Raw genomic sequence first — 103,486 nt, 5'->3', positions numbered from 1 at the left:
TTTTTCATCTATGTAAATAGTGTAGGTATCTCCTTGATTACTCTGGAGTTGTCAGCTCAGAAACGACAGTTGTTTAAATAAGTAGGTGTAACTGGAGTGCAGGACCTCTAAAAGCCTAGCAAAATAGGTTCTTACAAACGTGAATGTTGATGTCAAGCCTCTTTAAAGCCAGTATGGAGGCACTGATGATGAGAATGCTTGTCATCATCTATTCCTCTATTGACATTTGGTGATTAGAGTGCAAGTTGTGTAAAATTGAAAGAGACAGGACTGATGCTATCCTGTAGGACTATTTTTATTTTTCCCTTAATTGCTCCTGAGGAATGCAGGCCCTCCCTTCTGAGCAGATAAATTGAAAAATGAATGTCTGAGAAACAGTGCAATATCTTGCATCACGTTTGGCTGTCTGGCTTAAAATAAGCAGGTGCCATCCAAAATTTGTCAAGGGTCCTGGCCAAGTACTCAATCAAAGCTCTCAAACTGTTTTTCCATTCTTCAGCTTTTATAAAAAACAAATTGGTTTAAGAAGCTGTGTGTTGTTAAACGTATGACTGAAAAATAATGTCTGTAAGTGATCAAAATACTTGTTTTTAAAGTTGGAAACTCATAGTCTATTTTTAATAGTTATTTTGAAAAACTTTCACATTAGCAAAGTGTTCGTCTATTAGAAAACACACATTAATGTAAGTAGAATGTTACAACCTCATTAATATTAAACTTTTCAGCACTGAAGTCACAGAGTAGTAATTATTATAAAAATATTTAATTGCAGAATTATCCTACTGATGAATATTAACATACCTTTGTGAACATTTCAGGTAAATGTGAACTGTGTCAGTGTTCAGCATAAGAAAAACATGACAGACTGACTGCCTGAATGCTCACAGGTGGTACCATGGGTTAAAACAATCCTGACCAAACCAACCAACCAAACCACAAAAACCCCAGGAGACTGCAAATCTTTGTACTGAACTGTGAAGATTATCCACCTCTATGTCATATATATTTCCAGTGAAAGGCAGTTGATGTGCGTTTCATGGCAGAAGAACAAAAGGAAGAATCAGAGCTCCTCCTATCTGTAACTAATTTCAGTACTGTGAGAAACTTCTAAATGTACTGCAATGGCCAAATTCATGACCCCGCTTCACCTTTTGAAGATTCGGTAGGACTGTGTTTGCTGTCTTCTGTGAGTTTTTCCTTTGTCAGCTTTTTACACTTAAGTGCAAACTGCAGCAGAAACGCTGGACTCTCATCCAGAGGCTGGCATTGTATGTTCCTAGGTATTAGACTCATGTGTGTCCAATATGATAATACTTCTTAAATCATGCTGTTGCCAGCTCACTTAGCACAACATCAACACTGTCTGCTGTTAATTCTCTGGTTATAGAGTAAATGTGAATACTTCAGGACTCAAACTACGAATCAATTTAGTCTTGACAGCTTCTCTTTCTAAGAAGTGTTTACCTCTGAACCAGCTCTGTTCCTTTCCATGTTTCCTCACAGTTTTTCTATTTCTTTTCCTTATTTTCTTTAATCATGAAGGCTGTAGAATATTTATTAACCTGTGAGTGATAATACTAACAATAGAGAAAAATACTAGTAGGAGATGTTTGTTAACATGGCAGGAGAGAAACGGGTGCTTTTAATCACCAAAAGTGGGAATACAGAAAAAGTAACCAAAATTATTTGATATTATTATTGGGTTTTATTATTGGTATTTGTTAATACTAAAAACTAACAACTGTAAGAATCTCCCCTGAAAAGGTGTTCCCCACCTGGCTGCCAGTTTTTGGTCTTTTGAAATTACTGGATTTGCTGCTTTCACGCAGAGATCCTTCTCATTTCTTGAGAGCACTCTCAAAATCCCCAGTTTTGCTTAAGGTAATTTCCTAGTGCTTCAATAAGGAGGTCTTTATTCAAGGAAATCAATAATCCTCTATTTTAATCATCTTCACTCATCATAAAACCATCTACCGTTAGACTGTCGTCATGCTGATACGCTGGGATACACAAGTGGTTGCGACAGTGCAAGTAGAACCTGCACTTAGCTGGAGACATTTCAGAAAGCCTGCAGGCTCCTGATACATCATTCTCCAGCTACCCTAAAACCCATTGGACCAGCAGAACACAAATGGAGATCAGATTATTGGATCTTGGCCCTCAGCAATGTCAGCTTCCTATGCTGGCTATATTGCCAACGTCATTCATCTGTTGAACGAGACCCGTGTTATTTTTACTCAGAACAAAAATAATGTTGTCATGTCCAAAGGCTACATTTTCCCTTTTGAAAACACTCTTTTTCATCCTCTGCATTTTAAAAAAATCCTTTGTCTGCTTTCTTTTGTGGTCTGAGGCTCCTGTATCTCAGCCAAACACTGATACATTCATTGCAGGCTTCAGCTGCTTTGCAGAACCTGAATAGACATTGAGACTACACGGGCGACTTCAATTAAGCAGTTCTATAGAGCTGGTATTTTTTGTTGAAAAACAGTGTCTTTTCACAGGGCCAAGCAAAGTGGCAATTCCAGGGATGCAAGTCAGAACAGAATACTTAAAAAATAATAAGTGGCAAGGTGACTAATTGTAAGGATTCAGCAGAGAGTTCAAAGACCCATTTACCCAGTTGTTTCCTTCTTTTACTCTACCATTGTGAAAGTCCAAGTATATACAGTACAGAAAATATGATAAAGTAGGATTTGAGTGAGAAATTTCCAGATTTTAACAACCAAATTGCAGACTTTTTGAGATGTAAGGTTTGTTTTCTTGGAGAAGTGTAGCTATGAAAATATACAAAAGTCTTTTTATTCCTACGCACAGTATGCAGCAGAGATTCTCACTAAAGTACAAGAATGCAATTATTTTACCCTGCTTGTAAGACACAAATACACTGTAGTTTATGAAGGGCTTTAAAGCAGCATATGCCACATGCTGATGTGTTCCTCTTAACTACCTGAGACTAGAGCAAGTGCTCTGCTGCTTTTTTGTTTGTCTTTTTTATAAAACTTTTGCAGCTTGCTCCTATGTGCAGTTTTTCTTCCCCTTCTACTTCTGTTTTATAATTTCTATCAGTTTATTCACTGAAAAGGAACAGAGGACCTTCGTTCCTTGGCTCTCTGGAGAGAATTTCCCACATGGCTTTAATTCCTGCTGCACTTCAAATTGCTGGGTCCAATCCATCCCTCCCTCCTCTTTGTTTCCTTCTTCCCCTGGGCCCAGCAAACCAGCAGAAGTCTTTTTGTGTGTGTGTTCCAATCTGAGCCAAATTATCACAAATTACACTGTCTGGCCTATGCTATTATTAGACCAGCCAGCAACTGTGGCTCTTTTGATTCTTCCACCAGCTGGTTTTGTTGCTTGTCTCAAGACCCAAAAGCACAGCACTCTCCTCCCTCTAGAAACTGCTTACCCAGATAAAGGGCTGTGTCAGGATCTGTTCCAAGACTGCTAAGATAGATCTGCCGTTGCTGCTCAGGAGCACTCTGACAGAGTCCCATCCATCTAGCTCCTGCAGACTTGTGAAAGCCTACCTCCTTCCTAGGTTCCTCCATTATTTACGCACCTTTATCAGGTATCAAGCCTGATAAAGAAATGTATTGTTGTATTGACAGGAAACCCTAAAGCTGTTTATCACTTGAAAATACCAACATAAACTACAAGTGAGTCACAGCTCAGTCAGTGTATAGATGAGTGCATCTGGCAAGTACTCACTAGAAGAGAATTACTTGTAAGAAATGGAGCTCTAGACATTCACCCTCTGTCCCTTAGAGTTACATATTGGCAGATTTTGCAGCTGAGAGAAGTGAAGAGTATGTGAATATACTGTCTTGCACATTCCTGTGTATTACCCTACATACACTTGTTCTGCAGGCATTTAAACCCTAAAAAACACCTCTGAGCTTGAATGCCTGTGGCATTTGTATACAGGCAACATAAATACACCTACAGAAAACATACCCTGAAGAATTCAAGCTGCTGGTAAGCAAACTCCTTTTGGAGGCAATGCTCATTATTGCACGTTTTTTTGCAATAAATGTGATTCAAGTATCTCATGCAGTGCTGCCTTGCACTTGAGTTTCATTTAAACGCTGGGAATTTTTACTTGTTTCCAGTAGTACTGAAAAACTCTTTCCAGTACTGTTTACTGTAGTATATCAGTTATTGCTATCTGAATCTTGTATCCACAGACAGATTGTATCTTAGTTTAATCTCTTCCTCTTTCCTTTCTCAGTTTGATCTTTTCCTTTCTGTAAATCTGTCTTCAATCAGTTCCATGCATGTCTTGAACGGCTCCTCTAGCTCTAAAACTCTGTCCCTGTCCCAGCTGCATTTCCTGCTGGCAGAGCTCAGTATATGGCCAGAGATTTCATCACTTGATATATTCATTTCTAAGTATGACTTTCCCTGTGAACACTAAGGAACTCTTGATGATTGTCAACATTAAATACTTATGATCCTTCTATACTGTATTATTTGATATTTTGGGGAATGTTTTCTTACCCATAGCTGGAACTACTCTGTTTGACATGTTTTTCTTAGGCCTAGGATCTCTCCAAAAGTATTTTTCAGTTTTATATGCTTGGACACCTTGCTGTAATTATTTCAGCAACCAAAGAAGGTTTAATTCAATTTTCTGGGCTATTTGTGTTACGTTCTATGGTATATCTTTGGTTTTTCCTTCTTTGGTAATTTTACATGATAGCAAGCTTCCTTTCCTTCCCCCCACCCAGCAGTAGTGAAACACATAGTATAAAAAAGGGAGATAGATATTCTGAAGTGGAAAATGGATGGTCCTTGTTGCTCTTTGTGGTTAGTGGAGTTTAGGAACTGAACACAGGTGCTGTATTTTAGCTCTACAGGGAAGAACCAGAACACAACACATACTGTTTGTTTTACAAGGAGGTTCTCTTTTGTCTCTCACACATGCACATACCAGTGACTTCCCTCTCTTCTGCTATTCTTCTCATACTTTCCGCATTGGAACTACCTTTGTGTGTTTCTCAATACAGGTGAGGCTTTGTGACACAGCCATGGAGCTTATCCGTGGCAGCACTGCTTCACTGAGGAACTTCGTATCCAGCTTAGATCATGTACAGAGAATGCTGATCTTGCATTGAAGTTTGTGAGGTGAAATCCTTTGGCTACCATGCAATCCACCCATCTGAAGCATGAAGCTTCTGAAAACGCATACCTGCTGTACATCCAGTTTCTTGCCTGGCCTTATGTCCTTTTATACTATAAAGTCTTACGTACTTCAAAGTGGAACTATTATACCACTTGAACACTAAACCTTCCAGTGAAAAAAACATCTGTTAAGGATCAATGATTGTAAAGTAAAGCACATTGACAAGCACGTTTCACAACATGTGAAACATTAAGAAATGCATAGACAATCATTTGTATGATATATTTTCAGTTTTGTGATCACATACTTTTATTTTCAACCTGCACAATCTGCTTTATTCACTATACAGACCAGAGGGTGCTTAGTGAGTCAACACAGATATTGCTCAACATTAGGATTACTCAATGTTCTGTTACATCTTTCTGGTCTAATTTGTGGCCACATACTGATTTACTGCACCTTATTCACCTGCTTCAAAGCTGCATCTGAATTTAACTTCCTTATATGCTTTTTTTAGCGGTGCCTAACATAGAGTCATCTGTAAAAGCATTTAGGACTTGGTTTTACAGTGACTGTATGATTTAAAGAAGCAATATAACTTCAATTTTAGATATGAGCAATTGAGGCCCAGAAAATAAATATACGAAGGTTAAAACTAAAACTACACCTGCCTTCTAACTGTCCACCTTGAAACATGGCCAGATTTTTCCTATCGCTTCTGCGCTGGAAGTGTGTACCTCAACCGTTTCAAGTGTGTCCGTAAGATTACTTCTCCTTAAGTGGTTTAAACCACCCTAACCAACCCCACGCCAAGAAATACATCCTCCTGGCCGCGAATCGTTGCCGGCCGCCGTTTGAACGCCTGCCTTCTTCAGCCTACGGGCCACCCAGTGCCCGGCTCCGGAGGGCCGGGCTGCGGCCACCCCTTCCCCTCGCCCCTAGGGGAGGCACATCTCCTATCCCCTCGCCTCAACCCCTTCTTCCACCTTAGCACAAGGTGCTCGGGTTCAAACGCCCCCCGGCTAGCATCGGCCATGACAAACCCCCCCGGAGCCCAGCCTGGCCTCAGGGGGTGCCTCGAAGTGCCCGCCGCGGAGGAGCGCTGCCCGGCGGCGGCCGCCAGGTACCTCCCCCCGCCGCCGCCTCCTCCGCCCCCTTTTGTGGCGGTGCCGGGCGGCCGCCGGGTTTCCTGCTGACGCCGGAGAGCCGCGGATGGGCAGGAAAGGCCGCCACCGCCGCCTCTGCTCCAGCCCGCTGGCTCCCGCCTCGGCCCCGCTCGCCTCGCTGGCAGGAGCGCGGAGCTGGCCGCGCTGAAAGCCCGCCGGCAGAAGCGGGCGAGGAGGGCGCAGGTGCGGGGCAGGCCCGGGCGGCGGTACTGAGGGGAGCGGACATGGCAGCCCCCGCTTCTTGAATGCTGTCAGCCGCCCCCCTGCCGCCGATGGCTGAAGCCTGGAGGCTGGAGGAGGACGAGGAGGAGCTGCGGGAGCTCGGCAGGAGGCACCGGCGGGTCGCCCTGAGCTCGGCGGCAGGTGAGGGGCGGGGGGCGCGGCGGGCCGTGGCGTCTCTTGCTTTGGGCCAGCCGTGGCCCGGTCGCCGGCTCTGAGACCCTGCGAGGGGCTGGGTGGCGTTGGCGGTGCCGCCCCGGTGTGTGCCCACCCGGGCCGCTTCACCCACAGTCTCCTCAGCTCAGGTGCAGCCGAGCTATGGGCCGGCGTGGTCCGCACCCAGCGGGCTCTCATCCCCAGAGCCCGTGCCTTCTGTGAGCTCATGCTGACACGAACATGCACTGAGCACCAGAGATAAATCCAGATGCTTAAGATGCCACATAAGGATAGACAATTCCGATTTTTCTTGGGAGTACCAAGGTGGAAGAACGTCTGGATGTCAAAAGTTGTCCTCATGTAACCATCTCCATGTGGATACAGACAGCAGGCCTTGCAAACAGGAGACAAAAATCGATGTATGTGAAAAAGCATGGAGATGGGAGCTTGGGAGCAGGCAATGTCTTTATAGAGAGACTAGAAGGTCACAACAAGCATTTATTTGAAAGGCCATAATCGAGGGGACCCTGTCAGTAGTTGTTAGTATATAATTCGGATACCATTGTTAACTGAGGGGCAACACATGTATCACCTTCCTGTAGTCACTCAGGTGTGAATGTAAGTATTTCTTTTTCTGTCAGCATAAAATTTGCTCCAGAATGAATCGTTTTCGTAAGGGCCGTTTCCAGTGAAAATATCAGCCACACCGTGTATTTAAAGTTGAATTTCAAATATTCCGATTTAGTATAATTCTGATACAACCTTAACGATATAGCAGCTGATACAGTTCATGTGGTTTTGCATCCACAAGCAACAATAAATGGGGTGTTCCTTTGCAGATGACAAAAACACAGCAATTTGAGGGACTGGGGAGGGCAACTCGGGACAGGCAGGTCCTGTGGCTTCCTGTGACCCTGCACATGGCACTGGATAGCTGGGCAGGTGCAGGATTAGCAGGAGCCTGTTGAGACCATTGTGGCTTGGCATGTGTGCAGGGTTTTGCCTTCTCTAGGTGAAAGGGTGCAAAAACCCAAGTGTTGGTTCCTGAATGGTTTCCTCAATAGCTGAATGCTCACACTTGCTAGTGACGATGTCTGGGTTTTAAAGGTATTTCTTCTGGAGATTTTTATTAGCGGAAAGCATACAATCAGTTCTGCTGCTTTTGTATGTATATATACATATATATATATATAAAATCTTTGCTGCCTTCTTGTAAAACAAAGCTTGTTCTCACAGTTTGTCTTTAACACAATGCTACTATCAGTAATAAAGGACCTGTGTCTTTTTTTTTTTAACTTTTATTATTACCTTGTCCTGACAATCCCTCTTTGAAATGGGCCAGGCACTGTTTACATTAGTAGTGTAAAGTATGTGTGAATGAATGGCATTCTGCTTTAGCTGTCTCGCCTTCTTTCCATCTGTTTGCAAGACTCTACAGTCGAAAACAGAATCTTCGTGCCACATGAAGATTCCCAGCGGAGCTTTCTTAAGGCAACCGTGAAGAGTATCACCCAAAGTGGATGAGTTTGCTGTTCTTCCCATATTTGACAATTCTCTTACGCCTTTATTTATAAGCCTATTGAACATAAGTGGGGTTGGGTTTTTTTGTTTTTTTTTTTTGTTTTTGCATGTAATATGCAGTTACACTGCCAAAATGGTAATGTAAATAGGTGTTAAATAAGCCTGCTGGATATTTTTGCAGGGTCTAAGAAATGTTGTAGTTGCATCTTTGCAGACAGTCAATTTAAGCATTTCAGTCTGTTAAACTAATTGTGAATGTAAGCAACTTAAATTTCTGGTATGTGCAGCTTATACATGAAAGTGCATAAGGGCAGTTGTTCACCTTTGTCCTGCACATATAAGGCGTGTATACAAAGTGGTAGTTGAAAGGTGAAAGTTCACAAATGCTTCTGTCTTACTAAACGCTCAGACGTGTAATTAGTGATGTTTTATTGGAGGACCAGAACACAGGAAACTGTGGGACAAAGAAGTAGTATTTTCCCTTGAAGCTAGTCACAGTTATGCTATGCCACATACTGTAGGATGAAGCCAGCTAAACTAATCTAACAGCTTGCTGCTGCTGGAGGTGCGATCTCTTCTGTGGTTCTTCACTTCTGCTCTCTTCTGTGTGTCAGCTCCGCTGCTTGCCCTACCTGCTGGTGAGTGTTGTTGCCAGAGTTGTGGTTTGGTGGCAGCCTGGGCTGATCTTCCCAGTAGCTGCTGAGGGCTCGCTTGGAGCCCTTGTGCTCACTGGAACCTGCACCAACCTGTTCTGGTGCGTTGGCTGAGCTGCGAACCATTTTTTTGTCCTCTTCAGTGGATGGGAGTCTGCTGATTCAGCTGTCTGGAATGATTTTATAGAGGTTCTGATGAATGTTGAAGCTGGCATAAGAGAAAGAGTAGGAACATGCAGCCGGAGGGAGGTAAGAGACTATGCCAGCGAGGAGTTAGTTTGGCTTAGGTTGCTGCGAAACTGCATCCTGCAAGCTGTTAGAGATTTGCTCATGTGGGAGTTTTTATTTGGTTGTTTGGGAGGTTGATTGGTTGGTCATTTTTTGTTTGTTTCTGGATTGGGGGCATTTTTGCTGGTTTAGTGAGTTGAAGAGGCCTGTTTAAGCACTAGACAAATGATAGAGCTGATATTAAAGCAGGAAATGAAAACTTGGAGACATGAGCAGATGAGATTTGCAGGACCATCCTTGTCTATGAAGCAGTTGTAGATAGCTCAGGTAACTTGTCTGACTGTCCGCTTTTACCCACTGCCTGTCATGACGATGGAAATGTTTTTCTGAATTTAAGAAAGCATTTTAATTAACATGTTCTGGAAAACCTGTGGGAAGATGTTAAGTAGAGAAATCTGGGACTGTTCTAATGAAATGACTTTCCGTTTAAGAAAATGATGACTGATTATTTTTTTTATACATGTATAGTTTTCTAAGTGATAAGGAGGAGAACTAGGATACATTCTTTAAAAATTCAGAAGAATAAAAGTAGCTGCATGAGTTCATTAAACTGAATTATCTGGTCACTTGCTGTGGGAAAGGAAGCCAGTCTTGCTGGAAACCTTTAGGGTTTTTTACTGCCATATAAATAAGTAAAATAATTGATTTCCACCCCTGTTGTCGCATATTTCTGTCACATACGTTATTGCTCTGGGAAGTAATGGAAAATGCTGGAATTTTTATGTTTAGTGGTTTTATTTAGTTTGATTTTAATAAAGTGGAAGCAAAAAAACCCAAACAACCAACAATAGTAAAAAAATGAAACTAAAATCCCATTTCCTTATAGACTTATGGGCTCTCTCCAGCCTAACTTTGGACCTTAATCTGGTGTGCTTTTGCATTCTGACTAGCTTTTTATTCTGTGACTACTGACTAACATAAACAAACTTGCAGGAAAGTTTATAGTGCATGTAGTTAATCTTAGTTATGAACTGTGTTGGTTAATTATGTGTCCTTGCTGCTGCATTAGGGCTGAGGGAATATCTCAGTATTCTGATGTTGTCTAAAGTGCACAAGGCATTCTTAACATAATCAGTATCTGTATTATTTCACTTTGAATTCTGGTCAGTGTTCCTTGAGAAAGAATAGCCCATTATGGATGTGGCAGATGTTTCTTTACTTAGAAATAAAATAGAATTGCCCAATATAGAAGTCAATAATGAAATTTATTTGGGTTCATAATGAAGAGCTATTGGGATTTGTACTTTATTGTGTGATTAAAAGTACAGATGGTCAATAATACAAGGCAAGGCTTTGACTTAATTTAATATTGCTCTATTTTACTTATCACAAATGCTTGTCTGTGGTTTGTTCCCACACAGTGGCTGTAAATTTTGCGTGTTTTGCTGTGCTGACTGAAATATCTCTGGTTTGTTTTGGTTTGGGTTTTTTTTGTCTACACCCCCCTTCCACTCATTTCTCTGTAGCATTCCAGATGTTTTCTGGAACCTTTTAAAATCTATAAGATAATTTTAGATTATGGGTGAAATAATCTATTTGTGGTTGGTTGATGACTGAGTCCTTTGTTGGTGTTTGTTGTTTTTTTTTCCAAAACGAGATCTAGTTCAGAGTTGGATCAATTCTTTACGCTCCCACAACTCCCACATCAAACTGGTGCTGACTTGTTTTGGAAGCTGAGAACAATGAGCTGTGTCCAATATAACAAATTAAGGTTGACTATTTCACTGCTCAACATGCTGAGAGGTTATAGGGGTACATTTGTGTAGTGTGTCTGAAATTCAGTGAACATGAATTTGCAGGTATCATGGACTTTTTACAGATAAATGAATGCTCAGCAGTTGTTTCCATGTTAATACAAAATATGTGTTTGGCCTTAAGAAGTAAAGAATAAGATGGTCTGAAATTCTTCATGGATCATAACATGAACGTCTTGACCTTAGTGCTTCCCAAGGGGTGCTGGTGACTCTGGAGCAGAGAGAAAGCATGATTAGGGGAAGGGTGACTCTAAGAGTTAGTTGCTGTGTTCTTAAAATTCTAACTAAATCTTATATTTAAGATGCATAAAGATCAGCACCGTACAGAATGGAATTCAGCTTTGTTCAGTTTGATACTTCTTCCTCTGCATGCCTGTGTTCTTCAGTGCTGATCAGGAAATTGCTCTGCTTGTCCAGAGTGAGGGTAACCATTACTGCCTCTTATTTAGCGAAAAATGAGTGGGGGCAGTATGTGAGCAGGTATTTGTTTTACATATTTGATCAGTTTTCCCGGATGGTCAGGAAGCAGTAGAATTGATTGTCAGCTGGGTATTTCTCTTCCATCTTTCTCTGGGGATTTAGTCTATTTTTGTTTTTTGGTCCCAGTGCAGGCTGAAGGGCTTCAGTTTTAATAATTGCCTGGGACACCACCAAGGTAAAACACTTGACATTTGAGGAGCACAAATAGTTCTGCTGTAATAATCTCTAATTGGAGCTGATATGTTGTATCATTCAAGTATTAAAAAGATTACCCGATTAGGCCTTTTCCGTTTAAGATGATGCACACATTTCCACTAAAGTTCATAGGCTTTGAATGTAGTTTGATTGAGGTCACTGTAAGATACTAGCTAAAGCTTTTATGGAAGTTAAATATTGTAGCCTATACAGGGAAATTCACCAACATATCTTGAAATTTAAGTGTACTGTCAGTGGCAAGAAAAACCCTGTTTGCAGTTCCTTGGCCAAGAGTGTAGACTGAACCACGAAGAATGTTATGTCTTCTGAAGAAACAATTCTTCTAGATATGAAGGCTGCTCTAAGAAAAATAACAGTAACTTCTGATAGTCTACACGGTGATTCCCTAGCCAAGGAAACTGTAGAAGGACAAATAATAAGTATTATAAATAAGTATTAATGGTAGTAGTAAATGATGAAATGGACCTTCTTCATTTAGGTTATAGCCAAAGCAAGGCACAAGAATGTATCGTTGCATAAGGAGCAGTGAGTCTGTAACCAGAGAATAGCCCACTGAGTTATGGTTGCCTAAAGACCATGCTGTTAACTGTGTTGCAAGCAATCATTTCCTGTCAAGGTAACAAATGATAAATTGGGGTTGTTGCATAAAGAATGGGGATGGGCAGCAAAGGGCAGAATGAATCATAACCTCATTGCAGGAAGCTTTTATCATAGTGGTGGTTGTTTACAGATGGAAAAAACTTTAATATTTGTAAATAAATTTGCCAGTGTTTACTTTTGAGAGGTGAACCTTGATATAAAATCTGGGAACCACAGAGAAGCAGTGTTGACTCTCCATTAAAAATCGATATAACTCTCCATGTGTTGCTTCAACAAGTATCTTGTACAATACCTGGAGTATGAAAAGAAAGTTTGATAGCTCTTAAAGCCATTTGACATAAACTTCTGCTTATGTTTATTATCTATGGTTAAATACAGTGCTTTACATTTAGCATGGCTTAGTTTCTCTGCTTTGATGATTTTGTGTCTGTGGCCATGGAAGTGAGCTCTGTGGTCACCTATTCCAGCCTCATGCTTGAAGCAGGACTGTTGCCAAGGCTAGAGCCATTCAGCCAAGGCCTTGTCTAGCTGTGTCTTGAAAAGTCTACCGAAAGAGAGGGTTTTGCAGCAGCTTCTTTGCCTCCTCTTTGCCAGACTATAGAAGTCCAGCCTCTTCAACCTTCTCAATGCGCAGTCCTGCCTTACTTACTCGGGTTCTCAAACTGTACCAAAATAGAGTGGAAGCCCTGGCTTTGTTGCTGGCCAAGATTTTTTTTACCGTTCTCTTGAAAATCAGCATGCACCAAAGTTACTGAAGTGTTCCAACAGCCAACTTGGGAAGACAATGTATCGTCTGTTTATCTGTGGTTTACGCTTGGCAAGCATCCTTCCCTTCAGTGAAGGACAAAAATAAGTTTTGCAGGAAAGCACAGATTAAGTGGTTGATAGCACATAGGAAGAAAACTTCTTTTCCCTTTGAACTGTATGAATTTTGAAAGACAGGTTTTTATTGATATCAGTATTTTTAAATTGACCATCTGATGTAGTGCTGTGTTACATTAACTGCTTCAGGTGGTGTTGTAAATGAGCAAAGATGTGTATGGTTTTCATGTGTTATTCTAAAAACATCAGTTGGACATTCTGACTTAACAATTTAGGATCTTCATGCAAGACTTAATGGAATTCTAAATAAGGTGGTTCAAAGATGAACTTAATTGGTCTATGAAGTCTTGCATATGTTACAAAACAAATCTGTACCTGCTTTCTATGGCTATATGTAGCTGTGTTCGAGTCTGGCTCAAAGGGCTGGCTCAAAGCAAGGCTGAAAATTTGCATACCATAGTAGGAGATAAATGGAGCAGATCTTATTGTTTGTGTCTTCCCTACTGCCTTTTTTTCCCTTAAGCTTGTAGAGGTTGTATTTATTTTGTGTCTGGGTCACCACTTCAGTTAGATTGTTCAGGCTTTTGGAGAAAATGCAATTGGATCAGAACATAGTGTGATCAGAACATCTAGTGACTGACATTGTTGCTTCTGTAAATAATAGGGTGTACCACCTCCCCTTTCAGAGCCATGGTAGTAGCTCTCATGTGCCCCAGTGTGCAAACTGGAAAAAGGCATGGAGCAAAAATCTTATAACTTTTCATATTCTGAGGAATGTCCTACTGGACCAGACAAAAGATTCAACTGCTCAGGTAACCTGTTTCTTATGATTGCCTACAAATGTCTTCAGGAAAGTATGCAACGAACATTGCCTATTTGATTTTTACTTCCAGAAGAGATTCCTTCCCTGCAGTCAATGCCTTAGCAACTTCTTGAGGATGCATGAGAGGTCCTACTGTATTTTTGCCAATGGATTTATCTTTCAGAAGTTCAGTTCCTCGTTTGAATCCACTTACACTTTTGATCTTCAAATCTTACATGGTAGTAAGGAATACAATTATTCATTACATAAAATCAGTTACTACCTCTTACATGCTGGTGGGTATTTTTACTGGGTATTCGTTAGTTCTTGGATTGCAATGATAAATTTCTCATTGATATTTTGCTTTTTGAACATGGTTTTGAGGATGATAAGTCACACTGTTAAAAACTTGGGTAAATTTTCAAGCACTGTTTCCTACAGAGGGGTTTCTGATCCCTTCACCCTCTAGATAGAATACTGTATGCATAAAAGAAGCCATTTGTTTGTGGTTTTTTTTTCTTCAGGTATAACATTTTGCTTCTATTTAGAAGAGATCAGCTAAAATTAATATCAGTTGTTTTCTTCAGGTGATACATTTGTATTCATCATGCAACTTGCATTAAAACCTGAGCACTCAATATCATAGATCTGCACATGAAAATTGGTTCAGGTTGTGCACATCTCTGCTAAATCATTCACAGTAATATATGACTGTACAGTGTGCTGTGATGTTATTCATTATTAAAATATTGTTGGCTCATCCTATTGGGACATAAATGCCTGGAAAAAAAGCTCAGCATTCCGATAACTTTTTCATAATAAAGTGCTCCATCAGTGTGCTGTATTCGTTTTATAACTGTCTGCACTGTAAAAAAGGGTGCAGAAACTAATAGAAATGTGGGACTTGGGATCAAAGTTAAAGTTATGGAACAAATATTTCTCCTTCTACCTAGTACTTCGAAAACAGCATTTTCAGGTGCCGCATTTTATCTGAAGGCAAATGCTGTAAGATTTGTCATTTGTCATATGCTTGCCAACCTTTGCAAGTATGACAAAATACCCAGGGTTCTCCTGACTGTAACAATGAAGTTCTCACCTGAGAATGGAGTTCCTGAGGGTAGGACACTTGCTGCAGTCTACCACATATGTCGTTTAAGCAGGTCAAGACAGTGCTTAGAAGAATGTGACAAATGTTGCAGAATGATGAGATGGGATAATGCTGCAGACCTCATATATCCAGTGCTCATGAGCATAACTTCATGATGACAAAAATGCAGTTTTCCATGCTGGTGTGGAAAGCTTGCTGTAGATCACGAGTATCAGCTCTGGAAAGTGCATGGTAGCTGCTGCCATGACATTAGGCACGTTTAATTTCTCTAATTGCTGTCCACTAGCTTGATGTTGGTGGATGCATTATCAAGAACTATTTAATTGAGGTGTGTCATTATGGCATTTTACTCTTGGCATCAGAGCAATGTAGAAGTACTTATTAGTGTATTTACAGGGCTGGATGCCTCTGACAGGACGTGTAGGCCTTTTAGGTGTGTGCACATGAGTGGGAAGAGGAGAGGTCTGGGAGCATGTGGAAGGAGAGACATCTCTCCAAGGTACTACAGAATTGGAACAGTCTTTACCAGCATTACCAGAGTGCTTGTGAACCCTGGGTTTGTCTGTGGTAAACACAGGATCCTTTGTTTTGAGGGCTTCTGGATGCTTATGGCTTTGCCATCATTTTACTTGGTCATTTTAAGTTGCCTTATGGTTTTTGAAGTCTCTCATTGAACAGTAGGAAAACTGCTTCATATTACCATGAATGGCAGCTGAATGGATGGATTTTATGTTCAGAAGACTGATGACATGTTGTCTGATGTCAAGGCTAGAGGCAGCTAAAAGAATTACTTTTATAATAGCTGCTTTTTCTATTGTGTATGTTTTGAGAGGCTGGAAGAAGGAGGAAGTACAGTTGCTAAATATTTGGAAAAACAGATGTGAAAGCTCTGTGAAATACTGTAATTTCTCAGGAGCCCAGGAATAGGTGCAGTCAGCTTTTGCCTAAAGTAAAAGGGTCACATGGGAAGAATGAAAGGTGTAGGTGTCTAATATAAGGGGTTGTTTATAAGGCATTTCTTGGAATTGCGACTTACTGATTTCATTTTGTACACAGACAGGCCACAGTATTTTTACTATGATTTGTAGGTTTTTTTAGTTGTTGGAAATCAACCATATTTTCAATTTTTAAATAAAATATAATATGCCAAGCTGTGTGTTCTGAACCATACCTATTTTTGCTGAGCATCCTTGAAAATCTTACCAAGTGGTATAAAATCCCTGTGCCCTGTAGAGGTTGTCTGCCTCCTTTCATCACAGCAGGTGGTGTTTCTATTCCGTGACTTGCCATTTCCTTGTTGACCCCCTCTTTTTTCTGCCTATCTTCCCTCTTTGTAAACCATTGTTATCTTTTTCAGTTTTAGGGCTTGGGAGGAAATTTGTATGTTCCCCACTGGTTAGGCATGCAGACCTGTGTTAAGAAAGTAATGTCACTGGTGTCCAGTGACTGCATTTTTCTGTCCTTGGCACAGTCACATACGACCTGTGGCTGCTGCAGTAATCCTCTGATCTTTGGCATTCTTATGGATTAGCCAGGAGCTTTTGGTGCACTCCCAATTTGAATTTGCCTTCTGTTTCAAATTCCTATCTCAAGTTGTAGTAAAACCCTAATTTAGTATTGGTCATGTGAGTCTGCGCACCTTCATTTTCCCGTGGACACAGAAGTCATGGCTGAGTGATCAGATTTACTACACAGGTGGGCCTTCTGAAGGAGGTGGTGGAATCATAGCGCAAGTGATCCAGCTGTAGATAGTGACTTCTAATCTGGATGGCCATCAAGGACCAAAGGGCACACATATGCAGATTTACATGCACACATGTTGTACCAGTAACAAAGGAGTCATAGGTTCCTTAAATGGGATTTGGTAGATGTTTAACACTTACCTTGGAATAGATGTGGATAAACTCATCACACCCCTCAGCAAAATGTCTTCAGAATGCCAGGTGACTCACATCTTAAAAAATGAATTTTGGATGCTGATCTCTATGTTATGAAATGATATGGATTAAAATATTACATGTTTCAAGAATAAACAAGTGCTGGGCTTCCTGTTCTGTGGAATACTATGAGTTGCACAACTTCTAAGCATGTGCTCAAAGCTAATGGATGAAGGTTATCTCAGGTAGCAACAATTTATGAGTATATACCAACATTATTCAACAAATCAATTTCAAATTAATCCCTTTTATGATGTTTCTAGATCTTGTAACATTTATTTTATGATAAAGTGCAAGAGATCTTTTGGGGAATAATCCATTTTGTGATACTCAAGAAAAATCCAATGCATTTGAGAAGCAATTCGCCTTCCCAGTACTTTTATTTCTGTGTGGCTTTTGGGCACAATTACCCATGTCACTGGAGGAAAATATTTTGTTAATAGGCTATTTTCAAATGCACTTCTCTAGAAAATCAGTACTTGCAACAAAGTCATTGAGGTTTAAGAATGTTCTCTTGGTGTTTTATGTGAACTGGGTAAATGACTTGGAGATTCTTTCATAATAAATAGTGACAAGGGACTGCAAAATATTCCAAGAACAAGCTATTGAGTATTTCAGTGATATCTTAAGAGAAAAAAAATACTGTTTTTTTGCTTGGTTCATTCTCTTGTTTTTATAGAGGTTGTGCTTTTATGGCTGAGTGTGTTGCAGTCTTTTAATAAGTAAATTTCTTTCTCTCTCGTCATTTCATCCCCTCTAGTCTCCAAGTTCCTCTCTAAGTTCAGACCTCTGCACTTGCACTCACCAGAATGTCTGATTCCTAAATAGAAAGCAGCGTCATCTCTGCTGCTGTCAGTGGCCTCACAGGGGGAGATAATCAAGAAAGGATTTTTCTTGTTTGTTTTAAAGCTGAATTAGTTTCCTATGATAATGAAGTGGGAATAGCTTCTGCTGAATTGATATGCAGCACATTACTGTGAATCTGTGTCTCGCCCACAGTGCACTTCCATTATGCACTTCCAAGTACGTAATACATAAGATCATACTGGAGTCATTTGTTGTTGAAGTTTGCTATCTCAACAATAAAAACATACTGTTTTGGATAAGCAAATTCAGGAAATTTTTAATTGCCCAATGGGAAAGGATTGTTGGGTTGGCGGGGAGGATGGGAAGGGTGGGATTTGCAGAGTGTTTTATATCCAAGAATAATAGAGTGTAGTAGATGGAGATTCTTTTTTCTGAAAGTAGTAAGTTAGGGTGTGATTTCTCAGAAAGTGTAAACAATGATCTGAAACGTATACAACAAAAGCTGTTTCTAGCACACATGGTTTTGTACTTTGTAGGTTAAAGGAAATTGCTTAAATGGTGGAAGTGATATCCCCTGCAGTCATCGCCTCAAATTATCCTGCCTGTGGCCAGGAATGCATAGGTTTAGGAAACTGTTATTCAACAGAAAAATACACAAAACAAACAAGACAAATGCCCTATAGAAAACTTACAGAAAATGGTTCTTCTTATTTTTATCATGATTGTCTTAGTCAGTCAACAACAGTATTTCCCTGTGTATGTCTTAGGTCCCCAGGTATGAAGTGTGCCTTTGATTAGTGTGGTAAAGGGCGTGTTGTGGCAAGAAATTGTACCTACGCACAGGTGTTCAAAGATGGAAGCTCTTTTAGTGCTGGTCCACAGGCAGGGCAAAGCCCTGAGCAGCAAAATATTTGAATACATTTGGATTTGGCATATGGTGTATGAATGCTTATAAGATGGTCTTTTAATACAGTGTTTATTCACACATGTCTAACTGTATTGCATTTATTATATGTCATGTATCAACACCCTATGGCAGGCAGACGTACCATAAAACTGATCTCTGTTGTCTAGTTGAGGAATATGCGGAGTTTCTACAGGCATGCTAAATCTCTGTTTTGGGTTAATTTCCTTTTACTGGCTGTTAGCAACATCAGAGAAATGTTTTTCAGAAACGTAGACCTAACATTTCTGAAAAGCCTAGGAAGAAAGGGATTCTGTGATTATAAACCCTTTGTCTCAGAAGGTTTGAGTCAATTGGTATTTTTCTCATCAAAGTATAAAAATAAAAAGTATTAGGGCTCGTCTTGAGTTGCTCCTTCTGTGATCATGATTGTTTGCAGGTGTTTGTGTCTGCTTGTACCTGAAGTACATAATCTAAGAATTATATTGCACTATCGCTGGGATGTCTTGTATGAAGATGTGGGGATTTGTACTTAGAGCAGTTGCTCATTTCTTGCAAAAAGAGCTTTAGAAAGAACTGTATCCTAAATTTCCCTCTTAAAAAAGTCTGGTAGAAGGTACAAGTGTGGTAACATGCGTATCCGCCTATACTTGATTGCGTATGTATTTTGTTTATCATTCATGGCCTGAGAACAAGACCAGTTCCCAGTGCCGAGTCTGGTCTAGGTTCTTATAATATGAACCTTTTTGGGAAGTGGTGAGAGGTTACACAGTCTGTTTCCTTTCTGTCTTGTTTCTGCAATCAGCCCCACTCTTAGGCTGGCACATATGTTCACACTGATGCATGCACACTTTTGCTGTTGCAATGCAGGAGTAACATAGGAGCAAGAATGAGGAGATGGAAATTCAGGCTCACAAAACCAAATCAGCAGCAGATGTACCACTGGCAAATGTGTCATCTGTTGTCCAGTTTTGTTTGGTTTTTTTTTTTCCACTTATATATTGTAAAAGTGCACAGAAGGCTTTAAAGGTGACAGTAGTTAATCTCTTCAGCAAGTTAAAGAATATGGTCTTTGGAATAATTACAAGTTTTTGGTCACTAGGCTTCAAGATCAAATACTCAACCACAGAGGTTGAACGCGTTCTTAGGTATGTGTTGGGGTCCTCCCATGTATCAGTTGTGCTTAAGAGTGGGGAAAAAAGCATTACTCCAAGTATAAAAAACTGCAGGGGTGCTTTGTGGTTACAAGTCTGGGCTACTGTTTAGTATTAAAAGTGACAGACAAGTGTCATTTCATTTAGGGGGATAATAATGTTTTGGTTTTTTCCCTGCAATGTACTGCTCCGGAGTTCAGCAGCATACTGTAGAATTTAAAGCAAGTATAAAAACTGTCTGTCTTTACAGTTACAAATTTGAGTGTGTCCTGGTTTTGTGGCCTTTTGGAGTAAAGGGAAAGCTATACATAAACTAAATGAAGAAAGTGTCTTCCAAGCTGCTTATTAATCTCTCCTTGAACCTTCTGCCTTTTAAACAACAGATAAGGGACTCTGCTGTTATGATGCTAAAACACATAAATAAATGCTCAGTTTTATGGGTTTTGCTGTATATCAGTTCCTAACAGAATTGAGTGAAATTTATAGTAGATTCTATGCAGTGGAATTAATTTGCATTGTTCTGACTCCTTACCTGAAAGAAGTGCTATAAAAAAAGAGTTGCTTTGAGCCACAGTGTGCCTTAATAGGATGGAAAACAAAAAGATTGCAGTATCGATGGCAGTTATTGCTTATCTCAGTGTGAATAAAGCAACTACTGTTAGAAAGCCTGCACAAATGCAAATCTTTTCCCCAGAAAATGCACAGTTTAGTTTGAATGAATTTGAAATGGAGAAATTTTAAAGGAAAAATGTGAGGCTCTTGACCTGATGCAATTGGCTAACAGACGCTGTTGTGCCATTTAGCTGGGTAAAAGTCAAGATACATGGTACCAAAATACTCATATGGTAGGATCCATTGCATTTCTACATGTGCCTTGTAAAGCTGCTGCCTCAGTCTTAGCATCTACATTTGGTGAGGCCTGGAGGCTTACAAAAGTATGCTCGTTGGGGATTAATGCATTCAGATTAGGACAAGGTGTGTAACCTTTTTCAACAGTTGCCTATTATGAGAATATGACTTCTCTATATATTTTGTACTTCAGTGTTGCTAGCCACTTTCCCATCGCTTGGTTTATTTAGAGGATTGCTATTGTTACAGAAATGTTGTTACAAGCATCTTGTTACTTCTCATTATGAAGCCACTGCTGTGCTGTCAGGGGTGAAATCCAACAGAGATGGAGATAGCTGCATGTTTTCCTGAAGAGTATTATGATATCCTGCTCCCTCTGGTGGCTGTTCAATTCAAGACCCATAATTAAGATGAAAAAATTTCATCAAGTATTTCCCAGAAATGGAAATGGTATGTGCCCCTCTTTGCTGCCTTCAGCCAATTCATCTTTTAAAAGCTGTGGGATGGGGGTAAGGGGAGGGAGGAAGTTCTACTTTGGGAGGTAACTGCATTGGAAGCTCCCCCGTAGTTTGAAGCAGCAGAACGGGTGTTAACTTTCCACTAATTTCTCAATAGCATTAAATGTTTATACTTAAATTTTTTTCTAGTGAGAGCACACTTTTCAGTTGAAGTCATTCTTAGCAACAAGATACTTTGAAGAAGCTTGCAAAATAAACAGAGGAAAACAATGTCTCTGGTGTGAGCCTGTTTCTTCTGGGCTTTCATATTCAAGAGGTGTGTGACATTACTTGAATTGGTGCTCATGTGTGATGCCAAGCCAGCATCTAGAATTGCAGAATTTAAGCACTAAATTGAAACATTCAGCTCTTTGAGTCTCTTGTTACATTTGATACTAAATCAGTTTTAAAAGATTAAGTTCACAATAGCCTTAAACAGGAGCAGTTTTATTTCTGCTTTAAAATGTTAACTGCGTGCTTATAGAATTTTATTTGCCTTTGTTCTTTTTCGTAAGACCAGTGTACATGTGGGTGATATGCTTTCACTATGTTTAGTGGTAAATAAAATATGTGAAAACAAAGGTAATGTTTCCCATTTCAACATTTCAATTAAACAAAAAGGAAAAGGGAGTTGTATTGACTTCCGGGACGAAGCAGCTTGCGGCAGTGTGGCCAAGCAGTGATGGATCTATTGACTGGATGTGGCCTGAGGGGGAGAGCTCCCAGATGCTATATTTACATGTGCTCTGACTTCTTTTCTTCCTTCTCACTGGTTTATTCACACAGTGTTTAAGAAGTGGGAAGATATTTGTCTGAATACTGTTAGGCTGTGACTGCATATATAATAGGGAACACTGGTAACAAGCCACACATAGCAAACAGATTTCAGTAGGAAGTCCTGCCGAGTTTTTTAAAGTGCGTACAGGTAAGGAAGCTACATGAACAAACTATGAGGATGGAAGGAGCCCTTCTGGGTGTGTTTGAACAACTGTTGCTGTAACTCTGGTTTGAGCTGTACCATCCTGTTTCCAGCTATCAGCATAGTGCATGGTGTGATGGAGATCACTGTGAGTCAGAAACACAATAAATTATACATTGTGTGGCTATGACAGCTCGGTAGGAGCACTTATGAATAGAAAAAGCATTAGATACTACTTTGAGCAGTGTTGATATGCAGTAATTTTTTACTGCTTCAATGAAAACATAATCAAATGAGCACATAAAATGTGGAGAGGAAAATGTTTCTTCTGTACATGAAATAAAACTACAGAAACAAATGTGTGTTAAGAGAAGAAATTTTATTTCAAATGCAAGAGCTTTAAGCTTAAAAATACAATCTGAGTATTTTTTTTTTTTTTTTGGAAGACTCTTATTCTTCTGTAATGACAAGTTTTTTAGTGAAGTGTTTACTAACACAAGAAAAATAGCCTTCTGTTTAAAATACACACAGATGGAATCAGAAGCAAAGTTACCATGGTCAAGGGAGGTTATATATAGCTGTAAGTGTATCCTTCTAATTGCATGGTGGATCTTTCCATAATAAATTATTAAAATCCCCTCTGATTTTAGCATATATGTGTTTTAGGGGAACACAAATCTCAATTGCTTCTTTCAGGTAGTTCAAACATTCATGTGATAAGAGATATTCTGGACTGACAATATAAGTCATAATATGTGAACTCTAGTAACACAACAGAGTGATTATTTTGTAATGCTTGCATGATAATCTTAACTCTTATGAGAAGTGTTTTATACTTTGCATATCAGAGCTTTCAAAAATAAAACTTTTTGAAATGTATCTAGAGATGGCTTTAGCAACTGATAAACTGCTCAGCAAAATAAGTTTGAGTTGATGTGATTGTATTGTTTAGATTTTTATTTGCAGGTCAGTCTCATCAGTGCAAATAAGGTAATTGAAGTGGAGGATAAACAAAACCCTTTCCAAAAGCACAGAAAGGTTCACTATCTAGAATACCCAGAAACGGAAGAGTTAATGATGGGGCTGCACTGGATTCAGTGTATTTGCAGATGTTGCTGCAACCAACTGCTGATTTTATTCCCATCCTGTCAGGGAACTCTGCCAGCCGTGATTCATGGAATGATTTTTTTGCGCTGAGTAATCTGTGGTTTTTCCTTTTTTCCTCTTCCCTCTCCTTATTTTTACCCTAAACTAAAGTCCTATTCATTTCAGCTAAAGGGAGGGGAAGCTTCCAAAGCATTAATACAAAACATTACATACACTGTGTTTTGACTAGAGGAATTTTAACAAACGTTAAACTTGCAGTAATTTTACTTAGTCTCAGACAGAGTAGTCCAGTGCAGAAAAACAGTTTTACGACAGAATTAGCTTTTGGTTTTGCTAGTCATATGGTGTCACAGTTCTTTTAAGACTTCTGTACTAGTATTGCTAAAGAACATCCAACTTTTGTGCTGATATTATGCCTCCTTTCTCACAGATCGCTCTGAAAGAAATAAACCAGACTGCCGCTCTTCAGGGTAAGAACCATATTTCTGTATTTATTCTTCCCTTCTTTTCCTTTTTTTCCCTTATTTTTTTCCTTGTTTGGGATGAACTAGGAAATCGGCCAGAAAAATAAAATGCCATTCTTCTGCTTCTCTGTTTTGGTAACAGTAATGAAATACCAAAATAATTGTGTTAAGGGTAATGTTTTTATATTCCTTACAGGCAAAATTTTCCAAGGAATTAACGGGGCTTATTAAACTGTAATTCTGCGCACTTCAAATCCAAAGGCTTGTTTATGTATCACATAGAGGGTTGTTTGGTAAAACTGTGGTTTAAGACAAGAAGCTCTCATGACTTTTGCTTCTTTGGATTATTTGCTTCTGTAACAAGAAAAATAATTCTTGGTTCAGTCAAGAATAGCAACACTTTATTATTTATTCCATTAAACTTATAACCATCATACCTAAGGTTTCAGTACAGAGAGAAGCAAACAAATGGGTTGTAAACAAAACAGACATGCGCACAAACATTTTGGATTTAGAATTTCCATCAGCAATTCCCATGAACTTCTCAGATACTGATTTGCAAGGCCACATCTTCCCTTTAGCTTCTGTAGTTCTCCTTCTACTCCTCTTGTTTTTAAAAACAATCTTGTTCTCTTTTGCCTTATTTCTAAGCTCTCCCTTTCAACTCTCCACCAGGGAATAGGATCTCGACCATATCCTGTGGTGGATAATGGGATTTTAATGAAGTAAAGTGATAGAGCAGACCAGCTAACACTGGCTCTTCTACTCCTTTTTGAAAAGCCTTTCCAAAGAATGCCCCTGGTGTCCAGCCTTCTGACATAACATGGCCTTTTCATTTGATTTTTACAGTCTGATTTTTTTTCTTTGTTATATTTTTATGGTACAGTGGGGTAGCTTTTATAGCTAGAACAGAGGGAACTGTAGCCTTTTCTTATAGCACAGTTGATGAGTTGTATCTACTGTGTGATGTGATGGAAGAGAGAATGCTTTTCCCTTCCCTCCCATATCTGCAACAGCATTGTAGCTCTTTCCAACAGTGTATTTAAGTTGCAGGGGAGTATTACCTTTGTCTTTGATTACCTACGTTACTTATGTCTGCTTAAAACATCACTGTATGTCCTGGTTTTCTTCTGTGATTAAAAATACTTAGCCTTTTTCTTCAAAATGATGCAGTTACATGCAGGTCTGTATGTCTGAAGTTTTACTAGATCATGTGGTACTACAATAATGTCAAATCCAAGTCATTATCAAAAGGAAATCTGATTTTATAAAGATGTTTAGTTTAAGCTTGAAGCAGCTTCAGTCTGTTTCCCCTTCTTCTGGCTGATCCTCCCCACCAGTACCATTTTGGTCTGGAGTATTTTAGAAGTTCTAATTTGGAGCCAAAAGCAAAGTGAAACTTCTGATTTTTTTTTTTTTCCCATGGAACAGGGATTTCACATGTGGACCAGCCCTCACAATAGAACATTGCCCTCAGTTGTCTGGGTTACAGATTCCGAATTCTCATTTGGAAAACATGGGGAAATTGACAGTGTGATGTAGGTGGCTCATAATGTTCAGAAAAAAAGCAGCTCTCAACAGTCTTTTATTCCAACTAGTAGTGCAGGTGCTTTCTAACCATGTATTATGTATCTTCTGCTCCCTTTTCAATCTCACTGGCCATCATGTCATGATCGTTCTGCTTTCCAGGATGAGCTATGAGGTAGACAAGTCATTGTCTAAAGGGTAGTGTGGTTTTTTGCGCACCTCACTGCTGCTTCTAGGCTAGAGCAGGAGCAGCCTGCCTTACTTAGCTGATGTACTGTGCTAATTGATACTGCTACACTCTGTGGTTCATTTCTCATTATAGTTGGAAGCATAACCATGTGGCGACAAATTGCTGGGTCAGATTCTTACCCCCAGTCTGGCTGTATCATGTCTGGGAAAAGAGCTGCAGCCGCATGAAGACCCTTGCTGTAAGACCTGAGGGAAAACTAAATAGTGAAGTGTGCAAGACTTTAATTAAAGTGCAAAGCACACTTCTTGTGTAACATGGGCAGCATTTCAGAGCTGTTTGAGTTCCATTTGGGACAGTTTTATGGCTTATGCCATTTTATAATGAGCTACTGCACACACAACACTTTTCTCTCTGGGGACAGTTCATGACAAAGGAAAAAGAAAAGTGGCTCAAGGGCATCTTGTCTACTTTCTTCTTAAGCTGCATGTGTTGGGATGCATCTCTTAAAAGAACAACGTGCCATCCCTCTCATCATCTGAAATGGAACAAAAATGATCCTTGTAGTTGGACTTAGTGTCTAGTAACAAGAATTTCTCCATAAAATAATGGAGATGGACATGAGAATAGTAGGTGACCAGATAAAGACCTATCCAGTGAGCCGCAAGAAAGGTAGATATCCTGAGATGAAATAGTGGGTGTAGGTGTTTCCAAGAGAGAGCCAGAGAAGTAGAAGTTTATTTCATAAAAAGCCCTGGTGAGTTCTTGCCCAGCAGTCTTGATTAAATTAATCACAAATGTGGAACACTGGGATAAGAAGAGGAAAAAAAAACCCCAAATCCAACCATCACCAACACCTCCTCAGGTTCTGTAAGATTAAGTTTTAGTCTGGAACACGATCAGCTTAAAAAACGCGTGACAATATTTCTTGTGATTGCAGAGGTCTAAACTTGTCCTTTCCAACACCATGTTCTTACGTGTTTCTATGTCTGTGTATTTCTAGATCAGCTTGTGCTTGAGTCTCCACAGTATGAAGGATAAAGTGCTCATATACAATGAAATAGGAAGAGTGTTAAAGCATAGCTTGGACATAATTCATTTGCAGTGAGAAGCATATAAAAATCTGTTCTAGATAGAACAGTATAAAAATGACATTTAATATAGTTCTTTTTATTATAAGATGATACCATTTAGATAATGCAGGGTGAAGCATGTTTAGAGCGGTATCAGGAACTGTGACAAATATTCTGGTTATGTTACTAGCCTAAGAGATGTTTAGTGTGGAAGAAATGCTGCAAGAAGGTAGAGTATTCTGAGCGGTGATACTGGGATCTAGCACGACACTGGGAAGACATTTGGGGAGTGGGTGAATCAAAATGCATGAGTAATGTTTTAAAAGGAGGGAAACGGATACTAGATAATGCTCACAAAATTTGCATTAATGCACATTTGTCTCTTTTGGCAATTAGCAACCATCTGGCATGCAGGAGTGTTTAGATAGAGAGGAGTAGCAGAACAGGGCCTGTGGATATCTTTTTCATGCACTGATTTTTTTGTTAAATATTAGCACATTAGTAAAACAGATGGTCTCTGAATCTAAATAATGCTTATTGCTATGTTAAATTTTTATCAAAAAATGTTTAATTTCATGACCTAATACTAACCATCCTTTAATGGCTGTATTTCAGACAGTGTTAAAGATATGTCCGTACTGGCAACTGTGATCTGTAATTATCATTATTTCTTGATTTTACTGTCAGGTCACGCACTGCTGGCTCTGATAGCTTCAGGTCATGCACTGCTGTAACACAGGTCAGTTAGGTTAAAAGAAGCAGCCCCTTTAGTCTTATGCTTCTAGAGGTTTTCAAACTAAAAATTATATGCTGGGAATAGAACAGAAGATTTCAGGCATCCACATATTTGCAGTTCATCTCTGAACATGACTAAAACTCATAGAAGGAACTAGATTAATTTCATTGTGCTGTTGGGTTTTTTTTCCCTTTGGGGTAAGGATTATGAACCAAAAAATTCCTGAAACACAGTCTTGTAATGTGATATCACTCACTGTAGCTGCCCTGACCTTGGAGATGAGAGGATGAAGGTAGCTAAACACTGCAACAATTTATTAAGAGACTTAATAGCTTAACAGTCACTTGAAGAGATTTTGATTTCTAAAATCCAGGAGTCTACTGTGAAAGCTTGCCCTCAAAGTGGGGAGGGGGAAGAAAATAATTAGTTCATTTCTAGAAAGAGTTTCTAGGTTTTACTGGCGTATAGTCTGCCTGCTGATTGTAATGTGCTCAAGTTCTTTAACAGCTGGTTGCCTTCATTTGATTGAACTAAATTGGTCTTTTTTATTTTAAATACATCAAGTCAACAATGCAAATAGATGCAACCCTTCTTTTGTTCCTTTATAAAGGAGCACTTGAAGTGGCTGATCAAAGGGTCTACGGATCCCTTTAGTGAGGACCTGGTAAATGAAGTTATCATTTTTATGAACGGCATTTTGTATCTTACTTTGGGTTTAGTTTTTCTTATGCAGCAGAATGCCGTTAGTGAAAGCTTCTCTGCATTTCTATTTCTTCTGCTACGTAATGTTGATCTTGTGAAGTTATAGTTAATAGATATTGCAGTAATGGTCTAATTATATCTTAAGAATATAAAAAAAGTGAGAGGTGGTCTTGTACCCCTACCGAGGACCTGTACTTCTCTGTTGTGCCTTAGTCAAATCATCAGTGTGGAGAGAGTTTGGATGCTACTGCTGCTTCTGCACTGAGAAATCACAGGATGGTGGAAACATTGGTGGTAAAGGACTTTTTCAGGTCATGTAGTCAAACATCTTACTCATAGGGGGAAGATCAGGCCAATGGATGTCTTTTTCTAGCCAAGTCTTGAAAACCACCCAGGAGAGGGAGATTGAGCTCGCTTATTTGCAGCCCACTTACAGGCTGCTTGTCTGTCTTGCCCTAACTTGATTTCCAAATGATGATGCTGTGGGAGACAGTGTCAAAAGAATGAGTCTAAATCTAACTCTTCAGTTCAAACACTGAACTGCTTAATACCCAGAAGGACCAGATTCATTCCCACAAACATCGTGAAATATAGTTTTTTGTTGCTGTCGTTCAAAAGTCTGATATCCACTGGCAACTTCTGTATTACCTTGTCAATGCAGCTGTTCCACAAGCAAATGTCAAGCTTTTGCCCATTCACCCAATGTTATAGGCTGTAATGCAGATCTGAAGTTTCAGACTTCTAGCCTTGCTGATACCCATCTGGAAGGGAAGGGCTGTGTGCAGAAGAAAGAATGAACGTCGGGGAATGATGCTCATTTCACCATTACATGCTTATTCTTTATATTCAGCTTTTATGATTTTTTTAAGGCTTGGGAGTAGCAGCTTACTCTTAGTGTAAGCATTTGTACACCCCCAATAGGTCAGAAGTTTATGTAATAAAAAGTGTCGAGTCTCCTTCCTAAACCCTTGGGGTGCAGTTTCATGATTGCCCTGAGCTGAGTTCATCCTGTGCCACTCCAGAAGGAAGGATCTCATTCCCTCCTTTGGGCTGTAAGCAGTGCTCCTGCGGTTAGCTGGATCAGAAGGTGGGCTCCATGGGAAAAAAAAAATAGCTGTGCCTCCACCTTACAGATGAAGCAGGTTCAGCAGAGGGGGCAGAGTAATTTCTTGCAAGTTGCACATAAATCAATAACAGAGCTGGCAGCAGGGACTCAGTGTCGTGACTTTGTTGTTGGTATCTAAAAAGTAGGATCGTGTGGCTCCATTTTTTTCATTCTGAGAGCTAAATTTTGGACTCAATCACTTGGAGCGTGGTGCAATCCCACTGGTTAACTACGGATTTAAAATGGTGAAATTTGAGATTGGAATCTGCTTATGTGTCTGTCTTTCATTTATCATGTGTTTCTGGTCAGTAGCACGTGCTGTGCACATCAGAGATGTTCCTCCTGGGAGTAGAATAAGCTGGAGCAGTTTTGTGCAGTGTATTCCTTTGCCACAATAAATCTTTATGTTTACTGTATTCATTGCAGTGTTAATTTTCCCTGCTCAATTTATGCTTATGTGTAAATGAGGGGAAAAAAAATCAAAAAATCACAGGTAGAGCAGAGGAATAAATGCAGATGGGTTCAGCTTAGTTGCTGGCAATTGGGGATCGTATGGGTATCTAGAGCCTGTGGGTATTTGTTCCAATGCTGCCAGATCATGACTGTGTTGGGAATTTTGGGCTGTTCATCTCGCAGATAGTAAAGAATTACTGTGAACGGTGCATCTTAGCCAGCCTTCCAGGTTCCTTATTCTTAATGAGAGAAGAGGGCTTGGTTTTGATAAAAGAGCATTCTGTTCCTCATTTCTGCAAAGGGAATTTTGAAGGACTGTTTGATTTGGTGTGCTGAACAACTCCTTCCATTGTCTGGGCTGCCCTCCAGTGCTTATGCTAATTCATAATGGAAAATAATGCTGAGAATTAAATGGTTGGTGAAAGAATAAAAGAAAAAGGTTCACCCTCCTTCTTCACTCAAAGGATTTCGGTGCTTTTTTGGGCATCTTGTGTACATGAGCAAGTTTCACTTTCCAGTTGCCATTCAGAAAGTACTGAGGACAATCCAGATACAAGGCCACTCTCCTTGTGCATTAGAATTGTTCAGGACATAAAAAGCCATGGTAGACTTTAGTTCTAGAAAAAGTGGTTTCAGGAAGCACACAATTATACACATCACAGGTTTTTTTAATCATGGAGCTTTCCTTTTAAAGGCAATTTTGACCAGATTTCAAATTTTTCCTATAAAATGGCAATAATTCTCTAAAGAAAACATATGGCTTTGTCTTTTAACCCAGCTTTGAGGTGAATGGAAGAGGTGGGAAGAATCGGAATTCTCTGTTAATAAGTAACATGTGATGGACCAAATTAATCAGTCATGATTATAATTCTGCTTCTTTATGATTAGTCTTTTTTTCTCACAAAGACATTTCAATGACAAACAGCACATGAAATTAATCTGATGGATGGGAAAGTGCTGGAAGAGGATTCTTTCCAAAAGTATTTGTAATAGGATCAAAGGAAACAGAGGAGGAGGAGGAGCTGCTGAGGGAAGCCTTTGGGATAGGTGTCAGGGCTGAGGAAGGAGACTCAGCAGGTTGTATGTACACATCAGGCTCAGAAGTAGCAGTAGTTTGGTTCTCTCAGGGAAAAAAAAATAAAAAATATGTTGATATTTTAAGAGTAGTGGAGCTGATACTTGAGCTGTGGTTTATTTCCCGTAGGATTTAAATAGGTTTCTGTCTAGTTTACAACAGTATCTACATTTTCCTTCACCTTTGGAATTTGAGTGGGAGAGCTCAGTTTGCCCTTGTATTGTGTTCGTTTCCATGGCCTCTTACTCAGCTGTGCACAAGAGAGAAGAGGTTGTTACTGCTTCTTTTTTTCTTCTCTTTTTCTTACTACTCACCTACTTTGTCATTTCATTGTAAGTTACTCTTGGGTGTCTGCAGATCATTCTAGTACAGGTAATCGGTTACCTTATGTAGCATCTGATTTTTGGCAGTTTGAGCATTGAAATGATTGATCAAGTACTCTTTCAAAGCATGTTACAGTTGCATCCACACTACATCATGGGGAAAAAATTTTCCTAGTGAGGCCTGTCACATTGTTAGTTGCTTTCTTCCTACTGTATTTCTATCTGATGCTTGCTGTGCAGTTTGCACAGCTGTACTTTAGGCTCTGATCCTGTCATTTGTGAGACATTGCATTTCTGATTTTGCTACAGGATTTCTCTTTTCAAAAGCAGGCTTTTGCTCACTGCAGGTACCTGGTTGTGACTATCTATGAGAAACCATAGCCTCACCTGAGCTAGTACTAGCCCTCAGCACAGACAAGGAGAGCTGCTTTTGCATCTGTTTCCAGCTGCTTAAGCTTCAGGAAGGAGATCTGTGGTACAAAAAGTCATGTTGCCTGATCCCTTGGAGGCAACAACCAAGGCAGGTCACCAACAGGTCCCTTGCTACAGATGACTGAAATTAGACCACACAACCCTAAATGTGGAAAGTATTCATGTAAGTATGGTCTTTGTAAGTCTACATAGCCACATCTGAATCTTGGGAGTGTTGTTATGAGAGGTTTGTTGTCTGTTCAGGGTATAGTGGACATTCCTGTCTCCTGAGGCTTGAGGCAAAGGTTGACTTCTAATTAAAGAGAAGATCCAAATCTAATCATAGTGTTGCAACCACAAACAATTATTACTTTGTTAAATCTCTCATTTGAACTACAGCATAATATCAAGTTCAAGTGAAAGAAGTACATCAGTGATCTCATATTAAGCAATATTTTTTTTTTCTTGGAATAAATGTTTAGTCGAAAGCAATAGCTTTGGGTTTACTATTATAATTCTTCTAATCCATGTTATCTGGGCTTCTGCTTCTTCATCCCTTCACACACCAGCATCTGGTATTAATATAGTGTAAGTTCATATAATTCTAATATCATTTTATGATTGGATGAATTCAGGAAGTTCCTTCCCTCTCCCAAGAACCCAATTTCTTTTGGGCACCTGCTTTTAAGACCATTGTGTTTCTATTGCCCCTTCTAAAATATTAGGTCTGTGCTGACGGGTGAAGGTTGGACAGCTAGGAAGAAAGAGGACAGTATCATGGTCCAAGTATAGTCATGACAGCTGCAGGAAAGGCTTTCTCACCACACCTTACTGCTGTATAGGACAGAAGATTATTTGCATTACTGCCAAATCTATCTTCTTCCTTCTGAGGCTGTTGACAAGGAAATATGTTCTGTTAAATGAACATTTTACAGTGTAGGCAGACTACCAGTGCTTTTTGTTAATAACAGCATTTTTTTTTTGACCTAGGACAGACCTGAAATGACAACACAGTTCTCTGTATTTCCTTTAATTATTATTCCTATACTATCTTTTGTATTATTTTTTTTTTTAATTATGTCTGTTAGTATTTGAATTGACAAAAAGTGTTTCTTAGTGAAGTAACTGCTTTGCTGAAGGCGCTAAACAGGTATTTTGCACTAAACAGAGATGTACGTGAATGGAGATATTAAGATTATTAACAAGATTATTAGCAAGATTATTAACATTCCTGGAGGGCATAAAACAGAAATTTCCAAGATTATTTTCATGTTTAAAAAAAATATTCAGAATTTTCTAATGTCTTTAAAATTAACCCAGAATTTGTCTTTTTGTGTTGAGATTTATCTTAGAATCATAGAATCATTTAGGTTGGAAAAGACCTTTAAGATCATCAGGTCCAACCATTAACATAACACTGCCAAGGCCACCACTAAACCGTATCGCCAAGTGCCATATCTACACATCTTTTAAATACCTCCAAGGATGGTGACTTATCCACTTCCCTGGGCAGGCTGTTCCAGTGCTTGACAACCCTTTCACTGAAGAAATTTTTCCTACATCTTTTTTTACAGGGAGATGACCACTTCCCTAGTCCTGATGGACACACTATTTCTGCTACAAGCCAGGATGCTCTCTTTCCATAAGCCTTGCTAATTCCTGTGCAAAGATCCTTTTCCAGCTTTGAGATAGGTGTACTGCATCTGTGGCCAGCAAGGCTGGTGTCATGTAAACTGACCCATGATCAAAACCTCCAAAATTGTGCCGGTGACACCAGTCTCTTAGCTGCGTATTGATCTGCTGGCTTTTTCTGTTTCTTCCGTCATCATTTCCTACAACTGGAAGGATAGAAAACTGCTTGTGCTCCTGAACCCTTAACCAGTCATCCCAAGGCCCTGAAGTCTCAATTGCTCTTGGGTTTCTTGTTGCAACTTCATTGCTTGCCTACCTGAAAAGTCAATAATGGACAATCATCTGAGGGCCATAGCAGGGTAGGAAGCTTCCTCTTCTCATATTTAACCAAGGCTCCTGGGAGGCACCAGACTTCCCTAACAAGTGGATCTGGTCTGCATATTCCATCTGTTTCCTTCAGAAAAGGGTCTCGTGTGACTGCAACCCATTTTTTTTTCTTTTATGGAAGCAGTTTTGATGCAGGGTACAGGCTGACTTCACCTTGGTGACACTTCTATGCTAGGTAAACTGTTGTCCTCATCATTATTTCCTTGCACTTGTGGAACCTCATAGCTTTTGTGGAAGGCACTTGAGCAGATGGGGCAGTCACAGAGGGGATGCGCCGGCTGGTTCAGGCAGGAGCTTGTTGCCGTTGCCCCCTACCCCTTAAGTCACTGTGTTCAGCCAGGTGGACAAAAGATAGGGAATCTTCCCTGTCATAGAATCATAGAATAGTTAGGGCTGGAAAGGGCTAACCCTAAAGGATCATCAAGTTCCAACCCCCTTGCCATGGGCAGGGACACCTCACACTAAACCATGTCACCCAAAGTTCTGTCCAGCCTGGCCTTGAACACCGCCAGGGATGGAGCATTCGCAACTTCCTTGGGCAACCCATTCCAGTGTCTCACCACCCTCACAGTAAAGAACTTCCTCCTTATATCCAATCTAAACTTCCCCTGTTTGAGTTTTAACCTGTTACCCCTTGTCCTATCACTACGGTCCCTAATGAAGATCATTCTGTCTGCCTGTTGGGCCTGTCTCAGGGAAGGTGGGGTGCAGGTCAAATAGTCTGTGCCTCCCTTGCACTCCCTCATACTCCCCACCCTCCTCCCAGAGCTCTTATCACTAAGCAGAGGAATTCTTCCACATGGGCACACCTTCCGCAGGCATGCTCACTGCTGCTGTCCGATACTGGCACAAGAGCAGGGCACACCCACTGCCTGGCACTGGTGCGACAATGTGCTCCCACCAGAGCTCTGGCTGAGTAGCCACATCAGTCGTGGTGGGTGCGGAGCTCAGGGAGGCCATGGCTTTCTGCTGGGTGGGTACCATTCCTTCCTGGGGGAGCTGGCAGGCCATCAGAACCCTTCTGTGTGAACTGCTGCACAAACCAGCTGATGGGCCATGCTCTGCTCACTAGAGCTCCATAAGGCTTTCTTTTTCGTATGTGTGAGTGGCTTGGCTGTTGCTTCTGGTCCAGCCTAGGTCCCGTCTGCTACTGTGGTGCAAACTGTGGGTTCCTGGTGGCTCTTCGCTCCCCTAAGGTTCCTGAATTTGGGAACCCCTCTTTGCATTATGCTAGAGTGCTCCGTTGCCAATCATGCCAGCACCAGAGCCACTCATCTTGGCCACTGATCCTATTAGAACTGAAGTATCTGGTTAAAATGGCAAAGCCTTCAGACTGGTGACCTTTCATCCTAAAAGACAAGTACAGGTGTAAAGGTGGTCTTTATGGAGCATACCTATTCCAGTATTCTTATTCTGTCTTTGCTTATTTGTGAAACAGAAGCCTAAGGAAGAAGATAAGGAAAAAGAAAAGCAATTGTGCATTGGAAAGTATCCATGCATTTTGTCAGCATCCAGATTTGTATGGCTCAGAGCCTCTGAGAGGGGATGCTTGCTATTTAATAGCACTCAATGGGGTTTCTGTATTTATGTTTTTTTTATTCATATACAATTTTAGTACCCATAAAATTTTGTGGCAAGCACTGCCACAGCTTAACCTCATGTTTCATGTTTTGAAGGCTCTTTTGACTCCTTCAAACTTGGTATCTGCTAGTTTTATATAATGCTTTCTGCATCCTGTAGTGTAAGAGTCTGAGCTGCCATTTCCTATAGCTTTGCTACTTCTTGTGAAACGCAAAATGCCGTTGTTCTGGGTTTAAATGGATCGTGTTAATCAATTAGGCAGTCTTAAAGAAAAGGTCATTATTACTTTTGGAGGCCCAGAGGCATGCTAGCAAGGGAAAAGGGAGATAAGGTTATTGGCTCATATGAGAAAAAGGACAGGAAGAATTCATTGCCTTTGGAGTTAAGAGCATCAGTGAGAGTGGAGGTTACAGAAATTACCTGTTGTGTTATCTGAATCCAGAGCCTTTAAGCTGTACTGGAGATTAAAAAAAAAAAAAAGTCATTTTCTAAGCCTGTAAAGATTTGAGATCAAATGTCAGAGGTCAGAGATAAGTGGTTTTTATGAGAGAAAGGTAGCCACACTGGTCCCTGTTTTTTCTGTTCTTTCGGTCACATGAGTAAGCTGAACCTGATACTTAGTGTCTCTTTAATTTCCTCTAATTTATCTGATAGCATAGGTGCACTGACCGAAGTGCATGGAGGAGTATATGAAAGAGCTGTGTGTCTGGGGGATTCTTACAGGCTAGGGAGGGGCACTAATTTTCGTGGCTATGAAATATTTTGGCAAGTTATCTTTCATGACTGTTGCTCCGTCAGGGTCTGGTTCAATCTGTTCTATGAGTTGTTTGTTTCTGAAGCTGAATTTAGTTGAGTGGTGAAGGTGATGATAATGATTATTTCTTCCGAGCTATAACCATCCATTAGAGGCTGCCGTATTTATTGATTTGCTATATAATTTGTGGTCCATGACGTTGTAAGGCAGCTAAGGTGTATGAATGAGGGTGGAGGAAGTTTCCCTTGTCTTGTAGTATGTTTGAGTAGTGACTTACTCAAAGATGAGATCTGTTTCATTGGAAAAATGTCCCCAGAAGTTAAAGGCCTTCTCTCAGTTATTAAGGTAGATATTTTGAATGCTTTTATGGCAAATTCAGTGCTGTGCCCGCCTATCAGGGTTTTGCAGTGTGTTTGAAATAGGTGTGGGCTTTGTAGGTATAGGTTTAAATATCTGTTTCACTCTGATGGTTGGTGCTTCTGTTTCACACTTGGAAAAGGTTTGAGTATGTAAAAACTTGGCTGGTTTTGCCCACCTTGGGCTAACAAAGATATTACCTTTACCTCTATACACTGTACCTTACCTACATCCTTGTAGAGTCAGGATTACAAGACTTGAAAAGTAAACTTTGATACCTATCTTTGGTTGACCTTAATCTCAGAGTTGCTGGATCTTTGTGAATGAATAAAAAAGGAGTGCAGTGTAAGGTCATATTTAAACACTATAGACCAATAGATATATTGTTTGTTGTTACTTAGTGACAGTTTCTGGCAAATCGTTTTCTGTATTTTGTAACCAAAAGCTCATCAGGATCTGTGGTATAGAAGAAAAGGAAGCATTTCAGTGTTTTTGGAGAAATGGCAAGGGAATAGTGTGTAAGGCAAACATGCCATTTCTCTGACTGATCTGCATGCAGGGCACTTGCTGGAAAGACAAGTCTGGTGAAGGGTGTGGTTATAAGCTTTTATTTTACAATGTCTGTGCACTGTGCATTCTGTAAGGGCTGCTCTTACAAGTTCATGGACCTCATGTACTGGAGGGTGTAACTGGGTGAGTCAGCAGTCCATTGGAACAAGATGCGATCACACATGAAGATAGTTTTACTTTTGTGAAGCTTTAATATATGAGGGTTGAAAATGAGTGTTTCTGCTCTTCTTTAATTAATTGTTTTATTTATTAATATAAATGGCTAGTTTGAAGCCAGTAAGCCTTTTTACGATGACCTTGTAATATTCTTGCACTCAATTTTTTGACTGTTGGATCGCGTTTACAGTGTAGGTTTTTGTTTCCTGTTTCTTGTTTTTAAGTGCTAAGACTTCACTGTACTTTATGCATATGTATCAATACGTCTGTCTTATAAACTGTATCTTCACAACAGATGTCTTTGCTCTCAATCTATATTGTTTTAATCTACAATTAAAACAATGAGGAAATTCCTTTTGTTTTCTCACTCGGATAAAGCTTGAACTCCAGCACATTTCACACTCTGATGGCCTATGAAGAAGTTGAATTAGGCTAAAGGAGCATGGAAATCATACGGGGTGGGACTTGTCAAATAGTTCAGCATTGTCCATTGTTATACTTTGAAATTCTCGAAGGTGCTCAGCTGATTTTTTTTGACGCTGAGGTCACACTAGTATCTAACACTTCTCGTAATCCCATTCTGTGGCTTCGGTTGAACTTTACATTTTGGATGCTTCTCAAATGACTCTCTTTTGTATTTCAGAGCTGACTAGGCAGGATCCAGACACTATCTTAACTGCTGAGTGGAGAAGCTATTAGGTACTGTCCTTTGGAAGTGACACTCAGTTATCCATCTGCCAGACGTCTTAATATGCCTCAAGATTCCCCAGGAACTCCTTTCTTATACACTAGTTTCTGAAGTCTTTGAAGTCTCTATGCTTACAAGCACTTGAGCCTTCTCCTCTGGATTCCTCACCTCCAGCTCATGCATCCTGTGGGTTGTGCTGAGTTCTCACCCTTGCAGTCAGTGCCCTTCAATTCATTTGTTCCTCTCTGGAGCCACACTCTGTTGTGTTTCTATACCTAAGCTTCTCAGCCTCTTTTCAAAAAGCCAGGCAAAATACACCAATCTTTTCATTATTTTGGGTGATTTAACACCCCTGTCCCTTCCCTATTCTTTTCTCTGCTGACCTGTAGGTAACAGATTTAGTAGGGCTTTTAAATACTCACTGTTGTGAAGTGAGTGTTACCTGTTTTGTTAGTAATCAATATTAATGCTTTTATTCATATGAGTACATGCATATGCCACTTTCCCCCTTTACAAAACCTCAACACTATACCTGTCTGTTCTGTGAAGTACATAAACGATTTGGAGAAAATCTAATATCCATACTTAATAATAGTTAAAGCCTTGTAAAAGTATTTTGAATCCTGTGTATCCAGATCTACAGATTTTCTTTATGGCTTTGGCTTGTTCATCCTTCGTGATTAAACCAGGTTTTATTCATCTGTTGTGTCAGTTACAAAGGTGCAGGAGCTCATTCAGCCACCAGATTGTATTTGATGTACAGGGATGTATGAAGCAAGCAGAATGTCCTGTCAGTGGCTAGAGAGGGCTTTGATTTACTGGCTGAAATGCTACTGCAAATATTTGATCCAAAGAACCATTCTTTAACTGTAGGACACTGTCATCTTTCCCCATTTGCAAATGAAAGAAACTACATAGACTTTAATGGTAATGAATTTCTATCAGAAGAATCTGCAGTTTACCTCTGTTTTATCTGAAAGAGCTGTTTCTTCCCTTCATTTTTTTAACACACACTTTTGTGCCTGAGTATGTTGCTGGCTGGGGCCAAATATCCTGTCACTATCACTATGACAATTTAGTTATACTTGCATTTACATTTACAGTACTGCATTGCTATTACGTTGCTATTAAAATTATAGATGCTTTCTACTGCTAGAAATATTTACTACCAAGGTTAAATTGTCATTAAAGCATAAATACTAGTTACTAATTTTAATCAAAACATGCTAGCAGGGTTATCACAACAGATGAACCTTCTTAGCTGTTACAGAAATGCCAGAGTCTTCAATAAGCAGAGCCCTTATTGGGGGCTCAAATCAGTCAATATACAATGAAGACTGAGAATACCTTGAATCATGCTCTAAGGATTTGCCTTTCTGGAATGGGCGTGTGCGTACAGTCATCTTCAGGGGCAAGGGGCAGTTCTGCTCAGGTTGTTGTCTGTAAGAAAATACTAGGGGAAGTCTAGCTGGCATGCCTGTACCCCTGGATCAGGAAGAAGGTAATTCAGGGTGACTCAGATTCACAAAAAACTTGAGATGTGTTCCAGCTTTAATGTCTAAGCTGGACATTATTAAGTGTGGGAGCTGTTGCAGCCTCATGACTTCTAGTTTGCTGTGAGAATCGGAGTGTGAAATGTTACCATCTGCTGCAATGATCTGCTTTGACTTCCTGCCTGTGTTCTGCCTTGAAATTGAAGGTTCAGTTGCTAAAATATGATTTCCAAGTATGACAGTGACAAGCACATGAATATGTAATAAGTGGTTGAAGAAACAGCTAGAGAGCAATTCCTGAAAGGATTTCCCTTTGCTGGTTAACGTGAGCTGTTTTAATTAGCTGAGCAGCTGGATTTTTGCTGCTTCTTAACTACATCCTCTCTTGTCCAGACAGCGGGAAGTCGCAGTTGCAGCATTCATTATGTGATGCAGAAGCAGACATCCTCAGCATAGTGATGAGGATTGAATTGTCACTGGACTTAATTACTAGTTCAGGATTACTTGCTTTTGGGGCTAGATGCAAGAAGTAAAGTTGTACCAGGCTGAGTCTGGTTTCCTGGTGGACCAGATCTGCAGTACTGAGCATGAGATTTCTTACCTGACTGTATCTCTGCTAGCCTCCTGTACATGCAGAGCCATGACAATACCCATGCTTTAGTAGAGAATGTGAGAGTATGTCTTCATTTTACAGAGAGGCCACTGTGGTGCCAGGCTGCTGCCAGCTGCTTTTTTCTGGTGCTTGTCTGATCTCCCAGAGAGCCAATCTGGATGACCGTGGCGAACAGGGGAAGAAAAAAGAGTGGATTAGCTGATAGTAAAAAGTGAGAAGAACAGCTGACCAGAGGCATAGTCAGTACTTGGTAATTTGCTGTCAGGTTAGCTGCTGAGTCATGGGCTTGAGGTTTGTTTTTGTGAGTAGAGGCTGAGCTGCTTACCCCAAGGATTGCCCAGCCTCCCTGTTTGCTCCCACCACTTCTCCAGTTTAACCCTGGTGCTCGTGTGGCCCTGCAGCCAGCTGGAGTAGTCAGCCTCTGGCTGAAAACTAATTGCAATGCTTGGGATGGGATGGATTGTTGTTAGCAAAATCACATGGCTGATACAGCAGGCTTGTGACCATGTCAGCACTAACACGAGAGAGCTGGTGGAAGTGGTGAGTGTGGGGACAGCTGCGCAGTCTCTGCTTCTCTTACAGTAATGGGCAAACTGCACCTAGAGTCTGTGTGTCGTGTCACCTAATTTACGTGTATCAGCTGAAGGACTGGGAGTCCTCTGCAGTAGAAGCATTGAAGAGTTTGCTCACTGTGAATACGTTTTCAGTGCACATTCACTTAATCCATAGGATTACTACAGTTCTGTCTACTGTATCCACATCATGAACATGAGATAGCTGTGACTCTTCTTTCCTAACTTTGTGAGCTTTTCAGTTGAACTAACACGTCTGTTTTCGGCCCAGTATCAGGGCAGTGGTAAATCCGATCTTTTGCACCACCCTTAATGTAACTATAAGGTTACTAATATTTTTCTGTGACTCAGCCTGCAGTGAAATCATTTAGGTGACATTTTAAACATTTTGTGTTTGGAATAATGTCTTCTAAGAAGGTTTTTAAATGTTACACTGTAGTACACTGGCTGTTATAAAGATGGAATGATTTCTAAAGCAACTGAGGGGAGTATTTGATGCCTTTTCTTAAACTAGTGTTTTGCCTCACAGTCATTTCAACATCAGCAATTTAAAAATTCTTGGCTCGCCTTCCAAGAAGTCACAAGACATTAAAAATAGCAACATTTTAACTTTCTTAGTGTGCTGTGTATAAGACAAGGTCTATATCCATGACAATTAAAATTATGTTTAAAAGCTTTTACACAGGTATGTGAACTTAAGGAACAGTACTTTAGAAAAAGCTTTGTATAACATGACATGAAAGATAAATTTTGAGATTTGGCAGCAGGTAGTTCAGTATGTTCATTTTTAGGAACAACTATTCATTATTTTTCACTTTTTTCCCCACTAGGCTTTTGTGTATGACTAGAGTGATATATAAAATCAGTTTTCCTGTAGAATAGTCATTGTTATGTCAATGATAAAGAAACCAAAGGTCCTGGTTCTGATAAAGGGAGCAGGCATTCTGGAGGATTGCTCAATTCCTGCTGAGAATCACATTCAAGCCAGTAGGAGACTAGTGAAAGCGGATGAAAGAGAGATGCTGAGGCAGGATTGTAGCTTGGGGTGTCTTTTGTATCCCAAGCAGTACCACAACTTAGAGGGTGGAAGGCTGTAGATAATCTAGGGAGACACTGCACTCTTTAAATGGCTGTGCTCAGGGGCTGGAGGGAGCAATCACAAGGCAGTGCTGCCTACGCTCTCTGAAGGCAGGTAAAGTCCAGGCCTCCTCTGCCTGTTTGCACTCAGCAGCAGAGCTGGCTGGTCCATGAGATGCCCTCGGCTGGGCTGGAGCCACTGCTGCTCCCGAAACAGCTAAAAGATGTGTGGGTGAAAAGGTAACCCAGAATTTCCTGACCTCTTTCCTTGGGTAGTGTGTGATTTGAACACTGCCTTGCTCCAGGCACACATAAATCCCTGCCTGCTCACAGGGAGATGCCTCTGTGATTTGAGCTTTATTCCACCCAAACAGCGCCTCCCTTCCTCTGCTGTGTAGGGACTGTGCAGGAGAGTGATACTCACACACTGCTGTGTTAGGTCAGGAGTCACCTTGCAGGCACAGGCCTTTGAGAAATACTGTAGCTACACTGGAGTTGTGTTTGATGAGTGACACTGCTCAGTGCAAGTAAAGTGTCAGAGCAGAGCCCCTAATGAGGAAGAGACCATGGTTTATACACAATTAAGTGCACTTACTCCACTAAACAGTTTACAGCTCTTTACCCAATCTAGTTGGTGGCAAATTTATTTCCCCAGTATACAGACCTGAAAGATGTTTTTGAAGTGTTCTCTTCAAGTGTTTATATTTAGAAAATCTGTCCTTGAAACCCAGAGTACAGCCTGCCAGGAAGAGTGAGCAGGTGTCTAACAACTTCAAACAAACCACTCCAGGTTCTTTATCTTTCAGAAATGGTGACCCACGGGACCTTTTTCGTATTACTGCAGACTCAAAGTACCCAGCTGCTTTCAGCTTAATAGGTACAGCAGCTTACAGATCTCCTCTGAACCTGTTGAGTGGGCTTGCTTGGGTGCACAGAGGGCACAACTGGGGTGGGTTAGTTCCCCTGTTTTGAGGGGCTGGCAAGTGAAGCTCAACAAAGCTGCTGCCTTAGTGGGAAATGAAATGAAGTTTGTGCTTTAAATTAAAAGTGCGCGAGGTCTAGGATAAATGTGCAGATGTCTGAGGAATTGCTCTGGTTGTCCACTCCTGCATGCTAAATCCTTTCTGGGGATGGATGAGTAGTTTGCATCTTTACTTACTCCATATTTGATATGGCTGAGGTGGTGTTGGAGCTAATTTTTATCAGAGCCTTTAAAGCTCTGAAACTTCCTGCTCTCTGTACTGTTTTCTTCCAGCAGTATGAGTTTGGACTTCGCTTATGTATATTGCAGGGAGGCACAGGAGCTGTGGTGTCGTCCCCCCATCCCACAGGGACTATTGTCACACTGTCACCTCAGGTGTTCTGATATAACTGTCTGGGACTTGCACTGGGACCAGGATCAGAGGTCTCACATGAATTAAACTTCTTTCCTCTTTGTTCTTCCTTAACATGTGTGTTTGTAGGGATTTTGTGTGTGCTCTGGTTCATTGCTGTGCCTTACGGACAGGAGGAGGAGGTGGGAAAGAGGCAGGGACTCCATACAGCAAACTAATTGTTGCAGCTCCTACCTCATCAAACAGGGAATTAAATTTGATTTGGTTAATTATTTGGATGGCTTGAGAAAAAATGTGTCATTAACTGTGGAACAGAGGAGGATACTGCTAACCACCTAATTTCTCTCTTTGCAAGACAGAACAAGAGGCAAGAAATTGTTGCCTGTGGAACAGGGAGGGGTTAGCTCAGCATAAGGTATGGGCAAAATAACCATGTGGCCCCAAACCAGCATCTTACTAAATTAGTGGGGTTTAGTGTATGGAATTTGCAGCTCCTTTACAGGACTTTTTTTATGACTTTTTTTTTTTTTTTGGGGGGGGGGATCCGTTCCCATTTTCGTGTTTTTAAAGGACTTAAATAAGTGTAAGCTAAATGTGAACCAAGAAAACTTATCTCCTAGTAGCTTGTTTTGCCTGTGCGCTCATGAATTTTCTAATGGAACCATGTTATCCTGGGTTCTAGATTACACGGATAGTTGCATACTTGAACTGCCTTGCTCTTGATATATCCATACTACAATTTCTCTAGGATGGTTTTGTAAAAGATTTTGCTGCTTCCTTGCATTTTTGGTTTTAAAGTAGTTTTCTATACCCTTTTGGTCCTCACGTTGTGTGGACAACTTGAACTTTTGCCTGTGTGATGACACCTATGGTTTCTAGCAAAAAATACCGGCTCATATCTGAAGGTGCTCATGAGATTCTAAGGCAGATTGCAATGGGTCAAAGCACTCTTGCAAGCAGAAGAAATAACTTATTCCCTTTGGTTCTTACTAATACTTGAACATGCATTCTTTATGGATTTCCTAATTTCCTGCTATAAAACTTCAGTAAATCTTTAATTCTGAGTACAGAAAGTTTTTTGCCACTCCAGAAGATTTCAGATCCACATTAACAGACTTCAGTCTCCTTCCTGTCTAATACTAAATATGATTAAAATAAAACCCTAAAGATCATAGTGATTTATGGCAATAAAAGCAGGAGAATAAAGCTTCAAAAATGAACATACAGAAGAAAGAGACTTGAGTTGCAAAGAATTACAAAAGGAGCCTGGGGAACATCTGAGAGGAACTTAAAACTAAAAGTGTTTCTTAAAGATAGGGCTGTAGTATGATGGGACACTTCGAGGGAAAATTAGAATCCTTTTCTGCTGAGAATGCACAGTGAAATATGACTGATAGAAATGTTATCTAGTGCAGCTTTGCTAGCTGTGTGGATAGGGGCCAAGCCACATTTGAACTCTTTCTGAAACCAGACAAATAGGCATTGTTTATCCTAGACTAGCCAAACTATTTCATGAAACAGTTCAGTCAGAGCAACATTTGTTTCTAGTCTTAATTAGCTTTCAGAATGATTGTAGAGGGAGGATATTTTTCATCCATGTCCTTTTTGATAGTCTCTTTCTTCTCTCCTCAAATACCTCTATTCTTCCTCCCACTGGGGTAATTGCAGCCATCAGCAGTTGCAGTGGGAAGTGCATGTGGAGCTGAACTGAGCCCTGACAGAATTGGTGTACAGCATGCCTGCTGTAGGCAGAGTGAAAGCAGTGTTAAAATGCTAATGCCCTCCCTGTACTAACATTCCTGCTGTTACACCGCGGCTGAAGGTTTCCAGAAAAGATATGATTACCTTTCTGTTGTAATTAAGAGAATATATTAATTTGAACCAGATATAGTCTATTTATTTTCAGCTTTTAAAGATTATTCAGCACTTTCAGAGGCTTCTCATCCACAAGTGTTCTTTACACATTGTGTTTTAAAGAAAAAACAGCAAAAAAGTCCTTTTCTGAAGTACTTGTGTGTTGGCTTCTTTTTAATCTCCTCTGTAGGAGGCAGGTTATTAATTCCATGTTCTTCAAGCTAGCAACAGTTCCTGAAAATGGTAACTCCAAGTTAGTTTTGATTTTTACTTTATAAAGATAGTAAGGACCACTGTATCTGTTAAAGAAGACATTCAGAGGGGAGGCACTGGAAACCTTAGTCTTACCAACAAAACAGATGAGTTGGCAGAAGGAAACATTTTTCAGCTCTTGTGTATCAACAGCTTTTGGTCATGTTGTCCTCCTGTCTAACCCCACCCACCAACTTATTCCTAAAAAATGCAATCTCAACTGAAAGGGGAGCTAAGTTGTTAAGTAATTGTTAGAAATACTTAGCAAAGGAGTTGTAGGCGTTTACTCATCTGTGTAAGGTTTATTTATTTACAAGAATGTTAAGTCCTTAAATGCTTATAATCTGAGAGTATGCACAGCCTTATGGGCTCTTCTCCAGGCTTTTCTGACGAGATAGAATGTGAACTTCAGCACAGAATTGAAATTTAAATATGGGTTTAATAATTGGCTTTCAATCTTTGCAGAGTCTTGCAGCTAAGCTGTAACCTGCTTTTCATTAGAAGAGGTTGGGTATGGTTGTATTCTGTAGGAGTTTTGGGCAAGTTTCTGTTAGATAACAACCCAGGGGAAAATGCACTTGGCAAACTCTTTACAATAGATGGGGAATTTCTGCTTGTTGCTTTCTTGTTTTCTCTTTGCGATATTAACCATGTTGTATTTTTTTTTGTTGTTGTTCATTAAGCCAAGGACCCTTGTCATCCATAAGAGCAGCAATCAAGAGATGTAAGTCTACTTTTCCTATTTATTTTTTTTAGAACTGTAGTATTGTGAGATTCCTACATCTTTGTTTTTCGTAACTGGTTAACTTCATATGTGAAAACAAAGTAGCTAGCAGGCTTTTGGGGGTTATAATTTCTTCCTTGCTCCTTTGCTTCACATTAGACCATCTTTCTGTTTTGCTGACGAGCTGTTCCTTCTTGCCAGTTACTACTATGTTCTTATTTATCACTAGTGTATTTGTGCGCAGATGTGATCCATCTCTGAAGAACTCGGATTACACATGCCCAATTTTTAGTTTACTCTACAAAACAGAAGATCGTTCTATTTTAGCAGAAATCCACAGCAACTGGGGACAGGATTAGATTCATGCATTGTGCTCTTGTTGGAAAATAAAAAATTGTTTATAATTCCTGAATGAAAGTCCAAACTATTCTTTCCTGACTTCATCATTTAACTCCTCTTTCCCTTTCCCTGCTCATGATATTTCTAGGCAGACGATTCATTAGCTTAATCTTCTGAAGTCTTTTATGCTATTTCTCTCTTCTTCTTTTCATTTTTATTTCCTTTCTATAAATGATTTCAATTTCTTATTAATGGAACAACCCTCAGGATTCTGCTATAGGGAAAAGCAAATAAGTGGATGTACTATTGACTTGTTTCTCCTGGACCTATTAGTCAAGGGATCATTAGTATGGATTAGGTTGGAGGTAGTCAAAGGGGATCATGAAAGCTTTATTCAAAGCAAGTCTACATGATGCTGTAGTTAAAATGCAGCATTTTATCTTTACTGTTGCTGCCATAGATAGGAAACTGGAAAACAGTGAGCACCAGACCGCAGAGGGCCTTTTGTGGTGGAGTGAGAAATTGATTAAGAGTACCTAAGCGCCAGTACCTCATCTAACTGGGAAACCTTCTGAAAGATCATTATGAAATTGATATCTCTGTTTTGAAAACATAGTTGCAAGTGATACTTCGTTTTAAGGCACAATCAAGTAAAAAAAAAAAATCTTGTCAAGAAGCCCTGGCTCCTATAACATTCTACTTAATAATACTAATATGTAAGCAGCTATGATGAAATATAATCTGAATAATTCACATGGTACTTACAAGATAGGAAAAAAATCCCCATGCACATACCAGTGCATTGCATGTGAAATCACAGTTCTTTGTAACCCAGTAACCATACCCGTGGATGGACCTAAATTAAAAATGGACCCTGAATAATAGCTGACTCCCCTTGTCATAAATCTGGAAAAAGTATGGTATTCTCTGGAAAAAGTGTATTTCCCCTAACAGAGTTACAAATCTATTTTAATTTCTTACTCGCAGTTTACGTGGTCTGTTTATCTCTGATTTTCAATAAACATGATAGGCATGTGCAGGGTTTCAGCTTTCCAACCAGTTGATGACTTTAGATGGCTTTGTATCGGTAAGTCTCTCCCTGTCTTGCGGCCAAAAAGGAAGAATGTCTAGTCTCTGAGTACAGTTCTGGATAGGAAGGCAATACCATTTTGTTTCAGTTGTTTGATAGCTCAGAATTCAGAAAAGTGAGCCCAGTTGCTCAACTTTTCATAAGTTACCTCTGGATTTTTTATGATGGTTTTAGGCCAGGACACACCACTAAATCCAGCTCCCACTGAAATCTGTGAAACTATTTCCATTGACGCCAGTGTAGCAACATGCACAGGAGTGCCAAGGAAAGTAAATAGAGGCAAGCCAAGAGCTGCAATAGTGAGTCAAAGGGGAACAATGTTTTCGCTCACTTCTCTACTCTTCCAGAATATGATGGTGTTAAGGAGCAGGACCACAGATGCAAGTCTGCAGCCCTAAAATGCGGAAGGAACCTGCAAGCTTGTTCCATTCTCATTCTGTCCTAAGCAAATATGTGGCTGAATGAAGGATGTGTAACAGCTTGTATGCACTCTGAAATTGTGGCTTCCCATTTGGCAGGTTTGCAGCCATTTTTGGCTGTGGGTTTTGTTTGTTTTTAATTTTTGTTCTGTTTTGCTTGGGGGCTTCCTAGGTTCTTTTGGCTCCTACTTTTTCCCAACCAGATCATTTCCATGACCTCATTCGCTCCCCATCTGCACAAACATTTGTGCTGGCATAATGCTGGGAATGGTGCAGAGGCAGGAACATACAGCCCAAGGAAAGGTGTAGGAAGGAGTGAAGTGCCTTCATAAATCATTATTGTCAAATTTGAGTGAAACTACAGGCAATGCCTGCCTCTGTGATGCTCAGCAGTTCAGTCAGCCATGAAAAGGGTATTTGACCTCACTAGGGGTGGGAAAGAGAATCCCTCTCACCCCCCCAGGTTATTTTTGATCAGTTCCCTCACTGAAGTTGCACAAAGAAGAACTGGAGGTGGGAAACAGAGGCAGGAAACAGAGACTGCTGCTGGGGGTGTCACATTCCTTCCACTGTGCTGCTAGTGATCTTGAGCCCAAGGTGAGCAGGTTCAGGGAAATAAAAAGGACAAAAACTGCACAGAAAGTGCTTTTTTTTATTTAACACTCTGAACTCACTTACAGTGGGGTCATAGGAGTGCTACTGTTCATTCAAGAGGGGACAAAAGTCCATGTTTGGAAAGGGAATTGAGCATCACCATCTCTTTTAGCTACATTCAAGCATTAAATCAGCCCAGCTCTAATGTCAGACAACCTAATGTTTCCCTGAGGTGTCTGGAAACAGAAACAGAAGGAGCAAGACCTCCCCCTTGTGCCAAGAAGTAGTTCAGGAGAAAAGCTTCAACTCTTTAGAAAATTTCCAATGAGTTTGAACCTCTGCTTCTATAGAAATAGTCAAATCAGATCTTAGGTGAAATCATACTTTTCCTTTTTCTTCTTTTTTTTTCTGGTTTTGGCTTGAGGATTATCTGATCCATTTAGTGTTCCCTGAAGAAGGGCCTCCACAGCCATGTAACATCTTTCGTATTGCAAAGACCGCAAGCCTCTTGAAAGCAACCATTCTGTCAGCTCTTCTGCTGTATTACCTTGTAGGTAAGGGAGGGAGCATTTGCTCACTTTTGAGGCTCTCCTTGAGGCAGTATAATGAATAATCTTTATTCATTGGCTGCTGTATGGTGAGAAGAATAACTTCTCAGTCTAATAGTCTATATATTTAATAGAATTGATGGTTGAAATGTCTAGCCCCATGTTAGAAAAGCATTGAAAGAAGCTGTGGTTTTAAATATTAGCACACATTCTTGTTGCTGAAAATAATATAATTACTTTTACAACTATTAATAATAGTTAATATGAATTAAGTGAAATAGTTAATTGGCAGGATTGTGTTTATTCACAGCTGCGGGAAGGAACAATAGATAAAAATAATCATAAAAATGTGGAGCTTGATTTCCCACAAGGCTTGATCTATTCGAGGCTGTGGTTCCAATCTTGAATACAAAATGAAACTTGCTTTTAAAACACTTTGCAATGACAAAACTGTTCAGTATTTCATACAGATTTCCTAATGGAAACATATGAATACTGTTATGCAGTGTCTGTACTGTAGAAGCACTCAGTGCTAACAGCAGGGTGGTATCTCTGAACAGATCCCTGAATGAACTTTATAGTTGCTTCTATATTGCCTTAAAAGCCTACCTGAATGAGTGTAAATTCTTGGCCTGCTCTCTTCCAACGATTCAGAAGTGCATGTCAGACTTCTGTTGCCACCTGCTTGTCTGTAGCGTCATAATTCATGGGTTTGTGGCATAATGGTGGTTGTACTTATATAGGCATCTTGATCTCATAGCTTAAAATGCCCCCTGCACCATAATCTGTATGTGTTTCAAATACAAATGACATATTAAGTGCACTTGAAAAGTAGGATCCATAGAAGAAGCAGTGGAAGAAAAACATTTGAAGCGTAAGTATACAGCACAAACTGAGTACCCTTTACCACTGCACATTCAAAAATAATTGGATAAAGCCCATTAAATAGGGCGTGTAAGAAATATGTGAAAAAAATTTATCTATAAGTCACTAATTTGTTCTCTATATGCAGTAATACCGTTAGTCCTTTACTTGCTTAGATTCCACTATACTAGGTTAAATACATTTAGATGCCTTATTTATGCTAATGGAAATAAAGTGATAGTGTTACGAGTTGATCTGACATTTTTTCCTTTCCCCTGAGATACAGTTTTAAGATGAAAAAGTGTTGATTTTATGCACTGCATTTTTCCTCTCCCACCCCTTCTTTAACTGTTTTGCTTACCTTTTACTTAAATACCACTAAGCATATGCTTCTGCAAATGTCAGCTGTTCTCACCCTGAGCACTTCTTAGTGTGAAAGTTGAGGAGGTAACAACAGTTGTCAGTATGTAAACCAGCACTGAAATACATTTCCATTGACTCCCCTGGTGGAAGAGAGGTTTTAGAAATCTTAAAGTTGGCATAATTTGAATTCTGGGGAGAATATTAATAGCAAACTTTTTCAAGGCAATCCACAAAGGGAAGGCAGAACAGACTTACAGGATCAAAAGACCACAGGGCCAGAAAAATGGCTGCAGGTTTTTTCTTTTGTTTTTAAATCAGGTGTGTTATATTTTAAAATTCATGTCTTCTCTCATACACTTTTCAATTTAAATTCATTTCTTTGAAATGGTAAAGGAATAAAAGCTGTGCAAGTCTTGGGGCAAGCGTTATTTAAAAAGTTTGTATTTTCTTTTCCCTAGCATTTGTTGGAACTCCACATGAATGCATGAGAGCAGAAGATGAAGTAGCTTTCACCTCTGCTCCTACTGTGGATTTAAGAGCTTCCAAAACAAAATGTTCTAAAAATGTGGTTGTAGCAAATGTGTGACAGCAAAAGAGGGGAGCAGTTGATGGAAGGAGGAAAACACTTTGTCAAGGTCCTTAAAAAAATAAATGTTTATATTAAATATTTATGTACATGGAAGTAGCTTTATTCCATAAATGCCTGGGAGATTAGTTGTCTGTTTTGTTGAGGGTTTTTTATAACAGAATGAACACATTCTGAAAACATTTATGATGGCTTGGATGGCAGCCCTTTTGAAGAGATGTATTTATATCTCCTAGTAAAGTTATTTATATGAAAGTATTTTAAATTAGTTGTTTTCAAGTGTGTTTAATTGTTATTTGAAATCTGGCGTTTGATGTATTATATAGATGCCTCACTGGAGTTTTTCTGCCTATGATAAGGAAGGAGAAAGATCTTTCAGACTTTTTTAGTTTGTTCTTATTTGGTTTAGAACTACATTTAGAGTCTCACAGGAGAAAACAGCATATAGAATTTATCTGGAAATGAAAAAAGAATTAAAGAATTTGTCCAGTTTATCAATTCAGTTTTCCATCCCTTATTAATTAGCTTTTATTTCTAATGGCCTTATCATTGTAATTTAACTATACCCCAAGCTTCTGTATTGAATACATTTACCACATGAACTTTCTTCCATCCTCTTTGCAAAGGTAATATTGAAATAGGTTGGGTTGGGTCAGTTTGGTGTTTGGTTGGTTGGTTTCGGTTTTCTTTAATATTTGTATTTGATCAATGCTGTGTTAAGATCTCTGAGGAAGAAAGTTAAGGTGTCGTGTAGGGGATTTTCATTTACATATTTTAGGCAAACAATTTGTACAGAACTGGTTTAGGAATGTGCAGTCGTATCTGAAACTTTAAGGTGCGTCTCTTACTGGGATCAACCTGCCTGCCTGTACCTCTTTGATAGGTGGGAGTATAAATTATGGGATCCTAGCTTCTCTGCTTCTGTATTAACTCCTTAGTTATTTTTGGAAGGGAAAAAGCACAGACCCAAGTAAACCATGATTTTTAAACTAAATAAAGCATTCAAAGAGATGTGATTTCCCTCTCCTCATTCTTAGAATGGCTCTTTTTAGAGCCATATGGTGGGCATTTCCGTATTCGATTATATTCTTCATGGTTAATTTATTGTAAGGGAAAATTCTAAGCAGCCATTGTTAAAATCAGCATGAGACTAGAACTAAATTCTGCTTTTATTTTAGCTTTTTTAAGGCACTATATTGTGAATAGACATTACAGTTGTTCTCTTCCAACACTGGCACGTGCACTGCACTTGCATGACTAACCCATTTGATCATGGTTTCTGGCCTTGGTTTGTTCTCCTCACCTCTTCTTCCTCTTCTGTAACCCCTTCTTTTTTTCCTCTAGCACTCATGAATAGTGCACATCAAAAATGCCCTGTGGAAGAGGTATGTCTGATACAACACTATGCGACTCTTGAATCAAGTATATTATGCCGATTTCAGCTAATGATTCTGCGATGGCACAGGAACAGCATAGTTTTGGCTTTTGCACAAGACTCTACTACTTCCTAAATTGCACTTGCTATGCAAAAATTTGTCCCTTGGGTAATTTCATTTTCTCTCTGAAGAAATCAAAATAAAAATATAATGTGGCCATTGAAAAAATTATTTGAATGTAAATATGACAAAACTAGAAAAATGAAGAGGTCAGGATTCACTTATTTTGTGGAATTTAAAATACATGGTTTAGGGAAAAAAAATTAGAAATGTTGCTTTTAATCCACAAGCGATAAAACTTTAGGAAATTCCTAGCTGAGAACATTTAATTTTTTCCTTTTACATAAAGGTGAAATAGTTTTTGTGCCTTAGTACTTTTCCCTTCTCTAAAACAATCAAAATGAGACATTAAAAACAGGTTAAAGAACACATCTTGGAAACCAGATATCAAAAGCAAAGCCAGACATGTCTAACACTTCTTTTTGTTTTATTCATGGACTGTTCTAACTAAAGAAAAAGAAGTTTCAACTCTAAGGTCACCACAATGCAGAATGCAAGAACATGTGGCAAGGAAGAGGAAAGGGGATAGGATCACCTCTACAGGTGTTAACTTGGACATAAAGTGACTTATATGTGGTTACGAAACTGTACCCTAAACCTTTTCAAAGCTTCTCATATTTATGACAGATAATTTTTTTTAAAAACTTGGCCACTCCTAAAATCTGGAATTTACAATCAGCTGCTGGGTGTTCTCCATGTCATTGATAGTGGATTAGCAGGGGCTCTGCTATTATCTTCATCTTACTGTTATGACAATATATTTTAACCTCTTCAAAACTTTTGTTTCATTTAAATAGCTTCTCGGACCTCTAGCCATAGTGAGCAGCAGAGGGATAGAAGGTATGATGCTGTTATTTATACTGCAACTATTGTTACTGTAAGACCTGTTCGATTGTGTCACAGCATTACTTTTTATGTCTCTCTTCTTTATTTTTGGTGGGTTTTTTGTTCTCTCTGTCCTTGGTGTGTTTAAAAATAAATTAGACTTGGAACGAAATAAAAATATCGTGATTCTTAAGCACACGGTAGGTTAAGAGTTTGAGGAGTTTTCTCATCTACTTTTGCATGTGTCCTCAAAAGCAGAATGCAACCAACCGTCAAACCTCTGCAGAACTGTTTTACTTTCCTGACACCTATTTACAGGATCACTTCACAATGAAAATAAGCACGCTTTCAGGCCTCCTTCCAGTTTCTCAAAGGGTAGTGAGAAAGGAGGTCGCCAACCTGGATAGCTGGTGAACTGAGTCTCTCAGTACTTCAGGTGTGAAGGAACTCTAGCCCTCAAAAGAGGGCTTAAAAAAGTTTAAGTCTTTTTACAATAATTCAAGAAGTTGTCCTTCTGCAGAGGTGTTTTCTGTCAGCAGACAGGAGCTTTTATAGCAAATGCTTCATCTACCCACAGAACTCACTTCTCAGAGTGTATTGTGTGTGAGACTCTAGATTGAACAGTGGTGCTCTGGTGGCCATGGTCCAGGAACATGGGCCATCACTGCACCTTACGCTCTAAAGCTGTTGTTGTGGTGATAAAACAGGGGTACTGCCCAAGGGTCCCTGTTGTACTAGATGCTTTAAGCAAATAGGTCCTGTCCCAAAGACCTCATGGGGCTTGCTCTGCCCTACTTTAGCACAGTGGGAGGTTTCCCTAGAGGTCTGAGAATAGACAAACTTTTAGGTAGCCAGCCAGAAGCAGTTTTAACTATCCTACTGCTTTCATGCTGTAGCGGGCTAAGGGCAAACACGTGATTAGTTCTCATTATCCCATGAAGACTAAGACTTCTTCCATCTAATTGGGTTACACTTGTGTTTAAGTACTTTAAGCATGTAAATGATTTCACTAAAGCCAATAAACCTACTTTTTGGCTTAGGCATTTAATTAGGTGCTTTGAATGGAAGCCTAAGTGCTTGTTAGAAAAGTCAGGTAAATTACTTTGAAATCATGAAAAAACATCTTTGGTTAAATCAAAAAGACCTAAGCTATTTTGATTTCTCATGCTGAGAAATCCTTGGTCTTTTATACTTAAAAGAACTATTTTAAAATGTTTTAGGTAATTGTTCTCCTTTGCCTTCATTTCTAGGCGTCCTGAAATTACAATCGTTGCTGCTGAACCCCTCCGGTCATCCTCCTGGTTTCCAGGTGCAAGCCCTGTCACTCCTCAGGGATTAGGATTCCCTTCTGCTTCATCTCATGCTCAGTGGAGGAGAAATGAGCATATTCCAGCTGAGGTAAGCTTGAACTTACATGGGGCGTCTTTGATTTACAAAGGTAAAAAGCACAGTAAGTTAGAGAACAGTGATTTTGTTTGCCTGGATTTTCATCACATTGAATGAAAGACTGTGACAGTGTTCTTTTTCTCTGCATGTTAGTTCAGTTTCTTAAAGGATCACATCTGGATGTGCATTAATATTTATATCTCTCTATTGTAGCTTCCACCATCATATGAGCAGGTGATAAAAGAAATCAATCAAGTGCAAGTCAATACAACAAATAACAATAATGCTGCTGCTCCTAGACATACCACTACTTCTGCAACACAAACTGACTTTCCAGAGGAACTAATCAGCCATTTGCCAGGAAGTAATGTAAAAACTAGTGTGCCTACACACTGGGAATCTGCAGGCTATCCAGGTGAGGTTGTTTTGAATTTCTCACTGATGAAAATATTACTCTGTCGCCTGAAGATGTTCTTTATTACTGGTCTGTGCCACATTTACTATGAATAGCAGTTAAATTTCTGTGAAGACTTACTGCTATAAATTTCTGTAAAAATCCTCTCTGCTGAAGAGCTACCATTGCATTCATGGTGAGACTGTAATTAAATCTGGGAAGTTTTGCTAGATTCAGCCACAATGGCAATTGCTTTGCAGCCAGAGGAGCTCAGGTGTCCGATCAGAATAGCAGCAGTGTTACACATTCAGACTGCAAAGCGTGCAAACCAAGCTGAGGAAGCTACTATACTATTCTTTGGTCTAGATGTTGCTGGCATGTCCCTCATGCTGCAAGCTAACAAGTAATCTTGAACTCACAACATGTAGGTACCACACATTGCTGCAACCTCCCGCTTCTTCCTAGAGTTTGCCTACTTTTTCATTAATCTTTATAGAAAGAGAACTGCAGTTTCCCAAGCAGCAGTAAGTTCTGAATGAAAATGATCATGTTTACCACCCTGAAGCCTGACAGACAATAACATAAATAAAGTGTTCTGGAATAGATAACTGAAACCTTTTCTTTTATGTTAACAGGGCAGAGTCCTCTTAAACCTCCTAGGCCTTCTGCATCTCTCCTGAATAGGCCTCTTTCAGAAAATGAGAATCCCTTAATAGTCTTTGAAATTTCTGAAGGTCAGAGGTGCCAAGAAAATCCCAGTGCTGTGATATGTCCTGTGCCAAAGCCAAGATCAAGAAGCAATCTCAGACCTGTGGTCAAAAATACTGAAAGTGAGAATGACAATGGAGAGGAAGTGAACCAGTCTACCACAAAAAGGCAGCAACCTCCGATTCAGTCACCCATCTTAGATGATAGCTTACTAGACAATCACTTGGGAATGGACAGCATGAGTACAGAAAAGAGCCAAAATAGTATTGTTTCAAGGATCAAAGTTTTTGAATCCCAAGGGACTAATGATACCTCAGGAGTAACAAAAAAGCCAGAAATTGCCCCTCGTTTGTTTGCCCCAAGACCTGTTACTGCAAAGAAGCCAGTAGTTGCTCCAAAGCCAGGGGTAAACAGAATTTCAGGAGACTGGGATGCATGGACAGAAAGCAAATCAACACCTTCCAAGGAATTGCAGCCTCAACCTGAAGAAGTTGCGAGCAGTGTTGTAGCCAAACCTGAACTGCCAAAGAAACCAAAACCTGGCCTCGTTAAAAGTAGTAGTAGTGATTTTCTTGACGCAAGGAGTGGATCAGTTGCAGAGAACAGTGATGGACAAAAGAAATTTCCTGTTCCTGCTCCAAGGCCTCTTGTTCCTAAAAAGTCATGTTATGCAGAAAATCCTGCCCTTTCTTTGGCTTCACTGAAGCCAATTGCTGCTCCCCCACGGGCTTCTGTATCTGCCCAAGACAAAGTTTTCAAGTCTCTGGGGGAATTGTCATCTGCAGCCAACTCCTCAGCACCTGCTTTGCAAAATAAACCAGATGTGGAAGGAGATCTGATCAGTTTTGATGATGATGTTTTGCCCCTAAGTCCAACTTCCATAGTTAATGATAGCATCAGTCCTGAAGCAGCAGCAGGTAAGAAGAATTATTTTAAACTCCCTGTGGTTACTCTTTGCAGATCCTGTGAACTATGTCTACCTGTCTTGATGGGGTTTATGTTTGTATATAAAATTCTTGGTTTTCTATTATGTCAAGATCACTGTGAAATTACTTGGATTTTGGGTCTTGGAAGGTTCCAAGGAAGTATAAATCTCACAGCTTGTGTGCTGAATTTATTACATGATTACTAAATAACGATAAAAAACTTAATGTTACATGCTAGATGTCACCTCCAGAATGTATCACACTTCTCTCTGGGGAACATGGGATATCCTATGTCTAGCCGTTTAATCTGACTAATTTATTTGAGTGCCTGAAGTTCTGTAGTGGAAACCTAGTTATCTAGAGAAGCAGTAATTTTTGTGGCATTTAGGGAAACTTGTGATCACACATACTGGGATACTCTGTCCATCTCACCAGTGACTGCTTTCTCTTTCCTATTGTCATGCAACTATATGCTTGCTAAGCCTTTTTTTTTTTTATAAGTGAAAATAATTACTTCATATGGACAGATTAATTACTACAGCCAAATCCCTTGCATAAACCTTGTTTGATTCCATTAAATACTTGGGGTCAATTTTTGTTAATGCTGTTTTAGGTAGTTTAAGATACAGGTAGGTGTTGGGCTGTCATTAAATTTTAGAACTATAGATTTTTCCCTCTTAATATTCAGGTATATCCTGATATGGCTTACCAGTCCCATTGCAGTTCAGGGAGAGTTTTGCCCTAAGACAGGTGATGTGTCACAGGAAATGCTTGTTTAAGGAAGTAGCTATGATTTTCAATGTTTTCTTTTTTTTTTCTTAAACCTCAGGTATTTGGTTTGTGTGGCAAGGTTTTGGTAGTGAGGGAGCTGCAGGGGTGGCTTCTGTGAGAAGCTGCTTGAAGCTTCCCCTGAATCTAATAGAGCCAGTGCCAGCCAAGGCCAAGCCCATTGGCGATGATAGTAGAGCCTCTGCGATAACACATAAGGGTGAAAAGTTGCTGCGGAGGGAGGGACCCCACGCTAGAGCAGGGTGAGTGTGAGGAGTCCTTCGCTGAGGAGGAAGGATCTCAGAGACAATGTGTGATGAGCTGATCAAGCCCCCATTCCCTGTCCCCCTGCATTGCTGGCGGGGAGGAGGTAGAGAAAACTGGACTAAAATTAAGCCTGTGAAGAAGGGAGGGGCAGTGAGAAGATGTTGTAAGATTTGGTTTTATTTCTCATTATCCACCTCTGATTTGATTGGTAATGAATGAAATTTTTGCCCCAAATCAAGTCTGTTTTGCCCATGACGGTAATTGGTGAATGATCTCTCCCTGTCTTTATCTCTAACCATGAGCCTGTCGTCATATTATCTCTCCCCTGTCCAGATGAGGAGGGGGAATGATAGAGCAGCTTTGGTGGGCACCTGGTGTCCAGCTGGGGTCAACCCACCACATCTCATTTATCTTTAAACATCTCAGTTTTCAGAAAAGAGGAGCATGGATACTGTGTAGTTGTCACAGTAAATTGATATTAATGGTTGCTAATAAATGTGCTTTCTTCACAGCTTGTGGATTATATTGTTAGATGAAGTTCTGTTTTCTTGTTTATCCTCTGTATTTACAAAAAAAAACCCAAGACAGATATGGAAAGTCCCTTAAAGCCCTAAACTGTTAAGATAGGTGTATTGGGATATACAGATATCAGGGAAACTTATGAAAGCGGTGAAATAAGGCAACTGAAGATCCTGCAGGAGAGGTGATTAGCTCAACAAGTCTGTTTTTCTCTTGAACTGACAGATGCCAGGAGCACTGCAGATGCTGTACCAAGCTGTGAAGGAGGCAGGAGTACAGGGTGACTAGAAATGCAGTTTGTACTTAAATCAAGGAAGTGTATGACTAACAGTGTCTAGCTGGGAACAGAGTCACGCTGGTCGTGTCTGGAGACTGGAGTCATGGAGCATCCATTGTGCATGTAGTGGGTTTAGGAGAAAGTTGTAAGCGTGATGGATGACTCTTGTTTTCTGTGCATTTAGGGTAAACCTTGATTAATAGATGCAAGAAACAGTGAGAAAATGTAACTGTTCTAAGCAAGCAAGAAAAGAGAATACTTACCTTTTGAAAGTGCATAAAAAGGAAAATTATATTTTGGTGGTGTACACTAAGACTGCCTTTCTCCCAGCCTGGAAAAATCAAGTAACACTAATTCTCTTAAATCAGAGGTTGAATGATCCCAAAAGAAAATCACCTGAAAAAACAGCTGTCACAATGAAGTGGTAAGAATGCCAGTCTTCCTCTTTCTGGTTGGTGTCCTAGCTGTTGTTCTTTATTTAATTAAGAAGAAAATACTTTCCATTCTCATGGTTACAGAAGAATTATTCAGATAACAGTTTTCTGACTTCTTGAGTCACCTGTCCATGATTTTGTTCATTCAGTAAAATGGCATCTTCTCTGCAACCCCTTCTTACCTACCAAAGAGAGAAAGGTCTGACAGCATTATCACTTCTACACTGTAAAATTAGGATTCATTCCAGATTTTGCAGGCATTTGTGAGTTCAAGATCATATCTTGTACTCCTGATTACTAATGCTGTGCTATGTCCTGACAAAGCATCCACAAGAAGAGCACTCGCTTTCTGAGAAATGAGGCAATGCGGAGCACTTTCTCATGTTCCCATAGGAACGGCTTAGGACTTGCAAGATGAATCCATAGTAAAATGTTTTGTAAAGGCAGGAAGAGACGCTCTAATCTTGCTCCCAGTTCCCCAGACCTTTGCATTTCTTACATATTTGTCATTGTCATCACTTAGCAAAATGACAGCACTCTGCTTGTTGTTATGGCAACCGTAGGAAAGGAAGGAAGCTTTTATGCAGCAGTGTTTGAAACTAAGCACCAACAGCTTGTTTGTCAAAGAGCAGTGTTACCTTACAGATTACAGCATTCACAAAACTTAACTTTTTTCTGATACAGCACAAACATCTGGTAATTAGACTGTGACATAAATAGAACTGGATGGATCGATCACTGCTGCAGCTAGTGCTTGATGCAAAAGTGAGAAGGTGCAGTTGATGATGAGAAGGGTGCAGAAGTTGAAGTAAGCATGGGAATGCAAAGGTGAAACAGGCAAAAGAAATTCAGAGTCCTCACAGCAATTTAGTTAAGTGATACAAGGCATCAGCTTCCTCTGACGGAAGGCTATCATCTTCACAGTATTGAAAGATACTTGAATTTTATATATGTGCTAAGATCAACAATGTTGGTAACAAAATAATTTATAGGTTCACCAGTTTGTCAGTATTTAACTGGTAGTTAACTACCAAAACTCCTGGATGATTTTCTTCCAAGTTTACCTCAGGCAATTGCATAGGTGTCCTCAGTGTTTGACAGCATTTCCAACAGCACAGCTGTTAGTACTTGCCCTTATCCAAACATTGATGATTTTATCTTTGTCTTACCCATATGGAGAGGGGGAACCATTCTGATGCAAATAGAGACTCTGGGTACTGAAATCCTTTTCAAAGCTTTCAGTATCCACTCTGCCAGCTGAAGTCTGTGAGAGCTTTGGAAGCTCAACAGCTCTGAGATTTAGAGGTGAGCTGTGGCAGAACCTTGAATCCAACTCATGTATCTGATGCTGGCCCAAGGGAAGTGCCAGGAAGAAGTCAGGAATGACAGATCTATAGAACTGCTCCTTTCATCAGCAGCCAAAATCGATGCCAGTTTTAGGTGCCATAATTTTGGACTCAGAGGTTAGGGATAATGTTCAAAGCCGTTTGTATCCTAATGAAACTGCTCCTCTTCAAGTCAGTTATTTAGAATGTGAAGGCATCTGTTTGGGACTCTGAATCTTGAGGTGCTAATGCTTTGATGACAGTTGTGATATTGGAATCATCTGGGGTATTTTTATATTTCTCTTATAGCTGATAACAGGGATTCATGCAGCTCCTGAAGGTTAAAACTTTTGGTAATCTGTCGGGTGGGCTCTGTTCTCACTAACTCATTTTTACAAAGGCTTGGAAATAAAATCCTAGTGCAAGTTGAACTGAGTGTAAATTCTGTGGCTTCAGAAGATGCATGGTTTTACCCGTAACTTGCATTAGTCACTATGTTAAAGCATATAGTGTGCATGTTGGCTAAATGTTCTCTTAATGTCTATTTTGGATAAAGAAAGATAATAGTGCATTTAAAGTGCACATTTAAATTAAAACCTGGAGGTGATCATGCTGGAATGTTTTCATTCCTTTTTACACGCAAAGAGTTACTCTTCTGTCTCATCTTCTCTCCCTCTCTAAAAGAGCATAAAATTCACTGATTGTTCTGTGCCTGGTATAGCAGAACTCAGTTTAAGCCAAATGTAGTTGAGAGAGAGATCCTTACCTTACCAGCAGGAGACAGCTCTCTCTTGCTGTCTTCATTATATCCATGTATTTCAATTCTAACAGTAATACAACTACTGCATTTTTAAACTGTTTTTATCTGTCTGTCTACTTCATCGCAGTTCAAAAGTTCATTTCTGTCTGTATAGTGAAAAAAAACTCAACCAAATTAGAGCTGCTCTCCATTTAAATGTATTGTTCCTTCTTGTGGCAACTATTCTATGATTCTGTGATTCTGTGAATGGTGGAATTTGTGTGACATTGTAGTCAATTCAGAAAAACTGCTGTTTGAGTAACTCTAAAGTTGTCTGCTGTGGGGATATTGCCCAGCTGCTTGTTTTTAATTGCTTCCTCAGGAAGGAAGATTAAAAACAACTGAAATAGTTCTAACTTATAGATTAGCCCAGACATATGTCCAAAATAATGCAGCTTTTCTTAGGGTTCTGCTATGTTACTTCAAATTACTCTTGTTGGGGTTATTTTAAAGTTACCTGTCTCTTTTTTTACTTACTACCAACAGTATCATCCACAGGGAAGAGTAAGCTATCTCATCCATTTTAATCTGCCATTTGGCTTAAACACCTCACAAAAACAGATACACCTGAAGGCACACTGCTGTGGGGTGGAGTAGTGGAGGTATGGGTCTGTGCTATGTCCTGTTGGTTGACCATCTCCAGCAGAAGTGGTAACAATATCCATTAATTCTTCAGATGTTACAGATATTTGCTTAGTAAACAGAAATTGGAGCCTTCATGGAGACTATAAGTGACTCCACTGTTATCACAGGAGAGAGCCTTATATCTAGTTTCAGGAAACAAATAAGGTTTTTTAAATCATAGCTACATAATAGATGAGGAGCCCTTTAGGTTGTCGAATGCAAATGATTTTGCTTTTGAATTCCATGTCCAGAGATGCTACTAAGTGGTAACACACAAGTAATAATATTCTTAATAATAATTGTCTTCTCTGATTATTATATCTGTTTATTTTACAATCACACTTAAAAAAGCAGATATCCTTTGTTCAGAAAGATTGTCAAAGAACAACAAAATCCTTATTTAAAAGAAGTGTTTATAAATACTTTTTTCCTTTGCTGAAAGCATGGGAAATTCTTGCAAGAAGGTAAATATTTTAAACAACATTATACATTTCCTTGCCCTTCACATTTTGAAGATTTTGTATGCCTTACTGCTTTCAATCACCAGTCCTCAGCTTTGGAGATTTCCAGCTTGCCTGTTTGGGGCACTTGAATTTTTTGCTGATGAACAAACATGTATTCACCTGGCAAGAATGGACAAGGCTGTGTGTCTTAATCTCCAGGGTAATCTGGGGGCTGTTTTTTCATCATCCACTGTATGTCCAAATACCCTCTGGCATCCAGTTTTTGAAGTTAGAGCAGGTTATGCAACCCATGTCTAACAACATGACCTCATGGCTGACCTGTTCTGGGCAGGAGGTTGGATTAGAGACCTCCTGAAGGCTCTCACAATCGGAACTATCATAGTCTTACTTCAACCAGCAAAACAGATTAGATGTAGGAACAGCCTACAAACTCTCACATAATAGCTCATGGTGGTGTACACAGTCCTTTTGTGCAGAAGGCGGTGTACTTACTTTTACTACTATGAACAAGCTAGCAATGACCCAAACAGCTGTACTTGTAGATACACACAGACAGTAAGTGTGGGCATTCCCGCACTTTCAGAGAGAAGTGCTGAAAGCTCTGAAAAGGTCCATTTATATCTGTCTCTGTGTACAATGTACTACAAGCACTGTAGTTTTCCACACCATAAAAGCCTGTATTGCCATTAAGCATTACAATAGCCCAAGAAATCATGCTATTCTAGTAGTAGATTTTATTTTATCTGCTCTCCAACTTTCCAACACTGTGGACCAGATAGTTCATTGCTCAGTTAAGGACATCTTGCATTTTCAAAAAACACATTTAGGTCGGATCTTATGTTGCATCTGTAAGCATTTTTTTTCCCCATGTACTTTCCAGAGAAAATCAAACTCTACATCATTACTTGACTTTGTGCACTTTTGTTGTACTGGTGACTAGTCTCCTTCTGCAAACTCCACATGTATCCTGTAAACATCATTTACTGTTTGGATTGGATTCGTTCCTCAAAATTAGTGATCACTGGCCTTGAGTTGCCTTCCTTTTTTGGTGATATATCACATGTCAGCAGTGAACAATGAGCAATGCCTAAAACCTATGCAAGTAGTGCACTACATTTTGTCTGCTCTGAACGCCAATAAATATTGCTGGATAAATTATTCCTCTCCTGAAATCTTTGCACAACACTTCTTAAAAACTCTTGTTAATATGTGAGCAGTTTGAAATTTCTGTTTTGACACCTGTGCATAATGTTTCTCTGAGGAAAGATAATCCTCAAGATCAAACTTTCTGAAATTACTATGTGCTTGCTCTGGTGCTTTTGATAAAACAGCAAAAGCAGGTGCAGAAATAAAAACTAATGCTTTGGCAATGACATTGGAAAAGCTACTTATAAGTAAAGGCCATTACATAGAAGAGATTTTTACCACCCCGCTCAAGTACTTGTTTGACTGAAAGTGCCATATCAGGTAAAGCAAATCTCCTTGGCCTGATGAATCTTTGAAGCAGAACCACAGAGACTTCATAGCCTCTAGTGGGCTAGTCACGGAAAACCTTTGTGTAGACTGGGGAGAAGGAAATCTTAGAATATTATGATAGCAGACTTGCTTGTCTCTTTTCCAGTTTTAAGTCTGAAGCCATACTAAGACTACTTCTGAATACTGTATTCCTTTTATTTGAGTGACCTGGTCTACTCTTCTAGTGGTTAGGACAGTGCCGAGAAGCCTGTTTCACCTCAGCTTACTTTCAGGTTATGCACAGACTGCATCCTGAAAGAGCCTGAATCTCATTTCCTCTCTCTCCCCGCTCCCAACCCCCTGCTTTTTCTTTAATTTCACAGTTTATTAAAAGATCATGACCAGGTCATGGCAATTTTCCATTATTTGCAGAGACAGCTGCAAACTGCATGTTTTGAGAAAGGTGTTTAGTCTATATTATTCCATCTCATCAGAAATAGCATCTCTAAGGATGGTGAACTATTAATTTTGGTAATGAAAATACTGGGGAAAACTGAGATTGGGAAAATTACTGATGTTGGAATTTAGGTAGGATACCTGCCTAATTTATAGTTGTTGTGATTTAGAACGTCTGAGTGAACATCAGGTTTCTGGTTGTAGCATTTCACAATGCTTCACCTCATTCCTCTTTGGGATGACATCTGTCATGTTTCAGTTGAATCTCCAGCTACATTACTAGGAGGGACCTGCTGTTGAAAATCTTCCTCCAAGTATGGGTTAATTACGTTTCCACAGACACCAGAGTGGTTTCATGGGGCTAGGTTTTAATAAAACTATTTGTTGATGAGGGCTGGCTCTAATATGTGTTCCTAGAAGATGGCAATAACAGTAGTGTTCTGTGTGAAGAGAACGTGTGAGCCTTGCCTTTAGCAGCTGATTTAGGTTTTTTACTGTACTTCTGTAGTGGCAAAGTGTTGTAATGTTAGCATCAACACCTTTCAAACTACGTAGCTCTCATGTACTGAGAGTGCTTCTGGCTGGACTAAGCATCTTCACAGCAGATGTCACTATTCTGTGCTTTTAGCTTTCCGCATCTGATTTGTTTGGAGATTCCCCTTGTTGCTGCTGAGGTTCTGTTACTGCCTTATTAGCTCTTGCTTAAAGACTACCAATAAATATTTCAGAAAGATACCCATCTGTCCTACTCGTATGGGAAAAGCATTGTGTTTGCTCTGTAACCTCTGAATTCTTTGTTTTAAACAAGGGTTGTAAATGAGAGTGTGTGGGGGAAAAAGCCATCTCTCCTAAGCTGGTAAAAGAAAGAGATGCTATTCAGTGTATTTGAATACACAGTTTTCATTTGTCTTTCCTGTGAACAAGCACAGCAATATATGTTATCACATAAACCTTTGAAACAGAAGCTGTAGAGAAGTGAGACTAAGGAAGAAACAGGCATTAAGCATCATTGAAAAAGTTTAATAAAAAAAAATCAATAGAAGTCTGCTGATATGTGTTATGAAAAATGCCTTGCAGATTAATTTCCTTGAGCTGAGAAGCTTTAAATGAGTATATTAACAATTCTGGTTTCACACCTCTGTGAATTATGATCAAACGATGCCCAATTGTTGTTAAACAACATAAAAATTTGATATGTTGTCAGTCCCATTGCACAAAGCAGCACAGTTGTTTACTCAGCCAATTCCTGCTGCAAACCCAGCACTGGGGAATGGAATAACACAAAGAAGGTAATGAGTTTTAAACTAATTATGAGGTGACAACAGTATAATTGAACATACAGTAATGAGTGGAAAGCTAAGGTTCATCGAATGGTTTTCTCAGCCTTAGAAATGACTTTCCTCAGACTTAAAAATTACTTCTCAGATTTATTGATGGAGAGACCTCTGCCAGTGATTGAATGGTCAAGAAAATCATTTCTATGCATAGCAGTGATGAACAGCTGACAAACAGTAATTTTGTACAATTTTAAGTCTCCTGTAAATTTACAGGAGCACAGATATCTGATTGATTATTTTGGGTGTTTAGAGCATTTCGACTTGGCCTCACAATGTTTATATTTTTATAAGATGGAGGCTTTGAAAAATTGTTTCTTCATTGTTCATGCAGAGCTTCCTTAACCTCTGCAGAACCAGACCTTTAGAGGTGTGCTCTGTGTGCCGCTGTGTTTCCTACAGTCTGCTGTTTGAAGCAAGGAGCCTGTGACTTAGCACTGCTCACTTTTCCTCCGCTTGTCCTCTGCCTCTAGCTTCCCAACAGGCCAGTACAGCACTGAGGCTCCACTGCCCTACTGCCTCGCCAGGGTCACTCCTCAAGTCCATCATAGAGTTGCCAGATAACTGAAAAAGCAGAAAGTCCAGGTTCGGTTTTCTTTTTTTCAGCTGCACTGAAGTCACTCTGAACACTAGCATAAGAGTTGAGATTAGATAAATCTTTCTTAATGCAATTCAATTGTTAGCATTTTAGCTGGCAGACGTAAGGATAAAGGGAAAAAAGGAAAATTACAACTGCAGGCTTGCTCCAAGAGTGGGATTTTTGTTTCCTGTAGTGACCATGCTGCCAGAATGCTTGCACTCCTCTTGTGGTCTGTGTTTTAGTCCTCTAGAAAAACCCTGGCTCTGGCGCAGCTTTCATGGAAGAGACCTAAACCTTTTACTGACTAGTGGCTAATCCATAACTTAAGATGTTAGTTATACCCTTACCTTCTAAAACATTGTGGGTTGCCTGTGCCTGATTTCTGGGTATGCCAATGTCTTTGGAGACAACGCGATGGAGTTATCTTCTGCCTGGATGGTAACAGAGCTTATTGTTAACTATAGTTTGTATACCTTAGGCTGACCTTTCAAGGCCAGGTTGGATGAAGCTTTGAGCAACCTAGTCTAGAGGAAGGTGTCCCTGCCTATGGCAGGGGGTTTGGAACTAGATGATCTTTAAGGTCACTTTCAACCTTTCTGTGATTCTATGACCTGAACTGTAAGCTTGAAGCTTTTGTACATACAGCTTGACAGAAGAAATTGAGGTGCTTTGATTAATGATTAAGATGTGACATGAAGGTACCCCGGCAGCTCTCTGGGGAACCTGTAGACAGGCAGATGTTTTGACTTTGAAAAAGACCATGGCACAAACCCCCATGGCACACCTGTACATGATGGATGTGCCTACGAAGAGAGCCTTGAGCAAAGGGCTAGTAGGAGATGGACATCAGAGCAGGGGTCAGCATGCACAGGCTCTGCAGCATGTTGTCCCTGCTGTTGCTACACTGCACACTGGCAGCAGGAGTTAGGGAGGGTGGGGGGCATGGACAGAGGGGACTGCAAAGAGAAGTGCCAGCAGTGGTTGGGGGAGTCATGACTGCCAGGTAATGTGCGTGCGGGAGGGCAATCCATTACACTGTAATTCAGCCACTCAATATGACCCTGTGTTTTCTCTCGCTGAAATTACTTTGGGCCTATTTTATGTTATTTTTGGTGTTATATTATCCAAGTGTCCACTTGAACGCAAAAACCTGATGCATTCAATTTTGTGTCAAGGTCTTGACTATAGTTTTCCGATAGTTCCTATGGATAGTAGCATATCCCTAATGCCTTTCACCTCTAATTATTTATGGCTTTACAAATGACACTGACAGTATCTTAGAGTGGAAATTTATCAGAGCCACAACGTCTTTGCGTTGATCTGTAAGAAATCATGATTTTGTATTACATAATTTTTAAAATTGGGGGTTTTGTGTTGAATAAAAAGTTGTATCAAATATAGGGCTTCCAAATTTATCAAAAAGTGTGGTAGTACTTTGGAGCAAGGGTATGTTTTTATAAAAAGGCCTGAAGAATTTAAAGAGATGCCCAGCATACCTCCTCTCTGAGACTCTGACACTCCATAAATAACATCTCATTGAGCTACACGTCTTAAAAGGCCACCAAAGGAGATCAAACTCAGTTGTTGGGGCTATGAATATGTGTCATGGAGAATTTATTATCTGGAGTCCTCCTCCAGTTTCTACTTCACATATTTACGATTCTGTTAAGCATTGTCTTTTTACTACAGTTTTTGGTAATGTCGGAGAAACAGGTGGCAGTTAACAACAGAGAAGAGATATATAGGACGTATTGCTCTTTGACATGAAGGTGTACTTGAGAAAAGAACCCATTGGTTTGGATTTTATTTATGTCTGAGTATTTGTACAGCTGCCTTCTACATGCACATATGTTCCCATGCCTATTAATAAGAGACCAGTGCTTAAGTTTATGAAGCATAGAAAACAGTGCTCCTATCTTACCAATGGAATGACTGGACAGGCTTGTAGAGGAATGAGTGATACAGGCAGGGTCAGAGCTCAGGCACGGCTTCCAGTTCTTGGTCTGAACCAGTCTCCTGCTTGACACCAAGTTTATAATCAACAGTATTATGCAGAATCTTCCAGAGAATTAGTTGTTCTACAGCAAAGGCATTTTGTACTCACTAATATTTAAATGCTTTGTTTTGCTTTGATTTGTTTCTGTAGGCATTTTATCTGCTGCGGTGCTGACTGTTTAGCTTTGGCAAGATTTTACTGATTAAAACTTTTTAGTGAATGTGTTCACAGCTATGTTTGCATATTAGAGCTACTGCTTTGAAAATGTTTCCCTAAAGCCATCCTGATTTCAGGTCCCTATTAGGAAGTAATGCAGTTCCTCTTGTACAGTGGCTTATATAATTCCGGAAGGCATCTGGAGCATGTTTATGTGTCAACTATGAATGCAGATGTACAGAAAAGACATGTTATTTGCAAAGAGCTGAGTACTCTATTTGCATCAGCCTGATTTTATTATCACTGTCCTGTGTGCGAAATATACAAGTCCTCAATAATGAAAGCAATACCTAGTGAGATTTTGTTTAACAAGTAAATATTAAATAGGGGGGCGTTGGTTTTTGTTTCTTTCCTTTTAGATCCATTTCAGCTCCTCACCAAAAGTGAACCTGCAAAGGAGCAAACTGTTCAACCAGCTATAGCCCGGAAACCCACTGTGATCCGAATCCCAGCTAAACCCGGGAAATGTAAGTTCTTCTCTCAAATTGTCTGAGAAATCTCAGAAAACCTTCTTAACTGTGACTTACCATTTACTTCGTTGAGTTGCTGTTTATTAAGCTATATTAGCTACCAAAGGAATTTTGCGATATAGTTTGACAAGACAGAGGAGCCAACCTAAGGGCTGTGGTGGGAAGGAGAAATAGCTAGCAGTCATGTTCCCCTCTCTCTGCCTCCCAGCTACCTCGTCTTGCTCCCTCCTTTGCACTGTGTTTGATGTCCCTTGCACCTTATGGGGCTAATGCATATCAGAATTGAAACAGTGGGGACTTCTAAGGGAAGCAGCAGGGAACAGCTGGAGGAGACCTTTTTCAGCAGAAGCAAGCTTGTTTTGTCAGCTAAACCAAATCACTGAGTTGTATGTTTGGTCAAGTTCATTTCTGACATCAGCTGAGGATATTTGACTGCTGCTCCCGAACTTCCTGAGAGCAGGGCCCCCACTTGTCCAAGGAACAATATTAGTGTATTAAACTTTGCTTCAAACACAGCTATGTTGGGATGTAAGGATAATTTTCACAGATTACATCAAGTAGTTTCCCTTGACCCTTGTGAAATTTGAAATCTGTGGCCATTTAAGCAATAGTGTTTTGGTAGCAGTTGAGGGGACAAAAATGGCATGTGAGAACTTGGATGCAAAAACCTGACGTGTTCAACTTTGTGACAAGGTTTTGACTATAGTTTTCTGACAGCTACCATATCCCTAATGCCTTTCACCTCTAATCCTTTACGGCTTTACAAATGACACCAAGAGTATCTCAGAGTGGAAATTTATCAGAGACACAAGGTCTTTGTGTTGATCTTTGTATGCAAGAGTACACTCTTGCTTCTCTTTAGCCTTATGTTTTATCCTCAAAGCTTAGGGAGAAATGTCATGAGATAGCTCTTAAAACTCGTATTACAAAATCATGTTTTACTACACTGACTAGGTGTAGAGCCAGTTTGTAGCAACCAGATGTCCAGGTGGCTTTTCTCCTAAGATTTTGTCTCATTATTTCCCAAGTTCCCTTCTTCCCCTCCTCACCCCACCTCCCCAGTGCTAAAATACTAGGATTTCCTTTCCTCTGCATAAGTGAGAAATGCATTTGAAATTATTAAAAACGCTGAGAAGACTGAAAATAAAGCTATTAGAACAAGTCTTTCTGTTAATTATGATCTTTCTGATCATAAATAAAGTTTTTTCAGTTGGAAGAATACATTTACGATCACTGTAAAGAACCCAAGACATAATTCTTCTCCAGAAAGGAAATGGTGATTTCCATTTTTGGGGGGAAAAAAGGAGAAAAAGACCTGACAATTTTTTTATTACAATTTTTTTTCCTTCCCTGAGCTGGATTCTTTTGAGCTTGTAGATAACTGGTCCCTTGCTGCTCTCTAGTGGTAATGGAACTTTCCACAGGAGACTGCCGCCCATACTGTACTTAGATGCAATTATCAGGGGAGTGCGAAGGACTGCTTTATGAGAGGCTGTAGCTGGAAGATTAACAGGATGTGGATGGACAGGAAAGCAGAGTAGTCATATGTCAGTAGAAATGTAAGATGTTAAAAGTTAAAAAATTAGAAAAGTAAATTGCACTTACTTGGACCAAGGTATAACATGGATGCAGTAGGATTTACCTTGTAAGAGGGCCACGTAATTGCAGTACAAGGGGTCTTTCACCATGTTGGGTGTGGAGGGAGATTAATTCTGCCAGGAACCACTGCAAACCTAAAAGAAATTTCCCAAAAGAACTACCAAAAGCATTAGCAAAAAGGGGACAGAGCTGGATGCTTAAGAATTTGAACTCTGATAAAGCAGTCATTTAGCATTAGCATTTTTGTTGAGATTTCATTAGAAAGGAAGTATTAAACTTCCACTTCAGTTATTACACTTAGAAATCACTGAAAATAACACCTGCCTTCTAATTCCTGGGTGGGTTTTTTCTTCCTTTAGTTCCTTTAATTATGGTCTTGTAGAGTCAAGGAAATTAGGCCATCTGTATATATCAAGATTTGAAGTGGCGTGAATAAATAAATCTCTCGTGCTTTTTATAGATCAGTAAGGCATGATTAGAAAAGATTTCTCTTGCAGTTACTGTCAGGTATTGGTTTTATTTTTCATCCATCATACTAGCTTAGTAGAGTGATGAACTGTGCTAGTTTTGTTTTCCCTGTGCTTGGTCACAAGAAACCAACATGGTAACTGTGACTTGCTTCTAAGAATAAGGGATTTATCCTTGAACTGATCCATTTTTAAACATCACACCAGTGTTTTGTATCATAATAATGCAACTGAGATGTTAAAAACAAACAACACTTCTTCTTACAGATTCTTTGAAAGTGCTTTTCATGAAATGAGCAACTGAATGCTTTCATTTGGATAGAATCTCTTTTGTCATTGATCTATAAATGTCCAGGCTGTCTACATATATTTTTACATAACTCCAAGACTGGCTGGAAGTCAGAACAGCTTAAGTGTCTGAAGTTCTTTGTATGAAATTAATATTCTTGGTATACAAATACGTTGTAAAATATATGGCAGGGTTCTAATACATAAAGACAAAATGATTGGTACATAAAGACAAAATGATACTGGCAAAACCTGTCTAATTTGCTTCCCAGGTTTCGGTGGGAGAGACTTTGAAAGCAGTATAATATATAATTAGCAGATTTTTATGTTCTTTATTGAAACTGAAAACATCATCACTCTTCCCTAGAAAGAGCTGTACTGCTTCCTCTTCCATTTCCTATATTTGCTTAGCTCCTTAAAGACTACCGAAGAGCTTCCATCTCTCTTTTCTTTCTGTCACCATGAATTTTGAAGCAGGCAACAGTTTCTTTTCTTGCCTTTACCTTTCTGGAGATTCTTCCATCCAAGTCTCCTGATCTTTCAGGGTTACTTGAAATAACCCTCAGCTGTTTTCCAGCCTGAAGGATATTCCAGGAGCTGACAGCTGAAAAAAGTGAGCCAGTTTAGAAATGTGGCTGAGAGATGGTGATGGTGTTTCAGGGTATCCCGTAATGGGTCTGACATTCCCAAGGATAGAAACTCTTCTACTCGTCTAATATTATATCAACAAGTATTGCAGCTGAAACCCTGAAACTCTAGAATAATTTACTGGTGTCCTGAGCATAAAGTGAAGATCCATTATGCAGGATGGAAGGTACTCCTCAAATTAACCCCAGAGTTGCAATATTCCCTTCATGTCCCTTTTTTCTTCACTAGTCTTTAAGTGTTCCTGCCCATTGGCTGCTCTGGCTTTCAGTAAGGAAGTTGTGTTCACAAAAAAATGCCCCAAATCAATATGCATTCCCTCACCTAGTGTTGATTCATGTGAAGAAGCTATTAATTAGACTTTCATTTGGGAACTTTTTGGGTTTTTTACAGCTTTAAATGAAATCCTGCATAGCCCTCCGCCACTTCCTGCTGAAAAGCCTATTGGGAACACCTCTGATATCACAGTGGGAAAACAGAACAGTGGTGACCTAGTAAAAAAAGTGGTAAGTTAGGACTGTTTTTCTGTATTACAGCTTTGTCTGCTTTGGTTAACAGATCTCTTGTGACTCTCAAGCATTTGTAAAGTAAGTTATTTGAAGGACCAAAGGATTAAAAGTACTACTCAAAAATATGAGGCTTTTTTCTTTTAATTGCGTTCTCTGATTTAATCAGATAATTTAGACTGCTGTCAGTTCTGAAGAGCACTTTGTTGATTTTACTGAACTTTGATCACATCTATCTTCAATTTTCTGTATTTAGTAGCTGGAATTGGGGTATTCTACAATTTACTTTCAAAAGGACTGCAAAGTGGTTCGCAGTCCAATGAGATTTACATAGTGAAATGCTGTCAAAGTCCTTTAGAAATGTACTTTTTTAACTCCATACACATGGTACCTCTCAGTGTCTGTGCTAATTTCCAGGCAGAGGAAACTTTTCTGTAGATGAATGAAGCTTGCTTTCTTCAGCTCTTTCCTTCTAGTTGTTTTCTTCTGGTCCTGTTAGAGCAAGTAGAAGCATCTATTTGGGAAAGTAAGGCTCTGCTCCTTGCTCCTGAGTACCTAGTAATGGTAGACACTGTAGCTGTGTATCCTGTATGCCCTTTGACATGGATTTACAAAGGGGAATTAGAACAAACTAGAAAATGACAGTAGAATTTCCAAATATTGAGTACTGTGATAGCAAGAATGGCAGTCTTGCAAACCACAGGCAGTAAAAAGATAAACTCAAATCAAAAGCCCTCACTAGCTAGAGAACTGCCATGAAATTTCTTTGTGGCTATCTCTGCTAATAGGATAAAGTGGTTTTTAAATGTCTCGATTGAAGAGGCTATTCATAGAGGTTTCTGAATAATGCTGAAAAAATAGTGTCCAATACAGGATGTTAAATAACATTTTAAAGAATGCAACCTCAAAACTTTTCCAGTGTCATCCAGGTTATTGTGACAGGCATATTTAAGCCTCAGATAATGTTTTTAAGAAAAAGACTGCATCAAGTCCACTGAAACATTCAAATCTTATCCTTGGAGAGATACGAACTTCTGTGCTTCTAAAGCTAATACTGTTTGTCAGTGGAAGTGATTAACCAACAACAGTAAAAACTGTTGACTGTAAGCAGTAGTTGGTACAGATATCTTCCTTTTCACACAGAAGAGGAATTTTTTTGGTATAACATCCCCACCTGAAAGTGGCAGGTTTCTTTCTAATCAGGATTGTTCAGCCAGGAACATTCATTTGGGGGCTTAATCAAGGGTCAGCATTTTGTCACAAAATATACCTAGGTATTTTCTAGGGATGAAAAATCACCAAAACTGTTTACCAGTTTTAAGAACATGTATCCCTAATTAAGTAAACAAGACCATTCACACCTATTGGATATTACTGGTTCAGAAAATGATGCTTTTGAACCCAGATTCAGCACTCTCATTTACCACGCTGTTCCACAAGCAGCTGTGCTTGTTCAGAGGAGCTGGCAGTATTTTCTGGCACTGGGAGGACAATGAACAGCAGGAGGCAGAAAGGATGGTAACTTGTTAATCCATTACTGTGGTCCAGGCCCTTCAGACATGGCACATGTTCCCATCTGCTGACTCTGTTACAGGGTAGTAATCTCTGGCAGCAAAATTCACCAGGATTTGCCTTTTAGATCTCTAGGAAACATATTTAGATGCCTTCTTTAATGAAAGCTAATGTTATTTGCAAGAGATGCTGTCCTGTGTGAGTTTCATTAATGTCATGTTTTCTGCTTTAAGCCTATTCAAAGTGTTTCATCAGTGAAAGTTAGATCAAAATTGATGATGTAACTGCAGCAGTTGGAATTCTGTGGGCAGTGAAATTGTACGTCTGTATGACTCTCCAGAATTTGGCTCTTGAGCCCTGACTCCCATGTGGTAGGAGAAGAAGGCTGGGTCATACTTAATGCACAACTCAGGCTGTGATTCAGGTAGTCACCCAGATGATTTACATTTTCTTTTGTGTCCAACAAGACTTTGAAATGCTAGAATGCACCATAATACTTATCACTTCATTCCCAGACCTCTAGAAACTCCCGTTTTTCCTGTATGTAGGATATAATTTAAGAAATGCATCATTTAAACAAGTTCATTTTTGTTTCTTGTGCTTAAAGAAATGGCTTTTTTCTTTTGAATCTTTATAGGAGTTGGATCATTCAGAAAAGGGTGGAGTGCCTCAGCCAGATCCTCTACTACCCCCAAGGTAAGTGCAGTTCTTCAGTGGTTCACTTAAAAGTGATGTTTCTAAGTTAGTTTGCCTAGTTAGTCTCAATGTAGACACTACCAGCTCTAGTTCTAACTCAATAGGCTTGGGTAGGTAGTATGCTCACTAATAAATAGGCAGGACCAAGTTGCTAGCTGATTAATACTTGTTTGTACGCTATTGGTATGAGCAGGGAGATTATAGGAGGACAGCTGTTTGGCTCTTCAGCTAATGTACAGTGGCTGCTGACAGTCATTCCTTTCTGCATCTTTAACCTTTTCACCCACAGCACTTGCACTTGTGGCTGGGTTTGAGTGGTAAAGGAATGGAGATGGCAGTTGCTGTCACCCTGAAAAGGGCAGATGCTGGGCCAGTGCCTTCCCAGAAGTACCGGCTAGTTTATACAGTTCACTTCAGCTGTAGAATACCTGTGAAGATGCAGAATCAATGATAACCTTAGGGTTTTTTATTCTTTTGACCCAATAGAAAGAAGGTCTGTGGAGGCAAAAGTAGCTGGACCAGCCTTAAATTCAGGTTCACTGAATGCCAGAGACAAACTGGAGGAAGATAAAGCATTGGCTAGCTAGGCCACTGTGACTATCTCAGCATCTGCGCTCTAAATCTATGGGCTTAAACACAAGAGCTTCCTCCGTTGTGTCAGGACAAGAGAAATCTTTCAGCTATTAAAACTTAGACTACCAATAATAATAATAATTCATGAACAGGAAAGAATGTGGTTGTACCCACAAAGAAACACCTCAGTATCGTCCCTTATGGGCTTGTTGCTTTCCCCTGTTCTGTTTAGTGTAGCAGCATTCCTAATGCTCCTGAGGGTCTCTGGAACTGCAGTAAACGTTTTGTCCTTTGTCTTTTCTGCTCAAATGGATTTTTTTAATGCTTTCTTACATAAGCAATAATAATTATTTGAATTGCTTGTTAGAGTTTTCTTGTTTAGTTGAGTTGCGTTACAAATGCATGGGTTGGTTTGTTTCCAGATTTAATGCAGTCTAACTTGGAATTTCTCATTCTGTCAACATTAAAAAAGCTTACTTTAGGATATGGCCAGGAAAGGGGAGAGGTGGAAGTTGAACAGAAGTGGATTATTTTTTTGAAATTGAAAAACTAATCCAATCTCAAATAGTAATGGAGAACTAGTATCAGGAGCATTAGTAGAACACTAGTGTCTTCTCAAGTGGTGGATGACACTCAAAATATGTCAGAAGGAGACTCCAGAGATACACTAATGCACGTTTGTTGTGCTTGATGATTTTTACAGACCCTTGAGGAATTCATGTAAGCAAACAGTTGTGCTGAATTACACTACATGAAAGAGAGACAGCTGTAGCAGGGACTTGCAGTAAATGGCCAAATATTTCCCATTAATAATAAAACAATTTTGTATTTTTGGAATAGTGTTAGTGCCAGGGTTCTTAATAACAGGAAGGCAAAGTTAGATGTACATAATGCTTGTTTATAACAGAGGTGATTTTTTCGTTAGCAAATTATTGATTTGGCCACGCTCTTTGATTCTAAAAATCATGGCTTGTGTGTACTCTATAGGCAGCTTTTTTTAATCAATGCTTAGTAAGGGGGACTTTTTAGATTAATTACCACTGACACCTACTAGTTTCTGATTTTGGTTCCTAAACTACCGGCACACTAATGAGAGTGTGGTACCTCCAGCACTGCCAGAAAACTCAAGTGTTTTCACCAGTGTTTTCTTTCAGCAGTAGACATCAGGTGCATAAAAGTGGTAATTCTGCTATTGATGCCATAGTGCAAAGTGGTGTTATGTGTCATGAGTTTCAGCGGAGGCTCAGAAATCACTTGAGGTAAGTGACATCCCAGGGAATGAGCTAGTCTTACTGCTGAAGACCAGCTAGATCAGCAGAGATTCTCAGGGCTTTCACTAAAGCTCTCCACTAGAACAACTCCATCCTAAGGCAGCTTCACACAAAGCTCTTTCTCAGGGTGGATTGCTGAAAGAAATCTGGCTTTTGTAGTGGACTCTCCAGAAAGCTTGGCAGGCTGTTGAGAAGTGAAAGAGGTGAGCAGACTTAGAAATACATAGTCAAGCAATCTAAGGACTTGATCCTCTAGTTCCAGTATCTGAAGAGTTCATGTATGCCCAGAGAGCTTCAGGTACTACAAACTCTACAGTCCAGATCATTCTGAGTCATGTTTCCTTATTGCATATTCTATAGCTAGGGCTGTGGTGGAGGATGAGACAGCAGGCTTATTAATACGCATATTTCCTTTATGCTTTACCTGATTTTTAGGCCTGTGAATGGAAAAATTATACCTGCTCGACCTCCCCCACCTAGAAGTGTTCCTGGGAGGCCACCTCCACCAAAACTCGCTGCAACCAAGACCTCCCAGAAGGAACCTCTTTCGCGGTCTACATCTGACATCGCTCCTGACAGAAAAACCAGCAAGTTCAGATTGGGACCCAAGCGAACAAAAAGTTCAGTCTTTAAAAATTCAGATCCAGCATTACCTCCTAGACCTAAACCAGGTCATCCTCTCTACAATAAATACATGGTGAGAGTTGAGATATTATGAGACTGTTGGTCATAAACCAGTGCTGCTTTAAATAGTAGTGAAAGAGGTAGTGAGGAAGGCTACTATGATGTGGCTTTCAAAGTGCATCTTTCAGCATAAACTTCCTTAGAAAATACTGATAGATAGATAGTAATAAGTACTGTAAGGTAATACTGGAGAAAGGAATATACAAGCAAAGTATAGATATGTGTATTTTTGTGTATATATGTCATTAATATATATATAACTTTAATGCATATCTTTTGAGTTTGAGGGGTTCTTTTTATAGTCACCAGTTTTGAATTCTATCACAGCACATGAAAAGACGCTAAATGATTGTGTTCGTGTATTGGTTTTCTGGGTATATGTCAAAATGCGTAACTTTGAAAAGTAGTTGACCTTGCTTAATCAAGCCTGCAAAGAGTGAGGGATGTAATATCACTTACCTTTACATTTTCATCCTATTCATGCCATCCTTTTTCATTATAAAATTGTTTCTTTTTGGTATTGCATGTGTTGTTATGGAATAGTAAATATAAGTGGATCGATATTACAGATAAAAAGGAGAGTCTTTCCCCAGATACTTGAAACTGATCAGCAGTCAGAGCTGGTAGCTCCTTGAACCAGTGCTGTTGTAAAAAAAAAAAAACACCCGCACAACCACAGCATGAACATCAACATTCAGTACAATGTGGAAGCTTTCTGTTGCCTTCTCTTTGATCTTCACTCTTGCATTTAGATCCTTGGTGGAGCAGAAGAGTAAGAAAGAGAAAGATATATCTAAGTTGATAGTAAGAACAGCTTTGAGATAAGGGAAGCATGATGCTTCTTCTCTGATGCAGCCACACCTGTTTGCATAAGAAACGTGTGATGTATTTTTGTACATGAGATTTTATTCAGTGGCAGATCACCAGTAATTCCCTGCCCTCAAATGTTGCCATCAGTGAAATTTTCCACCAAGTTGTTTTTCCAGTGCTCTCTATGACAAATGAATACATTTTTGTGCCAGTGTGTTGCTGAACATCATTACTGTACGGTATGATATCAGTTAGATGGCTGAGACACTTCTAAAGCAGATGACAACACCTGTGTTTCTTCAAGTGGCAGTTCATATCACCAGCAGTCTGTTCGAATGCCTTCCAAAGGAGCTTGTCCTCTTCCATTGGACTCCTAAATTAGTTACCTGCAGTAGGTGGTTTGAATAATTCCATTGTCTGACCATTTTCACTCGCAGTGTGAATTTCAGGTCTTAGAAGTGAAATAGACATTTCTATTTGCCTCTGTTTCTATTCAAGCTACCTGTGCCTCATGGAGGTGCCAAGGAAGATTGTCTTCCCAGGAACACTGGAGACCTGTCTTGTAAGGTAAGGCATTTTTTTCTGCTGATAAATATTTAATGAGTAAGACTCCTGTTGCACTACAGCATCAAGTGCTTTGGGCTTTAAAGGATACACTAAAAAATATAATAGTGTTTTATTAAATCCTTGTGTTTCTTTAATAAAAACAAAACAACTACCACAACAAAATCCAATAATCATGATTTGCCTCATAGCACAAGGACATTCTGCTTCCTTAGCAGAGCAACAGTAATTATTTGGAGTGCCAGAAGGCAGAGGAAACGGGTAAAATTCCTCTGTCTCATTGGAAGATAATCACTCCCTTGGCTGAGTATCTGAAAAGTGGGCAAAAGATAACTGAGTAGCCTTATGAAGTAGTGTACATGATACATCAGTAAATTGGCTTTGACATACGGACTTCAAAGTATTTTCCTCTTTCGGCTTCTACAGAACTTAACATGTTTTTAGGGTATGACTGGATTAATATTAAATAGTATAAATTACAGCTTTGAGCAGCCTTTTTGATTATTAACAGAAACCTATATGGCTGAAATATATTTCTATGCAATCTGTTGGTTTCTGTTTTAATTCATATTATTCTGGCCTTATCTTTGTCCATGGTGGTCTTTTTTGGTTGGGTTTTTTGTATGCAATCCTTACTTTGAATGCAATTCACAGTGGTTGTCATCAGTACAGTCTAAAAATTCCCAGTGGGAGGGGAAAAAGAAAAAGGCTCAGCATTTTGAATATAATTCCCCTTTATGAAGATCCTACAGCAAAACTGTCTCTTCCCCTCAGAGTTATCCTCTGGTAAGCAAAGGCCTTGTGGCTTGATCACCCTCTGAAATGCTGAGAGGCACATGTGCTGTCCCTGATGAGTGTACTGGGGAGAGTTGGGCTGGGGTGTTCCCTCGAAGAAAGCAAGAGTGGCTGGCAGCATGCGGTACTGAGCAGCAGTGCAAAACTTGACCACAACCCTTGCAATGAGAATTGATGCCAGTGCTCCAGGTTTCTGACCCACAAATTGCTGAGGCTTTGTCTATACTGGGAAAAGTTACATGCCTTTCCTTCAGTTTACTGGCTCAAAAGTAGATTTTGATGAAATGTATTCTGGTTTACACTAGCAAAAGGCATACAGGATTCAGTCCCATAGCTCTGTAACCAATATTAACTGTTGCCTCCAAAGGTGATAACCTGATACCAGAAAAACATGGTGTCTAAAGTCAGAAAATTACTTTCAGAGCACGTAACAGAGAATCTCTGTATCTTCCATGATTTATAAACTACATATATTTATATGTTGTCAGGATTCAAACCACCCTCCAAAAATTTCTGACACGAGTGCACCTCATGCTGTAGTCCTGCATGATTTTCCTGCAGGTAAGCAAATGTGAATATTCTGGAAGCTTGTTTTTACTCCCAGATTTTCAAACTGGAATTTTATTAGGAATTATTGCTTAAAAATGATAAGGAAGCTCAGCCTGCAAAGCCTGAATGTAGAGTCATTCAAATCCATGGGTTTAGCTATAGCTGGGCTAGTCTTTTAGTTAAAGCAAATTAGTTTATCAAATGTAATTAAGACTTTTTGAAAACCCATTCTGGTTTTGTCTGTGATATGTATATTAAGAAAGTTTTACTTAAAGAAAATCAGTGAGTGTGACAACTACTGTTAACTGAAATGATGCTGTCTTACAGAGCATCCTGATGACCTGGAACTCCATTCTGGAGATACTGTTTGTCTTTTGGAGAAAATCGATACTGAGTGGTACAGAGGAAAATGTGGGAATCGCACAGGGATATTTCCTGCCAGCTTTGTTAAAGTAGTTGTATGTAGGCTTTGTATTTATTGCTACATAAGATCCTGCTGCATTTGTTTTCTGGTTCTGTTTAACTACATTCTATATTTACATAATCTCTTTTCCCTCTGGCAGTACAGAAGACAGAAGATATTGTTTGTATGGTATTAGAAAGATGCTTGATTTGGCAGGACCAGCTTGCGTTATGGGGATTGTCTTGCTATCATTTGAAGCCAAGTGAGAAAATCACGGCCCTTACCAGATTTTCTTTGTTAACCTGGGTGGTTTCTCAGGGTCTGCAGAGCAGATTAGTTGTTCACAGCTGCATGTAGGAATCAACACCCTGTAAGATGGTTCCTTTTCGTTCCTCACCCCAATCTCCCAGTTTCATTTTCTTGTCTCTTGAACTGTGCTGGAATCACCACTTTCATAACCATGTAGTGAAATAGGTCAAGGCAACAGTTGGGCCCAATGAAGCATGGTATTTTTCTTCCTAGAATATTTTTTTTCCAGCTGGATCAATTTGCCTAAGTGGCTTACTAAGTGGCTGCACAAGTGGTGGTGCTGGCACAGTGCAAGGAGATTGTGTTGTTGCAAATGAGCAGCTTAAAACAATCCTGTTACTGAATGTGACAGTAAATGGCAGGCAAGAGACAGGTGCTGTTTTGGAGCCCAATAGCAATTAATTTACTTCCTCATCTTTAAAAGAGATACAGTATGGTTCACTGCATCGAAAGCTGGGTCAAATCTGTTGCAAGCCTGAATCTGAAGTTAAAGTCCATTCTGTGACAGTGGAAGGGGCCCTTAGGCTATCCACACCAGCCATATGGACATGGAGGAATGCTAAAGTTGACACCAGGATGCAGTTTTATGGCCGGGCATTCACATGGGCATCCATTTCACCTGGAGAAGAGCACAAGTGGGCACAACTTACTCCTGGGGAGATTCCAGCTTAATAAGAGGAAAATTTTTCACAATGAGAAAAATCAGCCATTGGAATACTCTCCCAGGGAAGTGGTAGATTCTCCAGGACTGGGCACTTTTTAAGATTTGGCTGGGCGGGGTGCTGGGACATCTAGTTTAGGTTATGTTTTCCCAAGGAAGGTTGCACCAGATGATCTCTGAGGTGCCTTCCAATGTGGTATGCTATGATCCATTAAAGATAGTGTCTGTGTCAAGCCAGGACAGCTGGCAGAGATGAGCACTGCCACTGCATGGGCAATACCAAGTATTTGGTAACGAACAGAGAGTACAGGGTGTCTGTTTTGTTTGTAATGGTGTTCCAAGATTTTAAGAAAAATACTGAAGAATAAAAACTAAACTTGGCATTAGTAATAATGGAACCATGCTTGGTTCGCTTTCATGAGAAAGATTTGTTAGCTAAATTGAATAGCTGCTTCTACACAGACCAACAATTTAATTTAAAAGCTTTTGTTACTACTGATAGCTAACAGAGAAAAGATTTTATGTTAAAACACTGAAAGGGCTATTTGGGTTGAATTCGGCATTGATACAGACAGATACAACTTCATGAAAGCTATGGAAGATGTGTTTTAAATTTCTGTTTTAGTTGTGGTTACCCTTTGAGTGCAAAAATCTTTTGTTTCAAAAAAAAAAAGGGGGGGTCAAAAAATAGCACAGTACAAGAGGTTGATTTACTGAGGACTTCATTCATGTCAGATTTGATGTTGATACAAGGCCTCTATACTATACGCTACAGTGTGGTTTACAGTATTGAGCTAGGTAACAGCTTAGGTCTGGATACCCAGCAATAATACATGGTTGTTACTTGGAACTTTCAGAGCACCACAAGTGCCAGCTGCTCTAGAAAAGAGCATGGCAAAGATTATTTGTCCTAAAAGGCAGCATGATCTCCAGTCCTTCACATTAGCTAATGAAACATTCTTATTGAACTGATAGCAAACTGTAACTCAAAGCTCCTCGCCAGGGTCTCTAGAGTCTTACACATCTCACAGATCATCTTTCATGTCATAAATAAGATACCAAAAATACAGCTGAAGTCCTCTTATGATAAAGGCATTGAATGGTGTCTGTTTGATATATCTATGTATTGATTTTCTACATTGTCTTTCTCTAATTCAAGTGAGATTTGTGAGATGTGTTTGTGTTTGGAGGACAGCTGGCTACCAGAGCCCAGACAGGATAAGTGTAAACAATAATTTTGTCTGTTGTAATATACTGTGCTAGTAAATAATAGAGAACAATTACCAATTGAAAGTTGGGAGTTAAATGCAACAACATGTAGTTGCATCCAGTCCCATATTCTGTCAGTCAAGCCCCAAGCAGAGACAGCAAATCAGTTTCACAACAGAAAACATTAAATAGAGCTCCTTGTTTGCATGAGATTGGAAAAATGAGAAGTCAGGCATACAAAACTGAAATCTACATTAATATCATCAAATATCGTAGCATGTATAGAGTGTCACATGGAGGTCACAACTGGAGCTGATGCCTACCTGAAAAAAAGATTATTGTAACTGGTTCCAAGTTTATTGTACTTATGTTGCCGTGAGCTTGAAATGGAAGATTTTACTTATTTTGCTGTCTTATTAGATTGATCTTCCAGAAGAAGGCAACAGGAGAAGAATACCCTGTTCATCACAATGTATTAAGTGAGTCACATCAATACTGTTTTCTTTTTTGTGTTGATTTACTAGGAAGTAAAAAGAAAGATAACTTTGAAGCGTTATCTGCATTGAGGTTAATATGATGAACAGTTTATTCACCAAAATATATTTTAAAAATCAAGCTCTCAAAACTGACAGTTTTTGGTGAAAACATCGTATTCAGGTAAAAAAAAAAACAACCAAACCCCTTACAACTCACTTTGTGGCTTCAAAAAATTGGTAGGACACTTCGTTTTTAAAAGATAAATGTTGTAATGTTTATAATAAATGTTCATGTAGATATAGTCCCCCTTCACTTACTTTTCTTCCTCTTACGAGCTGTATTAGAGGAGCGTTTCCCATAATTCTTCATGCAAACTGGTTACAGAGACTGTGAACCGATCTGATGAACTTGAGCAGCACTGCACACTTCTCTCATTGCTCCTGGCCTTGCCAGCTTCCTTCCAGTATCCCTTTAAGACACAATGTGGTAGGGCTCCCACTCATTTGAAAGAACAAGATAAAGTGGGACAGAATATAGCTGTACTTTAAGTAATCTATCAAACCTTAAAGTGTATAACTATACAGGTGAATCTAAAGTTCCCCAAATGAAATTATCAAATATACTTCAAGCACATTCATTTCGATCTGCAAACACTTGTACTAAGATCTGTGGGCAAGAAACATCTTTTGTGCTATTTTTACTCAATGATGATTTATTGGATTTTGTAATCATTCATTACACCAATTAAAACAAATTCCGGGAGAGAGAGGAACTATTAGTATCAATGGGATACAGTTTGTTCTTCAGATTGAGCTTGGCTTGCCTTAAATGAAACTATTTTTAAAAGCTGCTTCTGCAGCTAAGAAAGAAACAGGTAGTGCTAGCTCTGTCCCGAAGCTTTGGCAAAAATAGGAGTGGGGGACAGAGGTGAGAATCAAGCTACAGACAATGCTTGTATGTTGTGATGCTATATAAAGAATTAAAGCCTGTTACCACTTTTTTCATGTCTGAGAGATTAAAAAATTTCTTAATTTCTTATTATTTCATTATTAGTTTATTACATTATTACATATATTTAAAGGAAGAAAAATATAGGGTTTTTTCAGCATTTCAACAAACTATGTGAAATTTATCAGATTCATTGATGTTTCATTGATAAATAAGTTATTTCCCCATGCCTGGCATGGATTTTACAGAATGAAGTTTGTCAAAGTAGATTAAAACTATCTTTCCCCTGTGAAACCTCCATGCATTTGGGATCTGGGACAAATACACAACACCCACCCCCTACCCATGCTTGACTGCATCTAAATTTGGTGCTTGCTCAAAAAAAATGTCAAGTTCTTAACATAAGTGTATCAGGATGCTTACTTGGATATAGGCAAAACTATAAAATGTGTCAGGTAGCCCAGAAACAAAATGACATTGTTTTTGTTGTTTGGAAGAGAAATAGGGTCTTCTGCAAAATACTGTAACAGGGATTGTGATGCAGAAGTTGCATCCAGCTCTTTCATCCTCCTCATAAAGCAGAGATGAGAACCAGGGCTAGACATTGATTTTCCACCCGTTTTGTCTTCAGTGCATTCTGTTATTTAAATTATCGTATCAGTCCACATTTTGAACAATGCTGGCATATTATTAAGTGGGCAATAATAATAAATAAGGCAAGTCAGTTTCTCTCTTGATTTTTGTGCAGAGGCCCAAGATGTGTAGCACGATTTGAATATATCGGAGATCAGCAAGATGAGCTCAGTTTTTCAGAAGGTGAAACTATTATCCTGAAAGACTATGTAAATGAGGAGTGGGCCAAAGGAGAGCTCAGAGGCATATCTGGAATCTTCCCCTTGAACTTCGTGGAAGTAATTGAAGATCTGCCTGGAACAGGTAAGAATATGTTTGCAAAAATCTTCAGGAACATGGTTTTGTACTGCATGTGTATAGGAGAAAAGTGCAAAAGGACAATGAGTGCAGGAAGGAGGTAGAACGAGAGAAAAGACACATTGAAAAACCCAAAAGGAATAGTAGGAGTTCTTAAGAAGCTATTCTTAATAATAACTTTAAATATCTAAAATCTCTATCATTAGTAAGGTTTTGAATAGTCGTTGCTGTCATTCTAAGTTGTGCTTTACTTATGTAGGTACAGGAGCAACACTAAAGAACAAGGTGGAGGTTTCTTCTTCCCTTCCTCAGGTAATAAAACTTTGTAGGTGAGGGCCAGAATTTAAACAGCATTTTCATAGTTTTACACAGACTTTCTATTCTAATGTCAGATTAGCTGCATAACTTTTGTCCCTGGATGTAACATAACGCCCACAGCACACAATGCTGCTTGGTCCCATCTTGAAATCTGACAGTTGGCCTAAACTGATTGACTTCATAGCTCCTGGCAAATTAACATCAATAAATTCTTATCCTTTGTGCTGAGGCACATTCTTGTTAGCTCTATTTTAAGTATTGCTGCAGTGGTCTAATTTTGACTTGATTAATCCTGTCCCCTGCCATCAGTGATAAAAAGGAATGCATCTGAGCCCAGATGAAATTCTGTGGTAATTGCTGAAATGCCATTCTCGTCTACATCTGCAGCAACGCTATTGTATGAGAGAAAGTCAGGACACCCGTGTTCTGTACAGCTGCTTTCACCAGCATCCATCAGCTTATGGGCACCATTAACGCTTCTAAAATTAATGCATTTCTTCTGTTCACTTGAATAGAACAACAGACGCTCAGTACAGTGGTGTGAAGCACTTCATGATTTCACAGCAGAAACCAAAGACGATTTATCCTTTAAAAAGGGCGACTACATCCAAATACTGGAGCAAGTAGATCCAGAGTGGTATAGAGGAAGACTGAATGAAAAGGAAGGGATTTTCCCAGCAGTTTTTGTTCAGATCTGTTCAGGTACAGTGCTCCTACTAGATGGCAATTCATTATTCCTTGGGTTGTGACAGTCATGGCATTTGGGTTCTGGGAGAACCCAACTATTCCATTGCATTAACAAGCCACACACCACTGCGGTCCTTAATATCCTAAAGCTTAAACTAAGTAAGTGTTGAACCACTCTTTCTAATGGCAATATAATGCTCTAGTCAGTAAGTTATCTGGGAGGTAATGCAGATTATAGGATGGTTTAAAGTGTGGTTTAGGCACAGGCAAAAAAGGACCCTTGAGCTGCCTTTAGGAGAAATTCAGGGGTACAAAAGGTGTGGGGGATGACTGGAGAACCAGGTTCCTCCCTCAGCTGAAGAAAAACACTGCAGCATAGCCAAAGAGCTGGTAGAACTGTAAATAACTACAACTGGTGCATCTTGGCACAGATCTATTGTAATGCCCTTGGTGAAGCAAGGAACAAAGGCTGCTTACTCTCCCGAAGCTTCTCTTGGGTCCCCAAATCACTGCAGGCAAAACCTTCACAGAGGACATAAAATGTCACTGTTTTTTCCCATTGCTTTTGCAAGTAAAGCTATGAGTGAAAGTTGACAGGAAATAAATTCCACCTTACTGGCAAATAGCACACACCAAGTGCTGCTTCATCTCCAAGTACAAAGAGGAAAAGACAGCTTTTACTAGCTATTATTATTGGAAAGTTACGCAAGTGAACTTCCATTTTAGTCCTTGTAGAAGCAGAACCATGAGAAGGTGTTAGTACTGTAAAATGAACTGGTGGCAGTAGAGATTTTTATTCCAGTAGGATAGTGAATTTGCCAAGTAGCAATAGTAATACCATCTGGACAGCCTGTAGCACAGTAGTGGGGAGAAAACATGAGAATGACAGAAAACTTCTCTGGAAACAGATTTATTTCATTCCAACCCAAATAACTTGTCTTGTCCATGTTCTGCAGCCAGAGTAGAGCTGTCACAGTCTGTAGGAGGAAAGAAAGGAAAAGCCAAAGCTCTTTATGATTTTCATGGAGAAAATGAAGATGAGCTTTCCTTCAAAGTAAGTACCTCTCTTAGACATTTTTCCAAAAGGTCTTATGCTGCTAAAGAATGCTAAAAAATAAGATTTATCCACTGTGAAAGTAGGTTTGGAACAAGAAAGAACAAAGTACGTGTAATACGAATAGATATTAACACATTTTATAAATGGTCTCTCAACAAAATTTTGCCCTTACCACTTCTGTTTCATATTGGCAGTCTTCACTGAAGACATTGAAAAGAGGTCAGGAGGTACAGAATTCCTCTGACTTCTCTGATCCAGAAGACATGACAAGAAACAAACCAACCTCATTTTGCAGTACTTTCATTTCTTGACCAGTTGAGATGGTCAAGGGAACATCTTTTTTTTTCTAAACTATAAAGATAGCAACAAGAAGGAAGATAATAGTAAGGGTGCCAGGGCTACAGCAGCAGTTACTCAAAAAGACACCTAGTACAGCAAAACCTAAGTTTGGCAGCACAATACAAAGCTGTCAAAGGAACAAGGGGAGAAATTAAATACTTGGTGGATGCCCAGATAGTGTTAAGAAGCATGAACAAGAAACAGTGAGCATACCCTTATGGATTCAAAGTCATGACTTAGCTAACTGCATCCTCAAAAGCAAGTTTCTGAGAAACAAGAGACTTATACAGCAGGCCCAAAATTTTGTGTATCAGCTGGAACACCCTATTTTCCTTTCTAAAATAGCAAAATAATAAGTTTTGGCACTAGCTGCTTGCAATGCTGAAAGGACAGATGATTTTTTAAAGCAGAAAAGGGGAACAGAGGTACTGGCAGAAAGGCCAGGGCCATGACAGTACCTCAGATGAAGGGTGTGGCGTGAGATGATGAAAACAGGAGGAAGGATCAAACCCAGGAGATGCAGGTTATTTTAAACAGGCACACTGAGATGATTGTTTTCCTTCTGGGGAGAGGACGCTTTCCTCTGGAAACTTTCCAAGTGCTGGGAAATACTGGGACTAAATTGAAAGAAGTTAAAAAAGGGGAAAGAAAGAAAAGCTTAAGTATTTTCAGAAAAGAAAGCTTAATAACCGCAGGGAAACACACAAATAACAAGGGAGGCAGGGAACCTGTGGGACAACTCTCTTACGTACCTATCTGCCTGGAGAGCTTCAGCAGCACAAGAAGTTACCCAGCAGTGCTTTTTCAATATAGACAAGTATTTACCCTAAAAGAAGCTTCAGCTGCTTTGGACAAACAATCTCAGAGATACAACCAATAGAAGAGACTGGCCATATCCTACTTCTATTTGATTGGTATTAATTGCTTCTGAGTAACATCAGCTATGCATGTGTTAGCATTGCAGGGTAAGCTGCACAGGCTCATGTTACTCCTTCTCTTACAGGCAGGTGAGATAATAACAGAGCTGGAATCTGTGGACGAGGACTGGATGAGTGGAGAGATACAAGGAAAGTCTGGGATGTTTCCCAAGAACTTTGTTCAGATTCTAAAAGCACCATGAGTGTTGCTTCTCTTTGTACTCCCTGCACACAGGAGAGAATGTTTTCTGTCCTAAAGGCACAGCAAAGACATCAACATGTTTTGACTATCACTGTTTTGCACTACTTTTTCTAGACAGTCATACTAGTATCTTGAAATCAAATAAGAGAATGGGAGTCTTTTGTGACAGTGTATATAGTCAAGCTTCATGAATGCTCTGAGAGCAAATACAAGCAGGGTTTCTAGTGGTTTCTAACTAGGGAAATACTGTGGTGCAACACCATTTTAACTTAAAATAGCATTCTAGTACATTTACTATTTGGTATTACATTTATCATGCACAAAGTCTGCATAAAGCTTCTTTGGGCTTCTTTCAAATCTTTTTTAAATCCAAATTTAAAGATGGTTTTTTAAGATCTAACTACAGAACTCAGTATGTAGATCAAGTTTGCTATTCAGGTTTCATTACTGCTTGGCTTCCACATTAGCAGTAGAATCTGCTTGTTTTATGGCTTAGAAGATAAGGAAGATAACTGGTACATCATAGCAGAAAAATATCAAATCTAATTCAGATGAGAGGGAAGACTCAAAGCAAATCCTTGTGTAATATTCTTCGATTATTAGCCCAAGCTGCTCATACAGGAAAGTCACAAAAGTAAAACTTGTAAGTATTTTGCTTCTAAATGAGTAACGTTCAAATCGGTATGAATCATCTTAGACCTCCTTCCCCCCAAATCCTTTCCAGATACAGGCTTACATTTTCCTACTGCCCACTGTTCTTCAAGCACCATTGTGCCCTTCTTTCCCAGCTGCAGTTAGTTGTGACAGACAGCATTTATTGAGCTTTCTCAGACCCCCTCCATGCAGTAGCTGCACTATTCCAACTATTTACCCCTCCACCCCCTTCGTGTAAAGTGGAAAGCCAGTCTTTGCTCAGCCTGCATTTCATTTGCCACTCAAGAACTGGAACATACTTCAGTAACACCATTCCTGTTCTTAACATGAAGAATATTATACAGCCTTGGTTTTAGCTTTCAGCAGACATGGGATTAGTTTCCAGTTTGTTACCACATACCGACTATACTGAGCATCATTATAAATGGTCTGTTGAGGCCTTAAGGAAAACACGCCTGGCAAGAGGTTACTTCAAGCAAAGTCATTTAGTGAAAAGCAGCAGTGTGACTTGAACAACAAACTAAGGGAGACATGGCTGAGGTACCTTCATGTTATTACCAGAAGTTCCTATAAATTCCTTTTCTGCAACACCTGGCTTCTGACAAAATAGTTGAACACATTTTGATTAACTGCTGACTTCATCAGACTGGAACAGAAAACACTACCCTGCAGCTGGCTCTTGCATTGCTGACTGTATTCCAGCACTTTTGTACTATAGCAAAAAGGAACCAGTAAACTGTAAGCACGAGTCCTTACTGCAGAAGAGATGCAGGTAACTAGGTATCGGGATACTTCTACAGGATTTTCTTGTGGATCTGGAAGTTCAGGTTGCAAAAGGGTCAACAGTTGAGTGGTGGATGGAGGCTGGAAACTAAAGGCATCATGACTGATCTTGGTCTTGACTTTTAACTTAGTCACATACCTGCCTACAACTTTATCAACGGGAGGTGTAATATTATGACAAGTACCTGCTGCTGCCAAAGATTGGGGTGCATCTAATTTTGTATCTAAGCAAACTGGTGAGGACAACCCTTCCCTCCCTGTGCACTTCACTTTGATTACCATCACAGCAGGCACAGGACTCCCCACAGCAGGGACTGGGCATCAGTATCAGCAGCAGACTGGAGCTCAGCTGAAGTGAGCCCGAGGAACATGTAGCACAGGCATGATGTCCTCAGCACTGGTTTACTCTGCACTATCAATCACAGTTATGGCACAGTACGTGCACAGACATAGACCTTAGTACTCCTTTTTTTATTTCTCTAGAAGCTTCATGAATGTGAAATGTTATGTATTTAAACTGCAGCAATACCATTCGCACAACTGGGGGAGGCAGATCACACAGTTTTAATTAAGCAGAAACTGGATTTCTGCTTTCATTAATGGGATAAACACAGAAACAATCATAAATCATGTGCTATTCTAGAAAGATGGGAACATGATAATTTATATACCTGTTATTCAGTTTTAACATCCCTAGCAAGCCTGTCCAGAACTCCTGTGGAATCAAACTTCAGTGTAAGTAAATCCACCAAGGACAACCCACTCCCCAAGCTATCCTGCCAGGAGATTCAAAGGTTCTTCTTGTTTATTCCAATAAAACAGCCATCTCTATCTAGAGAAATCCAAGGAAACACACAGCTATCTAGTTTGTCTGACTCCTGCAAGCCCACTGAAGGCTTTTCAACCACAAGCTTTGAGTGGGTCACCCTACTGAGAACAGGCTTCTTCCACCATGACCTGGGCCACTGCAGTCCCTGACCCTCCAGCGATCTCAGTGTGAGGAGATCAGCAGAACCAAGCAGGGCCCACACCAACACGATACCCAGGTCCTCCCAAGACACACCACATCACTGGGGTGGTGGATAAGGCTGAAGTGTATGATGTTTACTTACTGTTTGTCTGGCAGTTTTCTAAGGTTTTGATACAAGTCTCAAAAGTAGAACTGACTTTTTCTATTTTTTTTTTCCCCAACTTCTTCGTCCCCTTTTTATAACTGTGTATTGACCGGTTTTGGTTGGGGTTTTTTTGTAATTTCCAGTGAATGTGCAAAGTCAGTGCCTAAGGCCACTGCGTTATTTGAACCACCTCCTCCCTATCACGCAGGGCAGGAAGAGCAGCAAAGCCTTATCTTCAGAGCAAGGAGTGCCATCTAAAGGCTGCTCGCGTTACTGCAGGCAGCTACCACAGCCTAGTTCTTAAAACCCAAACAAGTTCCATGCTCGGCTTTTACAGGAAGGGATTATCTTAAGACTGATTCCTCATGTCACCACGAAGCTGCATATTGATGGTAACGTGAAATTCCTAAGGTGTACAGTACAGAATTTGCAAAACAGAAGGGAGAATGAGGTGGAGCACAAACCCTATCTGCAATATAGCAGCAAATTTCAGCTGTAGCCTTGAAATTCTGCTAGACCCCACATATATTAGTATGATAGTAAAAGCCTCATTTATCAAAAAACCTTTTCTGTTTGACCCACCCTCTAGCGATAGCTTCAGGAAGACATCTGTGTTATGTGTACAATTAAGTGTCCTAAATAAATCGTTAAGTCCAGTAAGTTTGTTATGGTACCTCTGTAAATTAAGAATGTATTTAACCAATAAAATTTTTATAATTAAGTCACAGTGGCATTGCAGTTGGTGAGCCCTGAGCTTTCCACAAGTTTTATGGATCTCATTCTGCTTAAACCCAACAGCAACAAAAACCCCAAACAAAAACACTAATGCTAACAACCCACCCCCAAACCAACAATACAGTAGTACCACATCACTTTGCAAGTGGTCCAAACCCCTCAAAGAATCCTGAGGGCTGTAACACAGCTTATTCCAGCCCTCAGACTCAGGTGTGTTTCACACTTACAACCTGCAGCAGTCTGTATTTGCTACCCGCAGCAACTAGCTGTCATTGCAGGTATCACGCAGGAGTGAAGCATTACTCACCATGGCAAGATCATTTCAGACAAATGCACAAGCTGACCCTGGGCTGATCAGCAATTCCTCAGGCGTGCTCTACCAATTGCTCCTATTCATACATGCTTTTTCAGCTGGTATTTGTACAAAGAATACAGAGGATGCACAGAACTTTCCTTCCTGCTTACTTCTGCCTCATCTGAACTCGTAACGCATACATTTACCCACAGTGCCTACATGGTAATGCCAGCAGACTACTGTTCCAAAATATAAATTAAAACCAACATGAATAAAACAAGTTCCTGTTCCTTCCCCAGATCCTCTTGGACTAGCCTTTTTGCAACGTACACTCCTCAGACATACAGCTGAAAGGAAGAGTAGCAGGATAAAAGGCACAAGTTCTCAGAAATTACTCCTTCAGATTCTAACTTTTCTAGTCCAGAGTCTAGTACAGGCCACCTGTAGTTACTCTGGATTTATTTGGAGGAACTACTGCCAAGCAGAGCCAGCACAGCCAGGACATGTCTATTACCGGAAAGCAGACAGATCTTACTCTGATACACACAGATACATATATACACACCTGCACTGAAACTTACTGCAGTAGGTTCAGAGATCACCAGTCCCACCACACCTGTGCTAAATCAGTTTTCCAGCTCCAGTGAAAAATGCTCATTTTTGTTCAGAAGGAAAGAGACATCTGTTGTAATATATGGCTTAAAAAATGTGACTGTGTGGGACTCCTGGAGGAGAATGACATCTGCCTGAACACTACAGATGGAAAGAGCAAAGCAGATTAAAAGTGGCACCATTCCTTCTGCCTGTTTCAGCATCGAGACAATTTCGCAGACTCACTACACTTCCACTTCACAAAACAAAAAGCAGGATGAGCAGGCCTGCATTTACAGTCCAGAAAGATGGTTACCTGAGTAGTAAGTCATGGGCTGTTTTAGTATCATTCCCCATATTAAAACATCAGCTTGGAATCGCAACATGACATCCTATCTCTGCAGTCTCCCAAATAAATTAAGAAACATATTTTCATTTTGCCCACAATTTGCTCCACACTAGAATTATCAACCAGGAAAAGGCAGAAGTCCCCAACATGGAAGAGTACAGCCCTCATGGGTTCTTTACTTGTCCCTAGTATCTTTGTTGCAACAGTAACATTTCATTACTTTCCTCCCTTTCTTGCCCAAAGCTATTTCAGAGCTGACTGCAAGAGCCACCACTACCTCAGAGACCTTCCCAGATAGGTCAAAACCGTTTTATTCTCTGATTTTAAATCACAAACTTCCAAACAATTTAACAGTACCGGTTTAGGTTTGCTGACCAATTCTAATCAAAACATGCCCACAGTGCACAATACTTAGCCAGAAATACACACTCTTTCAATTTTTAAGCCTGCATAAGCCAAACAAGCAGCAAAAATGCCACTGGATGATGGAAAAAGCACTCAGAATTACTCAGCAAATCACTTCAGTGTGCTTTCTGAACACTGACTTTTGCCATTTCATGGCAGAATTCTTTCCCCCCAAGTTCCACGGGGTTTTTAACTGTGATTATACCCACCCTTCAGTTCTCACAGAGGCTGAACACACAACCTTGCTCTTGAGCATATTCTGCACTGCTCTAAACCCTGCTTCCCTATCAAATAAATCTGACTTGTCTTATTTGACTCAGACTTATCTGACACCTTTTGACTTTCAGAGACCAAGTCTATCCCATGAGAGGTCATATCAAACTGCCACCAACCTTAAACATACATAATTCTCAAGGAAGCAGTATGGATAAATCCCTACAACTTCCCTATATTAAACTCCCAGAAACAACAGGTTTCCCTGTGTGGCACCTCCATTTCCCTGCACAATGCTCTTCCTTGATGCACTTGTTACCACAGCAACCCCTGCACATGCCCACAAGATTTCTTTTGCAAGGACCAAAATTCCTGGGAAACCCCAACATTCAGAACCCTCAGTATTGTACTTCCCCCCTTTCAAGGACAGTCTGCTTTCTTACACCCATCTCACACCACCAGTCATGAAAAGCAGATCTTCCCAAGTTTAGGGTTTTTTACTTAAATTAAGGCAATGGGTTTACCTGATGAAAATCCCATCCACACACCCAGTGCCAACTTTGTCTAGCAGCAATACAAGCAACCAAGCAATAGCTCTGTATATTAGAACTTTTATTTTCCATCCATTTTTAGTTTCAGACAGATTCTTGCACGGGTGGCTCATATCCATCAGCTCGCTCTACTTTAGTGCCTGCCTCGTCCCCAGAGGGTTTGCCAGCACCACCACCTTCTCCATGCAGCTCCATCAGCTTGCCCACTAGAAGGAAGGAGTGTTATAAACAGTGAGAGATGCAGCTCTTCAAACAGTTTTAAATTACTCAATTGCTCATCAGATACAAATTAAACCACCAGAAGATTCAATGTGGGCGTGATCAGAAGGCTCATGCAAGGAGATGCTGCTGCAGTTAACTGACAGACAAAAGCAGTGCTAACGCAGTGAAACTGCAAATTAAACTTTTTCTTTAAAAGAAAGACAAAGTCAACAACAGGCTGCTGCACTACATGGGAATGTCAGAAAATGGGAAGATAGAATCATTCCATGTCATTTGGGACCGAAACATTTTGTCATCACTCATTCCCAAGCCAAAGCCTTTAAGCATTCAGCAGCAGTTTCAGGCAAGAATTCAAAAAAGCTCTGAAGTGCAGGAATCCTGCTTGGCTGTCAAGCCTGAAAGCCAAACACTGGACTAGAAGCCAAACACTTCTTTACTAGTAGTAAAGAAGCTACTGAAGCTTACGATGCTGCTTTAACATCTTCTCCAAAAGCAAATGCATTTTAAACTAACAGCTTCCCACCTCCTCCTCTAAGAGCATTGAAGTCTGCAGTAATTGACTTACGCTCGAACTTGGGCTTCTTCAGCATCTTAACCTTGCGGACATAGACATCGTGAAGTGGGTAAATGGACTGACACGCCTTCTCTATGTCTTTGCCAATACTGTCTGGGATCCTGAGGAATCAGAGCACAGCAGCCCAAGAACGTTAAACACTGTTTCTGCTTCTTCAACAGCACAGGCTTAAAAGAATTCTTAAGCATACATAATTATTCTGCAGAAGCCTGCATTATCAATACTACCTTTACTATGTTCTTTAAGTACATGCAGATTCCAAAACATTTTCCTTGCCGCATTAGAAGAGATATAGTATAAGCATGCTCATGTAGAGAGTGAATGTGCAATTTCTGGAAGCAAAAACCACGCTTTAAAGAACATCCTTCTACCAGAAGAATCCAGAACATTCACAGCCCCAACTGATCAGTTACAATTTTAGTCTGTAGAAACATGAATCAAAAAACCTCTGGAGAGCCTAATTCTACATTTATGCAAACTTATTTATGATGGTAGATGGAAGCCAAATACTATGTAGAGATTCAGTATTTGCTGGGTTTTCAACAGGAGAGGCACTTTGCCTGATCTCTGCTAAACACTATGTGAAGCACCTGCAATCCCCTAGTACCCCAGGAAAACTGGCCAACAAGCAACCACGTAAACTGTAAGGGGGAAAAAAAACAATGAAACAGAGGCAGAGCTTACAGCTTATTGACAACTTCTTTCAGGTCATTGGTTTGGACCTCTCGGGTCATGATTTCCATCATCTTCTTGCGGATCTGCCGCACCTGCTGATGCTGGGCATACGAGGTCTTGCGGATTTGGTTATTGCGCTTCTTTGTGAAACCCACGCAGAAGAGGCGCAGCAGGTAACCATCGGTCGTTTTGACATCTACATGGGCTTCAATCATCGTCTAAAAGAGAAACAGCCATTTACCATCAACATGATGGACAGGTTTCTCAACGTGACCCACCTCACATTCACTAACATCTGCTGCTGCCACTGCAAATGCAGCTGTACACGCACCAGTGGCTGCCTCCTTTCCCTGAGGCACTGACAGCAACGCAGACCTCGCGCTTTACACACCTGCCACTTTTTGACCATGGAGCACATTTTATCCCTGGTGAGGTCCATTCCATGGAAGTTGGTCAGACAATTTTTGCCCTGAACGTCCTCAGTTACCAGCTTAAATTTACGGAAGGCAACCTCATCATTCTGCAGATCAGCCAGGCTCACTTCAAATACACGACCCTTCAGCCCATCAGAGGCAATTTCTGTGTTACAAAACAAACAAAACCTTTTATTAACATTAGAAACATATTATTCAAATCAAATACTGAATTTCCATTTTATTGTTTCTAACAGTGAGGGATGCCACTAGCTTCACAGCTCTTAAGTTTATATGCATCTTGACCAAGATCGACTCAACTCCCAGAACCAAATACTGGTTTTGTTAATTTGGTGAGGAATCTTTTTAGGGTAATTGTATCAGGCGCTGAACACAAATACCAGTCCACAGCAGATCCCAGGATATGTAATAGCTTTGGGGTTGCGTTTTTTTTTTTTTCAAATGAAAGTGGTTACAAAGTATTTGGAAATTGTGAACAATAACAGAAAGAGAAGCATGTGCTCAGCAGAGCTAAATCAGCAACAACCATCCTGAGTACAGCTCTAACAACAGACCATTTTAACACTGTCCGACTCATGCTTGGTTTACAATGGCCCTTTTTTACTTTACATGTATGCAGTTGAAAATAATGCTCATCTTTAAGTGAAACTAGGATAGTATAATGCAACTATTTAACCATTCTACACAGCTGACCTTCCAAAAATACTGATGCCTCTTACATGGATCACCCTGCATTTCTAACAGATGCTCCCCTTTCCTGAGGTATGCCAGACCATACAAAAAGCCTTCACCATTCAGTGACACATGTACCTGTGCTCCCATGAAGTTAGCAATTCCAGCTCTAGAGATCACTTTACCTGCAAGTTTCACATTTCAGTCTCTTAAAACATGATGGTTTTTATAGAATCATAGAATAGTTAGGCTTGGAAAGGACCTTAAGAACATCTAGTTCCAGTACCCCTGCCATGACCACAGACACCTCACATGTCCTTATTGCCCAAGGCTCTGTCCAACCTGGCCTTGAACATCACCAGGGATGGAGCATTCACAACTTCCCTGGGCAACCCATTCCAGTGCTTCACCACCCTAACAGGAAAGACCTGCTTCCTTATATCCAACCTAAACTTCCCCTGTTTAAGTTTGAACCTGTTACCCCTTCTCCTATCACTACAGTCCCTCGTGAAGAGTCCCTCTCCAGCATCCTTGTAGGCCCCCTTCAGATACTGCAAGGCTGCTATGAGGTCTCCACACAAGCCTTGTCTTCTCCAGGCTGAACAGCCCCAACTTTATCAGCCTATCTTCATACGGGAGGTGCTCCAGCCCCCTGATCATTCTCCTCTGGACTTGTTCCAACAGCTCCATGTCCTTCTTATGTTGAAGATACCAGAACTGCACACAGTAGCCTTCTGGACCAGTCTCCACATCTGCCTCTGATAATCAGAATGACTCCTTAGTTCTTAACATCCCTCAAACTCACCAGATTACCCCAGCACCAGTTCATTAGAAACTTCAGGTGTGTCCTTCTGTACCCTAGCCACATTCTGGTACTCCTGGACAAGCAAGGAGCCCGCTTTATTAACTTCCCTGCAACCGAGCTTATTTATTTAAACACTCTGCCAACTTCAGAAAAGTCATTCAAATCAAGCAATCAAGTTAGAGGTACTTTTCATCTTATTTTTAAAGTTCCAGGTTTACAACAACATGAGTAAAAACTATCTGTCAGCTGTTCTTTAATTGAGTCTCACTTGGAGCCAGCACACGGAACAAACACTTCTCCCTTTACTGCATAAAGACACACTACTCACTAGTTCCTTGAGTCCTGGTGACAAGCGTCTTCCCGATGTTTCGGATATTAAACATTGCTGGTGCTTTGACATCATACCAGTCCTTTTTGGAGAAAGGATCAACCCTTAATTTAAATAAAGCAGACAAGATTTGTTTTACTGACTTTTCTTAGATGAAACTGGGCTGAAGTAAGAACATCCTCCCCATATGCCTTGTGAAATGGGAATGAAAATGGCAACACTTTGTGCTTTCAAGTTTAACGTGGACAGGATGGCAAGCATGTGAATAGTGACAGCATTACCCACTACAGGGAGGCAGCACTCAATTTACTTCAGAAAGACTGAAATCAACTGCAGAAACATCATGAAGCTGAAATGACAAGCTATACAGTGCTACAATTCCAGCTACTGCCCAGAAGCTATGCGGGCTTTTTAACTTCCCCACGAATACCCCATTTCACCCCTTGACTTCTGCAGCCAACATACACCACATACAACGCAGCATGCACCACCACCACCACCCGAGACCCCTGCTTCCCCAGCAAGCAAACCACGCTACACCCACTAGGCCTGGGAACCCGGCTCACAGCACCCCGGCCGGGGCTGGGGCTGGGACCGGTGCCGGACGCGGGGCACAGCCCTGCCGCTGCCTTCCACCCACCGGGAGCGCGCCCCGCACCGGGCACACAGCGGGACTACGGGAGAGCCAGCTCGGCCGGGACCCGCGCTCCCACAGCGGCCCCCAGCCCGCACCTCCCCTCCCGCTGCCATGCAGCGAGGCCCGCGCCCGGCCGCCGCCATGACAGCAGCGGCCAGCTCCCGGCCCCCGCCATCCGCCCCGCATCCGCGGCATCCCGCCGCCGCGGCGCCCCGCGCGGTGCCCCCGAGCCCCGCGCCATCCCGGCCCGGCCGCCCTTACACTTTCTTCTTGGCGCCTTTCTTGCCACCCTTGGTGAGGCGCTTGTTCTTGCCGACCGCCATGGTCCCGCCCTGGCCACGAAAAGACCGGAACCACCAGCTCGCGCGGGATTGTACGAGAGCGCGGCTGCTCTCTCGCGAGAACAGGGCAGCTGTTGGACGGGACCTACCACTGCTGGACGGGACCAACGGTGCGGGGGTAGTAGGGGTGGAAGGGCGGGGCGGGGGTGGGCTAGCTGTGGGAGGCTGGTCTTGTTCCTCGCCGTGGGGGACCCGCAGAGCCATAGAGATGGCACTGCAGGGCAGGGCGCTCTCCGCCTTCATCATGGCTGGTCTTAGAGCTTCTCCAGCTCTCGGGGAGGGTGGTGCCTCCGCCTCTGGAGGAGACACGCTCTCTATGCGACTCCATGAGGCTCTCCCTGGTGGTCGAGGGAGAGGGTCTCATTGCTAGGTCCTGCCCCAGTGGGGCAGCCGGGACCATGTGAGGTAACGGTGGGGCACTTCCCAGGGGCACAGGGGGAAGGGACAGAGCTCCTGAAGCAGCGCAAGGCAGCCGTGCACATACCACATCGTGCAAGAGGGGCAGGAGCACCCGGCAGCCTTCCCAGAGGTGATGCCGACATGCTGCCTCTTCAGGGCACCGGCTGTGTCGTCGGGCACACAAGGGGACCAAGGTGTCCTGCCCCTCTGTGGGACACGTGGCAAGGCCAAATGCATGGTCCGGAGCAGCATGGGCGGGGGGCATCCCGGGGGCCTTGCGCAGCTTCGTTAATGACTGCCTAATGACCTTGCGGGAGGGCACCGGGCGGCGTGGGGCCTCACCTGGCTGCCCGCACGGATCCGCTGGACCTTGCTCTTTGTCCTGCTCCTCCTCCTGGATCCTTGCCCATTGGGCCCAGTATAAAAGAGGTGCAGAGGAGTGGGAGGGATCCCGGAGACCCCAAGGCCATAAGGGAAACTGAGGCACACACACAGGTGCGCGTGAGGGATGTGCAGGGGACCAGAGTGTCTGCGGGAGGGCACTGTGAGGAGCACAAGCATCCAGTGGGGCTGGGTGGATATGTAGGGGATCCAGGTGCTGGGGTATGGGATGGATCTATAGGGGTTCAGGGGGGATCCATGGGGGCCACAAGCTTCTGGGGAGTGGAGAACTGTAGGAGACTCAGGTGTTCTGAGACATGGGGTGTTCTGTAGGGGACCATCCAGGTGGAATCCATACATAAGCCCAGGTGTCCAAGGGGGGGTCCACATGTATTGCGAAGGGATTTGTAAGGAAACCAGGTGTATGGGAGGGGGAGCCTGTAAAGGACTCGAGCATCCAGCATGGGGTTTCCAGTCGGGATTCCAGCAGTCCAGATGTCCCTGACCCCGCTTCCCACAGGTGCCAATGGCGGGCTGGGCTCTATGCCTGGCGCTGGTGCTGGCAGCGCTGTCGGGAGCGGTGGGCGAGACCCGCTATGAGAAGTTCCTGCGGCAGCACGTGGACCATCCCCGGACATCCCCGTTCTCGGCACACCGCTACTGTGAGACCATGCTGGCGCGGCGGCAGGTGACGGCGGCCGGCCGGCCCTGCAAGCCCTCCAACACCTTCGTGCACGCGCCGGCCGAGGAGCTGGTGGCTGCCTGCACCCAGGCGCCTGATGAAGCGGGATTCCACAGCACCCCGACGCCCGTGGGCCTCACAGCCTGCCGCCTGCGCGGGGGGAACAACCGGCCCCCGTGCTCCTACCGGGCACTGCAGGTCCAGCACCACGTGCGTGTCTCCTGCCGTGATGGGCTGCCCGTGCACCTCGCTGGCACCTACGCTCCTCCCCAGTGAGGCTTGACATGGGGGGAATGTGGATTCTCCCTCCCACTGGAGGCTCTGTTAAGGCCTGCAATAAAGGAGATGCCACAGGCCTGGGCTCTGGCATCAGCTTCTGGGGGACGCTGTGATCCTACCCCTCTCTGTGGGTGCTCCCAGCGCTGTCCAAGGTGGACATGGCTACTCACGTGCCTCATAAAAACCTGGGCTTTTCCAACCTCATGGGTGTCCCATAGCCCCTTAGGGTGCTTCCTACCTCTCCTGTGCCCCATAGATTTCCCTTTTCTGGGTGCTCCACAGCTCCCATGGGTGCCTCATCACACATCCCACCAGGGTCTGCCTGTTGCGCTGGATGTGCACCAAACTCTCCCATGGTATCCTGACCCCTTTGGGTGTCACATTGCTTTTCTTGGATGCTCCATAGCTCCTGCAGGATCTTCCAACCTCCCGTGTGCCTCATAACCCCCTGGGTACCCTCAGCTTCCCCAGTGCATGCCCCGTAAACCCTCCTATGCCTCGCATTTCCCTCTCCCGCATGCCTCTGACCCTTATCTGGGGCCTCTCTGGGGCTGAGGCTGCTCTTAGGCCCCCTTGGCACTCCCATGGAGCCCACTCCCACCACCTGACGGACACTGAACACACACAAAACCACCACACATGCACACAAAACATGCACTGTGCACACGACATAAATACGCACCACTCTCACAAAACATACACGTAACACCCTTCTACACACAACATGCAGACACACACAATACAGCAGCACATACACCCAGCACACACTGCACACACAGGCGTACACAAGTATTTTCTTGGGTTTGGATGGGATTTCAGTATATGTTCATCACCGCTTATCCTGCCACTGGGCATCACTGAGCACAGTGTTTGTTGCTCCCTTCTCCATTCCTCCCCATCAGTACTTACCGGTATATTGGTAAGCTCCTCTACCTGAGCCTTCTCCAGGGAGAGCAATCCGAGCTCTTTCAGCCCTTCCTCTTACCAGAGATGCTCCAGTCCCCCACCAGCAGCAGCCCTTTGCTGGACTCTTTCCAGTACGGTCATACTTGCTCTTGTACTGGGGAGTCCGCCGCTGGGTCCAGCAATGCGGGTACGTCTCGGTAGTGCTGAGCAGAGGAGCAGGACCGCCTCCCTCCACTTGATGGCAACATTCTGCCTAAAGCAGCCCAGCGGGCTGGGGGTCCTCTTTGCTCTCGTCCTATTGCTGAGGGAGCCCCGAGGACGGCGATGGAAGCGCTGACAGCCCAGATGCACTCGTAAATTGTAGCTGAGGAGGAAGAGTGCAGCAAATGGTCTTCCTGATGCCTTTCAAAACTGCTCCCTGTCCAAGAGGTCTCTTCCTCATGTGCCCTGAGTAACTCAGGTGCTCCTTTTCGGAATTCAATGGAAAGGCGCTTGGAGGGTGCCTTTAGACTGGTGAGCTCCAACTCTCGCACTGCCCCAGTGAGGAGAGCTCTACTGCCTATACACTGGAGAACTGGGGTATTTCAGGGGCATCTGGGGCATTCCTGTCCTGGCAACTCCCGGAGATTCACATGGGGGGAGCTGGAGAGGCTGAGCCTTTCAGGAGGAAATGCCTGGGGTCTCCGCAAGTACAAGGATTTGATTGCTGCTCTGTTTCTTTCTACCTTCCTTCTCCAAGGGTTGGAGGACTCCAGCCTCTCCTCCTGTTCCCTGTCAGCTCAGATCATCTTGACACAGAGAGATTAAAATACCACCACTGTGATTTACCCTGTGAGCCTTCCACTGCAGGCTCCAAAGAGCATGGGAGACATAGCAGCACCCACACTGGGGACTCAGCTCTGAGCAGCAGTCGCAGAGCAGCATTGCCTGTTCTAGGATGCACTGCACGCTGGGTCTGCCTGCATGTGCTGGAAAGTCTGGGTTGTTCCTGGCATCTCCCCTTTGCCTGAAGAGCAGCTCCACCCCTGCCACACTTCCCATCCCGTCCCATCCCATCCCATTATTGTGCTGTTAGTTCACCCCTCTGCTGTGTTTTCCCCCAAGAAGCAACTTTTCTTCTTCAGCATGTTAGTGTCTGTTCTTCATGAAGGCTGAAGGGTAAAAAACTTCAGCCACAAGAGAATCAGGATCATCCTGACAGTGCTAACACATCTACTCCTTCTGGGAACCAGTGGCAATGCAGACCATACCCAGGTACTCTGTCTATGAGGCAAAGCACCCGTTAATCTCCTGGCTTCATAAGAAGGATCGGAAAAGCATCCTCCTGAAGGAGATGCCAGGACAAGAGCTGGCTGTCCATGCAGCTTGTGTATCATGTGAAATGGGGTGGAAGGGGAAGAGCATGCAGCCCTAGACCTTTTTTCCCATCACTGGCTACTGTGCGTGGTCCTTGGAGCTGCTTTTCTCTTGTCTCAGGAGCTCTGGCATGAGGTTGAAGGGAACCAGCACAGGGGATGGTCTCCAGTGATGTCAGTCCCTGTTGTAAATGTCCCAAAACCTTGGGAGGTACAAGAAGATCTGTCTCCATCTGGCCTTGGTCTCAACACCAAAAGAGAATAAGGAGTTCCTAATAGGATTGTGCCTTGAAAATAAATCACCTCTCTTGCTACTGGTGGCTCAAGGAAGGGCACAAGGCTGGTCCCTCACCTGCATTACGTTCAGCATCCTCCCCCTCTCTCCTAGGGCCTCATGCTGCTTCTGCTTGCCAAGGAGACAAAGCAGAACTGAGCCTGTCCTGGGCTAATCTGTGCAGCCAGCAGGGCATGTCACTGTACACACGAGCTCACAGGGTGAGAAGTGCTATTGGCCAAGCAATTTCTTATAACAGCATCTCCAGAGAACCAGGTTGGCTTTTGGAACTGGGATATCTCCCAGCTTTGAGGGATGCTCTGAAGCAGGGAGGTAAGGTCACCAGACCACTGGGCAAGCGGGCCGCTAGCTCCACTGCCTGCCCAGTGTTTGTCTTGGGGCTTTGGGTCTCAGCATCTTCTCATGTAGGAAGCACACAACCTCCACACCAAACTTACGTGTGCTACAGATGCACCAGTCAGCAGCTGTCCCCAGCTCCTAGGAATTTGTCCTCCATGGGGATAGCAGGCACTGGCAGAGAGCTCTCTTGTCACCCTTCTTGTGCTCATGGACCACTGGGAGCCTGAGCACAGGGAAAGGGGCTGGCAGTTTGCCTAGGGGCAGCACAAGAGACACCCCTTTCCCCACGCAGCAGTGCTACTGAGATGCATAGGTCTGTGGTGCTTCTCCAGCAATTGCTTCCCAGCACTGTCCCTGTGGCACGTGGACCCCAAACGGTGTTCCCAATTAGACATGTCCTGCAATCCCTGCTCCCCCTGAGCGGGTGACATGCTTGGGCCCCAGGGTGCAGGGTCAGCTGTGTCCCCTGCCACATGGGGAAGAGGGGTGGTCCATCCCCTCCATTTTCTTGCATAGGACTCTGGGCACATCAGGCAAGAATGCCTGCTAAAAGGAGGGGCTGCTGCCCAAGGCATACCGAGAACAGCCCAGGCAAGAGGGAATAAGCCAGCAAAGTCCTCACGCTCAGCTGTGGCATTCACCCGAGGCTTAGGCATCACTTTCCCCACAACAGCTACACAGCAGAAACCCCCATAGACTTCTCCAGTTCATATGTTGGCCTAGGACCCAAAGCTGGAGAAGAAGCATGAGCTACCATAGGGGAAAGTATCAAGAAAGCATGAAGCTAAGAGTTTCTGTTTACATGAGAGCAAGAAGCCACCCACCAGATCTTAAAATAATACAGTGGAAATTGCGACAGGACTATTGTTGGCTTCTGCTCTGCTGGTACCGTGCTGCTGCAGGGTACCGGCACCAACACCAGCGCCAGTCCTGAGTGCCCAGACTTCAGGGAAAACGTTTTGATCAGGTTAACGCCACATGCTGTGCAGGCCCGGTGCCAATACCTGTGTCAGTGTTTGTCACTAAACTGAAACTCAGCATGCAAAATGGATCCAGCCTTGGTTTATGTGGGCTGGTTGGATGTTTGGCTACTTCCCGAGTGCTGCTGAGTACCCAGCCTAAACTTCACAAGCCAGTCACCCCACATGATATCTCCCCGTTATTGCACAGCTTGGATATACCATAGCCAGGTCCTCTCTCCTTTAGTGCTGTCCTGCACAGCTACCTCCAACATACTTCCTCCCTCCATGCTTAGAAACTGAGTCATCTCTACATCTTATCTCTGAACAACATGCTGGGCTCCTTCAGGCAGGTTCTCCAGCTGTTTCATCACCCTGCTGGCCCATGTGAAA

At 41.1% G+C, this 103,486-nt stretch overlaps 3 protein-coding genes and 1 non-coding gene across 6 annotated transcripts; 2 read left to right on the top strand and 2 right to left on the bottom strand.

The window, feature by feature from the left end:
- Positions 1-6,296: 6,296 nt before the first annotated feature.
- SH3D19 (SH3 domain containing 19) lies at positions 6,297-90,396 on the top strand. Of its 2 annotated transcripts, none has more exons than XM_065692658.1 (20): positions 6,297-6,651; positions 23,512-23,551; positions 45,141-45,181; positions 52,278-52,320; positions 53,556-53,703; positions 53,905-54,106; positions 54,721-55,710; positions 67,593-67,700; positions 71,096-71,208; positions 73,358-73,416; positions 75,696-75,957; positions 77,253-77,321; positions 78,602-78,674; positions 78,990-79,120; positions 81,665-81,723; positions 83,418-83,605; positions 83,859-83,911; positions 84,433-84,619; positions 85,561-85,658; positions 87,004-90,396. In XM_065692658.1, exons 1-20 carry the CDS (start codon positions 6,534-6,536, stop codon positions 87,118-87,120), a joined length of 3,099 nt encoding a protein of 1,032 aa, XP_065548730.1. In that variant the 5' UTR covers positions 6,297-6,533; the 3' UTR covers positions 87,121-90,396. The 2 variants fall into 2 exon arrangements, with proteins under 2 accessions (XP_065548730.1, XP_065548737.1); XM_065692665.1 differs by lacking the exon at positions 6,297-6,651 and adding an exon at positions 51,329-51,369 and having other exon boundaries at positions 23,239-23,551.
- Positions 90,397-92,854: 2,458 nt separating this feature from the next.
- RPS3A (ribosomal protein S3A) lies at positions 92,855-97,526 on the bottom strand. Its single transcript, XM_065692622.1, has 6 exons — positions 97,419-97,526; positions 96,521-96,624; positions 94,673-94,860; positions 94,291-94,499; positions 93,598-93,707; positions 92,855-93,016 (listed from the first exon to the last, which is right to left on the bottom strand). Exons 1-6 carry the CDS (start codon positions 97,478-97,480, stop codon positions 92,895-92,897), a joined length of 795 nt encoding a protein of 264 aa, XP_065548694.1. The 5' UTR covers positions 97,481-97,526; the 3' UTR covers positions 92,855-92,894.
- On the bottom strand, positions 93,267-93,336 carry LOC136007470 (small nucleolar RNA SNORD73). The gene has a single exon (XR_010609721.1). It is a non-coding gene; the product is annotated as a small nucleolar RNA SNORD73 (small nucleolar RNA).
- Position 97,527: 1 nt separating the features above from the next.
- On the top strand, positions 97,528-99,315 carry LOC136020957 (ribonuclease CL2-like). 2 transcript variants are annotated; one of them, XM_065692646.1, is made up of 2 exons: positions 97,528-97,608; positions 98,799-99,315. In XM_065692646.1, the coding sequence occupies exon 2, from the start codon at positions 98,805-98,807 to the stop codon at positions 99,234-99,236; it is 432 nt and encodes a 143-aa protein (XP_065548718.1). In that variant the 5' UTR covers positions 97,528-97,608; positions 98,799-98,804; the 3' UTR covers positions 99,237-99,315. The 2 variants fall into 2 exon arrangements, with proteins under 2 accessions (XP_065548718.1, XP_065548708.1); XM_065692636.1 differs by lacking the exon at positions 97,528-97,608 and adding an exon at positions 98,287-98,392.
- Positions 99,316-103,486: the final 4,171 nt, after the last annotated feature.

This window comes from Lathamus discolor, chromosome 1, assembly GCF_037157495.1.
Source record: "Lathamus discolor isolate bLatDis1 chromosome 1, bLatDis1.hap1, whole genome shotgun sequence".
Taxonomy (NCBI): Eukaryota; Metazoa; Chordata; class Aves; order Psittaciformes; family Psittacidae; genus Lathamus; species Lathamus discolor.
Note: the sequence above shows the minus strand (reverse complement) of the source record. Positions and strands in the feature narration are given on the sequence as shown.

Bases quoted from the DNA above. Each gene is read 5' to 3' on its own strand.
- SH3D19 (XM_065692658.1), top strand. From the start codon at position 6,534: ATGCTGTCAGCCGCCCCCCTGCCGCCGATGGCTGAAGCCTGGAGGCTG. The intron at 54,107-54,720 runs GTGAGGTTGTTT...TTATGTTAACAG, and splicing joins GGAATCTGCAGGCTATCCAG to GGCAGAGTCCTCTTAAACCT. The intron at 84,620-85,560 runs GTACAGTGCTCC...CATGTTCTGCAG, and splicing joins TTTTGTTCAGATCTGTTCAG to CCAGAGTAGAGCTGTCACAG.
- RPS3A (XM_065692622.1), bottom strand. From the start codon at position 97,480: ATGGCGGTCGGCAAGAACAAGCGCCTCACCAAGGGTGGCAAGAAAGGC. The intron at 94,500-94,672 runs GTGTGTAAAGCG...TTTCTCTTTTAG, and splicing joins CCATGGTCAAAAAGTGGCAG to ACGATGATTGAAGCCCATGT. The intron at 93,017-93,597 runs GTAAGTCAATTA...CCTTCCTTCTAG, and splicing joins GAAGAAGCCCAAGTTCGAGC to TGGGCAAGCTGATGGAGCTG.
- LOC136020957 (XM_065692646.1), top strand. From the start codon at position 98,805: ATGGCGGGCTGGGCTCTATGCCTGGCGCTGGTGCTGGCAGCGCTGTCG.